This window comes from Sciurus vulgaris (assembly GCF_902686455.1).
Source record: "Sciurus vulgaris genome assembly, chromosome: 5".
Classification (NCBI taxonomy): domain Eukaryota; kingdom Metazoa; phylum Chordata; class Mammalia; order Rodentia; family Sciuridae; genus Sciurus; species Sciurus vulgaris.
Window position 1 is genome coordinate 40461336 of NC_136465.1, and position 144179 is coordinate 40605514.

The window sequence follows — 144179 nt, forward strand, 5'->3', positions numbered from 1 at the left end:
AAAATTATTTGCATGGAGACTGTAATAAAGTGTAATGTCTTGTTGCATAAAACAAAGCATTCTCCTATGTAAGCAGCTGTGTCTACTGTTATTTAGTTGAGCATCATATCATGAGAAGATTATTGTTTGCGAGATCCTCTGGACCCTGGGATGGTTTTCATTCAACCCATGTTGGCAAGGATTAGGTATTCCTTTTGAAATAGCAGCATCTCCTACACAAGCTCCATGAAGTCCTGTCTTGTTCAGGACTATCTCTGATGTCAAGCAGAGTACTCCAAACATACTTGTTTTTCACAAGTATTTATTGAATATATGAATAATGTTCAGTTTAAAGATTTCGAGTGTTTTCATGATATCCCTTAAGTTTTGAAGCACCCACTCTAGCTTGCTTCAAAGTCTGTGAGCAGGTCACTTTAGTTACCTGTAGCTACTTTTTTACACTTGATTGATTTGTCTGTAATAAAATATCATGATAGACTCGATGTTCCCCAGGGAGAAAAACCGTAGCTCAGTTTTACCTTGTTACTGTTGTAAGAAAACAGAACAATGGCAGTCTTGTGTTGTGTTCATCTATCAGAAAAGTCTGGGACTTTCCATGAGGGTGTGAACGCAGAGGAGACAAATAGCCCGCTCACCCACTTCTGTTTGTGGTGGAACCCAACTTACTGTCCTCATTTCAGAAGCACCAGCACCACCCCCACTATTTGCTCGTATCATACCTTCACCTGTTACTGTCCCGAATGGACTTGAGAAAAAGGCAAAACCAGAGCAGGGCCATGATGAAGCCAGTGATCTTCCTGACCAGTCAACTAGAGCTATTTTAAATCTATGGATGAAAAAAATATATATCCTGTTATATCCCTAAGGTCAGCTCATACAAAATACCCATTACACTGGGTAGAAACTGGGGTGAAGGAAAATCACTTAACAAGTTCAAAGCTGTTGGATGGTAAGACTGGAATAAAAAGAGCCTCTCAGATTTCCTATATTTTATCCTAAAAGCAAAACTTTTCTTATCTCCCAGGAGTCAATACATATGTCATTGCTTCAAATAGTCAACATTGACTTCTCACAAATCTTGAAAATTTCTCCTAGACCCAAAAGTTTTCAACTTCTTCTTGGTCTCATGAAACCAACTCACTGTAACTCTTTTTTGGTTTATTTCCTTATATACAGATCTAAATAGAATCACAAAAATATGTAACATTCTTGGGAGAAAGGAAGCAATTTATAAATAATTGATGACTAATCCAATGAAACTAGTTTTTTTTTTAACATCTGATAAAGAAAAGTTAGGTCAACTTGGAGCAGTTAATAAAATATTTTAAATTAAATTTTGTAGGTTGATTTGTAACTCAAATAGAATACTCAGGACACCTTACCAATGAACAGTCCTTTTGGTTTGCATGAAGTATCTCAATACTTTTCCTAGTATGTTAAGAATTGATATTGCATCTGTCTGATCTGACATTCTGGTCAGAAACTTAATTTTCTAGGACATAAAATCTTTGTTTGTTTGGAGAAATCATTTTCAATAATGCATTCAAGTCTCAAAATGCACTTCTAACCCCACTGAAGACTAGCTAAGAACATTGATAAAATGTTTTTCAGAGAACTGTCTATAGTTATGGATTCATCTTTTAGATTTTTTGAAAAGAAGGTTTATTACCTACCTTCCTTCTCCTTCTCCATTGCCTTATTCTAGATGCAACTGATTCTGCATTGTCTGTCTTTTCTACCTATAAAGGCAAAGTAAGGATCTAAATGTCAGTCTGTATTTTTCTATCTTTTTCTAGCATTTAAGTCAAAGCACAGAAAATCAGGTGTTAACTGTAGTTGTTTAAAATTCTCCATACATAGGTTTTTTAGTTCTAAGAATAATTATGAGATAAACTTAAAAACAAAGAAACAAGAACTTATATACCTAAATAAATGCTATCTTTCAAGGAAGGTACTTTAGGTAAACAGCAACATTATTAGGATAATCGCCTTTGACTGTAGGAATGAGAAACTTCTATGGATTTTAAACTCAGTTCTGCCTATTAAAAATAGCATGATTTACAAAGTAGAGGAAAGGGACCAAGGAGTGGGAGGTGAGGAGGGACAGGGGAGTTGAGGAGTGATATTGGCCAAATCATATTGTCAAATTGTGTGCATGTATGACTAGGTAAAAACAAATCCCGTCATTATGTACAACTATAATGTACCAATATTAAATGTGGAAGAAAACAAATAAATAATACAGTTATTTGCAAAATGGAAAGAACAGCATGAGTTAACGCCTGTTATCAAGCATTCTATGCATCGGTTTAGGTTTCCATGTGTGGTAGAGTGCTACAAAATGTCCTCAGGTGAAGCATGCCTCTCTAGATGCCCTTGTGTAGTCCCCTCCCACACTGAATCTGGGCTAGCGTTATGAATGGTGTAGACCAACAGAACACAACGGATATAGATTTATGCCAGTCCTGGGCCCAAGCATCAAAGGGTTTTGCAGCTTACATTTTCACTCTCCTGAAGTCGGAATCCTATACCATGAAGATTCCATGCAACCTGTTGGAGAATGAGAGACCATGAGGAGAACACATGCTGTATCCAGCTATGAGCTAATAATTAGCCGACACGTGACTGAACCTGACGTGGCCTCCACAGCCTCAACTGAGTCATCAAATTACATCACCACATGAATGATCCCAGGTGACACCAGCAGAACCACCCAGGTTGCCAGTCCACAAGGTCATTGGAAATAAATCGTTATTGCTTTGAGACATTACTTTTGGAGGTAGTTTGTTAAAGCGTAAAAGTTAAAAGAACCACTGTATGATGGAATAATAATAATACTCATATAACACGGTTTTATTGAAGAGTAACAGGCTTTTTGGACCATACAAATGTTGAGTTGATCATAATTATAAATATTAATACAAGACCATTAATTAGAAGAGGATAACACTAATACACACATTCCACACATGCAAATTCTGGAGTGTTTGTTCAAAATCTGCACGCTACTTCAAAATATAGAGGTAGGTTGTAAGTAAAGATGAAATTTCCAGTGATTTGAAACCTGCTAAAAGAAAAAAAAAAAAAAAAAAAAAAAAACCCTTCCTACAGTCCTAAAGACCACATCGACAGTTTAAAAAACTTACTGAGAGTTTTTTATTTGCTGATTTCTCAAGATATAAAAAGAGTGGCCTTAAATTCCCTCATCCCAAATACTGACTGAAAATCACCTGCTAGCCTGAAAGATACTTACTGTCTGTGGACTCTGTCTGGCTTATCACTTAGTTACTGAAGTGACCTTTGTAGGCATTTGTCTTTGGGACCCCTACTTTGAAAATAAATACAAGGCTAAATATATATATATATTAATTAAAACTATGGGTTTCTAGAATTGCAAAACCCTTATAAATTACCCAACTTTATAGATGGGCTAAGAATCAATCCAGGTAGAAGAGTATGCAGTGTTAATTGAAGTCCAGAGATTCTAAAATCAGTTCTGTTCAAATTTCACCTTCTTGCGTCAGGGCAATAATCTGGCAATCATGAGTATATGACAGCATTTGGATCAGAAATCAGCTATGGCATGTGGACCTTGATGATAGAAAAAAACATCACATAGTTGTTACAGTACAATTTCTTGCTTCTTAGAAGCAAGAAGTAAAGCTTGTGTCTGAATGCAACTTCCAAATCAGTTAAGGGCTTCTGCTTTTGTGCTGTGTTAGGTAAAATCAAAATCTAATATCATAGGACTGCAGAATTTCCCAGTTACACACACCCAGGGTGACAAATTCCCATAGGCTTGCTCAGATCAGCAGAACTGACTTAGTTATTCACTTACAAGTCTGTGCCAATTTGAGTAAGAACACATTTGAGAGGAGAGGGTATCAGTCTCAGGTAGAACTGAAGGATATCAGCATACAGTTAAAAATTTTTGAGTAGCCCATGGACACTTTTGTAGTGAAGAAAGAAAACTGGACTAAGTTAGCATCACCTCCCACTGTGATCGATAATGTATGTCACTTCACTCCTGCTACAGATCTATCCCTATAGCTGATGTTTGCAGTTCAAGAAATTTGTCAAGATCAGGAACTATAATTTTTTTTATCTATTAAGGAGCATTGACAGAATACACGATGCTCAATTAAATATAAATTTCAGGTAACAGCTAATTATTTTTAGTATAAACATGTCCATGCATTATATGGAACATACTTATTCTTTAAAAATGATTCATTGCCTGGCATGCTGGTCCACACCTAAAACAAGAGCATCTTGGGAGGTTGAGTCAGTAGAATTGCAAATTTGAGGCCAGCCTCAGACACTTAGAGAGATCCTGACTCAAAATAAAAAATAAGAAGGAACGGGTATATAACTCAGTGATAAAGTACCCATGGGTTCAATCCACAGTACCAAAAATATAAATAAATAATTTTTAAAAAGATTCGTTATTAATCTGAAATTTAAGTTTGAGTGTCCTATACTGTTTTTCAGCTTATTTCATTTTGCTTTTTATTTTGTTGTTTTGCTAAGTCTGGTAACCCTACTTAGAGATGAGTGCCAAAAATAATCTTGCCATAGAAGAGGTGCTCAATAAACACCCTTTGAATATTGACTGATACTGTTTGTAATTCCACCTAATGACTTGATATCATGATACCAGTAAGTTGGGGGGCATCACATACTCTAGTTTAATTCTAAACACAAATGTCAACACCAGTAATAATAATTAAAAGCCAAAAAAATTACATCACCTATAATTCTGCATTGCTCTGTGGTTTTCAAAGGTCAGAGGCAGTACTTGTGTGTTTTAAAAATAAACTCTGAGTAATTACATAATTAAACTGTGACTGCAAATGAAAAGAGAATTCAGAGAGTGAAGAATGCTCAGCTAGCTCAAGAAAGAGCTTCATATTTAGGTAAGACACAATATTTCTGGTTCACGCATTTTCTTTCATATTTTGAAATCAGATCATTCTTTTTCTAACGTGACTATGGCAAGTTCAAAAGAACAGAAAAATAGCTTAATTTAGAATGCTGTTGGCTGCAGGTGAACAGCATTTATTTTCTATGTCACCCTGTTTCTTATGCCTTGCATTCTTCCAACTGCTAATTAAGAAAAAGGGCAAAATTATATCCTTGAGCAAACAGTCTAGTACCCTTTCCCAATCTGGGATGTGACAGACACCACACTTGAAGTATGCTTTTTTTGTGGTCTTTATATAGCATAATAGACTAATCAAGTACAAGTTGAGCAGACTGAAAAGAAGAATTATTTCACACTCCTGCTGATGCTGCTGGAAAGTGCAGAAATGATCTTGGAGTATTTTCTTTAAGTTTCACCCTTGAGAAGAGCACACAGAAGGCAACCTAGCCAGTATTAAAATTCACAATGCCATCTGTCTATTGAAAATACAATCCAGTTCATTAGACACTGATACACACACACACACATATATACATACACATACATATATATGTATTTATACATATACATATACATGTAATTTTTTTGCTTCATTTGCTGGTTTTTAAATTGCTCTCTGTTGACCTAAAACTAAGGCATTAAGCCGCAGGAAAAGAAATAAGATCTAATTTTCTGTTCAAGTCAAGGAAATGTGCTACTTTCATAGACTTTGATAGTCTCTGCTAACCCAAAAGTACTGTAGGATGTTTACAAGACAAAATATTTACATATTTATATGTGGTTAAAAAAAATGGGCGCTTTTATTCATCAGCTTTTCATCACTATAACAAAAGAACTGAAACAGGCTACTCATGAAGAAAAGAGGTTTATTTAGCTCACCTTTCTGGGGCCATTTGAAATTCCAAACAGGATAGTGCTATGTGACAAGGGCTTCTCCTTGGTTGCATTACTGCATAGAATGAATAGTGTGGGGAGTACACATACGAGCAAGCAAATGCTTACATCTCAAACCAGGAGCAAGAGAAAATACCAGGAGTAGAGACAGAAAATGGTGTTGGTGGTAGGGATGGTGAGTACTGCTCAATTATAAGTAAACAAGAGGAAAGAGAAAAGAAATCAAAGTGGCAAAGGCTCAGCACAGGATTTGGAATCATTCTAACAGACTAATCTAGAGACATGAAAATAAGGGAAGAATGAGCCTTAAAAGAGCCTAAAAAATAGCAAAGATGAAAGAGAAGGAGCACAAGGAAGTGATCTGAGCAGAGATGAGACAGGGAAATGGTGCAGAGACCAGAGGTAAGGGTCTCATCGAAGACCACAATTTGGGGGTGATGAGTGAGAGTATTTAAGACATAGCCTGTAACTGAGACATGAGATAAAAATGAGAAGAGCGAGAGACAGTGGGGCGTCTTCTCTGTTTTTGCTTCACTCCCCTGGGACTGCCAGCCTTCTATTTTAGCTACAAGGATATTTTCATATATTTACGTTCAACGCACCATCTGTTATTTTCCTGTCTACTTCATCATGAAATTCCACTATACGCTAGAGCAACCAAAATCTCGGTACCTTTTCTTTATTCCCTCTGTGAGTGAAAATTGTGAATGAGAGGAAGTTAGTGCTGGAGGCAACAGTTCTCCCTGATGCAGCCCTGTGGACACCCTGAGTCACGCTGGGCAGCTAGTTACCCATGGCCAGTTGCTGGTCTTCTCTCTGGCCTGGTTTACAGCTGTTTGGGAGCTATTTACAAACAAATGCTAAAGAGGAACCAGAGGGTGTGAGAAGTGAAATGTCAACGGGAATGTGTCAGGAGCATCCCAGTTTTATCTGAAGTTCTGGAATGTGCCCTGAAGAAACCTCTACCCTCCAACGTTTTTTAACTGTAGAGGGAAAAAGAATGGGAAATTAAACCTGAACTCTACTTTCTAAATAGAGAAACACATGAGTTTCTGGACTCATTTTCTCAAGTCAAATTAAAAGTAAATGTTTACATTCAAATGATGAACCCATGTAGGAGTAGGGCGAAGAAGGGATTAAAACATTAATGCTGACAAATCTTCAAATTAGAGTCTAATGAAGTTTATATATATATATATATATGTTCTTTGGCTAAATTTTGTTTTTTATAGGGATGAAAAAAGGACGTACATAAATCCTAATAAACCAAGGGTATGCGATCTAATGGTATTTGTTTAATTCAAAGGATGCAGAGCAGATGAGTCAGGAATTCAGAGATCCAGTGGCAGTGGGTGACCTGGATTCATGGGTCTCTAGAGCTTTTTCTTGGCTATACATCTGCAAATGGTGCTGCAACCTCAGAGGCCTCCCTCATGGTGTCTGTCAATGGCAACCAGTCCTATATGATGAAGATGGAGGTGAAATGCTTCAGACCTTTAGACCAAAACACCTGATCCTCTCCTGAGGCAGTGCTATTTAGGATCTGACTCTGTTACTTTATTTATATTGCTTTACTTTACTTCAGGGAGTTCAGCAAAAAAAGTATTACACAGACATCCAAAAGAAGAATAATACAGTATATAAATTCTTAAATGTATATAGTGTGTATTATTGTTTGGATCTGAAATACTCCCAAAGGTCATATGGGAAAGGCTCGGTCCCAGTGCCTCGGCACCATTAGCAGGTGGTGCAAACTTTGGGAGGTGGGACCCAGTTGGGGGAAGTAGGTCATTGTGGGAGTGACCTTGAAGAGAATGTCAGGATCCCTCCCCCTCCCTCCCTCTCTTTCCGAGTTTGCCAGCCACCCTGAGCTGAGCAGCTTTGTTCCACTACATGCTTCTGCTGTGATGTTCTACCTAGACACAGGTTTATAAGTAATGGTGCCAGCTCGCTATGGACTACAATCTCTGAAACTGTGAGCCAAAATATATCTTTCCTCCTCTAAGCTGATTTTCTCAAACTTTTATCACAGTGATGTTAAAACTAACAACACAAGGGTAATAGATAACAAATTGATACATATAAATGTAATATATAACATGGATACATAAATGTAAATCTCAAATATAAACATAAAAATTTCTAAGGATGTGTTTGAGATTTTTGACCCACCGAATGAAACGGTTTTTAGAGACCCACAGGAGGAGAATAAACATTTGATCCTTGTATTATAGATAAAGTAGAAGCATAATACAAAGAGATGACATTGTCACAAAATTCTTACAGATTATTTTATTTTACCTTAAAGTATCTTCAATTCATTTAATTTGCTAATTTTGACTTGGGGTACATTTCTCTGAAATGGTAGAAGGAAATGTTAGTGGCTGCTGAATTCCATATCTCTGGAGTGTTATAGTTGTCATTTGATTAGTTTTGTCTATAGTGTACACTTTGGAACCACTATGGTTTTGGAGTGGACTGAGTGTCTCCCCAAGAATTCTCTGTGATTATGAGCTTGGTCTCCAAGGTGATGCTTTTGGAAAGTGGTGGAACCCTTAAGAGGTGTGTTCTAATGGGAGGACTTACTTGAATAGAGGCATGAAATAGTTCTTGCAAGAGCCCTCTTGTATGACCCCTTGAGTCCTTGAGACAAGGCTGTTATCAAATGAGCAAGTCCAACCTCTCTGGTTATTCGTTGTTTGCATTTTCTAATCTTCCAGACTTTCCATTCAGCCTCACTAGAATTTGTATTTCCCTTATTAACATCAGCTGAAAATTTTGTCAGCATTTAGTGTGCATTTGACATAATGATTTTGATCTAACAATCACCAGAAGTAATCATCAGGGTAGAAGTAGAGAGCATTACATTTTAACTTGTTTAAGCACTGCTTCTTCATTCACATAGCAATATATCTCCCTAAGCACTAAGTATCTCTAGCTTTCATTGGATTCAGTCTTGCTGCTCTGCCAATAAAACTGTGGAATGGGAGGTTGTATTAGAGTTTTCCAGTGAAACAGAGCAAATAAGTTGTGCATGTGTGTGCGTGTGAGTGTATATGTGTGTGTGAAAGAGAGAAAGAGAAAAAATAAAGAGAGAGAGAGAGAGAGAGATTTTAAGGAATCAGCTTCCACAATTAGGTGTTTATGAGGACTGGCAACTTAAAAATCTGTAGAAAGCAAAACTCAGTTATGAGCTGGTGTTACTCTGAATCCTGCAGGGCAGTAGGTTGGAAACTCAACAGGGTTCCTTGAGAATTCTTTCATTTTCTTTGGAAATCCTCAGTCTTTCCTCTTATGGCCTTGAACTGATTGGATGAGGACCACCCACACTAGAGGGGTAATCTGCTTAAAGTCAACTGATTGTAATTGTTAATTCATCTACAAAATATCTTTACAACATCTAGACTTGAGTTTTATCAAACAACTGGGTACCTCAGCCAAGTTGACATATAACATTAACTTTACAGTGGAGTTTTCCAATCTGTGAGAGAGAAAGGAGGATAAATTGAATGGAAAAAATGTTTTCAAATGTAAAACAGTCAGCCTTCCATACCCAAGGGTTCTACATCCTCAGATTTTACCAACTGCAGATAGATATATTCATAAAACAATTTTTGAAAAATACATCTGTCTGGTACACATACAGACTTTTTTCTTGTCATGAGTCTATAAACAATACATAAGCATTTACATTGCATAAGGTATTAAAAATCTTAAGATGCTTTAAAGTATACAGGAGGATGTGTATAGGTTACATGTAAATGCTATCCTATTTTGTATAATGATCTTGAGCATTTGGGGATTTTGGAGTTCATATGAAGTTCTAGAACTAATCTCCCACAGATAGAGAGGGACGACTAAACACTACTGAGCTGTACGTAGAAAGGGTTAATGTGGTGAGTACAACAACAAGTATTTTTAAGAAATTACAGAACAAATACATAATTTATTATCTCAATAGACATAGAAGTATTCAACAAAATCAATTTTCATTCACAATTTTTAAAAATTAACATATCTGAAATATGAAAGGGTTTCCCCACTATAGTGGCTAAATAATGACTCCACCCCTTCATGTCCACATCCTAATCCCTGGGACCTGTGAACCTTACCCTATATGGAAAAACAGACTTAGCAAATGTGACTGATGTGAGAATCTTGAAATAGGAGGAAGATCCTGGAGTGTCCACTAGGCCCAAAGTAATCACAGCAGTCCTTTAAGAAGGAGGCAAGAGTCAGGAAATAGAAAGAGATGAGAAGATGTAGGCAGAATTACAGCAATGTGCTTTGAGGACAGAATTCCTTTGCTTCCAAGGCACACAGGCAGCCCTACAAATTGGAATCCCTCAGAAATTAAAAAAGAAAAAAAATACCCAGCCTTATTAATATCTTAACCACAGTATAGTAAAAATAATGTTGAAATCTGGCCTCTATGACTAGAAGAAAATAAATGTGTGTGGTTTTTATGCCACTACATTTCTGGCAATTTGTTATAACAGAAACCTATACACTCAATATGTATTCATTTACACAACAGATTAAGTACTTTTCTACGTGTTTAAGTGTTTTAAGCACATTTCTAAGTTTGGGAGATATCATACTAAGTAGAAACAGATTAAAAATAAAACCACTAAAGAATCTTTCTGTTCTGTTGAGATTGTGTTCTAATGAGTATGTCAAATAAAAAGTAAGTTAGTGATTTTTTTTGTAGTTGTTTTTTGTACTGGGGATTGAACCCAGGGACACTTTAGCACTGAGCCACATCCTCAACCCTTTTTTAGATATTTTATTTAAAGATAGGGTATCACTGAGTTGCTCAGGGCCTCGTTAAGTTGGTAAGGCTGGTTTTGAACTTGCAATCTTCTTGCCTCAGCCTCCCAAGCCACAGGGATTACAGGCATGAGCCACCACCCTCCCAAGCCACAGGGATTACAGGCATGAGCCACCACACCCAGCTAGTTAGTGATAATTTCTAAGGAGAAAAACAAAGTGAGGAAGAGAGGTAGTAAACATCTTGCTTGTAGGAATAGGTTAAATCTTTAGATTTGGAGGGTAGGGAAGGACTCAATAAAATGTAACATTTGAGCACACATCAGAAGAAGTAGGGAGTGCAGACTTGCATTTATCTTGGGGAAGAATAATACAGTCTGGAAAAAAAAAAAAAAGTTTAAAGTCCACAGGGAACAGCATGTCTGACCTGTCAAATGAGAAAAGATGGTCAGTGAGACTGGAGTGGAGGAAGGTAGGGGATACTAGTGAGTGATAAAGTCAGAGAAATAAAGATGCTTGCAGATCATTTCCCAGCCCTACAGATGACAGTGAGAACTGAAATCTCATTGGGAACCACTTGGATGATTTTGTACAGAAGAGAGGTGTGATTCAATCTCTGTGTTACACAGAGTGTTCTAGGACTATTTAGGATATGGCTTGAAAGCGGAGAAAAGTAATAGTAGGAAGATGATTGGAAAGTTAAAAAAAGAAAACTTTCGAAAACTTCAAAAAATGATGATACCTTAGAATAGGGTACAGCAATAAGGAAAATGGAAATTGACTTTATAAATATTCATATAAATTAAGTAGAACTGCCATGATTTATTAACAAGCTAGTTGTGGAGTGTGCGAGTTGTCCATGGCTTTGGCCTGGGTAAGTGGTAGGATGGAACTCTGCAGTTGAGATGCAGGCAAAGTAAGTTTGTTTGGGGAGGGGTGACAAATACCAGGCATTCTCTTTGAAATACACACTGAGCATTCCAGGAGAAGTGATGAGCCGGCAATTGGATATACAAATTTAAACTTCAGAAGAACTGAACAAACCAGAGATTTAAATTTAACATCATCAAAAAATAGACTATATTTTATGCCAAAAGTGAATATAAATAGAAGAGAGAAGAAATTTAAGAACTAGTTCCTGGAACTCCAACATGTCAAAGAAGGAAAGATGAAGAATCTGCAAAAAGAATGAGTCCAGCTAGAGAGGTAGAAAGAAAAACAAGCACATGTTCTGAATCCAAGAATGTTCTGTGCAGAGAGGCACCATGTACCACATGCCTGATCGGCCATGCAAAATGAGGACTGAGGATTGACCGTGGTTTCAGCATCATGGAAGGCATAGGCAACGATGGCTACCTAGCAAAAACTTAGACAAACTCACACTTATTGACAAAACTTTAGAAGCACTTCAGTGAACTCTGAGGGCAAGACAAAAACACTTTCTTCCCTATTTTTCGGAAGTATACACAAAGTTCTGAACAATAAGCAAGAAGCAATGGGGTAAGAAATTTAGAAAGAAAGGGATAAAAACTGTTCTTCACAGTTTATATGATATCTCTCTGTAAAATGCAAGATCATCTACAGAAAAGAAATCATTTAGGAACTAATCAGATATTTAAAATTTTTGTTAGCTACAATGTTGGAATACTTGAATCATACTATTCAGAACAATTTTAATCCTAAATATAATCACACTGTGTTAGTCACTCTGTGACCCAATGCCTAACAAAACAACTTGGAGGAGGAAAGATTTATTTTGGCTTATGTTTTCAAAGGGTTTAATCCACGTTCAGTTGGCACCATTGTTCTGGGCCTGAGGTAAGATAGAACCTTCTGACAGAATGATGTGGCCAAGGAAAGCTGTTCAGCTCTTGGAAACTGGAAGTGCAGAGGGAGAGGAACAGGCCAGGGACTAGATATAGTCTCTAAGGGCATGCCCCCAGTGACCTACTTCCTTTAACCATGCACCACCTGTCTACAGTGTCTTTATCCTAGTAGTACTTTCAAGTTATTAATCCATCAAATAGATCAATCCACTGATGAAGTTAACAGTCCTTATGATCCAATCAATCACTTTCCCAAAGTTCCACCACTACTACATAAGGAACCAAATATTCAACACGTGATTTGGGGGGGGACATTTCATATCAAAATCATAACACATGCTAATACTATTAGCTACCTCTAAGAAGTAAAATACTAGTGTTTGTGCTTGGAAGAAAGAAAAATAATGAGACAGATCTGATATGCCCACCATAGGTGATTTCAAGTTTCCAACATGACATCATTGAAGCCAGATTGAGAAAAACTACATTTTTGAATGGAAAAAAATTTGTGTCCATAGAAGTTACCAAATGTGTGTGTGTATGTGTGTGTGTGTGTGTGTGTGTGTGTGTATGCAAAGGTCATTTTTAAAAATGTTTTAAAGAAAAAACTGAGTACTTGAGAGAATATGCATTCATGGTTGAGAAGAATTAATATAGTTGATGTCAATTCATTACAAATTATTCTATAATTTCAGAATAATTTTAATCAATCCTGGCAGGGAATTTTAAAATTTGTTTCAAAGAGGAAATTATAGCTGAGACAATTTTGAAAAACAACATGATGGAGTGATTTGCATTACTAAAAAACAAAATAGTAAATCAAACATTTGATATTGGGTCAGAATGATTAAGTAAAACAAAGCAGCAGAATGAGAAGCACATGAACAGCGCAGGTATTTTCAGAGACTTGATATGTATCAGGTGTGGTAACACAAATCAGTGTAGAAAGGGAATTATCTCAATAAATGCTTTTTCCCCTATGGAAAAAATGAATAAATTCCAAGTATTTTTGGAAGACAAAAAAAGTACTAATAAGTCAACAGATAACAAAATGAAAAAAATGCAAAATGTAAAAAATGCAAATTTACAAAAAGCCCTAAAACTAATTTTAATTAATAAATTGTCAATGGTTCCCTATCAAAATAAAAACAATTTAAAATACTGATATTTCTTTTTTTAAAATCTACAATTTATTTTCCAGTACTTATTTCTTCCTATAGAAAGAGAACTGAGAACTTTCAAACATATTTTCTAAGGGTTGAAGCATAAATTGAAATAACCTTTCTAAATTGAAATATATTTGTAGAAACTTAAATATCCTCTCTTTTGAACAAAGAATTCAAGGAATTTCTTCCAAGTTAAGCAGAAAAGTTTACAAAAAGCCATATGTAGCTCATTAAAGTGAAGAAGCAGAAAAGTCTTTGATATATTATTAACAGAAAAAACACAATTTACAAAAATTGCTTACAGTATGACGTATTTTTATAAAACAAAAATAGTATGCACGTATTCAAATGCCTTAAAAATTCCCAAAAGTAACATGCAGAAGTGATTATTTCTGAGAGCTGTTTTATTATTTATATTTGTTTCCTTTATTTTGCAATAGTTATTCTGCATATTCCAGAGTAAATTATTTTTTAAAAATAAGCAAAACAGAATGAGTGTTCTTACAAAATATTTAATTGACTCATATATTATTTTACATTTATTTTTTATTTTGTAGCTTTTCCCGAGAGCATAACAATGTTACACATGAGAGAAAGGTTAGTAGTACAGATCATGATGTACTCAGAATTGTTCCTCTCTTTCATTGATCAACTCAGGTTCACTCATAGAGTTCATATATGTTTCCATAGGCTGTACCCAGGTCTCAGGAAGAGTCTTTGTCCATAATCCAGTAGTTCTCCATGAGGCAATACACCTATATATTTTAATTTCACACGATAAACACACTAATATTATGATGTTTTCTGAGTCATTCTTTTTATTAAAGTTATTTATTTATGTATCTTATCTTCTCCTGATAGACCATAAACCCCCAGAAAATAGGATGAATCTATCATTTTTTTATCTCCAGATGCCATACCTCGCTGACTTACTTGTTGACTATTATAAGAATTTCATAGATTTAACTTAGACTAGTTTTTGACTATTTTTTATAACTTGAAAATATGTATTTTTTAAGAAAATCACCATACACACATTTAAAGTAATTAATTACACAAATAATGACACTGACTTTGATTACAGTTGTATTTGACAAGATTATATTAAGTTGATGGATAATAGATCTACAATGATTTATAATGAGAAATCTGAGATTTGAGACCTTTCAGCACATTTTTAACTGTGTCATGGAAACCAAATACGTTCTTTCAAGAAACATCTTTTGATATCTTGTATTAGAGACAGACTATGAGAATGGATGAATTAAATGAGACTAAAGTGAATTAATGCTATTAGTCACCATTCACTGAGCAACTGCTGTGCTAAGTTTTCTTCGTTCATTCCCTCCAACCACATTTAAAATCTTGTTAATAGTAACTGAAGGACCATATTCTAACCAAGTTCTATTGACTCTACAACCCAATTCTCAACCGATGGGTCTATTTCTTTGCAGACGCATTTAAAATAGTTTAATAGTGATTTTAACAATGTAGTCAAATTTTCTGGTGATGAGTCTTGAAATTTTCATGAACCATAACACTTCTACAGTACAATCGTGATCAAATGATTATATCCACTGCATTTACCAAAAATAAAATGATACATAAAAAGTCCTCAGGAACACTGTTCTCTTAAAATGTCTTCATAGTGATGTTTGGGGAGGGGAAAGCCTCTTCATTTAGCTAATGTGCTGTTTGTAATTAGCACAGCACAATGTCTAAAAATAGAATTTCAATAATAATTTTAACAGTATGCATTGTTGGTAGCTTTTATATTTTGTCGGATGACAACAGAATATCAAAAATGTGCATGGTTTTCTTAAAAACAGTTTTGATGAAAACTTGATGTATCATCCACACATCAAGTCTTTACAAAGTGACTCACCCTATTGACCATACTGAAATGCTAGTAACAGTTTAATAGTTGCTTCTGTCTAGGGTCACAAACCACTGAAGAACTTCTACAATATTGTGTAAAATTGCTATTTCATTCTTGTCTGTGCCTGAGCATGATCAGCAAACTTCTCGTATATAAGCAATTCCACACTTCATAGTGCAGTTCCAAACTCAGATCTCTCATTTTAGATACCTACCTTTAGAAAAGCTGCTTCTTTTGTCTAGTATGTTTCTTGGATGACAATATGATGCTTCAGAATTAAGTTTCACAGGGAGAGGATTACTCTGAAAAGTTGCATATCCAATATATCATTTTGGTTTTGTATATAAAATAAGTGGGAGAAATTTGTAGGCAAATAGAAAGGTTTAACAAAACACTATGAAGGCACCTTCTGTTTATTTTTTTTTCCAGTGATTTGTAATTTGAGTAATAGTCCCTGGCCAGAAGAGTTGTACATCTTTTCTGTTAAATGCAGAGGCAGTATGTTATATGGGAAGAATGTAGATTTGTAAACTAGACCCATCTGGAGACCATGTAGCTTTAACACTAGGAAATTGTTTTGAGGACTACAATATTTTGATGACTCTAATGAAGCTACTCAGATATTTGGATAGGTTCTCCTTTTTTTCTTTCTTTATTTTTTTTTTTTTTTTTTTTTTTTTTTGGTACCAGGATTGAACCCAGGGGTGCTTAACCAGTGAGCCATATCCCCAGCACTTTTTCATTTTTTTTTATTTTGAAACAGGATCTCTCTAAGTTGTTTAGGACCTTGCCGAGTTTCTGAGGTTGACTTTGAACTTGTAGTCCTCCTGCTTCAGCCTCCCTAGCCACTGGGATTAGAGGTGTGTGCCACCTCGCCTAGCTCCCTTTTTTGATATAGACAAAGGAAAAGTTGGAAGTGCCAGTTTGTCAATCTTAACTTTTATATTTGACATCATGCTTTATTGAAGGTAAAAGCATTCATTTTTTGTCAGTTTCCTTTGTGAGAATTTTTTTTTTTAACTTTTTGTCTTAGCTAACATTTCTTGAACATAGGCGAGGACATTATTTCTGTCTGATTTCAGTTACACACGAGCAGGCATGATTTCATTGCACCAGCTAGCTTTACTGGGCTGTGTTTTCTTATGTTGCTCTCAAGTTAATCCATGGACATGTGGTATTTGGATAAACATCTTAAGGACTCTGATTTTTTTCTCAAGATTATTGAGCTAGAAGAGTTACTTTGAGAAGCTGAAGCATTTTCTGAAAGTTGTTTTCAAGTTTCTTATACCTTCAGTCCAAATTATCAGAGAAATCATAAACATATACTTTTTCCCTTTGGGCACTGAGAGGATTGGGGGATTTAATAAGCCTCCTGTGACATCCAGCATGTAATAATTGCCAGATTTGAGACAGCGATGATTTCAAACACTATTTTTTTTAAAAAAGGAATGTATATAATAAAGAAAGTATGATGCTATTTCTTAACTTCTTTTCCACATCAGAATTTTATTTTTTTTTTTGATAGCAGGATTTGAACCCAGGGGCATTCCACCATGGAGTCACATCCCCAGTCCTTTTCATTTTTTATTTTGAGACTGGGTTTAGGACCTTGCTTAGTTTCTGAGGCTGGCTTTGAATTTGAGATCTTCTTGCCTCAGCTCCAGAGCTGCTAGGATTACAGGCGTATGCCGTAACATCCAGCAGAAAATTTTTGAAATGCAATTCACCATGGTCATAAACCCTACAATGCACCCAACCACTTATTGCACTCAAAGACTCTTATAGCTGTGGGTACCAAGAAATGTAGTAATTGTTGCCATCTTGTTACTTGAAGATATAAAGATAGTTACTTAACAAGCCATAGGCAATACCTTCCTTGCTCTACAGTTTGTGAAATTAGGCATATATTTTAGTAGTTTATTCTATTCCTTCTTAAAAACTAAGTCAAGTTTACTACCAGCTTCCATGTTTTTCTTTATTTATAGCTGTGATTATGACACTAATTTTGTGAACAGAGTAACTTCAATACAATATATTGTAAAGAATGCAGAAGTAGTATATAATTTTCCCCATGCCTTTCATCACTTACTTAATTTGAGAGGAGTTTCTGTGTGTGTGTGTGGGGGGGGGGTGTTCATTCATTTATATGGAGCAATTCATTGTTTTTGAGTTTTCTATTTTTAATCTAGAAGTTACAACATGCGGTCTGGATAACCCTCATGTTTATCTAAGCACACCATTATAAAACCCAGTACATGTCTTTGTTTTTATTGCTTGAAAATAGTTTTTTAAAAATGAAATCACACTATTTTCATCTTGAGCACCCTTTCATTTGTATACATTTGGCTGGTAGAAGAGAATTCACTTAATCGCAAAATCTTTCCGGGCACATTTTACAGTAGAGAGAATATTACTATTCAGGGTTCCAATCACATGTGCTCCAGTATCTGCCTTCTAATTTAGGCATCACTGGTAACAATCAAGTTGTCAGATTTATATGGTACATGAAAATGGAAAAGATAAAAATCAAGTCCAAGGCTGCCTTTATTTCTGAAGTTTAAATGGTAACTATTATCATTTCATGTAGCCCATTATGTGTGAATGATGTCTAAGAGCATACAGGTCTATCATGGGTTCTCAGGAGTTTTTCCTTTTTTCACTTTTACATATATATCATTTTAATCAATTGGGAAATTACTGTACTATACAGATTTCAGAGATTCTCTGAGAAGCAAGTTCTGTGAAATTTTTGTTTTAAATCATTATTTCCAAACAAATACTACGTGCTTAAGTCAGCACCAGGACTCATGATTAGGTGCAAGTGAAGCAAAATTAAATGTATTATGTTATTTGTATTCAAATATAATACTTTAATAGTACCTTAATTTTTATAAGAAATTTAGGTAAATAAGTCCAAAATACAGAGTTAAATTCTTATTCAAAAATATGTGATTATGTAGTCAAATATTTTCCAGCTAATTGCCAACATTGAATTTTAAAAGGAAAAAAAAAGGTGATATAAATAATACCAAGTTGGATTCTGTTACAGGGCTCATTTACAAATATCAAATTTATTTTTTCAACTGTAAAGCAGACTTTCTCAATGTCAGCAATATTGACATTGGTTCAGATAATTCTTTATAGTTATAATTCTTTGGCAGTTATCCTATGCATTGCAAGGGGTTATTAGAATCTCTCTCCTCTATTTACCAGGTGTCTGGTCTGTACCAATGATCAGGTGTAAAAAGCAAAAAAAAAAAAAAAAAAAAAAAAAAATCTCCAGACATTGACAAATGTCCCCTTAGTACAAAGTTGGCCCTGGTTTGAAACTGCTGATGTAAAACATATTTGAGAGTCTTTATGTGTTAGGCTTTGGATGAGTGTCTCCCAAAAGTCCTTTTTTGAAAGACCTGGTCCCTAGGATGGCGCCACAGGAAGAACTGTGGACCTTATGAGGTAAGATCTTGTGGGAGGTTCTTAGGACACTGGAGGTAAGCTCTCAAAGAGGGTTGAGGACTCAAAACTCTTCCATTTCCTCTCTCTCTCTCTCTCTCTCTCTCTCTCTCTCTCCTTTCTCATTTATGAGGTAAGCCATTTGTTCCACCAGGCACTCCCATCTCCAAGTGTCACCTTTCCAGAGGCCTAAATCAAGGGGTTACCTGATCTTCAATAGAACCTCCAAAACCATGAGTTAACTTTATAAGTTAATTGCCTCAGGTATCTCATTATAGTGACACAAAGCTGACTAATACACCATATGTCTGAAACAGCTTTAGATGTTAAGAATGCCCAGATGATTAAGATCCAGTTCTTAGGCTGAGGATGGAGCTCACTTGTAGAGCACTTGCCTAGCATGCACAAAGTCTTGACTTCAATCCCCATCCCACAGGGAAAAGAAAGAGGAGGAGGAGGAGGAGGAGGAGGAGGAGGAGAAGAGGAAGAAGAAGGAGAAGGAGGAGAAGAAGAAAGAGAAGGAGGAGAGAAAGAGAGAAAGGATACAGCTTTTAAAAACTCATATCAAGTAGAGATGTCTTTACATCTATGCAAATAATAATATAGGTATAGTAATAGAATCCTGCACTGATTTGGTAAATTTAATGCATTTCCAAATTAACCATTTACTGTATCTGATTTATAAGGCACATTCAAAAGAAAATTCTGTCTCATCAGTATGTAGCATTCCTTATCCAAGCATACATCATGATAGGTTTTTAGAGATTATCTTTAATACAGACATAATTTTCACAGATTGTCTGATAACAAAGTTCAATTCACTCTTTCTAGTTACTGTTTACTATGACTCTTCCAGCTTATTGACTAATCTATCAATCTTGCCACTCTATGAACAAACTCTACCTCTTAGAAAACCTTCAGGTATATGTCAAATCAAGCAAAATAAAGCCATTGAGCTTAGGATGAAACTCCCAATGAATTCTACAAATCCACGTAATTTTTAAATGCTTAAATCATTTCCAATCCTGGGATATTTTCTTGTGACATATCACAAATAATTTCAAATTCTTTCCTAAAAAATGCTTCTGAATAAAAAGAAACAATGTTTTATTTTATGATAATATATTTCTAGAGAACTCTAAGATATATTTGTATCTTTCTATTTCTTGAATAGAAAAAAGGAAAAAAAACCAGATATTCAGAATAGATTTTTTTTTAAATTAGAGCTCTATAGTTCTACATAGTAGTTGGGTTCATCCTGACAAACTCATACATGCATGAAACTCATTTTAGTTCATGATCCCATTTTCTTTCCCATCCTTGCTCCCTTCTCCCATTCTCCTTCCCCTACTCTACTAAACTTCCTTTCCCCCTTCTATTAATTTATATTTGATTGGTTCTTCATGTTATCCTACCCTTCCCTCCCCACCTTTCCTTTATTTTACTCTAGCTTCCTCAGATGAGAGAAAATACTTGAGTTTCTGAGTTTGGCTAATTTCACTTAGCATGATATTCTCCATTTCCATCTGCTTACCAGCAAATGTCATAATTTCATTATTTTTATGGTTGAGTAGAACTCCATTTTGTAGCTAGCTAGATATAAGGAAGGAAGATAGATAGACAGATAGATAGATAGATAGATATCACAATTTCTTAATCTATTCCTCTATTGATGAGCATCTGGGTTGATTGCATAGTTTAGTTATTGTGAATTGCACTGCTGTAACACTGTTGTGGCTGTGTTGCTGGAGCATACTGATTTTAGATACTTTGGGAAAATACCAAGCATTGGGATAGCTGGGTCATATGGTGGTTCCAGTCCTAGTTTTTGAGGAATCTTCATGCTGCTTTCCAGAGTGGTTGTACCAGTCTGCAGTTCCACCAACAATGTACACGTGTATCTTTCCCCCCACAACCTCACCAGCATTTTTTGTTGTTCATATTCTTGATCATTGCCATTCTAACTAGAGTGAGATGAAATCTAAGTGTAGTTTTGATTTACATTTCTGATAGCTAGAGATGTTGAACATTTTTTCATAATTCATTGACCATTTATGTTTCTTCTTTTGAGAAGTTTCTGGGGATTTTTTTTTTTTTTTTTTTTTGCTTATTTATTGATTAGATTATTTGTTTTTTAGGTGTTAAGTTTTTGAGCTCTTTGTATATTCTGGATATTAATGCCCTACTGGAGTAGCTGACCAAGATTTTTTTCCCATTCGGTAGGCACCCTCTTCACACTCTTGATAATTTAAAGATTTGGTTGTTCAATCATTGTCAGAGTGAAAACTAAGGGATAATATTTTTTTCTATTTTAATTGGATCCTAATAAAATATTATACATTTATTTTTATATATATTTTTATTGGTGCTTTATAGTTGTACATAATGATTTATTGTTACATATTCATATATTCGCACAAAATGACAATATAATTTGGTCAATTCTACTCCCCAGCACTTCCCCCCTCCATCCCCAAATCCTGGTCCCTTTCCTGTAGTGATCTTCCCTTGATTTTCATGAGATCCACCCACCCTCACCTTTCTTATTCTTTTTCCTTTTCCTCTCTAGCTTCCACATATGAGAGAAAACATTCAACCTGAGTTTCTGAGTTATGGGCTTATTTTGAGTTCTGGCTTTTTGCTTAACATAATGATCTGTATTTCCATTCATTTTCCTTCAAATGACATCTTCTCATTTTTCTTTAGAGCTGAATAAATTCCATTGTGTATATGTACCATTTTTTAAATTTTTAATTCATTTGTCCATTGATGGACACCTAGACTGGTTTCATAGTTTGCCTGTTGTGAATTGTGCTATCATGAACATGGGCATGCATGTACCACTACAGTGTGCTGACTTTATTCTTTAGGAGAAATACTGAGGAGTGGTATAGCGGCATATGGTGGTTATATGACTAGTCTTTTGAGGAATCTCCATGCTGATTTCCATAGTGGTTGTACTAATTTTCAAAGAGGAAAACACAAAATTGAAGCTGATTTTTAATATTATTACCTCTACAACTGTAATACTGCTTTTTAGAAATATGACACCTTAAATATTTTTTAGTATTTTCTGGATATTCTGCCAAAATTTCATTCAGATTACCTCTTTCAGTCTTTAAAAAATAACATTCAGTTTTTAGTATCATCATTTTGCACATAAGAAAACTCAGACATAGTGAAATCATTTCTCCAAGATCAAATAACTTATGAGTATTAGAACTTAAATTTGAACCACCCAATTTTAACTACTTGTATTAGCATCAATGAGTAAATTTGTTGTCAATATCTCATCTAAAGACAATTTAGAAAAGATGTACTTTCTTCTCAGATCACTTCTCCCCACCTCTCTATATAGAGATACCTTATGGAATCAAGTGAAAATTCTTAATTTATTTGTAGGGATAACTGAGTCTTTCCAAATGGCAGTTCATTGGGCTTTATGATCGCTTACTCACATTAAACAAACTTAACAGTGTTTATGCTTGTATTTCAAAGTTGGGTTACCATCTTTTCACATTAGAATTCTATTTATACAAGGTTTAAGAAATGGAATCAAGAGGAATCATTGATTGCTGACTTAGGACTTCAGTACTTTGTTGTATGTTTGTTCTCTTATCTTTTAAATAAACCCAGATTTCTTCTTAAACCTGCACATATGGATTCCTCAGGTCCATATTTCATTGTGGGATCTTAAAATATATTGATGTGTTTGTATCCTCATTTGTTATTGCTGTATGTTCACTTGATGGAGAAATCAGCCAAGAAGATTATAAAAAGTATTTCTTGTTTTTATTGGCATTACTTACTTTTTGTTTCGAGGAGGAGCCTACTAGAGATCAAACTTCTATCAGTGCATATTGTAAATATAGAACTCATACAAAATATTTTCTTTTATTATAATTGCAAGAACCTGAATAAATAGAAAAAGGGGTTTTAAATATGGACCAATATAAGCTTAAATGATAGAAATTATAATAGATTTTGATCTACCTTTTAAAAAACATGTCAAAATTTGTTTTATGTGTTAGATTATTAATTAGGGACCAATATTAGAATACAAAGTCAATTTACTAGCAACAAGAGATTAAATTATTTAACAATGCTATTTACAGTGTATAATGTGTTCTGGCAAAAAAATATATATATTTTTTTAAATGAGAAAAAAGCTTTTCTAAGTTAAAGAAAAAATTTTCAATATTATTTATAGAAGAATACAAATTAGAAATAAACTTAACAAGTTGCATATATAACCTTGGAGGGGAGGAAATGTCATTTCTTCCCATTTTTAGGCTCAAGGTTAAAGCTCCATAACAAAAGAATTACCAGAAGTCCACAAGTTGTGTGTGACACAGGAGCTTTCAAAAATGAAAACCCAAAGAAAAAAAAGGTAAACTGTATGAATTTTTATGCTAAGTTTGATGAGGGTGCAGTAGTGGAACAGTGTCTCTGGACGTAGGGAGTATGATCTAATGACAATAAACCAGGTGGGGAGGGACCTGGCCGGGCCTGTTTGTTTGGATTGGTCTCTCTGCCCCTGATTTCAGAGACGTTCTCTTCCTGCACATATAGGGAAAGCGCCTCTTGAATCAGCGACTGTTGACCTGCTCTAGGGCGGAAGGGGAGGGAAAGATGAGAGTAATCTTAATATTTCTCAAGTGCCAGGATGTTGTTCTGTGGGTAGTACATCTTGAAACGCACTAATCTCTTCCCAGAAAAGTCTAAAACATCACTGAAACAAATCAAAGAAAACCTGAATATAAAGATGTAACATATTTATAAGTTGAAAACTAAGTAGTAAAAATGTTAATTTTCCTCAAGTTGACATACAGGCAATACAATTTAACAAATATCCCAATTTTAATTGACACACCTTAAATTTATATGTAAATGCAAAAAAAAAAAAAAAAAAAAGCAAGAGTTGTCAACCCATTCTCAAATACACCAAAAAGATGTGAGAACTTTCTCAATATCAAGAGTTTAAAACTACGGTAACTCAAACACTGTTATATTGCCAGTAAGGTTTTAAAAGAGATTAACTATGAGAGGAAGTCAATAAACAGATTCATTCATTTATGGAAAATTGACTTACGATAAAGGTGGTAATATATAAAAGATGGCTTTTTAAATGAATAGTGCAGGGTCAAATGGATATTTATATGGGAAAATAATGAGCTTGATGCCTACTGATTGACACACAATAATTAATTCCCAGGTCACAAAGGCCAAAAGAGAACTTCCATCTGATTAGATGCCCACGGAAATATCTATTGTAGTCTTCCTTACAATTTGATTTGCAGCTGTAACTTACTCATTACAGGAGGGCCAGAAAAGTTTCAGGGCATCTCCATTGTCTTGAGCCCTCTACTGCAAAGGAAAAATAAATATTAACAGGTCACCACATATATACTTTAAGTGAATGGAAATATGTTGAGTATCTGGAATTGTTAGTATCACCAGCTTTCCTGGCTATTTTTTAGGTCAGTGAAGAATCATTTCTAGAATGCATCTGTACCATAGCCCCTTGGTGCACTCACCTTGTCGGAAAAACTCAGTCGTTGTCCCCAATGCCAATCTAATAACGAGGACAGAGTTTTGAGAAAAGGGAAAAAGAAACTTTATTGCTTTGCTAGCAAAGGAGAAATAGAGGGGATTCCTGTCCCAAAGGAACAGGAATTCTGCCCACCAGTGGGAACAGGGGGCTTTTATAAAAGTGACTCAAAGGCTCCATTCCACTTATTCTTTGTTGGAGTTGTAATTCACTTGCTAATTTGGGAGGTAGTCATTTCTGAGATCTTCTCGTACCATCTGCAAAGTCTGGATTACTCCGTCACTATGGTGGGTGTGTACTCGGTGATAGATAAATCTGCCTAGGATGGGAAAGAAAGGTAACCCTGTTTCCCCTGAGATTAGGAAGGGAGAGAGATTAGGGAGGAACTGGGAGAAAGGAAGAGAAAGAAACATGTCCACTTAAAAAATAAGTTTCAGTGGCAGAGTAGCAAGGGCTATATTCAAAACATAAAGTGGACCACTGTTACATTTCCCCACTGTCAATTTCTACATTGCCTTTCTGTGGAAAAAAATAGCAACAACAGTTGAAGTTTTATGAAGTATAATCTTTTATAAACACCAAATTGTCATTGAAATTACCACCAAATAATTAAAATTAAATAAACGATCTTGCTATTCAGACTTCATAATCTGTAAATCAAAAATTAAAGGCATCTTCTGGATGAATCTATGTGATCACAAGCCACATAAAATCATCCAGCATGATAAAGTGAGGTAATCAAACTTGGTTCCCTTTCATCTGAGAATTATGGTCCAGGTGGAGTCACGGACATCTAAACTGAAAATTGACTGTCTTCAGATATTTTCATTCACTATTGTGTTTAATACAAATGCAAGTTTTAAAGCATTTTACATGAAAATAATATGAGCAATAAAATAGAGTTGGAAAGTGCAAGAGAAAAAAATAGTTTAATATAATTTTATTGGGTTTGTACATCAACAATTAGAAGAAAGTCTTCAAGCATTTCCACAAAGCTGAAAAATAAGAGAAGTTAGACTGCTTTGCAATAGCTGTTAGTAGCAATGCAAACTTAAATAGAAAATCAGAAGATACTTTGTTTTGGTTTTGTTTTTGTTTTGTTGTGCTGGGAATGGACCCCAGGGCCTGCACATGTTAGGTGAGCACTCCTATCACAGAGCTACATCCCCAGCCCAGAAAATATGTTTTTTTTGAAAGCTTATGACATTAACAGTTTGGGGTAATTCAGAGTGTCACCCATTACATGCCAATAAACCCATGCCAGTTATCGGTGGTTGGTTTAATTTGTTCAAGCCTGAGCTGTGCATGTTGGTAAAAACTGTATTTATTCTCATATTTGACTTTTATTAATAGCCTACTTACTAAAACCTATCTATAACCTCAAGATATATGGTAGTTTGGGACAAGACGGGTAGAATTTTAATTTGTAATGTGCATTGTCCCCATGAGGTCAACAAGACCACTACTGCCTTCTATTTCAGCTCTTGTACAGGGATGATAGGCAGGGTGTGATGGGCTGACAGAATTGGCTTCATGGAAATGTTACAGACCAGGCTATATGGGCAATGATTAAACAGACTCCATTTGGCTCTGAGACTCCATGTTATGTAGAAAATGAGCTTCTCCCATGGGAACGCCCCACCTCTGTATCCAGCAATTGCTTAGCTTCTCCCATGAGATCACCCCGCCTCTGTACCCATCATGCTAAATATAGCATGACATGTTTAGCAAAACAAAATGACAATTCTTATATGAAAAATTGTTCTCTTTTGATTCCTATTTCTCCTAAACAATGCATCTTGTGTCAACAATGAATGTGTGGATGCTAGTAAACATTCTTTAGTTTGTACCTAGTAGGATCACTTTGACCCACTTCCCACTCCACTGATGATTTCATGATGTTAGTTTGTAATTTTGAATCATAGCAACAGACACTTATGATTGATGTGATTTTTGGTATAAGAACCTCTACAATCCTATGGTCAGGGCTGTTCTCCCAATAGCCATTTTTGGGGGCATTGTGTGTCAGCAGGTCGGTTTAATAAAGACTCTCAAATTTGGACTCCTCAGTGGTGATCAGTCTGTTCTTAAGTTGTGCCCCACAACAAGGGGACAGTGTAGTGTAGCATGAGAAGTTTCAATCTGAGACCAGGGCAACCTAGGTTCATCTGAATCCCAGGACACTGGGCCTAGGCCTGGGCCTCCGGGAAGTTGCAACACTGCTTACCTCGTTTTCTCTGTTTGAAAAGTAGACTAGAAAAAAAAAAAAGCTAGAAATTATGAAAAAAAAACAAATGGAATTTCTCAGGATGAGTTTTGTTTAGAATTTAGAGTCATATAATCTATGTAAGATATGTGCATGTGTGTACGCTAGAAGCAGTGAGTCAATATTTGCTAATTCAGTATTGGTAGCAACTTTATGGACCATAACTGCAGCAAACAAGAATCAACTGTATGTAACACACAAACAGTCTGTTGTATTTAATTTTGTTGCATAAAATTTATATATGATATCTGATTATTTTCATATAAACTATGTCTAGGAATCGGATAAAACATATGTATATCCTATGTCAATCATTCCCCCAAATAATGTTAAATCATTTTAAAATAACTTTCTTTCGGAATAAAAGTCAAGTTCTTTTGGTTGGTTTTGTTAATAATTTTATTGGTTTAATTCTTCCCTTTGTGTCCCCTGCAAACTTGTAAGTATACACATGTACTTGACTTCTAAAGAAAACACTCTCAAAATTGTGCTTTTCCAGTTGTGAATCTGTGAGAACTTTTTCCAGCAACTTTTCATTTATAGTCTTTAACAGAACCTAAATCACAGGAGCATTTTATTTAAAGTTGCTTATAACCAACTTCCCAAAACATTGAACGTCAATTGCACCATACTTTGAAAATAAGTTATTTGTCACAATAGATTTCTTATCAGATTTAGTTTGTGGCAAAAAAAAAAGATCTTTTATTTTATATGAAAAATGACTTCTGATTTGATTTAATGGCAAGTTTTAAGTTAGGTTTTCTAGTTTCATTTTCTTTTGCTGTTCTCTAACCATATGAAAAATATCCCAACAGTACAAAATGTAACTGTTTGCCACAGAAAAAACAGACTCTAATACAGTAAATAGAAGCGTACTAAAAATTGGGAAAAATACATTTAAAAATGGAAACTTTAAAAAAAAATAAATAATTTAGAAAAAATCCACCAGGCATTTCTAAGTATTCATAATTCTGTATTACAAGACTTCAATCATTCTCTAAGAAATGTTTTACTTCTGTGACAAAGTTTTAAGCAAGAGAAATGAACTTTTAGTCTTGAATACTTAAAAATAATTATTTAGAAAAGTATAGGCAAAATCCTATATTGGGAATCCAATCTAATATTTATGGTTCTTGTTGACTTTATGTTAGATCTTAATTCTGACTTTTTCAAATAAGTATTTAAACATGGCACAATACACTGAAATTTTTTAAGCCTTTTCTAGTTATAGAGTGTTTTATTTCCAAAAGCATTGTGAAAAACACACCAAAAATAAAAAAAAAAAAAAAAAACAAGGTTACGAAATTAGTCATGAGTCAGTGGTAGAACAAGGAATGCAACTTAATTCTCAGACTTCATTGTTTTATCTACGGATTCCTCATTTCTATTCACTTCCTAAAATACAGTATTGTTTTATGGAGAAAGCAAATGCATTTTACATTTTTTTTCCCCAGAAAGTTATCAGAGTATAAAATCCTTGGGGATCAAGGCTTCACATTGCCCTTCTATGTGTCTACATGAAAAATCACTGATTCTGTTAAAGATTAGAAGAGGAAAAAGAAAATTGGAATCAAGTGAATATGAGGACTTTTGAACAGCACACAAAAAATTCATTTTAAATTCACTAAGAATATGAAACGTTTCTCATCATCACTATGAAATTCTGTGTTGTTATAGCTATTATAATTGAATTCCACATGATTAAATTTAACCAAAAATTCTATGTACAGGTAATAGAAGTAAAGCAGTATCCGATATATTCCTTAAAAGGAGAGCAAGTTTTTTTTTTTTTTTTCACATTGCCCATTAATTGACTTATACTTTGCAATCAGAAACAAACTGATTTGTACCATACTTAATTATACCTTGCAATCAGAAAGCATATATGACGAAGTGATCATAAATGATAAAAACGTAAGGTGCATTTGCTTAATTCATAAAACAATACTATATTTTAGGAAATGAATAGGAATGAGCAATCCATCAGCATCTAAGCAGGAGGAAGAGGAGAGGGTAAGGAGAAGTGGTACATCCTGTTCTCACATTGATAATGGTAACTTTCACTTAGAGATGCACTTTATGACCTATCCCTGTTTTTCTTCATTGTTCAACCTTTGCCTTTGAGGCCATTCAGCTCAATATTCCTTAACCTCACCACCAATTCAATGTTGCCTATGTTGGTTATCTATTTCTGCTTAACAAATGACTATGACTCAGTACTGAAAATAACACTCTTATCATCTCGTTGTTTCTCTAGTCAGGAATCTGGATACCACTGAGTGTGCATCCACTGCTTCAGTATCTCGTTCAAGGTTGCATCAGAGTGTCGACCAGTTCTGAGATTCCATCTGAGGCTCCACAGGGGAAGCATGCACTTCTAAGCTCAGATGGATTTGGGAAGGACTTAGCTCCTTGAAGACCATCAGTCAGAGACCTCATGTCTTTGCAGGCTGTTAGAAGCAGCTTTTGGATACTTGCTACGAGGGTATCTTCATAGGGCAGCTTACTTTATGAGAGCCAGCGAGAGAGACTCAGGAAAGATTAGAGAGAGAACAACAGCAAGATAGAAGTATAAATGCTTATGTAACAGAAGCATGTGAATGACATCTCACCGCCTCTCTCTCATACTCTGTTAGTTGAAAATAAGTCACAGAACCCACCCACACTTATGGAGAGGGGATACCAGGGTATAGAGATCATTGGAAAACTCTTAGAGCTCACCTGCCAAAATGCTTGATCCCTGGGATCTCTGGCTCTGCATCCATCACTCATCATCTCAACCTAAAATCAGATTCCTGAAATTTCATTTTGATGAAATTCAGTTTATTGTCTCCCATCCCCATATCCTGTTTCCATGAACACGGTGTTCCACCCTTGTTCATGACAACTGAACACTTGCCTGGAAATTCAACCCTTTGTTTTCCATCCCCTTACTCAGTCCTCCAAACCACATGTTCTACTTTGGACTCCTAAGAACATATTGCTCCTCATGAACATCAGTTGACACCTCATTGATGAATCTCTATATAAGCTTTTCAACACTAGGTTAGATAAGTATTCTAGAATTTATACTTGGTTTGTGTCGTTGGCTAACAGTGCTGTACCACATCTGAATTGACCTCATACACTGATGTCTGTTATTCAGAGCTAATGTTGGGAACATTTCTCTTTCTCTTCATTTCCTGAATAATCAATCCCAAGTCTTGTTCTCATATTGCATCCCTTGTCATCCCTCTGACATTTTAGGTCTGCCCTGCTTTCCTGAAAATGATACACCTGTTCTCATCTGGCCCTTCCTAACAATGCAAGCCTGAATTCTAAGCTATTGCCAACATAAAAATCTTTATCCTCCATAAATCCCTCCTCTGGTGAAATCCATGTTTAATCATAATAGTTAAAAGGATCTAAGAAAATTCAAATATTCACTCATTGACACACAAACCTATAATGATGGCAAAAAGAAACTTTGAATCCAAAGAAATATATTTTGTTGTGCCAAAGGTTTAAAGATAAAAGTTTCAATTGCTTATTTTGGAAGTGTTAATTTCTTAAGTAAGTAAAGAGGAAGAAAAGATAGTTCGCTGCAGAGTCCATTATACAATCTTGTTTAAGTTGTGTTTTGGCCTTTTCCTATATAGGAGATAACTTTTATATCATGCAATTTCACATGTCAAAATTGCACCAATGTTTGAGGTTTATTTTGTTGGTATTTTTCTCCTTGACACTCTTTCCAACCATCCTGATGCAACATACAGAGAAACCCCCTTCCCAAGACCCCCAAAGACAACCCTCACTCTGCTCCTCAGGTGCATTATAATCATTATATATTATGTACTCCTTTTTTGATCCCAATGGGCTATAAATTCCCTATTAGCAAAAACAATGTCTTTTTACTCTTTTATCCAAGGAGATATATTCAATATCAATTATTTTTACTACATTTATATAAGTAATACAGTAATGCTCAAAGTTTTAGCATAAGCAGATAACATTTGCTTTAGAGAGCAGAATTGGTGTCTTTGATGTTACAAGTGATTTAATAAATGACAAGTTAAAAATTTGATGGTATTAGTATTTATTAACTGATATTAGAAATACAGAACTCATTTTTTTGAAATATTACAATAGCTTAACATGTAGTACATAATGAATTTTAGTTTTGTTTGCCTTGTATCTTCCTAATTATTGCTCTATCAGTTTAATTCTGACATATTTATATTCCTTTTTTAAAGTGTTGCATTTTATATGTGAATATGTTAGTTAAAGGTATAAAGGTCTTAAAGCATCTCAAAACTGAACTTTGAATCAGTATCTTAACTACATGAAGATTGCCTCTCTATGTAAGCAATGTAGGCTCAGAACTTAACTCTAGAAATCTGTAGAAACCTGGGAAGTACTAGAATTCCCCAGGTGGATTCCTGTTATGTTACATATGGTGTCCCCCAAAAGCTCACATGTGAGATAATGCAAGAAGGTTCAGAGGATATATGATTGAGTTGTGATAGTCTTAACACAATCAGTAAATTAATCCCCTGATAGGGATTAACTGAGCAGTAACTGAAGTAGTAGGGTGTGACTAGAGGAGGTGGGAATTGGGGGCATGGCTTTGGGGTACCTATTTTGTATCTGGAGCATGAAGTCTCTCTCTCTCTCTCTCTCTCTCTCTCTCTCTCTCTCTCTCTCTCTCTCTCTCTCTCTCTCTCTCTCTTTGCTTTCTGATCATAATATAGGCTGCTTCCCTCCATCACACTCTCCCACCATCATGCCCTGCCTCACCTTGAGCCCTGGAGCTAGCCTTCTATGAACTAAGACCTCTGAAACCCTGAGTCTTCAAATAAACTTTTCCTCCTCTACAAGTGTTCTGATGGATCTTTTAGTCACAGTAGCAACAAAAGCTGACTAAAACAATTCCCATTTTAGAAAAGAACTATTTCCCCAGCATTAGGGAGTGTTATTGGAAAAGGACTCTTAGCTGTCAGTCTCTGGGAATGGCTTTGGTTAGAGAATACTACTTCCCCCATGACACACCTCCCAGGATAGCCCATATTGAGCAACTGACCAACAGGGGATATAAGGAAGGTCTGTTCCAGTTCCAAGGTTTGACTAAATCCTTCATTGGAACTTCATTGCTTGTTGAGCTTCTCCCAAATCCTGCTTGTCATCTGTCTTCTACAGGTGTTAGTCCTGAAATTATTCCTTAATAAACACTCTGCTTGCCAATTTCCATCTCAGAATCTGCTTTCAAGGAAGCAAACTTGAAACAAACATTAAAATACTCTCAGTAGAAGATAGAATTTCTACAAAAAGATAGAATTATGAATCCGTACTGGAGAAGGTACTTTTCAACCTTTGGTCTTATTGACATTATGTGTTGGATAATTACTTGCTGTTGAGGGTTGCCTGGTGCATTGTAGGATGCTCCCCTCTCCCTGGCCCCAGTCCTCTCTCCCACACTCACCCCTGGATTAGCCATTAAGAGCTGAGATTCTACAATTTTGGAAAGAGAGATCAACGCACTTCTTGAATACACTATAATGTCTGAGAGAGATTTAATCACACTTCATGAATATCATAATCTTTATTTATAGGCTCCTAAAAGGTGTCAAATTCTCTCTAGTCCTTGAAGAAAAGCAGGATTCTCCAATTTCACAGAGACACTGTAGGTTTTAGTTGGTTCTTTTTTCCTCCAAATTCTGGAAATACCAGTGTTCTTAAAGGATTTCCTGATCTGCTTTAAATGTCCTGGATATCCATTTAAGTAATAGAGACATTTCCTCTTCATGTAATCCCTCAATTCCAGGGGATACTATGATGTAAAAATTCTGGGAAGTTTCTTCAACTCCTGAATTATTTATGCATATACGTAGAGAGAGAGGGGCGAAGCATTGCGTGCTGGAGTCTAGGGAGAAAGAGATGCACAATTAAGTCAGAGGGAGGTATCTGAGGCATGTGGGGCCAGCCTGTAAGTAGGAGTATATTCAAATGACTTCCCATCGCCACATGTTCTAATTCTCTCTCCTACTGTTATTGGGCAAGTTGTTCCCATCCACATATTTTCTTCTCTTTTTTAAAACTGAGGTATGACTGGCATACAAAGAAAAACTACTTATTTAATGTACCCATCTTGATGAACTTGACAATAAGTACACACCCAGAAACCATCCCCACAAACAATGTGGTAAACCGAATCATCACCTTGAAGTGTTCTTTCCTCCCTTTTCTTGTGTGATAAGAACATTTAATGTTAAGATACACCCTCTCTATAAGGATGCAATGTAGACTGGTTAAATATGTATGCTGTGCTATACAGCTCTCTGGATTTTTTCATTTTACCTAAGTCAGACTGTGAGGCCCTGGACCAACCCTTCTCCAGGTTCCCTTTCCCAAGCTAGAAGCCATGCTTCCCCCGTGGAGCCCCAGATGGAATCTCAGAACTGGTGGACACTGTGATACAACCTTGAAAGAGATACTGAAGCAGTGGATGCACACTCAGCGGTATCCAGATTCCTGACTAGAGAAATAGTGAGATGATAAGAGTGTTATTTTCAGTGCTGAGTCATAGTCATCCGTTAGGCAGAAATAGATAACCAACACAGGCAAAAGTCGAATTGGTGGTGAGGCTAAGGAATATTGAGCCGAATGGCCTCGACTGTCATTGTACGTTCTGTTGCCATCAGTTTGATGATTTTAAATTTCTGACATAGGTAGGCTCATACAGCATTTGTTTTCTGTCTGACTGATTTTATTTGGTGTATTGTTCTCAAGTTCACTCATATTGAGCAAAAGGCTAAATCACATTCCATTATGTATATACCACATTTTTCTTTATCTATTCATCTGTCCATTCATCTGTCATGTGGTTTTATTGTAAGTAATGCTTACAATAATGCAATGTCTTGGATGTGCAGACATCTCTTCAAAATCATGATTTCAATTTGGGAAGGGGGATGCATATTCCCAAAAGTGGGATTGCTGGATCCTGGGGAGGTTCTATTCTTAATCATTTTTAGGAACCTCCCTACCGTTTCCTGTTGTATCCCTGCACCATTTTACATTCAGCCGGAAGCGTGCAAGGATTCCCTCTCCCTCATACCCTTTCTGACATTTCTTACCTTTTGGCTTTTTGCTCCTAAAGTATGTGAGGTGTAGTAGTTTTGACGTGCATTTTCATTCACGAAATTTTAAAAAGATGTTTTCAAAGGTGGTTCCTCTAAAAGCAGGCACACATGCGTGTGCCATAAAAGGGTTACATGCCAACGAATCGTATAAGAAATGACAGCTTCTCAGCACGATCTTTAACCATTGTCTTTATTTTTTGATCTGAGACCCTTAATATATTTCTGCTAAGCAATTTAATTTTTACGTGCTTGTTAATAATGTACTTCTGTATCACAGAGTTTAGCATCAGGAACACTGTGGGATAAGAAGTAGAATATCCATGAGGTACAGGTAATTTTTAATTTTATCAGACAATTTCTTCCCATGAAGAATTTATAACTTTCTCATTTCTAATCAAATTTCCTGCCAAAGGAGCACGTTCTAATTAAAGCCGTCTGCTCCTAGCAGGGTATTCATCCCAGACCAATGTGTGGTGAAACATTCTAATCCAGTTTAAGCGTATAATTTGTTTCTGCACTCAAATTCTAGGCGAAGAGCAGCTGGATGTCATTGGAGACTTTTCTTACACAATGAGGGCAAGGAAAGTTAAAATAGGAATTCACTGAGTGGAAACTAAAGATCTCTAATTTGGAAATATTAATCTAGGACATGCAGCAAGAAAAATGAATGACCACCTGCTCATACAATGCTTGTTAAAACAGTTGACCCTTGAAAAACGACTGTCATCCCATTTGTTCATAGGTCTTGCATCCTCCTTTCCTGAGACCAAAAGCCAAGGATTCATTCACCTGTATTTCTAAGCATTTATTCATTCATATTATAAATTTTGACTTATTTTTGAGCAAGACATGACACTTGGTGTTAAGGAGAATACCAACAGATATAAAGCTCTGATTTTTTTTTTTTCAGAAGTTGGTAGACAGTGTAAAGCAATGTCCAGAGATTTATAAGGTCATTACTTTATCTTAGAGAAAAAAAAAGTATGACTTATAGAATAGTCTACTTTTGTTCCTACTGTAATAATGGAGATTAAGTATTATTTCTGAACAGCTTATCATTACATAACCACAAGAGATGAGAACTCTCAAATATTTGTAAAGTTGACACATCTATGATGTAGTTGCCGGTACCCAGAAGTCAGGATGAAAGAGCTCAGAGCAGACATCCAGTGGTATAAAAAGAAAAAGTCACTATTTGATTTTCTTCCATTGGAAATTATTTTAAGGACAAACGTAAAATAATAATTTGAATGTCAATAATCGCCACATGAGTCAAGTACACAGACATGCTCATACACACAAATACACCCTTGGAAGCCACCTCCTGTTAGGATCTGTATTTCTATTGCATTTTATCACTTCTACTTTAATTCCCAATAGAACACAAAGACTTTGATGAACTGTTCTTGAGCCTTTCATTGATGATCACCCCTGCTGATTTTGTCCTGTTCTCCTCTATATTGTTTCTCCTCTACACCTTGGTGTCAGTTCCATTTTCCCAAGTTTCTATGATGAGGTGAAAGAGCACCCTGAAGTGGAAAAAAATACCACACCAATGAAAAATAGAGATATATTCAACTGACCCCAAGGATGTTATTTCTAAAAAAGTATTGACATCAGCAAACAGAGAGAGAGAGAGAGAGAGAGAGAGAGAGAGAGAGAGAGAGAGCACCTCATATTGAAATGAGCATGGACAACTTTCAGATTTCAAAATGAATGAACCCACATCCACATAGACACCTATGTACACACAAACATATACAGCAGAATTTATGTTTCTCAGAAAAACATCAGGATCCAATGCTAACTGAAAAGACATCATGGATTTTATAATTATTATTCTCTATTAAGTGCAGTACCCAGATTAAACTCTGGTGACCGTGAAAAATCCTAGACCCAGAACCCAGAATACCAGCTGATGTCTACAGGTGACATCACTGAAGTGGTTCAACTTTGACAGAGCCTCAGGTGTAGACTGCTAGGCAGAAACATCATGTGGGAACAGAAATACTCTCGATGGTCCCCAAAGAGGCATAATCCACCAATTTCAAATGCTAGCTTATCCTGGAAACAAACCCCAGATCTGCAGTGATGACACAAACAATGCCCATATTAAGAGTGGATGACAGCATGAAAGGAAAGCTGTCCCTACACATGTCACCAGAGAAGCTTATCAGTGATTATTGCTTAGTAATACCTTGTCAGCCTTATTTCATCCTTTCTATTACAAGAGCATATATTAAGAGATTTCTCCTGTAAACAGTTGACTCTGAGCTCATTTCAAATCAGCAAGGCATAGAAGAGAGTTATAAATAATGCATGTAGTCATGCTGCAAAATGGTTTGAGTGCATGCAAAATGAATGACCACATTCCATATAGTTTACCAAAGGTTCATTTATGTTTGTTCTCAACTGGGTGGCTGCTAAATGTAGACATCTGTATAAATACTAACCAAGACTAGTCTTTCAACAGATCATATTAATTATGACGCCATAAAATAATTGCAAAGCAGAAGACTGCTGTATGGTTTATGGAGAGGGAAAGATAGACTCTAAAGACAATATATCTAGCCTATACAGCATGCATTTAGAACTAATGCAGACTCTATCATTTCAGTGCCTAAAGTTGTTAATTTTTTTTAAGTAAGGTCTTTCAGTTACCTTGATGAAAATGTGTGGTTCATACTTCTGAAAACCCAGTAAGATATTATGGCATATGTCTTCACACAGAAGTTTGGCAGCCCCCATCACACTTACAGGCTAATCTTGATCAGCTGTTACACAAAGATCTGGAAAGCTTTGGTGCATTCTCATATTGAAGTTATAGCATTAAAGAAGTACTTCTGGAGATTATGTAGATTAGGGAGAACAAGAAAAGTAATAATTTCTAAACCAAACTGGTTTTCTAGAAACTCTACCTTTGGCAGTTTATTTCAATTTAGAAAAGTGAAACGATGGATTTGTTTCCCTGTTCACTGAAACGTTTGGGTATCCTTGCACCAGAGAAAGATTAATCCCTTCTATAAAGAGTAACTTTGTGGTGGGACTGTTATTATTGCTTTTATTATGCATTCATTCCAATCTTCACTTATGTGCCCTGCTTTCTTCTTTCCCCTTTGATTTTTTCACCCTAAAGAAGAATAATTATGTCTAGTGCCATCATTGATATGAGTGTGTCTACCAAGGATTCAAGTGTTGGAAATTGGCCCCCAGTGCAGGGTTGCAAAAGGAGGCTGGACCTTTAAGAAGCATGGCCCAGTGGAAGTGCTTAGGTTACTGGGGATACTGCCTTTGCAATGGATTAAAGTCATTCTTGTGGGACCCCAGCTAGTTCTCGTGAGAGGGTTTTTGTAAAAGAGCAAGATTGGTTCCTATGGTCTCTGGTTTCCTGTCTCTCCATGTGATCTCTTCCTCTGCCACATGTGCCCACCATAATGCTGTTCACCATGATGCATTGTGGCCATGAAATCCCTCACCAGAGCAGGCAGCATACTATTTAGATTATCAGTCTGAAAAACTCAGAGTTAAATAAACCTCTTTTCCTTCTAAGTTACCCAACTTTAGGTATTTTATTATAGCAATAGAAAAAAAGACTACTATACCTAGTTTTATCAAATTACTCATCCATTTGGCCTAATAGAAACTGTTAGTTTGAGTATGTGTTGACCTTGTATTATATGAATAGTACTGTGTAAGGTCAATAGAATTGCTTTTTACTTTATCCATTTGGCAGGGTGGGGGAAATCTCTGACAATAAAATCCTATGATTTGGTTGGGTCATAAAGTCATAGAAATGAAACAATTAATGAACAAAACAATTGATAGATGTGCTATATTCCAGAGTTGTTTCTACTAGATGAATTAAAGAGGCTTCACAGAAAGATTGGAACTTGAGTTAAACCAGAGAAGTTTCATTGAAGATGGATAGATAGGCAGAAGAAGTACCTATTGACTTAGATTCAAGCATAAAGGTACAAAATCCATGGTTTGTAATACAGAAAAGTTTAATCTATATATAATCACACATACTTAAATACTTTATATTGTTTCATTAACTAAAAGAGGCCTTGTATAAGGGAGATAGCAATATTTCTAAGTTTGACCTTTAATGTATCCTAAACTCTTTCAAATATTTCAATAGTTTATTATATACTGATAGAGTTTTAAAAGAAAAGAAAAAGGAAAACAGTACAAATGGATTCCTACTGAGAATAGCCCCCATATTATTTTGCTCTTTGGGAGCAACTTTTGCAAATTGTCTTCATGCTTTTTCATTCATTCTACACAAAATATAACATCATATATATGTAAATGGAAGTAGATTTTATATTTAAAATATAAATAATGAGTTCAATGTCATGATGACCGTTTATTTGATTAAATATCTATCAGGCTTAATTGATAAGTTCATCAAGGGCAAGAGTCATTTTGTGTTCATTCTTTCCCATGTTCCCTTCTCTTTCACAGAACCTGTAATAGGTACTGTGGCAGGGACTCCATAAAGGCTGAATGAGCAATAAATGAATTAATTTTAGAAATAGCTTCAGACAACAAGGAAAATTAAAGTGTTGCATGCTCATTGATCAAATTAACTATGTGGAAAGAAAATGCTGCTTCTGTGAAGATGGCCTTCCATTCTAGAGAGTGATGGTCAAAGGTGAAGGGGAAGGGAGGAAAATAATGGTAATAAAAGGAAATTTGTGTTTGTTTTTAATGCCAAACAATAAATACCTTTCTCCGGTTGCTAGCTGACAAAATTTGCTTTGTAACCTTGAGATGATGAAAGATTGGACATTTTATAGATTTGGGATTTTGGCTTTAAAATTTGAGTCTGAACCTTGATGTTAAATTTTAGAAAGCACTCACATTTACTGGTTCATGATCAGTAACAGAAATTTCCAAACTTTTCCGAATTTTGTTCTACTTTGGAAGATCTAATTTGATTATCTATCTGATTAATCCAGTAAGTAATTAATCCCTTACTAAGTGCAGAGTTTAGTTAGACATTGTAAAATATTCAAATATTTTATATTTGATATTTTATATTGGAGGAGATACTGTGGAGTCAGAATAAACAAATGCTGACAGGTAATTAAAAAGAAAATGTAATACATATAGTACCATATAATTCAATGAAAGTACTATAGGACTTCAGAAACGTAAGAATCACTACAATTAACATAGTGTTAGAGGGTTTCATGAAAAAAACTTTTACCTTCAAAAAGGTGCATTTATAGCATTAGAAGAATCACCAACTCTGGAACAGTCATGGAACATTTAGAGAAAAGTATTCACTAACCTTGCTAAAGGGGGTGGAGAGGACTCTTCCTGTGAACTAATGGGGAAATTATAGTCATGTCCAGCAGCTAGAGAGCCTTAAATGACAACCTAGGCTTTTAAGACAGTTCTGTAAGTTGTGGTTGATGATGTAATGAGTCAGTTTTTTAAAATTTTGATTCATTGTACACAAATGGGGTACAGCTTTCATTTCTCTGCTTATACATGAAGTAAAGTCACACCATTTGTGTAATCATACATGTACATAGGGAAATGATGTTTGTCCCATTCTGTTATTTTTCCTTCCCCCTACCTGCTCCCCACCCCTCATTTTCCTCTATACAATCCATCCTTCCTCCATTCTTGTCTCCCACCCCCCATTATGTATCATCATCCATCATCAGAGAAATCCTGTATCATCAGAGAAATCATTCAGCCTTTGTTTTTTTAGAATTGGCTTATCTCACGTAGCATGGTATTCTCCAACTCCATCCACTTACCTGTAAATGCCATAATCTTATTCTTCTTTATGATTGAATAATATTCCATTGTGTATATATACCACAGTTTCTTTATCCATTCATCTATTGAAGGGCATCTAGGTTGGTTCCACAATCTAACTATTGTGAATCGAGCAGCTATAAACATTGATGTGAGGGCTGGAGAGAGAGCTCAGTTGGTAGAGTGCTCGCCTCGCAAGCACAAGGCCCTGGGTTCAATCCCCAGCACCACACACACACACACACAAAAAAAAAAGCATTGATGTGGCTGCATCACTGTAGTATACTGATTTTAAGTCCTTTGGGTATAGGCCAAGGAGTGGGATAGCTGGGTCAAATGGTGGTTACATTCCAAGTTTTCTAAGGAATCATAATGAGTCATTTAAAGACCATTTATCTGATGTGCATAACTAGTGTGCAAAATCCATTTGAGGTAAGATGTGCTAGAAGCAGAAGCCAGTAAAGAAGCTTTAGAACAAACTAGGCATGAGACAACAGGAGTCACCACCACAGTGGTGGCAATACAAGCGGAAAAGAAAGGATAGCTTGGAGTGACATTCCAAGAGAAATTCACACCACATTTTGACTGATTGGACTTGAAGGAGGGCAACAAAGGTCATCTTAAAAATGGTCCCAAGTAAAGGAAGTTCATGTACCACTCAGAGGATTGAACCAGATGACCTCTAAAACCTCACTCAAACTAAGTTCCACTCTTTACATTTGAATAAAGTGTTTCCCTCTCTTCCCGCTCTGCCTATCCAACTGTGTCCAGCTGTTAACGTTTATCTCAAGTCTCACCCTTTTTGGACCACTGAATGACTACTCCATGCCTAAGGAAAGGGTCTTCAATGAGCTTCTGAAAAATTTACTTCTCTCCTATACATTTGCATCTTCTTGTATATACTACAGTTGAAGGATCTTTTTTTGTCTTAATCGTCCCTCACTTGTCTCACTCTTTTTGTATCACAAATACTAGCACTGAATTAACTACTAACTAGCATAAAATACAAATCAATAAGTAGAGGTAAAAGAAACAACTGCATCACTTTCCCTAAATGACAAGAAATTTGATTCCCCAAGAATGTAGGGAAGGCTGTTGGTGCAATATTTTCAAATATTTAAATAATCTCTTTTTGAAATTTGAAGCCGAAACTGTGACTAGACACTCAAGTATTCTCTATTAAGGCAAATCAAGAAGCCCTGGAAAAGCATGGCAAGCGTCCACCCTTGCTTAATGAACAATTAAAAACCCTATTCTGAGAATCACAGAGGAGCTAAACATTTTCTATACTGTACAAAGAGAAACAATTCAATGATGTCTTTGTGCTGCCAGAACATAGAACAAAGTCACTTTCTGCTTTTTAGTTTGCTCTTTGGCCCCCTGTACAAAGTGGCCACAGAAATTGCTTTGTGCTCAGCAAAAACCCAACCTGTTAATTCCAGTGACTGGAATAATTGAAGGTCAGAAGGTAAAAACCACCTGCTGGACAACATTTTCACAATTCAGAGATTTCATCTGTACTCAGCATTTATGTATTGGCTTCCTTTTGTGGAATGTATATTTCAAGTTCCAATGGCCTGCTCTTGATTAACCTTGAACTTGGTAAATAATCGTTTACTGAGTCATTTGGGTTTGTAGCATGATATTAAGGAATTTGAAAAAGAAATCCTACGAAAACAATTATATACAGAGAAGTCAACTTAAAATCCTGATATAGCAACAAACATACTAAACTTGACACTATATTTTAAGCCCAGGTACTTCATGGAGAAAAAAATAGAAGTGATGATCTTTAAAACAACATATAATTTAAATTAAGCAAAGTAGATCATTATGAAAATGTCATCATATGTTCTTTAATATAGAAACAAATATAATCAGCATTGAAAAAAGGTCAAAAGAGATATAAACAAAGATTTAAAGATCACTGACACATTTTAAAGCACAGAGCTTAAAATGTCCCCTCTAAATGTAAAACTATAAAATTCATTGAATTTGAGATTTGGATAATAAAAATGGGATATTCAATGCTAACATTTTCAAAATACCTCATAATGCTTAGTTTACATTAGGTATTTGTTCTTAAGCAACATAATAACAAATATAACTTTCTAAAATGTTACACTTAACATAAGTTAATAGCTAAAAAGTTGAATACTTTCCCTATGTTAAGTGGTCCCAGACTTCTGAACTTTTTGTTTGTTCTAATTAGTTGTACACGACAGTAGAATGCATTTACACATTTTTCAAAATCATACATAAATGGAGTATAATTTCTCTTTTTCTGATTGTACCTATTGTAGGATCACATGTTATTAACCCACTCTGAGTACTCTGCTTCATTTGCCACTCACTACAGCTGCTGAGTCAAATGCTGCCAGAGAAAATCATGTTGTTAAACCACTTACATAAGCTTTTAAGGAAAATTCAAAGTTAATAGGCTCCTTTCTGAGAAACTATAGGAGTTTCCTTGAGTTCTTTATAAAGTTTATATTTACTCATTGCTCTAAGCCAAATACCTACCACATCACTGGTAATCAATTTAGTTAATAATAGAATGATAAATAAATTGACTAATCAAACATAAATATTTGTGGTGTTTTCCCCCCATATCCTTCAAAACCTTGAATTTATTTCCAGGTTTATGTCATCCCTGAAGAGGTGAAATTGCTGACAAATTGAGTGCCACATACCTGTGCAGGTGTGCTGGCTGCCATGTGCATCTTTAATGTTTCCTACTAAAATTGAATATATTTTATTTGTAAAAATTTTAATGGAAAAAATACAGTGGGATATCAAAGGTGTTTATTTCAACATCAAATTCTCCATCTTTGTCTTTTTGAGCTGTAGATGTGTAGAGCACATTCAAATTTGAAAAATTAAGTTCTTTTTGTGACACTAACATTTAATAACAAATATTTACTTTAATAGTTAATATTTTAATTCATCAATCAGAGAGGATTAGTGGGATTATTTCATCTGTGTCTGGAGGAACGATACTACATTTTCAAAGGCTCTTTAGTTGGGAGATCAGAGGTGTACAAGAAGGCAGGAGAGCTAAACAAATTTCAAAAATACAGTGAGATTCCTTCACTTGCAAAACATAGAAGAATAAAAGATTTCAGGGGAAATGTTGAAGTGTTTCTACATCTACCTTGGGTGGTATAATGGGTCCCGGCATTTACTAACAAAAGCCCTTTTGTGAATGGGAATTCCCAGTGTTGGGCACCTCCCCACCCCTATGAACACTAGATGAAGAATCAGTCTCATGGGAGGGACAGGATGTACCATTTTATATGTTGTAGAGAAGTTGATTTTTCTTCTTAAAGGAAAAACTATAATAATATGTTTTACAAAGTGAATATTTACTCCCCTGATGTGTTCCTTTAATAAGCGAAAAACTTTATGTAAATCAAAATCTCACAGGTTGCCACTTAAAAGAAAAATAGCATGTTTTATGAAATCAAGACTTCTAGAGAAGAAAACAGATATCATGATTAAAAATTGCTGTGATATTTCCTCAGAATGACCATTTCATAACATTCTGAGAGGTTAAACTATTAGAACATTTCCAGAGGAATAATTAAATGTTTCCATTGCATCCAGGATATAATGGCTTATAATTTCAAATACTCTTATGCATATTTTTATGAACAATTCATGACTCTAAGTCTTTCTCTGTTCATGTCATAACTTGATAAATGGAGAAATTAAATATATCTGCCCTGGGGTCAAAACTACTAGTACACAATAAGCACTCGGGCTCCCTGGCAGAATAGTTAAACTCACTCAGTGACTTGGTACTCCAGATTTGGGTCTGTAGAGGGACCTGTCTCTGTCACTGAATGGATTGTCCAATGGAGCCCAAGGTGCTTTTAGAAATCAACTATTCTCATATCGAAACATTTTTAAAATTTATACCTAATTCACATACAACAAAACTCACCCGCCTGAAGTGTATTTACTCTATCTGTGAGGCAGTGTAATCACCAACACTCTCCTATTCCACAACATTTTCATCAACTCAAAAAGATACATGCACTCCTTAGCATTCACTCTCCATGCCCCACCCCAGTCCCTAGCAATTACTAATCAACTTTCCATCTCTATAGATTTGCTATGATGTACACTGAAACCAGTTTTAAAAGATAATTTTTCAATGGTTTGCTAAACTATTGGTGCTACTTGATCTTATTTTAATTTGTTCTTTTTAGATATACATGACTATAGAGTGCATTTAACATATTATACATACATGGAATGTAACTTTCCATTCTTGAAGTTGTACATGATGTGGAGTTACACTGGCCATGCACTCACATATGAACATAGGAAAGTTATGTCCAAGTCATTCTACTGTCCTCCCTATGCCATCCCCCTCCCTTCCCTCCATTCCCCTTTGATGCTATTTGGTATTTGTTGTATTTTTAAAACCCAGAAACAAAACATCTAAGAAGGGATTCGGCCTTTGGGTCCCCTTCTTCCACCCGGGAGAAGTCTGCTTTTACTTTTCTTTAATAAAGCTTCTTACTTTCTACTCCACACTTGCCTCGGTGTGCTTCTCTGGCATTATACTTCAACACCTGAGGGAGCAGGACTCGTCACCGGTCAACGGTGGTATCATCAGGACACACCTGGAATGTACTTCTTTAAAAACCCTCTTTTCTCCTTGATGGGCAGAATCGCAGCCTCTGTGTTAGGAGTCCCCTGGTTTCTCCTTTGCTAGCAAAGCAATAAAACTTCTTTTTCCTCTTTCCCAAAAAAAAAAAAAAAAAAAAAAAAACTAAGAAAACAAAATTTCAGACTTTTGTCAAATATTATTTAGTAAAAATATTATCTTAGATAACATAAAAAGAAATTTGGTTTTCTGAGCTCAGTTTCCCAGAATTCGTCATTCCAATTATGTTATTCACGCTACCAAAGAAAAATGGAATGAAACATATTATTTTCTCATAGGAAGCACATTGGACTAATTATATTTTACAGTTAAAACAATTAGTACTAAATATCATTTACATTTAAAATTTTTTAAGAATTAAAAACTACTCTGAAAAATCATTCAAATATTAGTTCACCATAATTGCTTAATTTTGTGAAAGAAAATCAAGTGCAAATTTGCTCTTAATAATGGAAATCCATGTTTTTTTAAATAGTCTATGTTCAAGTTAAAAGAAATTTACTCTCTGTGTTATAAAATAATTGGGATATTAATATAAAAGAAGTCTCAGTAATAAATGTTTTTGCTGACTAGGTTTGTTATTCATGTTTCCAACTGATTAATTCTAGCAATGATGCATACAGGTTTCAAAAACAGGGAACAGGAACAACAGGAGATACTTCTGCATAGTACAGTTGTCTTGGTTTGAAGGTAGGAGTCTAGTTTAAGGTCATGTGGTGTAGTAAGAAAGGGAGGGAAGTGTGAGATTTCAATGAAGCAGAACCAAGCAAACTTAGTAACATATTGGACATGGGAGATGAGCAAAAGTTTAAGATGGTTACATAATTTCTCACTGGAGTGACTGGATATATAAGACAAGATTTGCCAATACAGGAGATGAGGAAGGAATTAAGAGCCTGGCTAGAAAAGACAGTAAATGTTTAGGTATCTTTCCCCATAACTGTTTCAATCACAGTCCAGAATTTGATGTATGGCTTTATCACTCAGAGAAAAGATGGAGACCAGAGAAACGTGTTTGGAAATGGTCAGTGTTAGGAAGCAGAGATGAGCAGTGGATCAGGAGTCCAAGGATATACCATGCAGAAGAAATCAGTTAATCAACAGCCCTGCCTCAGTGGTGCTGTAAGACCTGACAACAAAGCTATTTCAGGACCCTTACCTGATCTCAGTCCTAAACTTCTTAGAACAGGAGGAAGATAGATAAATTCAGGGTGTAAGGACCAAAGGGCAATATGTTAGTTCAGAAATGTTTGCTCAGATGGGCCCAATTGCTAGGAGGTCTTAAGCAAAACCCTGTACAAATAACACAGACCAGAGATTCCCAGACCTAGGAAAGCACGATGATTAAGACTGCAGCCCACCCACCATAAATTCCATAAAACCATTTCATTAGTACCTGTCAGATAGGGCCAAGATGACCAAGAGTTGCACTTGGGTCTTTAGCTGAAGTAGTCTGTCAATCCAGAGCCAAGAAGTGATCTTTGGGCAGGATCCTCTAACAATCCCCTTCCTAACCCAATAAAATCTGGGACACAAAAAAGTGAGTAGTCGCTCTCCTCTCTGAGATAACCCACTCTCTGCTTGGGAGTGTCTTTTCTCCTTCTCCTTTCCCTTGTAATAAATTACTATATTTAGTAGTCTCATGTCTTACTTGAAATCCTTATCCTTTCCTCTAAGAGCACAGAAACCAATAACACAAAGAAATCTCCAGTAAGATCTTCCATGAGGTGTCATTTATCTTTGTTATCAATCATTGTAAAATTGGCTGGTGAAGTGTAGAAATTCTGACTGAAATCCTCTAAAGTATTTGAAGAGAAAAGAAAATAATCAAGGACAATGTTCATAAGGAAATCAGGAAGAATAGGTGGAATGGAGACCTAAAATTTACTGAGCTTGATTTAATTATTCCAAATTTTCATGAAATACAACATCACTTTGCACCTCACATATTTATAAAACTATGAACTGCCAATTTACAATAAAAAGTAGAAATAATACTTTAAGAAATAAATAGGAACTCCCCCCACAAAAAAAGGAGATATAACACAACACAGAACTCAAGCTTTACAACAGAAATACAGGTCAATGGAAATAAGTGAAGGAGAAAGATCCGATGTGAGAAGACTAAGTGAATATTGAAAGTGACTAAACGAACATCATTAGTATCTGAGAAGAAAGTTTTCAGCACTAATGGAGAAGTAAAGCAGTCATTTAGTTACTGAAGACTGAAGTTTGTGAGAGCCTTCTGGGCTGGAAATATGCATGTGGAAGAGATTAGCATGTAGAGTGTATTTGAAGCTATTAAATCAGTGTGAGATTACTTTCGAGTGAGTATAAGTGAAGAGAAGATAACCTAGAACTGAACCCTGGGGACTAGTCAGCATTAAGATGTTGGAGAGAACAGAAGGAACTAGCAATGAAGACTGAGAAGAGGCCAGGAAGATGGGAGGAGCACCCAAAGTTTGAGAAGTCCTGAATAAACTTTAATAACTTGAATCAAATAAGACCAAGTGATTCGCTGTGTCACATGAGATGGGGAATTGGTCGCTACAGTTAACATTGTTATTTATTGTAGGTTCTAGTCACAGCAAGGAGAGTTGTTTCAGCAGAAATGAGAAGGGAAATGCCCAACGGGAATGCATTTAGGAATGATGTCAAAGTCAACAAAGACGAAGAAAGTCTGAGGAATGTTTCCAGATTAAAGACAACTGAAGAGGACTGGGGATATAGTTCAGTTGGTAGTAGAGTGTTTACTTTGCAAGCACAAGGTCCTGGGTTCAATCACCAGCACTGCAAAAATAAATAAATAAATACAACTAAAGGGATATGATAATTAAGTGCAAGTGTGATCACCAGCTATATTGAAACAACTGATAAAATTTGAACGTAGGTCATAAAAATCCAATAAAAGTGTTTAATTTTCTGATTTCGATAACTGTAGTTATGAAAGAGAAAAGGCTTTTTCTTAATAGATACACATTAAAGCATTTATGGGTAAGAGCAGAGCATCTCCAGCTCACTCTTAAGTGATTCAGAAAAAACAAAGCATATGTGTATGTATGTGTGGATGAATGGATAGATGACAGATGATAGACAGAATAAAGTAACTAGAGCAAAAAGAACCTCATTTAAGGACCTCACTCAAAGAACTTCAGGGTGGGTAGTGTTTTCAAGGAATGACCAGCTTTCAGTTACAGAAAGAAGTTGAAGGGAAAGTCCAGAGAATAGCCTAAAGAAATGGCAGAGCTTGTGTCTAAGGTGGTACAGGGAAGCATGGAGAAATCAAGTCCTGTTAGTGGCTATGCACGGTTGCAGGCCTGTGTGCTGCTGTGTAAGCCAGGGACTTGATTTCTGGAGTGAATGAGGTAACAAGGGGTATAGGGGATACTGAGTTCAGTGTTGCTTGTTCTCTGATCAGTTTAAAATGGACATTATGGATCCACTCAGTGACTGCCCCTTCCAGTAGCTGCCACTGGTATGGCAAAAAGGGAAAGTGAAGATCTCTGTTAACAATTAGTCTTTCTGGGAGCTGAAACACCAAATGGTGTGAGAACTTTTTTCTTTCTGAAGACATAGCAGCCAGTGTGGAAGTGAGGGCTCTTAAGAGTTTAGAAACGGCCTCTTCTTTTATGGGGGTGAAATGTACAGCCGCTGGTGTGGGTAACTGAATCACTAGTGGCTTACAGACTACCTCTTTTCTCCAACAGTGAAGATCATCTCAGTAAATAACATCATTATCTGTAAATGAAAAGGAGACAGTAAACACCATGTCCCTGGATGCCCTTTTTCTATTCCCAATAACCTATTCAAGTTAAAGAAACAATGTGAGGAAGACTAGGCTGGAAAGTCCAGACACATATTATGTTGAAGGACATTGGCCTTCTCTTTGTTTTATTTTATTTATTTATTTTTGGTACTGGGGATTGAACTCAGGGGCACTCAACCACTGAGCCCCATCCCAGATCCTTTTGTAGTTTATTTAAAGACAGGGTCTCACTGAGTTGCTTAGCGCCTCACGTTTGCTGAGGCTGGCTTCAAACTCAAATTTGCTATTCCCCTATCTCAACCTCCCAAGCTGATGGGATGACAGGCATGCACCACTGCGTCCGGCTGCACTGGCGTTCTCTTAGGCGCACTGGATCTAGGGCAAGTTAGTGCTATCTGTAGAAAGCTACTTTCTTGCATGTACCCCAGGATAGTTGATCCTTGGAGTGCTAGTCATACAAACAAGCTAATGCCAAAGGTGCCACTGCTTCTGCAGCTCAACATATAAAACCCCTCTCTGAGTGGAGACGGGCACAGAACTGAAGGCACTATGGAAGGAATACATGTCACTTTTCTAGCTGGTCTCCACTAGACAGTGTGGTGAGGGAAGGAGGTACGATCTCTTCAGTCTATTGCCACTGGACTCCTGGAGCACCCACTGATCTCTCAGAAGTTTCCCCAACAAATCGTGTCTCACACCCTTTCAGGACACTTTCTTTGACCTTTCTGCCACCTACCCCGCTGCACAATTGTCTAATCAAGATAGGGATGGAGGCAGTTACAGGTAGGTTTGAATGGGTTTCATTTTCTCTGTTCAGTAGGAAGAAAAGTCATATGGGAGAAAAAGTTGTGCAGAGCAGAGAGAAAGGATTTTTGAGTTCTCAAGAATCATGAGTTTGAATAAAGCCACTGACAGGGAATGTGAGAGGTTGATGCACAGAGACATGGAAGATTGTAGAGCAGAGCTGCGGGCCTCCCCAAAGTTGGAGTTAGCAAGGTCCTGGCTAAATAGGTGGTCCTGGATTAGTTAAAATGGACTCTTCAAGCACACTAATAAAATCGCACTCTCTCATAGGCTGAAGAATTGGTCATCTCTGCAAACCACAGCATTGGCTCACTTGTGGAGGATTAATCTAAATTGCTCTGAAGAGAAACCCTGAGCCAAGAGAAAGGCAGAAATATTTGCAAAAATAAAATAGAGCTCTAGCCTTAAACCACAGGTGACATTTGGTGAGTTCTTTGTTTTTCATCAAAGAATCAATGAAAAAATTTGCTTTACCATTTGACAATACTGCTTAAGACATTCAACAATGCTGAATCTTGAATTCATGTTTTTAAACTTCAATTTTAAAAAAACTTAAAACGTTCTTACATTTTTTGGAATACTTTACGTTTTGTAGCACATGTGTGTATTTTGGGTTCTTCCTCAGCAGAAATCTGAACTAGCCAATATTTTTATTCTTCTTTTTTCCAAGATTTTTTCACATTGCTATAACTTTCTTTCACTCTTTTCTAACATAATAAATTATTTATTAGTGAACATTTAGATAAAACATCATACACTTAGAGAAAGTCTAAATTGCAGATCAAAAAATGCCATATTACACAAGAGGTGGTAGTAAGAGTGTAATGTTCAATGTTTTGATTTAATACCTTAATGCATGTCCACAGGACAGAATGCAGATTGAAACTTGAGAGAACATTTTCTTCAGTTCATGGAAAGGATGCCATTCTTCTTCACTGAGGTTTAACTGAACTACTTGAGACTGAAGTATAATGTAGAACTGATATTATCTTTATTCTGTACATACAATGAACGTCAAATTACTTAGAAAATTTTACACTAACTCTACATGGAAAGAATATTCTGTACTTTTGTATCTGTTTAAGATACTATGTTATTCTTATAAAATATTTGGAGTGTAAATAATCCATTTCCTTTTGTTTTTGTTTTTTTTTTTTTTTTTTTGATTGTATATTTGTTTGTTTTTTTGGTATTGGAGATTTAACCCAGGGGTGCTTTAAACACTAAGCCACATCTCTAGTTCTTTTTTATATTTTATTTTGAGACAGGGTCTTACTGAGTTGCTTAGGGCCTCACTAATTGCTGGGAATGGCTCTGAACTGAGATCTTTCTGTCTCAACCTCCAGAATTGCTGGGATTACAAGCCTGCACCACCATGCCTAGTGGAAATAATTCCTTAGAGCAATAAGATATTTTTCCTGTAAAACATAAACTTAAGTTGAAGTGTTTAAATTGTAAGCTTCATTTTATTACTGAAATATTAGTGATACAATTAAGCAATGATGATATACAAATGAGTCCCATAACCTCTAATATATTATTGTCAATATTGTCAGTATATTTTGTTGTATGATAATACAATAATATTCTCTATTTATTTAAAATTTATGTGGCAAGCTTTGATATACTCCTTTATCATTTATTACCTTCTGTTCCCTTTTATAAAAATAGTCATTCTTTACCACTAAAAATGTATGCATATTTCAATAGTTAATTTAACCTGAGACAGCGTCTATGACCAAAAGGCAGAATTAAGTCAGGCAAGGTTGCACATATCTGTAATCCCAGCAGCTCAGGAGGCTGAAGCAGGAGGATCACAAGTTCAGGACCAGGCTTGGCAACTTACTGAGGCCCTAAGCAATTTAGTGAGACCCTGTCTCAAAATAAAAAATAAAAAAGAGCTAAGAACATAGTTCAGTGGTTAAGTGCCCTTGAGTTAAATCCCTAGTACCAAAGGGGGCAGGGAGGATAAGGCAGAACTGCTATTAAGTTTTTTATGTTTATATAAAATTTTATAATGATATAATTATATTTGAAGGTAGACTGTGTTAAGTTAAAGATATATGTTATTAACCTTATAGCAAGCATGTAATTCTATTGCTGTATAGCTAATAAACTAAAAGTAGATATAAAACAGGATACTTAAAGATAAATCAGTCAAAACTAAAGCAAACAATAAGAGAGGGGTAGAAAAAAGAGAAGATGGCACACATATGAAACACATAGTGAGATGGTAGATTTACATCCAACCATCAATAATTATAATAAATGTCAATTATTTGATATTTCACTGAAAAAATCAAAGATTAACTTCCAACCTGACATATAAGAAACCCAGAAGTCATCACTCTGTCTTGACAAGTAAAAAGCTGAACAAATTACAAATCAACAACTCTTCTTAGATAAATCAGAGAATCGAGGTCCTGGGGCAAACAACTACACCCCCAAATTGAAGAGTCAGACTAGCAGATGCCAAGAATCACCACTGAGCAGAGCAGAAATCTCCATGAGAACCAGTAGTGATATAGGAAAACCTCAACTATAACTTCCAAATTGCTGGAGATACAAATAACTCAACTGCAGAGAAGAGACTGCCAGGGAAATTAGAAAATATTTTTGAACAATATGACAATGAAAGCATATCAAAATTTTTGAGATTGATCACTATGTGGTTACATCAAACATATGAAAACAAATAATCAATATAGTAAAACACTCTTTGTCATTGATGAGGGACCACTTAAACCTTCTTTCCTTAGCAGAGGATAAGGGACAGTGGTGGGGCATAGCTGTAGAGTACCAGTGGAAAGTTGGTGATGTTTAGGCTGTACATTAAAAAGAGAGAGTGAGGAGGAATCTATGGGGGGAAAGGAATCAAGGAGGGCCAGGGGTATGCTATTACCTGAAATTTTGTTGATAAAATTGCCAGTATTCCAGTTTGGCCAAAGAACAAGATTTATAGGGAAAAGCGACTGGAGCAGAAAACAGCAAGTTGAGCATACATCAGGTTGTGAAGGGCTTATATGCTGTACAAGTAAACGCATCAGTCAGAATTCCTGAGTTAACACATTCAACAAAGTTCTCTTTAACCTCTCCAATGGAAATCTGACAGAGACAAATACAACGATCAGCCCTATATTAATCACAACTATTGCAAAAAGCAAGATGTTGCATGAATACCAAAATTAACAAAGGCTTATCCATATGCACCTGTTTGGTAACCTCTTGCCAGAGGAAGAATCATTGCAGCAACTTTGCAGGTCTGCCTAAGGCAGTCCTGTTGACACTTCTTCACAAAATCCAGCAGCCATGCTGTGTGAAAAATAGCCCAGCTAAAATACATTACTGAAAAGTCTTGGATTTACAAACAACAAATCCCCAGCAATGTGTTGTCACTTTGAGGGATAGTTTTGCACCAGAAGATGTAGAGTGATTAAATAGGTGTTGGTTGATCCTGGTTTGTTGGGTCAAGACTTCTCACTAGAGCTGAACGCTCAAGAGAGTCCATATTATTGACATTTCTATAATATCAAAACACTGTATAAAATGCTCCAATTAAAACAGAATTTACAATAGTCAGAAGTCATAAAGCAGTTTTATTTTTCCTGATTCACAATTAAGTTATAATAGCAGCAAGTATTATTTAGGGCTGCTAATGTTACCCAGTTACAGAACCAACGGATTTGATGAGGTATACAATTTTTCCCTCAAGGCTAAAAATGTAATTATGAAAACATCCTGAACTGAAAAACAGTATTGTCAGCTGTTTCCAGGAGAGATAAAAGATCATTTAAAGGTAAAGAGATTACGGATAAAAGAGAGCTGAAATTAAGTTGAAAACACCCGGGTAGAGAGAGCAAGTTATAAACAAACCAAACATTAAAACATTTTATTATCATAAGAGAATATGACTTCCATTTTTCTAAAAAGACAGTACTGAATTATTTAATTCATAGCTCTGATTAGTTCACTTGGATGTTTAGAGATGAGGAGATACTGAAAGATTATTAAATTTCCAGTGGTGCTGAAGAAACAGGCCCTGAACTTGCCTCAGTCCATCAAACTGACAATCCCAGAGAGGCACAATCCTATGTGAAAAACCCAAGGCACTCCTTTTCATTAGGTCACTTCACTATAAGGGGTAATTAATAGATTTGTGTCATTTCTTACGCCTAAACCCATCTAAGTCCTTTACATAATATGAAAATATTAACATCTGGTTCTCTAGGATTGCTGGGAAGATCAAAGGAGTACTCACTTATAAAGGTTCTGACTAATAAAGGTAAAAGAACATTGTACCCCACAGACCCACACAGAAGGCCTTATTATAAAGCATCTTACATTTATAAAGCTCTTTTTAAAGCACCACTCACTTAAACTTCAGTTCACAATCACTAACTGAGGTCCATAGTACTTTAGGCATTCAATTGACGATGGGGATTTTAGGTGTGAAATCCCCACCCTCAAGTAACTCACAGTGTGGACATGGAAGAATCAAATAATTTTGTCTATGCCTAAGGAAAATTCTGGGAAAACAGAAGAGGAGCTTATTACAAAGGAATTGGAGTATAAGCTAGAGAAATGGGTAGCTGACTCCTGTTCTCAGGATTCTGGACTTCTCCAGCCTTCCCCAAATACTTAATGGACAACTTGAAAATATTTCATATTAATCTTCTGCTGATAAAGAGGAAAAATAAGGTTATTTGTCCTATATAAGGAGAGTGAGGCTCCAAAAAGATGACTTTAGGACTGGGGATGTGAGGTGGTAGAGCACTTGTCTAGCTTGTGCAAGACTCTGGGTTCAATCCCAAAAACACACACACATGCAAAAAAAATTACTTCATTCTGATTTAATAACTTGACCTCTGGCCCAAAGTTTAGACAACGCCTAAGCAGCAATACTGGTTTTCAGACGCAAGAATTGCTCACCTTTGTGCAACATGGTGTATTTGGTATTTGCACTAATGGAAATGGAATTGAATGTGGACTCTTACTGGAAACAAATCATTTCATTCTAGACATATTTTGAAAGAAGAAATCATGATTCTTTGAAAACCAGGTGTCACCCTTATACATCTAGAATTCTATCAAAACCTGTGAAAACAAAGTCAATAAGCCAGTTTGCATGTACATGATTTACATTAATAGACTATCCAGTCTCAAACCTAATGCATGCTTCAGGAGGATGCATCTCAATTTGTACACTATGTGAATTTTAAATAAATAAGTGTGTAGTTATGCAACAATTAGCGTGGTGGCACTTCCCCACAAGCACATAAGAATCCGTGCATGCTGGGTGGCCCACGTGGGTTTACACAGGAAATTCTACTTGCTCTCTCTCTCTCTCTTCTGCACCACACACACAGTTGTGCATGCACATACACAGGCAGGTATAATACAGCAGCAACATCATGGGCGGGCAGCAACCACGGCTCTGCTCCTCAAGAAGGATTTTCCTTAGCACTTTTGGAAGATCTTTTAGAGCTGACTTAGCAAAATTCCTCAGTCAGTAAACAGAGGTCAAAGAACTCTTCATGGTGGGAGTTCAATCAAAGTCAGTGTGCCACTTATGGAGAAGAGAGAGGGGGAACAACATGCCCATCAAAAACAAACTGAATTCCAGAAGGCAATCCTAACGCTCAACAATAAAGAAAGGCTTTAAATAAATTGTGTTCATTTACTAGATTGAATATTGTATAGTCATTAAAAATCATGTTCCAGTTAATATTTTATGAGTCAAACTCATAATGAGACATTCTTAAAAAGCAGGCTACAAAACTGATGATCATTTATGTAAATATGCATTTATTAAATATGTTTGCATATAATATTTTATTTCATATATTTGATATTTTATGTAATATGAAAATATGCATCATATATTTAAATGTTAAATATTATATTAAAATTAGCATTGAATTTAATATATTTTGTAGGGAAAATAGGCTCAAGAGACATTCAATCACTTTACCTAGCAATTTTTAAGTACATTTCAGTATTTACTACAGTGAATGTTTCCTTATATTAATAATAAAAAATGTGGCATGAAAGAATAATTTTCTTGCTAAAGATAAAAAATTAGAAATATATATTAACTTCTGCTTCCTTCCAGATCACCAGAAAAACAATATAAAGTATTTTGCCTTTTTTTTATTGTTTTGGTGTTTTGTTAATTTGGTGTTTTGTTTTGTTTTCCTTCCCACATTTTTTTATTGGTGCATTATAGTTGTACATAATGGTGAGATTTGTTGTTACATATTAGTACATGCATATAATACAACAATATCATTTGGACAAAATCCCTTGATTTTATTTTCAGTTGAGGCATAAACCCAGAAGGGCAAAATATATCAAGAGAGGAGACAATATTGGAGGTAAAAGCAAATGAATGACTGATAATGGTCTGAGACCCATTCAAGTTCAAATCAAGGCTGGCAATGGGAAATCAAAGAAGTAACATCATTGATTTGTTGATACATGGATGAATGGATTTGTTTGTTTGTTTTTCAGAGTTGGGGACTGAACCCAAAGCCTTGTACAAGCAAAGTCAAGAGCTGTCACTGAGCTACATCCCCAGCCCAAGCAACATGATTTATAGCAGAAAACACAGAAAGTCTCAAAAATTGGTGGTGATAAAATATAAGTCCGTTTGAGAAGCAGACAGTAATTCCCTAACCATAGTTCTCATTGCCACACTCCTAGCCAGTCTGGGAACTGTCTTTCCTTCCCTTTGGGAGAAGTTTTGGAGTTTGTTCTCCTGAACAGTTAAAACAAGGAATTCCCGCATGGTGATACTAAGAAGAGGTGGGTAACACTGGAAACTAAAGAGAAGTAAAAGTTTATAAAATGAATATTGAGACTCCTCCACCTTTTCCCCTGTGGTTCCTAAAACATGGGCTGTGTACTTACATCTTCCATGAAGGAAATAAGAGGATTATATCTTGGGAATTGAGAAAACCAAGAAAAAAAACCTAAAAATGTTGACATTAAGGAATGTCTTTAGCAATAGCTAGGCCATTTAAATCATAGCAGAGTTAATGTGAAGCTTGTGTCTAGAATTTCCAGTCTTGTTTAGGGTCCTATTTTTTTTTTTTTTTTTTTTTTTTTTGTGGTGCTGGGGATCCAACCCAGGGCCTTATGCTTGCAAGGCAAGCACTCTATCAACTGAGCTTTATTCCCCAGCCCTTGGGTCCTATTCTTAAATATAAGTACACTGCCAATGATTATCATAGATTCTTTGGAATAAGAGCAATAATGCAAACATTTGAAGTAGAGCCCACTTTCTGAAAAAGGTAGTACAGATTGTAGCGGCAGACCAAAGTGGAAACATTTAGAAGTTACACAAGGACAGTAGTCAGTGGAATTGGCAACTGGCAACAATGCCGCTACAGACAAAATGAACATTAAAATTGCTTGAAGTTTAAGAATAAGGAGAAAGGTAGGGCCCAAAAAGACCAGGGAGACAAGCAGAAGACCTTCATAAGGTGATAATACATGCATGGTGTATCAGATGGGAACTGGTTCAATGAGCATAACAGGAAATGCAATTTAAAATGCCTTCAGTAAGAATGATATTTTTAGATAAGAAGGCAGTCTGATTCAAATGCATCCTCAGGAACCCACACAATCTTCTCGCTTCCTGTTGTGTTCGGATGATCAAGTGCCTTTTATTCTGAAGAACTGTTTACCTCATTGTGGAAAGATGTCTGCCTTATCTTCAAGTTCTAAGTAGGAGGGTGAACCAAAGACAAAAGGCAAGTGCCCATGAAAGCATCCCTCTTTACGGTTCTCCCTTCCTCCACAACTCGATTGTATTTTATTGGTCACAATTGTGTCACATGGCCACTTCTTCTACAAAGGATATGTAAGATTTTTGGTTAGCTTATTTTAAGCTGGATTCATTGTCATTATAAAAAAATAACTAATTTATGTCTCTAAGAAAGGATAGTGTTGACTGAGGAGGGAACTAGCGCTGTATTAGAGGTGATTTTAAAAACCGGAGATGTTTCCATAATAGGCTCAAACTCAATTCATAATAGGACACAATGGGGGAGACCCGTAGTTCATAATCATTCTGGGTTGCTTCGTGGGAGTGTGGCAATGACCTTTAAAGAAGAGTGGCAATGAAAGGAGATTTGGAAGAGAGAAAAAAGTGGAAAATGAATAGCTATCATCCCTTTCCTTTTAAGTAAATGCTTTCAGGTGCTCCAGAATTTTTTTTTTTACTATTATTTTGTTGATTGATTGATGCCAGGGATTGAACTCAGGGCCACCTGATCACTGAGCCACATCTCCAGACATTTTGTATTTTATTTAGGGACAGGGTCTCACTGAGTTGCCTAGTGCCTCGGTTTTGCTGAGGCTGGCTTTGAACTCACAATCCTCCTGCCTCAGCCTCCGGAGCGGCTGGATTACAGGCGTGCACCACCACGTCTGGCTGCTCCAGGATTTTATAAAGGAAAATGTGGACTCTGTTGTCAATATCATCATTTGTGACAGTTAAGTAAAAATATCTTTCTTTTTACTTAGTAAACCTAAGGAAATAGAACAATTTCCTATACAAGCTTAACAAGTAACTATATAAGAAGCAATACAATCAAAAACTAAACATAAAAATTGACTTTCCATTACATAAAAATACAATTTCACCAATCTGATGTACACTTGGCAAAAAAAAAAGCAGTTGCAAAATACAATCTCTTTTACATTTTATAGTGTTGAGTTTTATAGTTTAAAGTCAGGAAGGAAAGGCACACATAAATTAATTCCTTCTTTTATTTCTCCAGAAATCACTATTTTTTATTACCTTCTGCTCTGATTACTATTGTGATTTTTACCCAAAATGTTGAATAGAACAATGTAAAGATGCTATAATTAACAAATTCCTCTCTCATTGCATTTATCATAGAAAGGTGGAAGCATGAAAAATAATTGCCTTGGCAGATATGTGTGTAAACAAAGTAAGGATATTACTAAGAACAAGAATTCTTAAACTTAAGTACTCTGGATTTCCTAGATGAACATGATATTCAAGGACTAACCTATGAATAGATTGAAACATGCATCTGTATTTCTTAAAGAGGAAAATCTTGGAACCTATGTGTAAATGTGCAGCACAGTTGGACATTCGTTTTGAATTGCTTGTGAACTAATAATTTACAACATATCTGAAGCCCTTATTCTCAGACTAAGCTGCTCATTGGAATGACGTGGAAGGCTTTCACATTTACACCTTCCTGAGCCCTTTCCCAGAGGTTTGGATCCAGTAGGGTTTGTGTTGGTTCTGGGAACCTGTTGGTCTCTAGGTCTTTCCAGGTGATTATAATACATAGAAAGGAGACAAATGAATAAAACTTCAACACTGGAAGCATTTTACTGTGGGCAAAATTCCATGCTAAACTTGGAGGGAGGAGGAATGCATTACAATATTTATTCTTATGTAGCCTATTTCCTAGCACAATGGTTTTCAATTATGAATACATGTGCCCGTAGGGGACAGCTTTGGTTGTCACCACCAGGGGAAGGGCAGGAGTAAGAAGGGGTGTTAGCACAGCAGTGTTACTGGCATCCAGTGGGTAGAGGTCAGGGCTGCTACAGCACATTCTACAGTGTACAGACAGTCCCCAACAACAAGGAATTATGTGGCTAAAAATGTCAATAATGCCAAGGTTGAGAATCCCTGGTTCTAACAGGGGGAATAAGAAAAGTATATTAAAAATACATAATTCATTGCATAAAGATTTAAATGTCATTGCCAAACTATAGATGGATGTTATAAGAAGTCAGATAGAGGACCTTCCGCTCTGGAATGCAGTTTGTGCTTTTTCCTATAGCTTTGCCACTCAAGCATTCATTCATTTAACACTAGTTGAACAGTTGCAGTTTCAAGCATTTATGGATATGGTAATTACTTAAGTAGAAAGTCTCTGCTCTTATGAAGGTCACATTGCAGTAGGAAAAACCAGACAGAATGACTAATGTTTAGAAAACATGGAAAAGTTTTGAAAAGTATGTGGAGTAAGCAGAACACTCATACATTTCTACTGAAGAGTGGAAATTGGTATACCTGTTTTGGAAAACTAGTCAGCACTATCTACCAAAGCCAATTTCCATACCACATGATCAATTTAACAATTCCACTCCCTGAAATGCATTCAACAGAAGTGCATACATATATGCACCAAAAGACATGTACAACCATGCTCATAGTAACACTATATATAATAGTCCAAAACTAGATATAATATAAATGTCTATTAGTAGTCAAATGGATATATTAAAAACAGGCTTTTTATAGAATGAAAAACATAGCAATTAAATTCAACACATTATTGCTATACACAAATACATAAATAAGTCTCACAAATGTAATGTTGAGTGAAAAACACCAGATATAATAATATAATAATTACAATATAATAATTATATATGTATGATCCCACTTATATACAAATCATTACAGTGACAAAATAACTTTTATTGTCAAACAGTTGTCCTATTGAGGGAGGAAAATGAGTGGGGATTTTTCTGGAGGCTACCTAGGTGTTATATCGCTTGATCTGAGTAGTAGTTCTGGTGACCCATATAATTTTTGCAATTTCCTAACTATTTCAATTAAAAACATTTATTTAATAGTGCAGTGATAAGCGCTATGAAAAAAAAAAGCAAATCGGGCAGGGGAGTTAGAGAGCCACAGGTTTGTGTGGGAGATGTGATATATAGAAAAAGTTTATAAACATTTTTCTAATGACAATATAGTAAATATTTTAGGTTTTGCAAGACATACATTCTGTATTCCAACTACTTATCTTTGCTATTGTCCTGCAAAGGCAGAAATAGAAAATAAGTAAATGAATAAGTTCAACAATGTTCTGATAAATTTATGTATAGATTTTTGAATTTCATATAATTTTTATGTTACAAGCTATTATTCTGACTCTGATATTTTATTTTTAATCCACATAATAATTTTACAAACTTATATTCAGCAATTTTGAAATGTACCTATAGTTACCTTGCATGCAACAGAGCACCAGAACTTATTCATCCCATCTAACTGCAATTTTGTATTCATCAATCAGTTACTCTCCCCGTGTCCCCCTTGCTCTTTCTCTCCCCGGTCTCTGGTAACCTCTACTTTACTTTCAACTTCTATGAGATCAACATTTTTAGATTCCATATTTGAGTGAGATCATGCAGTATTTTTCTTTCTGTGTCTGGCTTATTTTACTTTACATACTGCCCTCCAGTTCCATCCATGATATTGCAAATAACATGGTTTCATATTTCTGTGGTTGAATAGATTTCATTGTGCATATATATCATAGTTTTTTTTTTATTATTTATGTGTCCATTCATAGACACTTGGGTGGATTTCATATACTGGTTATTGTGAGTAGTGATTCAATAAACTGGGGAGTGCAGATGTATCTTCAACATATGGATTGCATTTCCTTTGAGAATATACCCAGTAGATGAGTTGTTGAATCATAAAATGGCTGTGCCAATTTACATTCCCACCAATAAGGTATCAGGGTTACCTGTCAACACTTATTATCTTCTGTCTTTTTGATAAGATTCATTCTTGCTACAGTGAGGTGTTATCTCAACGGAACTTTAATTTGCATTCTGATGATTAGTAATGTTGATTAATTTTTAATATATCTGTTAGTCATTTGTATGTCTTCTTTTGAGAAATGTTTATTAACATCTTTTGTCCATTTATTAATCAGACTATCTTTTGCTCTTGATTTGAGATCCTAGTATATTCTGGATATTAAATCCTTATCAGATGCAAAATTTTCAAATATTTTCTTCTTTCTTACAGGTTGTCTTTTTGCTCTAGTTAGTGATTGTTCATTTTGGTGCACCGAAGCCTTCAGTTTCATATAATTCCATTTGTCTATTTTTGCTTTGGGAATCTTATTCAAAATATTCTTGCCCAGTCCAATGTCATGAAACATTTTCCTTGTTTTCTTCTAGTATTTTTATGGTTTCAAGCCCTCTATTTAAGTCTTTGATATATGTTGAGTTGATTTTTGTATTTGGTGAAAGATAGTATCTGATTTCACTCTTCGGCATGTGGATAGTCAAGTCTCTCAGGACTATTTATTCAAGAGATGCCCTTTGCCTAGTGTATGTTTCTAACAACTTTGTTGAAAGTCAGTTGACGGATGTGTGCATTTATTTTCTGGCTCTCTTTTCTGCTTCACTGGCTTTTGTATTTGTTTTTATACTAGTGCCATGCTGTTTTGGTTACTATACTTTCATATTATATTTTGAAGTCAGGTGCAGCTGCCTCCATCTTTGTTCCTTTTACTTTGACTACTCAGGGTCTTTGTGGCTCATTTTGAGCTTCAGTACTTTTTTTCTAGTTTTATGAAAAATAATTTTGATTTTTTCCCCCAACCATTTGAAAATATAAAAAACACTCTAAGACAATGGACAAATCTGATCTCTGGCCACAGTTCACAAACTGATGTACTGGATATTCTGGGAAGGCATTCCCAAAAGGTAACTTTGCCTAAAATCCTAAAAAAAAGAAAATGAGACAGCAGGTCATGTATTTATCTGGAGGAAGCATTTTCTTTGGAGAGGGGATAGTGAATATTAGGGTCCTGAGATGGGATCCTGCTGGGTGTGTTCAAGGAGCAGCTTATATAGTCAAAGTGCAGCAAGCAAAGGAAGAGAGGTGGGATATGAAGTCAGCAGTAACAACCCACGATTAGAGAGCCTTAGAGATGTTTTATAAAAGTAACCCTGACAGTAATGAGGAGCAGGGAAAGATGGAAAGAACTACTGGAAACAAGCCAAAAGTCTTAAGAACATTCCAGAGAAGAGAAGACAAGAGACAGATGTAGCACACGGATAAGGTGGAAAGAATGAAGGAATGACCTGTGCTTCTGTTGAAGTTCCAAACCCACCACTTCATGGACACACCTCAAACTTGCTTTTGGTAAGCCTCGTAAAGTGAGACTGGAATAAAAGCAGTCTCTTTCATTTCTTTTCTCTCCTTTTGTATTTTCTCTTTAACCAGGATCTCCACACCAAGCAGGGTTATTTATAATGATGAGGTTCAGATTTTCCAGGTAGAAGAGAATGGCAACCAACAGTGATAGACAGGCCTTCGAGCTCATTGATGTATCTGCTCCTAGCTGGAAGATTGCTTAAACCTCAACATGATATGGGACATAATACCTTGCATTGTGTTTAAAAGAATGACTTGCCGATTGGGATTTCTTCTTGGCAACAACTCAGCTTTTTATTGAATTTGAGCTATCAGATGCTTGTTCTCTTACATGTTGCTGCGTCTTTTATAACAGTCATTAGATACTGAAGATGTCTGATGTGGCAAAACATAATAGGTCCCAGTTAAAATGTGGTGAAGAGTGAGGTGAAAAAGAAAGATGATTACTGAAAACTTTGATAAAATTTTCTGTTATTCTTTCAGATCTTTTATATGAAAGATTTATCTTGGGTAATGGGCTATGCCCTTTTGATCTATAGACTAGAAACAGAACAATTTTAATATCACAGGCAATGTTGCATCTGGTATATCAAATATGATCTTTTATTCAACTTATTATATAGTTTTGCTTCATACATCAGTAAAAATAAAACATATTTCAAGTGATCCTAGAGATAAAACAGATGTGAATTAAAAATAGTTGAATTTAGATAAACAAAAATTAAAATTTTAATTCAGCTAGTATTTACAGATAGCTCCTAGATTCTAAATTATATAGGTAAATTAGATAGTCTCTATCCTGCAAGACCATGCCTTCTTCTAGGGAAAAGAGATGTAAAAATAGATATGTGTAAAAATGTGAAAATGGAAGGTACAGGAATTATTAAATCTGGTCATTAATTAGTGCTGATATGCCAATTTACATATAAACAAATCAAAGCATGAACAGGCAAGTTCCAACACCACATAGATGACAAGTAAGTATAGATTCAAATTTGGGTGTAAAATCAATCCTAATGGCTTTCCCCTATATAAAATTTTACATTTAAATTTTTTCCATTCTCTTCATACATTCAGCAAATATTTATGTGACATCTACCATGAGTAAGGCATCATGATATTCAGCTAAGCAAATGGTATAAGCATATTTCATTTAGTCATCAGTTTATACAGGGGTAGCCTAGTGTTTAAACCTACTGGCTATATTCAGTCTGTCTGATTTCAAATTTCAGTATTTCTCCATATAATCCAAAACAAAGTTAACGTAACCACCCTGTGTTCATCAAATTCTGCATGGAAGTCCCTATCACACAGAGTAGTTAAAGAAAATAATGAACTCAAGTAATGTTTATCTCATAGTAAGTGCACAATAAATGTAAGCAATGATTATTGTTAAACAACTGCTTTACATGTGCATATAGGATCTCTGCATTTTGGTATGATTATGTTAACCACATGTATGGAAATAAGAGCCATCAGAATAGATGGCAATTTAAGAACCAGGAGTAGCATCTCTTAATGATTATAACCATCTGTGACTAGACATCATCGCACCAAAAGGTACTCTAGGGTGATGGCTAATTAAGTGTCAACAGTAAAAGAACTTTCTAAAAGGGATTCTGGATGAGTTACATGTCACCTCATTCTACGACTATCTGTCTCATGGGTATTCTAATTTATCATTTCAAGGATCTTTCCTAAAAAGAATGGCTGATGCCATATTTGTGATAAATGCTTTTAAAAGTATTATTTAAACTGGCATAACTATAATTTATGCTTGTGATTAAAGTTGAAAAGAAAAATGAAGAAGACACAAAATAGTAACGAATATGATTTGCTCTCATTATATTATTTATGGTAGTGAGTCCCCTCATTGAGCTTATACTTGGTTTTCTCTTGTAACACTCTGTTTTTCTTCCTTGTAAAAGATTATTCTTTAAAGCTGACATTTATTTTCTCTTATTCATAAACAAAGGTTAATAGGTATATTGAAATGTACATAAAATTTACACATTTTTTCCAGAATTCAATTTCAATAATAAGAAATACATTCTAGTGTCATGTGAGTGTTTATAATTGAGTTATATATAGCCACAGGCAAGGCATCTTGTCAAATACCTTCATACAGATTAAGTGCTGAAAAGTCAAATATTTCCAATGTAAATTTTAAACATAAACAGACCATAATTGGTTAGACAATGATCTGATCGAAAAATCTGTTTAGTAGCAAAGAGACAAGTCTATACTACTAAGATGCAGGGACTATTTTAAATTTGGAAATTGAAATCGTCTAAAATAATCTATCTAAATGAAGTGTGGCCCAAAATTAAGACATTAAAAACTAGATCTATCCTTTTTTTTCACATTTTTAAAGATAAATAAAAGGAAGACAAGCTGTCATCAACAGATGAATACAATAGAGATTGCTCCTGTAGCAATATTAGAATCTAATTGAATTGGGACTTGTAAATCTCCATTTACCAACTTTTGCACATTCTCATGTATAATAGCCATAAGTTTATGAAATGTATGATGATCTACTTTTCTCATTTTGTTGGTTTGTTTGCCTGAGTTTTTTCCTCTGTGTGTCGGTGTGCGTGTGTGTGTGTGTGTGTGTGTGTGTGTTGATAGTGAATAGAACACAGCCAGAAGCAGTAAACTATTTTTGGAGAAGAATTCATTTTTAATTTAAATGCGGGCTTTATAGACAAGAATAAGAAGCTCTGATTGCAGCTAATTTCAGCAAATTAAAAAGAGCCTACGGGGAAAACTGACTAGTAATGATGAAATGCAATCAAGTGTGCAACAATATTGATCTTCAAACACAAAGCTGAATAGATAATAAAATACAGTCGGAAAAGCCCATTCATTTTTATTATGAGGATATAGCAGATGCTGGTTTAAGTACTAGAATAAAACAGAAAGCCCATTGATTATTACAGCTGATACTGACAACAGTGTATACTCATAACTCTCCATAGTTTGTAAGTTTGTTCATGTCCTCAGGCAGGGTACTAACCCAGAGTTGGCACTGAGCCACTTTTATCTGAACAGAATCTCACTCATTAAATATTTAAGTTTCTGTGAGTAAGGAAAAGGGAAAGAAATCAAAGAGTTTCTGGGGATGTGTGCATGGCGCATTAGTCAAGCTGTAAACACAGCATGCGCACAAACTTCTCTCTACATCTTGCAAAACTTCTCTGATCTTTACTTGATTGACAAGAGATCTCCTGAGCAAGGAGTTTATGAATTAGACCAAAATAATAACTTGAAATAAATGCTGTCCTAACTCTTAAACAGAAATATTATTTTTAGGATTAATTCTTACAGCAGAATAGAGACTTGTTTATCACAGAAAAGGATGTTGTAGGCTCTCTCTATAGACTTGTCTTTTAGAGGCAGGAAGCTGTTAAACAGAGGAAGCCTGAGGGTTCTAAAATGATTGGGAATGGGGTGGAGAGAGCAGTTTCGAGAAGAAAATACTGAACTTACTGCCCTTATCAGTATTTTCCTTCCTCTCTTCCTCCATTTATTGACTAAACAAAATTATAAGGGAGGTCCAAGTCACTGCTCTATCTTCTTAGCCTATTTCTGTTTTTACTTTTACAGACTTTCCTCTTACAACCTTTCCCAACAGTCCTTGAACAGATATCAGATTGTCAGCAAAATACCTAAATTCGTTGAAAAGGTGAACTATTTTGGAAAAGGTGACCCCCCCTCCGCCCCAGCTAATTACATTCCGGTGCTAGCTGTCATAGAGCTACCATTCTATTGGGGAGCAACAGAGAGTATATAAACAGATTTTTAAAACTAGATGATTTCAGAAACTTAAAGTTCTTCAAGACCAGTAAGAAATGCAATACAAAGGAAACTGGCCTAGTATAAAGCGCTATCTCAGTTGTCACGGGAGTTCTCTCAATGACAAGCAGAAAATTCCTCTGTACAAGATCTGGGTGGGCAGCTTTGTATGCAGAGTGAACAGTAAATGCAAAGATCCTGAGGCCAGAACAAGCTTGGTACATAGAAGAAGAAAAAAAGAAAAGAAAACCAATGTGGCTGGAGATTAGCAAATTATTAGAGAGTAGAAGGATTATGATAGGAGATTAGGTTGAAGGTGAAGACAAGAACTAGAAAGAATATACAGGCAAGGATTTAGATTTTATGCTAAGTGCCTAGGGATGTTATCAAAAGAATGCCTAAGTAATTAATATTTTAAATGAATATATTATACCCAAGCCTTGCCAGATGACTTATAACCATTATTTACTTTTTAAATAAATCATAGGTCCATCATTCATTTTTTACACAGGTAAATATGTGTTCTACTAATATGTTCTTTCCAAAATGGAAATACCTCTAGTTTTTATTTATTATAAAAATACCTGAGATCATTTAATTACTAATTTTCCCATGTACATATTTTTATATCACAGTTTGTTTCTTTACTACATCAGTTATAGTTATAATAAATCGATCATTTGAATACTTAACAGTTTTTATTTTTCTTATGGACTGTAAGTTCATATAATGTAGATTGTATGCTTGAACATGTGTTCAGCACACAACTGAGATAGCAGAAAATATTTTAATCAAATAAAAATAATTATATAACTTTATTTGTTTAATGTACTATGAATAATTCCCATATTTCTATAACTTCCCTGACCTATATTTTTGCATAGTTATAATTTCCTATTGTTGACTAAGGTATTCCAAGTTTCAACAATAGGAATTTGTTATTCCAAGTTTATCCTATGCAAAGAAGTCCCTATATACTTAAACTTTTAACAATGTAAATTTATTAAGTTCTGGTGTTACACTGCTGCATCAGTGTAATTAATGTGAAATTGAACTTCAAAAAAGTCCCTCCATATCTTTTACAGATTGAATTAAGTCCCTGAAAAAGATGTATTGAAATCCTAACTCCCTTATCTCAGAATGTGACCTTATTTGGAAACAGGATCATGGTAGGCATGTTAAAATGACATCAAACTGGACAAAAGTGGACCCTAATCCAATATGACTGAATTATTTAAAAAGAAAGGAAAGGGGACAATATAAGAGGCACACATAGACTCAAGGAGAGCTCCCTGGGAAGGCTGAAGTTATGCTACCTCAGTTCAGTTCTCCTGGAGACCAAGGGAGAGACCTGGAATGAGTTCATCCCTAGCAACTTCAGGGAACATGACCCTGTTGACACCTTGAACTTGAACTTCCAGACAACAGAATTGTGAACTAAAAAATTTCTGCTTTTCTGGGCCACCCAGTTTGTGGTACTTTGTAACAAGATCCCCAGGATTAGAGACTATTCAGTACTAAATTGTACTGAGATTATCTGATAGGAAATCACCCAGGTTCTGATCATACCTTAAGGGCAGTATTGTGATGTTCCCCATATTGGGTCTCAAGTTATAGAGATGAGGGATAAAGAGGTAGTTTGCCAAAGTAAATACAGAATGCCTAGTGAAATATAAATTTTAGAAAATCATATAATACTTGGGAAATACTAACTTTAACAAATATTATTTAATCTGATATTAAATAACTGAACTGAGTATTCTTTGCTTTTATTTGCAAAATCTGGCAACCCTTGAAAAGAGACCACCAGGAAGTAAACATTCCTATGGGGCAAGAGTAGAAGAGGCAGACGTCTTTATTTCTTCTGAGAAATTACCCTGATGGTTGATGCTTAACAGGAGTTGGCCATGTAAAATGGAAGCAATAAATACTAGCCCTTGCTTGGATCCAGGGATATTTGCTTGAAAGAAACAAAAAGAATGTTTGAGAGGATCAGAGAAGCCAAATGATTGATTTTTAGAAAACGGTGGTTAAAGCCTCCTTGGAAATGAAAGATGGAGAAAAATAAATCCTCCTATGGGTCATTACATGCCCATTTTGTGTCATTGTTTACTAATCCAATAGAAATACTGCTTTAAAGTACCAAAGATTATAACTAAGAGGTAGAAGAGGGATGCAAGAAACAAAATTCAGTTTCTATTTACTAAAGGATTTCATGAGAACTTAAGCTACATCACAAAAATGAAAAGTTATTTTAAAAGTGCTAAAACAAATTAGAGACAAATTCCTGGCATTAATAAAAGAGCAGATGAATATGTCTACTCTGATTTGATGTTTGTGATAGAAAGAGGGATGATGGAAGGGCTCAAATTTAGATAAATTCACAAAGAGTGCAAAAGAATATGCAAAAATGGATCTGGCAGACAGCAAGCCTAGAAACCCCAAGATAAATTAGCCTCGGGATAATTAATAGAAGATGTAAATTACACCCAAAAAGGGTGGGACAAGGAAAATGAAGTTTTCAGTAGGAAAAGTGCCAATAGTAGAGAAGATGGAAAGTAGATAAGTTTAATAATGATGTTGAAAGACCTAAACAAGAATTTTGACTGCAGAGATAGAATCATTTTCCTAAATTGCAGGATTCAGTATCCAGGATATAATTTATTGTCAAGATTAGATCCAAAATATGGCTAGGATGATCCCAAACAAAAATGATAAGGAAACCTCCATTAAATAAACCCAAGTTACTTCTGTTGGAGAAAATGTGTTTAATACATGGGGGCTCCTGTTTCGATGGTGCAGAAGTTCTTGTTTTCCTAAACACAGAGTCTCAAGTGAATTTTCTAATGAGGACCTACAAAACTAAGATTATAAATTTATAAAATTAAATTAGTAAAAGAACATGCCAGGAAAAGCGTGATGTGTCCTAGAAGATTGCCACTGTCAACAATACCTTTGGATTCTATGGTTGTTTCAGTCACAGGACCCTCGAGGAGGATGGATTTGAACCGTTGTGCACACACAGTGTGAGGAGAATGTCAAGGTCAGCGGTCCCTCTGTCAATACTGAACACACCCCAGACTAGGCCACTGAGCCCAGGAAGCCTGCTGTTTTGGTCAGCTTTAGTGTTGCTGTGACCCAAATACCTGACAAAGACAACTTAGAGGAGGGAAAGCTTATTTTGGCTCATGGTGTTAGAGGTTTAGTCCACAGACTGCTGACTCCTTTGCTCTGGGCCCAAGATGAGGCAGCAAGCATCACAGGTGAAGGAACCAGCAGAGGAAAACTGCTCAGATCATGGTGCGGCCAGGAAGTAGAAAGAGAGGGGAGAACGGGGTTGTGGGGAAGATGCACCCTTCCAGGGCACTCCCCAGTGACCCACTTCCTCCAAACATGTCCTACCTGCCTACAGTTACCACCATCCAGTCCATTTAAAGTAGGATGGAACGATTAGGAAACAGCTTTCATAATCTAATCATTTTACCTCTGAATATTCTGCATTAATAGGAGCTTTTGGGGGATAGCTCATATCTAAACCATATCACCTGCTTAGATTCATATTAGGAAACAAGAAAGAAGGAGAAAAAAAGAGAAGTGAAAGACCTGAGAAAGTAAATGTTTTTTTGTTTTTGTTTTTTTTTTTTTTAAAAAGAAAAAACCTAAGACTTCCTTCTTCAGGTCTAGGGGGTCATGCATTCAACATGCAAAGAAGCTTCCAGCTTCATGGATGAAACCTGGCTACCACTGAAAGAAGAAAAAGAGAAAGCACGGCACAGCCCAGGACAACGAGGCCCTTCCTCATAGGAGTGACACAAATATGGGAACACCCTAGGTCTACACTTCTTTCTGCTTCTTGCTAGCAGAAATAGAAACAGCCTCTTCCCCTTGTCTTAATATTCATATTTATTAAAGCTATAGACATAAAGTTTTAAGGTCATGAAGAAGAAAAATGTCAGCATTGGTGTGACAGCAAAGTGTGAACACCTTGCAAGGTCATTTTAGGAAAAAAAAATTCATCACATTACCATATATTTTAATATGTATTTTAGGGTTATCCACTGCCATAAATGACATTTATCAGAAACTGAAAATGGACCACTGTACCTTTCAGTCATTTGTTCAGCCAGTATGCACAGCTCTGTGTTGTAAAGGGCACAAAATGGAAACAAACAAATGCCCAGCCTGCTGCCATTGAGCTCCAAGAGTCAAACTCTCTCATGGGCAATGAAATTTGATCAGAGACACGAAGCAAATAAAAACAGCCTGTGATTTAAAATTAAAAAAAAAAAAAATGATTAGGTACTATTCAGGACAGAGGTAAACTTTTATCAGAATTCTGAAAAAAAAAATGATCAGGGGCCTGCTTGGAGGATGTCAATCTTTGCAAAAATCCTTTCTTCCAGCTCAAAGGATATACCAGTCCCTGGAAATGGGGTAAGGATATTCCAATTTGAGGAAAGAGCTTGAGTAAAGTATTTCCTTAGCACAATCAGGAAAATAGTTTGGCGTAGAAAAGACACAGATTTGGTGAGAGTGTGGGTGAAACACTATGTTGACATTGGCATTCACATGCTTTGTGTGTCTCACACTTTTCCACAACAGCGACTCAATGGTGAAGATTAAACACACATATCCAGGGACATGGGTGATGACCCTGAGCATCCTATCTCAAATTCAAATGTTTTTTCAGTGTCTCAAGTTTTAATCTCAAACTTTATAGTGAATTTTTCACTATACCAAATATTATGTCCAAGTTCAATTAAAGTTAAAATGAAACCATTAGTTAGCAGGGGAATGCAAATCAAAACCACCATGAAATACCACTCTGAATCCACTAGGATGACTATAAACAAAAAGAGAGATAACTAGCATTGGAGAGGATGTGAAGAAATTGGAATCTTCACATATTGCAGGTGGGAATATAAAATTCCACAGCTGCTTTGGAAAACAATCTAGCAATCCCTCAAATCGCTAAATATAGAGTTACCATTGACCCAGAAATTCCACTCTGAAGTATTTACCCAAGAGAAATGAAAACATATGGCCACACAAAAATTTATGTACAAATGCTCATAGCAGCATTACTTGTGACAGCCAGAAGCAAAACCAACCCAAATGCCCATTGAATGAGTTATGGATGAACAAAATGTCGTGCATCCACACAGTGGAATATTGTTTATCCATAAAAAAAAGAATGAAGTGCCATTAGATGCTACAGCATGGATGAATTTTGAAAAGAAAATGTCGAATTCCCCAGTACTGCAAAAAAAAAAAAAAAAAAACCAGAAAATGTCGAGTAAAAGAAGCCAGTTGCAAGGAACCATATATTGTATGATTCTGTTTATATGAAATGCTCAGAATAGACAAATCTATACACAGAAAGTAGATTAGTTGCCGAGGACTGAGGACGGATAGGGAGAGGATGGGCAAAGGGTACTGGCTTTGTTTTGGGGGTGACAAAATGTTCTAAAACTGATTTATGGTAGTGGTTTCATAACTCTGAATATACTAAAAAAAAATTGGATTTTATACTTTAAAGGGATAAATTCTATTATATGTGAATTATATCTCAGTAAAGCTGTTAAAAAATAAAGTGGAAATTGAAATTTTTATGCTTTCTAAAAATATTCTAGACCAGGCATAGTGGCGCTTGCCTCTAATCCCAGCAGCTTGGGAGGCTGAGACAGGAGGATGGAGAGTTCAAAGACAGCCTCAGCTAAAGTTAGGCGCTAAACAACTCAGTTAGACCCTATCTTTAAAGAAAATACAAAATAGGGCTGGGGGTGTGGCTTAGTGGCTGAGTGCCCATGAGTTCAATCCCTTGTACCAAAGAAAAAAAAAAAAATTCTAAAGTGACACATACACAGTTCAACAAAAGCACCTAAGAGAGAATTTTCTAAAGGAAAACATGCAAGTTTGACAAAAGCCCTTCCTGAGGTTATGAATGTTAGCAATTTAAAATAGAATTTCCAGTCTTTTTCTATGTACTCATAGGTGTTTATGTATGCACATTTTTGCAACCTCTTTTTAAAGAAAATTAAATTACCAATATTTTTTCTATAGCTTAAAAAACAGTATTTTAAATTTCGTACCAGTGAATTTTTACCCCTTCCTCCCTCTTTCAGTAAAATTGATGCTTTCTCTACCCTTGGCCACAAGTAGCATGCATAACCAAATGTGAGAAGCACATTATCTAGCTTAGCTTTCACTCTGCTTTGCAGTTCACAGCTGTAATCTTCTAGCCCTCTGGGTATGAAGGGGTGGGATGAGCCCGGAGGAACTTCTAACAGGAGGACAGAAAGTTAAGGTGGCAGCCTGTCAGCTCCCCCCCTCCCCTCTCTCCATGCCAGCTGCTTCCCAGCACAGCTCCAACGCCACAGCACAGCCATGACTGTGAGCTTGCTGCTATTTTCCTGCCCTGGAAGTGGCAACAGAGCAGACTGATTCTGGAAGCTTTCCTCCATTCTCTTTTGTCTGTGATGGCAGGTCCTCTCCCACACAGAACTGCCATTTCCTCAGCCAAAATCTCGCCTTCTGCCCAGGAGGTTTCCATAATTGTTATATAAGCTTGACATAGTCATCTCCCTCCCTCTGACCTCTGCAGCACCTCTGGGACTGGGGTGGGAGAGGGGGAAGCACAGGTCAGCCAGCCAGCTTGTCAGTAACCAAAGCCCCCTCCGTTACATTTAGTTCCTGCTTGATATGATTGTTCTGAGGATTCACAGCATACACAGAGGAGCATGCTGGAGACACCGGAAAAGTGATTATATTTTTATTTCCAAGGTCACAGAGCTGATCAATGTCAGGATTGACAGGAATACCCTCCCTCCATACTTAATACACTTTCCACTGTAATATTAAACTTCTGATGGTCATTCAACAGTAGTCCAAAAGTATTAAAGAGGATGCTTTGAACCTACTTTAGTATAATAATTTCATCAGAAGAAGTCAATAAGGAGGGATTATTGTGACATCCTCAGTCATTTTCAACAGTTCATGCTTCACTTTTCCATATCCATTTTGTGAGCAGAGTCTATATTTAATAAAACAAAGCATTCCATCTACAATATTACTTCATATTTTTTATACATTCATTTTTTGCAAGCATAATAAACTATCTTTAGGTTTCAGATAAGATTGCAACCATAGCTTTTTAAAACCTAAGTTTTTGTTGAGTCCAGACCATAAAAACACATCAGAAGAATGAAGAACCTAGCCATTTAATCACCCAGGTTATCAGCACTTCTATAAAAAGCTTTTAAATGGCAAGAAGATAAAATGTTAAGTGTGGATAGTAATTACTTTGCCTTTATCTCTTGTGCCAGGTTTCAAACCTCACCATATGGGTGTTTGTGCAAGATTAAATAGCTATTCAAGTGTGTAATGAAGTATAGGTACTAAACTGAACCAAAAGATACAGCATGGAGTAGGTCAGAGTAGATCAATCTTGCAGAAATGAAATATGAAAGAGTTGATTGATAATCTTTATGATTCCAATCACACATCCATTTTAAGGGGCATTTAATAAAATGAGGAAAACTCTTCTCTTTTCATTTATCTTCGTAGGTGGCAAAATACTGTGGGGGAAAGTAGGAAAGAAATTTAGGACCCAAAACACAAAACAAAACAAATGGACTGCCATTGGAAATAGAGTGAAACAATACTTGATTTGGACGTTTAGTTTAAGCATTAATAATTAGTATAAGCCCCTTCCACTGTTAAGAAATGTCCCTAGGTCATTGATAAATTGTAGGTTCAGCCTGTCTGGAGTGAGTTTTCAAGCTGTTGTGAGAGTCACCACAGAAAAGCTTATGCGTGGCACTTGCCTTCACAGTGAGCCACTTAGAGGTGACATACAGAGAAGATACTTGAGATTAAGAAAGAGCACTGAGACCCTTAAACTATGTAAAATGGTAAATATATGAGGACTAAGTCTAAGTTGGAATAAAATCAATGTATTTTTAGGAGCGAAAGTTGAACTTTTTAGGAAAAACAAAAAAAAAGAGGAATGCATTAATTTGTAAAATTTCCCCAAGGTATATGGCTAAATGGCAAGAGCACACAGTAAAATATAAAGTGAGAGTCGAGTTTTTAAAGACATAGTGAACATTTTGACATTTTGGTAACCGTCTGAGAGACTATATACCAAACAGTTAATAATGGGGTTATAAATTAGATAATTGTTTTTATTTGGGTTAAAGGTAATTACATGCCTAATACTCCTGGCATGCATATGTCTGTGGTCATAAGTGTGTGTGTGTGTGTGTGTGTGTGTGTGTGTGTGTCCTTTTCAGTCACAATAGGAGTTTCTTCTTCAGTGAGAATCCTGAAGTGAGAAAATATGCAGAGTCTGGCAGAAAGCAGCCACCCAGCAGCCCTCAGATAATGCAGATCAGGAACCAATGGAGGGTTTCTGTTGCAGCCAAAGGTGACTAATACAAGTGGTCACAGAGTCACAAAAAGGTTTTCTTTCTTTTTTCATTTCTGTAATGAAAGACTTTTTATAACAAGCACTTCACAAATAAATAATGAAGCTGTACAACAATGAAAACATGCAAGCTTTCACTTATCCTCTTCTTACCCTCTCCTAATCTCCAGTCCCAAAGGAGGTGCTAACAACACAAGCCATCAAAAGATAAATGGCAGAAAAATGATCTCCTGAGGTTTCTTCACCTCTAAGTCATGTTCTTTATTTTAAAAAACAGATATCGACTATCAGAGATGTGTGGCCTTTGGTTCTGTGTTTTAGATAGTTCCTGATATTTGTTTTAGTCTGTGTTAGCATCTCAAGTTCTTTCTTTAAATCTGAGCAGATCAAAACCAAATTAGCAAGCCGTAGTCCATCTTAGTTCATGATTGACTAAGGGGGTCACAGTAGAATCAACTATTATGCAGCATAAAACACTGCACTCAGGAGCAAATCAATGGAAAAGATAATATAGTAATAAAATCCAAGCCAACCAGTTCTTCTAAGGTACAGTTACAGAAATAGACAGTTTCATTTGGTGAATCTTGGAATATCTTCCCTGTGTAGAGATTACAAAATGTGTGATAAAATCATTCAATCCCATGATTGTCAGTACCTTCTACATGCTGCTGTCTCTGGTGATCAAATTTTTAACCCAGCCCTGCAACACTCTTCCAAGAGCCAGACTGCTTGAAATCCAACTGCTGTCTTGAGTCCTGCCTTATCTTGAATAAGAGTTCTAGATTGGCTTATCTCACTTAGCATGATATTCTCCACTTTCATCCATTTGCCTGCAAATGCCAAAATTTTATCATTCTTTATGGCTGAGTAATATTCCATTGTGTGTGTATATATATATATATATATATATATATATATATATATATATATATACCAGTTTCTTTATCCATTCATCAATTGAAGGACATTTAGGTTGGTTCCACAATCTGGCTATTGTGACTTGAGCAGCTATGAACATTGATGTATGATTACACAAATGGTATGCCTTTACATCATGTACAAACAGAGAAATAACATGTATCCCATTTGTTTACAGTAAAAAAAAGAGTTCTAGAAAATACTCTGAATATCCTCCAGCATTTCCTTCTTTAGTAAATGCCTTTGTCATCTACCTATTTGCTGAATGATGTCAAGCATTTCAAACTCAAATGACATATCCAAAACTTAATCCATTATTTTAAGCAGACATAAAAACATGGTTCCATATATGAAAATTCAAAAATCTTTAAATCTCAATGAAGAAGATATTTTTTGACTTAAGATCCCATCAGGTTCAATTTTCTATTAAGTGTAATATGGAAAATCTCTTTTCACTAGGGTGAACTTTTTAAATAGGATAATATTCCATGTGAGGAAAGTTAGGAACTAGATAAAAAGATTTAAGAGAAAATCAGGTATAATATTTTATATAAAAAAATTCCTAAACATTTGGCACTTTATGTAATTTTAATGTTTAAGACAACTTGACTAAATAGAATGATAGCATTTTAACTCAATTTATTATGCGTAAATGTACAATTGACTTAGATGCCTGTCGTTCAACATTTGCCAATAACTCTCAAAAGTATATCTCCAAATATAAATATTTGACAAAAGTTTCATATATTCAATTATCTATTTGGCATCTCTACTAGAATATCTAAAGAGATATTTCAAAAGCAAGGTGTCCAAAACTTAGTTTCCTGACTTTCCCCTAAAACCAGCCTTTGATGACAATATTATTCTTCTCAGCTGCTCCGGCTAAAATTCCTGGAGGCTCTTCCTTGACTCCATTTTTCTTGCTTCCTGAATTCAATTCATTATAGAATTCTAATTAACTGGGGTTCAAAATGTGTTCCACATCTGACTTCATTTACTTCTGCCACCATTACTTCTGCTTCCATTGCTGCTTCTTTCCTTATTCCCCAGGAGTCTATGTTCAATGTGAACTAACTCAGATATGTCTTTACTTCACTCACAATAAAATCGAAAGACTACTCAAGACCAACAAACTCTCCTTCTATTATCTATTTGACTTAAACATCTGCTCATCCGCCCATTCTATGTAAAATTGCAACTCATCATAAACTACCAGTTGCTCTTATCATGTTCTATTTTGCCTTTTTCTAAAACAGTTATCACCTGATCATCATGTAATTTGCTACTTTTTATATTCATTATTTTTTATTTATTGAAAATAAGTGCTTTCCAAGAGAATGTAGGTTCCTTGAAGGCAGGCATATTCATGGGTGTATCCCAAGTCTTTAGATCAGCACCTGACACACTCAGTGGCCACTCATTAAGAATTTATTATTATTATTGACTTGTGATTTTCAATAAAAATCACACTAAATTCAGGACAATATCCTCTATTAATTCATGAAGGTATGGATTTTACTATGTGACTAACTGGCAGTTTTTAAGTTACTATATTCTGATATACCTCACATATCAACTAACTTCTACAAAACATATCCAAGAAAACCAATTAAGATTTTGGTAATTTATTTCACTTTGACTGATTATAGATTCAAATCTAATTGCATATTCTGTAGTAATTTTAGGAGTCATGGTAAGGTAAAAAGCAGATTCTTTATACATCCCATTTGTTATCTTTACTGTGGTCAGTGCAGTCTTTCAAAAGTAACCTCTAAACACTTCACAGACTTTGGAAAATTTAAAACCTGTTTTTGATCCTGTTTCAGGAAGAAGCCAGTTTTCTTCAATGTGGCTAACAAAGTTCTTACAAGCACATTCCTGCCTCTTAGCTAGACTCTTGACACAATTCCCTTTCACTAGAAATGTAAACTCTAATTGAATTTGCTATTCTTTTTCTTGCCTTTGGGTTTCTAAATTTGTTACTCCTTTGCCTAAAACACTTCATGCTAATTGAACACTCTCAGTCATTTGCTCATACTCTAAACTCTCACTTTTCTTCTTTCCAGAGACTTCCTTAATCCAAGAAGTGGATAAAGGATTCTCTGGGTTCTGTAACTTCTCGAGTTTACTCCATCCTAACATCATTCCCTCCAGCTAGTTATCTAACAGTGCTGAGACATGGGAGGTTCTAAATCAACACTGAATATATAAATGAACTTTCTGAAAAAAAGCAGGCAGTGAATCTGAGTCTGCAATTCATCTCTCTATAATCCTTTCTGCTATGCCCTACAACTGGGCTAGAATGCCATTGTGTGACAATGGTGTGAAGACCCTTCTTTGCCCATAACAGAGTAATTCTTGAAATAACACACACACTTGTTATGCAACTTGATGTTTTTATTATTGCTTTTGGATGTGCTTCAGCAAATAAGTGTCTTACTCTTGTAGGATTGCTGACATCTCTCTGGAAATTTTTGACAAATATTCAACACAGAGATGATTTTGCTTCTATTTTATGGACTTCCTGATCCTTTATATACTACATTTTATTTCTTTATGAGTTTACTTTGCTTCATCTTTAGTCCTCAAATTCAATGACCAAGATAATGTTAACAGCATGAGCACAGAATATGACCTCTCCTTCAAAGAATTCCATTTCCTCACAATTTATTTACAGGCTTGGTGAAAGACGAAACTGCTCTTCCATTCCTTCCCCTCTGTTATCAACTAACAAAGCAATTTCTGGTGCTTTCTTATTTTATTCATGAATGGCTTTTTCTTTAATTTCTATTCATGCCTTCTGATCTAATTAGTATAATTAGCCTTGGACACACAATAAACAAAGCAAGAAACAAAAAAAAAAAAGAAACCCACAAGATTCCATTTCAATGGTTGGGCTTTCTTTCATAGATTTTATGGTCTAAGTTTTCAGCTGTCTTCATAGCTCATAACCTTTAATCCCAACATCAATCTCAGCGTTCTATTCAATTACAGCTGCTGTCTATTGAGAAGTAGCAAAGGTTTTGGAGAGTTTGTGGGAACGTGGAAGTTGCCCCATTCATTTTCATTAGTAAACTTGGGAGACACAGATGTCACTGAATTTGCCAAGAGTACTTCTTGCTGTGTCTGAATGATTTATTATTAGATATCATATTTCTTTTCGAAATATGGTTAAAAGAATCCAAGAAAATCATGCAATTGTTTTACCTGAAATATTATGTAATTTCACCACCTATTTACTAAAGTTGCTGACCAGGATACTGATGGACTAACACAAAAGCCTTTGCATGGCAGGAGGGACAGGAAACAAATAGTAAGAAGCACTTACAGGTATAGAGCATAGCACAATACCTGTGAAGGTGACCTAAGAGGAAAAAGTGTATGTTTCCAAATGACATCTCACCATATTTTTAAAAATTAAAAATTAAAAAATGGAATGGTGATCACTTAAAACCCAAGTTGTAAAATTTTGAGTCAATATACCAGCATTCAAGGGCAAAATGTTATAATTTATAAAAAGCAATTGACAAAATTGTTATGCTGTGGAGCCAGAATAAATGACCCATCTCTGTCCCTGAGGAGCATTGAGGAGCTAATTTCCTAAGAACAATATTCAAGACTTTCCACACCTGGCCCAACTTACCTTTCACGGCTCATAACCCACAATGCCAGACGGGGTAGCCTGTGCCATTCTGCAATCCACACATGAGGAGCAAGGTGTCAGCCCAGCGTTCCCAGTCCCTGTGACACTTTAGGATCACCTGGAGAGCTTTTAAAAGTCATGCCTGGTCCCAGCTCAGACTGATTGAATCAGAATCTCTAGGCATGGAGATTTCCAGGTGCTTCTAATGAACAGGCTGTGCAGAAAGCCAGCACTTTCAGCATGGTCAACTGCTTACCTGACCCCTCTCAAAGAATCCAGGCTTCCCCTTTGCTTATATTGCTCCCTCATTCTGCTTTTATAAAGTTTTGGCTTTTCCTCTCCTGACTTACTTCAGTGCTGCTTTCATGAAGGAATCCCTGAGTTCTTTCAGTTTTTCCTAAAATCCTTCCTAAAATTGAGATTGGGCACCTAACCTCAAATGTCCCAGCCTTCCACAGAACTACCTGTGGCTCATGGCTCTTAGCCACACCATTTTTAATAATGACCCCATCACATTCATCTCTTGATAACTCTCACTAAGCATGAAGATGTTTTTCAAGAACCTGGAGAATATCATATTTCATTTTTCTCTTCATGATAAATTTTCAGGAATAACTTCTGCTCTTGATTTCTAAAGAAGTGACCTTTCTCATGAGCGACTGGGTTTTTTTTGTTTGTTTGTTTGTTTGTTTTTGTATCTGTGGATGTTAGGAAGCATGGAACTGATAAATTTTTCTTTAAAATTGCTTCTAGAAAGTTTAAAGCCAGGATGAGAGATGTGGCTCAATACTAGAGTACTTGCTTAACATGCACCAGACCCTGAGTTTCATCCACAGTAACCCCCCAAAAAAGAAAGTTTAAAGCCAATTTACAGTTCACTCATGGAAAAGGTAGTTATTATAAACACATTTTCATATTATTTCTGGCTTTGTTTTATATTTCCAAGTCACATTTTCCACTATTAATTTTTGTCAAGTTTAATTCATGCTATCTTGATGTTTTTCCCATACCAAATAAATATATCTTATATCATTTATAGAACAATACTGCCTAAAAGTTAAATAAAAATAAATTTCTTTTGAGTCGTCTCCAATATTTGTATTAAAATTATCCCCTAATCTGTTTTTTCATCTTCCTTCCCTATTCAAGATTTATAGCCCTAATTTATTTCTACTTTACTTCCTAGAGTTATTGTATCTTCTCCAGACTAAGTATCTCAGAGGTCAAGGAGCATACCTTATTGATTTTGGTAAAACCCACAGAAATTAACAAGTACAAATTTGTCAACAAATATTTGTCATGCTACTTATTTACCCTTGAGTACAAAGCTAATAAAACTCAGTTTGAGTTCCAGATTTGTCATATACCAAAGACATTAAGCAACTTAACCTCTAGACCTCATTTTTCTAATTCATAAAATAAGGATAATTGAAAATATTATTGATCTTACAAGATTGCTAAAATGCTGAAATTATACCTGTTAAATAACTTTTTTAAGCAGCAAAGTATAACTCAAATGTCTGATGCAAAAAAGGCTAGAAAATAGTCTATGGATTCATTATATATGTATGCACACGTGTAACTGAGTGCACACACATACCCATGCATACACACACACACACACACACACACACACACACACACACACACAGGTAGAGAGCAGTGACTAAGATTGGGGGTCTCTGATGACCTCATGGCTGTGGCATGTCTGAAAATGTTTCTGTGCAAGGGCACAGGATGCTTAGCTGCTGTGGCAATGCCCTGTATGAGGAGGCTCTGTGCAAGAGTCCTACCAGCTCTGACCTTGATCTCAGGCACATAGCTTTTAGGAATAGAGGAATTCATATGCTAGACAACCATACTGTTTTCACCAATTCTCCTATTCCAGCCCACTTTACAGTACCTTCTAACAATGGGCTTTCTTGAGAGCCTCCCAAAGCTCCTAACATTGCACTTTGCAACAGTAGATTGCAACTGGGGAAAAGCTACATAGGATGTCCTAGTTTCTGGAACTTTCCTGAATACAAAGAATAATGCTTACATAGTCTTTAACTGATAATGTGACATCTATGAATAAAGATTGCTGGCGTAACTCTTTGGATCTGCATCTCCCTCCGAGAGTAGGCTCCACCTGATCCCAGCTTAATCTACAAAATCCATGTTTTTGAGCCTTTATTTTTCTAATACCCCTTCACCCCAAACTGTGAGTTTGGCCACGCCGGTCACAGCAGAGACAGAGCGCAGGACTCTTGGAGAATGCCTACCACCATGGAGGAAGAAACAACACTGCCTTCAAAGTACTGCCTTGAAAGCCAGTGCAAAATCTTCTGCATTACACTTTAAGAGTAATAGGATGACATTGAGGGATTCTAAGCAGGGATGTAATAGATCATACTTAAGACTTTAATTATGAACTCTGTTTTCTGTTCTCCAGAAAGGATTGTACAGAAGGAGATGGTGACAATGGAGAAAGCAAATAGATTTATTGAGAACCTACTGCATTAGCAAATGGGAAAGCACTATCAGTTTAAAGCAATCTTGTATAGTGGCGTAACCACAATCAGATCTAAAGCTCTTTTCTTTTATATTGAATTTCTTATATACATGATGCCATTGAACACTTTGGAAGCAACTTTTTCACATAAGTAGTTAAAAGTATTTTAACAAAATACTTTATCCTTTGACAATATTTACTATATTGGTAGTCTTAGAAACTAAAAATGTTTTTACAATTGATCTTCAATTTTTAAGAAGAAAACATGTTTAATTTCTAAAGTTCCAGATCTAAAATCAAGAAATAAAAGACACTCCAAATCTCCTCAAAAGAGTCCAACATTAGCTAACCCGTAATTTCTCCTTGCTGCAATAAAATATTCCCTGCATCCTGCATCGGCATAAAGTACTTGCTCTGAGATGGGGACAAGGGATACTGAGGGATATGGGTTGGAAAGTAAGGGGTGTGGGGGCCATGTGAAGTGTGATGGCAAGGAGAAAATGACAGAAACTTTCAAATCCACAATAAAAACAAAATCCAACAGTCCTTATCCATACAAAGTATACAGAAAACTCCAGGGTGGAGAACTCAAGTAACTACAGAGAATGGTACAGTAGTAATGAGAAGAAAAAGAGCAAATCTAATATGAATTTTTAGAAATTAGCTTTTAACTCTGATATATATGCACAATGGAATACTATTCAACCATAAAGAAGAATAATATTATGGCATTTGCAAATAAATGGATGGAATTGGAGAATATCATGCTAAGTGAAATAAGCACAGCCCAAAAAACCAAAGACCAAATGTTTTCCCTGATAAGTGAAGAATGACGTATAATGGAGGTGGGGAAGTGGGGAGTGAGAGAAGAATGGGGAAACTTTAGATTATGTAGAAGGAAATGAGAGGGAGGGGGTATGAAAAATGGTGGAATGAGTCAGACATCATTACCCTATGTACATGTGTGATTACACAAATTATATGAATCTACATCATGCACAACCATAGAAATGAAATGATGTACCCCATTTGTATACAATGAATCAAAATGCAGTCTGTAAAAAATTAAAAGATAAATTAAAAAATTAATTAAAACAAAAAGAAAAGAAATTGGCTTTTACTGGTCAGAGAAACCTAGGATCATTCACTATAACTTCTGGTTGAGGAAATGTCAGGAGTTAAAATTGGGACATAAATTTTTATGTACAGAATAAAAAAAAAATTACTCATACTGTTGTGACAACTGATGAGAAGACATATGCAAACTGTCCAGTATTGCACCTAGTGCTCTGTTCTCCTCACTGTATTACAGATGTCAGCACTGTACCAGGAACTGAGCTTGGAGACTGGTATACCTTCCTTCAAAAACTATTACAGGCCAGGCATGGTGGCACACCCCTGTAATCCCAGCAGCGCTGGAGGCTGAGGCAGAAGGATGGTGAGTTCAAGGTCAGCCTCAGCAACTGATTGAGCCCTAAGCAAATTAGTGAGACCCTATCTCAAAATAAAATATAAAAAAGGGCTAGGGATATGACTGAATGGTTAAGACCCCCTGGGTTCAATTCCCTATACAAAGAAAAAAAAAAAAAAACAACTCACAGTCCCAGATGTGGTGGTGCACACCTGTACCCTCAACTGCTCTGGAGGTTGAGGCAGGAAGGAAACAAGAGCAAGGCTCACCAAGGCACTCAGCAATTCAAAACTAAATTTAAAAAATAAATAAAGGGCTGGAGATGTAGCTTAGTGCTCGCCAAGCATGGTCACAGCCTGGTGTTCAGTCCCCAGTACTGGGGGCAAAAAGGAAAAAACACTTGTCATGAATTTACTTGTTAACTTCTCCCTGTTATTTCTTAACCTTATTATAAATCAGTGCCTTTGAAGATTGTCTATGCAGGGTCATAAAGAAATTCTGTGGCAAGAGAGAAAGCTATAGATACCTGAATAGATAAGAGGGGGGTGGGCAGCTGGGCACACGAGTGCCCATCTGTAACCTCATTAAGGCTGAGGCAGGAGTCATGCGTTCAAAGCCAGCCTCAGCAACTTAGTGAGGCCCTAAACAACTCAGTGAGGCCCTGTCTCTAAATAAAATATTTTTTTAAAAAAAAGACTGAGGATGTAGCTCAGTGGTTAAGCACCCCTGGGTTCAATCCCTGGTACAAAAAAAAAAAAAAAAAAAAAAAAAAGAAAGGAAGGAGAAGAGGAAGGAGAGATAAAAAGAAAAGAAGGAAGGAGGGTAGAAGAGAAAGAAAGAGGAAGGAAGAATTAAGAAAAGAATTTCCTTTGGAAAAAATCCTTTTTTCACTGCATATTCTACACTGAATTCCTTTCAGTTGCTTTTCCTTTGGATAAGAATTCATCTCAATGCTAATATTTGCTCTTTTTTAGATGATGTATATACCTTTCTCCAAGATAATGTTTGCTTTGTCTTTTCATGTAATTTGCTCATTGTAAGAAAAATACAAAAATTAGATGCATATTGGCTTGTCATATCTTCAGAAGAAAAGAAAAACAGCTGTCTCTTAATTACCCACAATTATGTCAGGGAGACATTTCTTTACCAGCAAGGAAATGGGAATCCGGTGCCAACATCCCTGCCCAGATCTTTCTAGAACCAAAGCTTATGCTTATTCCGTTGGTTCACCAGTCACACTTGGCCCTGAATGAGCGTCATTCAAGGCATTTGCTTTCATATGTTTACCTGTCAGTAAATTTATTAACGAAGCAGCGTTAAGAGCTTGGCTTCTGTACAGTTGTTCTCCTTCTGCCTCCCAAATCCTTGCCTTACATTTTCAAAAAATCCTCTGCTTCTCCCTTAAATTTGTCCTAACATCTCACCACATTTACACAGAGATCTGCTTGCTTGTGTGAATGTCAAGCTGGCTATCTATCTCAAATCCCTGAGGCTTCTGAGTAGAGTTCTTAGGCTCCACATTAAACTACCTTCACACCATGAACGCAGAACTCTCAGGATGCTCTGATGTGGGGACTGCGTGTGAATTAACAAAGACGTAAGCTACATTAAAAGTCAAGGTTAAATTCTTACCTGCCTCCTTAAAGAATCTCCCTTATGCACTGATTAACTTTTGTTTTCTCTTTAGAATATCCCAGTAAAAGCAATATTATTACTTCAGTAATAATAAATAATGTTAGCCTCAGCTCCAGGGAGGAGACCACCCACCAAAACACTGCCACCCTGTATGTCTCTGAGGCATATAAACACTGTTGGGGAGGTCAAAGGGCACTCCTGCATGCAGTGAGCTTGGAAAGCCAAGTGTGAGCAAAGGAGGAACACCTTTCCTCAGCCATGCATGGGGCTTTATCAATATGATCTCCTACTTCCTTTATTTGGGTCACACTTGAGTTTCTGCATGGCCTTCTAAAAGGACAGGACATGAGCTACTGAGCCAAAAATATCCAGGTCGTTCATATGATATCACACACAGGAAGGTGAAAAGATAGAAAAGAATAGGAAACAATGGGAGTACTAACTATTCTGTGTAATCAGGAAGCAGAGAAATCAGTAAGAAATTCTTACAGGAAATGATGCCAAATTTGCATCTCAAAGAGATGGTTAGCTAAGGTGAAGAGGCAGTTAAGACATTTCATACAGAAACAATGGTTTGGAAAAAAAATCGAGGAAAATTTGCATCAGGAAAATTTTCCAAGGAAAGTTTATTTCGGTAGGATTGGATACTTAAGTTTTTCTTAACTAAAAAAAAAAAAAAAAAAAAAAATGATAATAATCAAATAGATTTCCTGAAAATCAACAAACATTATGTTTATGTTTAGCCAATTATTCAGCTTCTGGACTGTTACAATATCGTTTAGTCGGTGTGTTTTTCTTATTTCTCTGGTGTTATGGTTTGGATGTGAGGTGTCCCCCCGAAATTCATATGTGAGACAGTGCAAGAAGGTTCAGAGGAGAAACAATTGGGTTGTAAAAGTCTTAACCCAGTCAGTGAATTAATCCCTTGATAGGGATTAACTGAGTGGTAACTGAAGTGCTAGGTTATGGCTGGAGGTGGGAATTGGGGTGTGACTTTGGGGTGTATATATTTTGTATCTGGAGAGTGGAGTCTCTCTCTCTGCTTCCTGATATCATGTGAGCTGTTTCCCTCAACCACACTCTTCCTCCAGGATGTTCTGCCTCTCCTCCAGCCCCGAGGAATGGGCTGGCCTTCTATGGACTAAAATCTCTGAAACCGTGAGCCCTCGAGTAAACTCTTCCTGGTCTATAGTTGTGCCCGTTGGGTCCTTTACTCGCAGCAGCGAAAAAGCTGACTGAAACATCTGGTGAAAGTGTGAAAGCGTGTCCAGTGTTAAGGACACTAGTTTCCGTAGTGGATTCCTACTACGCTCTCTCCTTCTTCTGATCGCTGCCCTCCGTCTCCCCCATGTTCATCTGGGGGAGATATACCATGTTTTCCATAACCCAGAAACCCAGCTAGAACTGAAAAATAATAGTATGGGCAACTGACTCAATTTGGGCTGCTCACAATACCTCAGTCCTTGTTCATGGGAAAAGGAAAAGAAATGTATCCTACGCCACACCAGGAAAGAACTTCTCCAGATTTTTAGTGTGGAACCCAAAAGTTCAAGCCAATCTCTTTCTTGTGCCTGAAGCGCTACTGTTTTCTCATGAGTTTAGGAAAAAGATCTATATAGAGAGAAGATCGAAACTTACACAAAAAGAAACAGAAGGAAGAATGCCCTGGATCAGCCGCATCCCACATGTCTGGAATGCACTCTAGGGAAGAAACACTAGTAGTCTTCCTATAACCACCACCACCCCATCTTTTTCCTTACTGGAATTGAACCCAGGGGTGCTCTACCACTGAGCTATATTCCCAGCTCTTGTTATTTATTTACTTTTTTATTTCAAGATGGTCTCGCTAAGTTGTAGAGGCTGACCTTGAACTTACAGTTTTCCTGCCTCAGGCTGAAGCGTCTCCGGGATGATAAGCATATGCTACCCCACCAAGCTACTGCCCCTTTTTTGAATTTAGCTAGTTTTGTTTATTTAACTAGCAAAGAGAAACCCTGGACACCTGCTTTATAGGTTCCTGCCCAGCCTTTGATGTTTGGGAAAGGACTGAGATCTCTTAAGTCACATGTAAGTAATTTATCATGTTGGTAATGATGATATTAATGATGACAATAATTCTGATACATGCTTATCCTCAGGAATGATAACAGCTAAAAAACAAGTCAATAAGTGAAATAGGTCCAATCTGCCTCTGTGGTGATTCTTGCTGTTCTTCAGGAATTAGCAGTCACCCAGTGTCCCCCTGCTTCACACTCCCTCTCATTTGCTCAGAGAACAACATTGCAATGTGTTACAGTGCTCTCCCCAGAAACATTCAAATTCTAACCTGTTAAAAATTTTACTTCCCCATTGAGAATGTACCTGCTTCCTTCCTGGTCTTTCAGAGCATTAACTGTCTACCTGCTTGGAGTTAGTTACTGTAATAGTTATCAAATTTTAATGTACTAAACCTACTCAACATGAGGAAAGACAACTAAGGTTCTCTAATAGCAGGTATGACACTTGGTGAGATATTAGGATATCTGTCGGTGCCCATTTTCAGCAGATATGGCAGATAACCATCCAATAGAAAATTTGTAAAGGCATGAGTCATTTTGGAAGAGGGGCAATACTAAACAGCTTGTGAAATCTTTCTTTCCTAATTTTTATTAAGAACTTGCGTGTGTATGCACGTGTACGTGTGTAGACATAATGCTACTGTGCATAGAAACAATGTTATTAGAAAATTGTCTTGAAATTCACCTTTCAAATCATGCTAGTGGGTTGAATTAACTTCATCTAAGCCTAGGATCAATCAAGTGATGTGTCCCACACTGAATCAGAGATTACTTTTTATGATAACCTTGTTTTGAGCATTATAACCTTAATAACAAGATTCAAGAAGTACTTACTCATCATTACAATGATTGTTTGAGATGTCTTAATTGGGGACAAAAGAATTTGTTGAGAATTTTGAACCCCTGGTTTGTGACAATAATTACATATATTGTTCTATATGTTATCTTCTACAATAAATATAATGGATTTATAGTGACTCATAATCTCAGTGTAGAGTTATTTCAGTTTAAGAAACTGATAGGAGTACTTGATCATTTTGACCCCCCAAAATAATCTCTGTTCTGAGCAAAGATTCTTTTATATGCTTTTTTCATCCTTTCTTCATTTTTATGTAATTCATGACCCCTGAGATAGCACAGGAAAGACATATGTCTTCAACCAATTTAAGCAACAAAAAGGAATTGGTTGGTTAATAGAACTAAGAAAAAAAGACTGAAGAAGTGCCCAGAATGGGAAGAAAAGTGGAGCTCTGGAAGCAAATACTCATAGGAACTTTTCTCTTGTTTATCTGTTTCACATCTCTGCTTGACTTTAAGCTGTAGATTGACTTTCTCCAATGATAGGAGGGTGGGTGCTGGTAACTCATAATTTAGAGTGTCTCCATTTATCAACCCCATAAAAAGTTTCCCTTTTCCATCCTCCAGACATCCAGAAAGCCCAGATTGGCCCTAATTGGCCCACACACTCACCCATTAGGCCAATTACTAAAGTCAGTTTGATACACTACAATACTATTTCCAACTATCCTATTTTCTTATTAAGGGGCAAAATCTTCCGAGAGTAGGACTGAGGAGTGATACATATTTTGCAAGCAAATTAGGAGTGATCCATTAGGGCAGTTTAAGAGCCATCATCCTGGCCTCATAGCACAGCTCAAAATGTAATCTTTTTGAACAGAGGTCTGATCCATTGCTTCTGTGGAAATATTTTCTCCAGTATGTTAACACTGTGTCTGCCATTTAGTTATAGATTACAGCAATTTTCTGACTTGTCAAAGTGAATGCTGGTTTTCTGTATTCTTTCCACAGAAATGAATATCATTGGAAATTTGAAAAGGTGCATGAGGGATTTCACAACTCCCTGTCACTTTCTGCTGTTAATTGGAACTGAAAATGGACCCTTTTTGTGTAGCACAATGGCACATCATGTATAGCACCATGATCACTCTTCCAGCAGTGGTAACTCAGGACATGAATGCTTAAAATAGTTCGAGCCCAGTGTCTTATGGGTGATACTCAGATTTAATGTAAAATTTCTTTTGTGGCTAATTGCTTCGTATTTTCAATTTCTTTCCTCAATTAACACTGTGATACAAAAAGACAATGTTCTTCTGACGTGACAATCTCTTTAACTTCACGCACAATGCGCTCATCTTTCATGCTAAGAAAATGCTTTTTCCTTAACACATTCTGCATTGTTTTCCTAAAACATTCTGCATTGTTGTATTCTATTTCAGAATGCCTGAGAGGCCCTCTTCCAGTGGAGTTCTCAATTCTTCCTTGCTCTCTGGGCCTGCCGATCCTCCTCTGCCTTACATGAGCTGTGACCTGCAATTCCTGATTAGCATCATGGATCGCTAGTCCATTACCAGCACCCTCACCAGTGGGTTCTCTTTGCCTATCTATGACCTGGTAGCTGAACTTTCCCACTGTAGTTTTTCTCAACAGAGCTAAATTCTTGAAAATCCCATAAAGAATTGATTTTGTTTGTTCTGTAGTGGTTTTCTGCTTGAAATAAATCAAGTATATGCATCTTCCACTTTCTGAAAACCTGGCCACTTGGAGAATCTCATCTTGAATACTCTCGTTACAGCAGACTTCTGCATTTCCTGGCTTTTAATCTCCTTGGGTTGCCTTGTACTAATAGATTAAAAAAAAAAAAAAAAATCCAAATACTGTGATCACAATTCCTTAGAGAAGAAGAAATAAATCAACAGCTGTTTACTTATAAGTCTAGGTTTACCTAGTGGAGAATGATAGTAATCTCTTTGAGGACTTGGAAGAAAAAAGCAATAATTATATTTGTTTTACTTTGACAAATAAAACAATGTGACTTTCATAAGGAATGAAAGCAACGATGTTTTAATTAACAAGAGGATACCAATTATTCTAAAAATAAAACATTTTCTCCATAATTAGCGCTAAATGTGTTTTTCTTTAATACCTTTCTTAGCACAGAAAAGAGGGAAATGACATCCTGGTGCTACAGCTTTATAATGCCATGGTTTTTTACAGCATTGTAAACCTTTGGGGGGTGGGGGGAAAGCAAATTGTATTAATGTGGAGTTATGCTTTGGATAAGAAGTGTCCCCCAAAGACTGATGTGTTGAAAACTGGGTCCCTGGTGCAGCAATGTTCAGAGATGGAACTTTGGGAAGTGAATGGCTCATGAAGACTCTGAGGCCCTCATCAATGGATGAACCCACTGACAGCCAAATGGACTACTGGGAGGTGGTGGGGGTGTCAGCAGGTGGGGCATGTTTGCAGGAAGTAGGTCATGGGGGTGTGACCTTGAGAACTGTGTCTTGGCCCTGCCATTTTATTCTCGCTCTCTCTACTTCCCTGACCTGAGCAGCTTTCCTTCTCCAAGTCCTTTTGTCATGATGCTCTGTCTCACTTCAGGCCCAGAGCAATGGAGCCAGCCAACCATGAAACCCTTGAAACTGAGCTAAAAAAAAGTTTTTCCTTTATTTTTTTTGGGGGGGAGGTTGTACCAGGGATTGAACCACTGAATCACATCCCCAGCCCTTTTTGTATTTTATTTAGAGACAGTTGTCCCACTAATTTGCTGAGGATGGCTTTGAACTTGAGATTCTCCTGCCTCAGCCTCTGGAGCTTCTGGGATTACAGGCAAGCACCACTGCACCCAGCTAAGCCTTTCCTTCTGTAAGTTTCTATGGTCAAGTATTTTGGTCACAGTGACCAAAAGATGACAAACACCTGTGGTTTTCATGTTTAAGCCTACATCTTACTGTCCCATTATCCCTAAACAAATTGATGCACACAATCTTTTCTTAGGCTAGAAAAAGACATTATTGAATATATAAAATATTAACCTACAGTTGTGGAAAAGGACGAATATTAGGTTTTGTAAATTTGTATAAAAAATGCTTTTTACATCATAGCTGTGTTTTTAAAAATCAGATTCATTTTTAAAATACTTAAAATGAATGTATTATTTATGATAAAGAGGTTCATTTTATGGTATTATTTTTCATAAAAGCTTTAGTACTTATAGTCATTATTTACAAAAGAGAAGTTTCACTCTCAGGTTTACAAATACATGGCAGAAATGGGTTTTGAATAGTTCTAACAGTTAAGTCATAAATTACTTAATGAGTGGCATGCGATTGGGTGATAGTAAAGTATCTATGATAGGCATTCTTCCCAAACAATCCTCATTATCTACAATTTCAGACGTTCATTCACCACAGAATATGTAAAGGTTTGTGCAACATAGATATTCCATGTCAAGATTAATCATAACAAACTGAGGTAGCTGTGTTAATATCAGATAAAGTAGACTTCAGAACAGGTAATATTACCAGGGATTAAAAAAGAATTATGTAATGATAAAAGGTCAGTTCATCAAGTAAAGGTAGCAACCCTAAATGTATATCAGCTAATCCTAGAGCTTTGAATTATGTGAAACAAAAGCTGATAAAAATGAAAAAAGCAAAAAAGTACACAGTTACTATGGGGACTTCAACATTCATCTTAGTAATGAGCAGAGCAGAAAGAAAATCAGTAAGGATATAGATTTGAAGAGCAGCGTCTACCAACTGGACCTGATTGGTCCATATGGAAATCTCCATTCAACATCAAAGTACACATTTTGTTTCAAATGCACATGTAACGTTCACCAAGATAGACTAGTAGATTCTGTCTAACTTTAGCTGGGAATTTAACACTGGTGTAAAATGTATTTGTTCAATGGACAATAGCATATGGTGATCAATATCCTTGAATCTTTCCTCTGACTATCTTATTTTCAAGGAGAATATTACAAAAAAAAAAAAAAAAAAAAAAAAAAACAAGTTTCAGACACGGTTCTATTGACCCTACAAATATCTAAGAGCAAGTAGTAATAAAAATAGCCAGGAAGCCTCTTTACTAATCTTAGTCCTAGAAGACTTAACCAACTTCATGCAAAAGACAGAGGCAGTGATATTCGCTAAGACAGTAACCTTCTTGGTTCTATCATGTTCCATAGTTCTTATTCAGTGAGGATGGAATTACAGGATCAAAAGGAACCCTAGACTTAAGGGTCTCCTCTGATGTGATTAGGATGTGGGTCTTAAGAAGTTCTTACACCTTTATTCAAAGCTTGTAAAACCTTTCTTGATTACTACATATTTTAAGCACTGCTCATTTTACCAATGAAATAAATTTTCCCTAACTCAAAATAAAATAAATAAATTTTGTACTAACTCAAAAATTCTTGTGGTTTAGATTTAGAAATTAATATTTGAAGTTTTGACATGTCCATCTCTCAAGGGTAGAATGCCAAACAAGGCACTTTAAATGCTAACCAATCACCTCTAAGGTATAAAGTTCATTTACACTTATATATGTCACACTGTATACCAGTTATGTCATATGAACTCTCATGCACCAAAAAATATACATAAATATATTTAAAAACATACTAAATATTTTAAATAAGTTTACTAAAAAATGAAAAAAATTCATAATAGAGTTAGGTAGGAGGGTAGGAGCTCAGAGTACTTGAATAAGCTTAAGATGTCAAAAGGAAATTGCAAATTATGTGATTTTAGGTAAACCAACCTTGGGGGAAAACCGAACTTCCTTGATGGTTTTTTTGATCATCCCTTAATAACCATTCTCTATCATTCTAGTTTCCCTGAGAACAAAGAGCAAATTGACTGTCTGTAGGTAGTAGGACTTAACCTCTTTTTTGTTTTAACATCTATTAAAATGCTGTGTTTGATAAAGGTTATGATAATTTTAAAATCAACATTTGTTTGACAGTAGAATTTAAATTATCTTAATTTTAGAAGTACTGAAAAAATAGTCTCATTGCATCATGGATTTGAAAAATCCTACTAACAAAAGACACATTCTGAACTGCAACTGGGATCATCAATGTTTTCTCATTTAAGTCATGAAAAGTTACATCACTAAATTGTATTCATTTGACTGAGGCATTGAAGAAACTGTTCATCTCCCACATCCCAATTTAAAACACCCACTCTCCGCTCTTCATTTTGTATATGCCAAGTTTAGTTCATCATTCAACTTTCATAAAGATTTATCTATTTATAATTCTTGCCAAACTTTTCTAAGGATTTCCTCTAGTGGTACAGGCATAATTTTTTTCTTTGAAGGCTTCAATTTAAAAATTCATGTGAATTTAGTTTTTAAATATACAATAAATATATCAATGTTAATTTTGCTACAAATGCTATTATTTAAAACTCAAATGACTTAAATCACCTTTATTATGTGGCTTCAATTCCCTGTTTCCCTGTGTGCACCTAACCTAATTTAGAAACTTGAGGATACACCTAAAAACAACAACACTCAGAATTCAGTGTCAGGGATGAGAAATGTCTCCTAGACCTACTCTTTTTTACTAGTAGCCTTAAGGGTCCATCCATATCATTCCATATCATTCTATTTCAGAAAGACTATCTTAGCATTGGAACTATGGAAGTGAACATTTGCTGCATCGATAGAACTAAGAATAATTCCATATGGAAAACCCAGTGCATACAAGGATCTCTGGAGTTTCCTTCATTCCTAAAAAGCCAAACTATAAAAATCATCTCCCAGGTTTACACTTGGGAAACCTGGGGAATCATGAAAATAGCCTCTGGATTAAAGAACTCACTGTGAAAAAAAAAAAAAAAAAAAAATGACCACTTAACGTAGCTTGTTGTTCTATTAGGATAAATAACTGTCTTAGAAGTGGAAGCAAGAAATACCTGGGCAACGATAGGCTACAAAAGCTGCAGAAGACAATGCAACATTACCTCCCCTTGAGAAGAAAACTAGGTGGCTAGAGATCAGGAGGGGGAAAGAGATTTCAAGGTATGGCTTTCCTTGTTTCCTTTTATTGTTTGTGCCATGTACTTGAATGACCCTTTTAAAAAATAATAATAATAATTTTGTGACATCAGGAAAGGAGTAAACATCTTTTTTGTCTTATTTATTATAATTTTAGTCTTGAGAGTCTCACTCAGAAAATTCTGGAAAAACTCAAAGTCACAGTAAACCAAACTTCTAGGACAGTCACTGCTTCATAAGTGGTCACCTACATGCTCAGTCTTCGTGGTTGAAATGAGAGGAATTACTTCAACTATTGAAAGATGGTTGAATAGCTACAGGAACACATGAGCTCTGTCTTATGAAAAAGGGAGGAAGAACAATACATCTGTCTTTACACATATACGCAGAAGCAATCTTTTTTGGGGAGCTGAGGATTGAACCCAGGGCCTTGTGCTTATAAGGCAAGCACTCTAGCAACTGAGCTATCTCCCCAGCACCCAGAAGCAATCTTATGAAACTATGGAAGCTGAACACCTACGGTGACCAATATTAAATTCATTGCCCCAATCGCAATGGAAATTGCAATGGAAACTGATGGTAAGTTGCTTTCAATTTATTTATGGAATTATTCAAATTCGTTAAAAAAAAAAAGAGCATTCAATACTAAACAAATCAATCTAAACTAAACCTTTTTATTGGTATATACTGCAACACATATATTTGTTCGAGGTAGACATAAGGCCCTGGTACTCTAACTTGTAGAGGAAGACCTAAAATGGTCCTTTCTTTCCCTTGTAGAAATGGATTCGATATTGTACAAGGGCATTTGGCGAAGTGAGTTCTAGTGCCTCCAAACAGAAACTCAATCTTAAAATATTTCTGAATTTTAAATATTAAGAGAAAAGTCAGACAGCATTCTCTCTCCCAAGATACACACACATACGCACACTCCCACATCCTAAGGGAGCAAGAACCACCCAACTGTGACAGTAGGTCACCTTATACTATCAGTTTGTGGGTGTTGCTATTCACACACTTACTCAGATTAGATGTATGCAACACAGCTAGTGAAAACTTTTGTGCTGATCTTAGGTATGAATAATATACACTATGGCACTATCAACTTGACTATGTGGTTTTAGGTTTTGTAGATGTATGAGGTAGGCCACCAAAGTTTTGGGTTCTGATACGATGTATTTGTACTTTGTCTGCCTTCCCACATTGGTTTAAGGTGCAATAACTGAAACTTAGATTCACAATTTTCACATTCATGAATCTACCACAATTCTGAATTGTTATATGTACGTAAATCACCTGGGTTTTGTTAAAATCATTCAGATTCACCAGGTGTAGAGCAGGATCTGAGATTCTGCATTTCAAGGAGGTAATGCTGATGCAGCTCGGCCTTGGACTACAATTTGAGAGCCAGGCTTTGGATCTCTGAAGATTTATGACTTTATGGTCTTTCATACATTTCAAATTTCAAACATAAGATTTGGAAATCAAGTACATGTAACTGCATTGCCTATTCAAAATATGCTAGAAAACAAGCAAAACACTCTTAACAAAGCACCAGTATTCTGCAGAAGTCAAGCAACCAAGTACAAACCATAGGTAAAAACCACAGCCCTCGTTAGAAACCCTGACTTTAAGTAGAGTTTTGTTTGTTTGTTTGTTTGTTTGTTTTATCATGTTCACCATGAAAATTTCATCTTTTGCCCCAAATCACAGACCCACCTGAAGCTTCATTAAGAATGGTTTTCTGGAATGTCCTTGGTAAAATGATTTCTTTCTTTTTTAGATTCCTTACTTCCAGAAGGTAAAACAGCAACAAAATGAGTCTCTAAGAAGAGTCTACATGATGATTTAGTGAGAATATGAAAGTAGGTCTCCTTTGTGTGGCTGGGTAGAAAATGTGCATCCTGGGGATAGATGAATACATGGCGCCTCATGGAAAGAGAAAGGTGCTCCTTCCTCAGAGGTGCAACTGATCCATGGCTTGATGAGCTGGGTTAGATCTTCGAAGGATATAATTGACCATCACCAGGGAAGCCTGTCACAACTTTCCAGGTCCCACTTTCCAATGGGGCTCATACCCACAAGAAAATCCCATAGAAAGTGGACAGTGAATTACAGGAAATGGTTCACAGGGAAATAGTTTTCCTATTCCCTTTTCTAACTCCTACGGTAGGAAGTGAAGGCTATGACAGTGATAGGCTATGGAGCCCCATTTCTCAAAATTCTGCTTGAAACATCTGTATCTGGGTTCTTTACACCTGATAAACTACTGACCTTGTGTTATGGATCAAATTGTGTCCACCAAAACCCTAATTTGTTGAAGTCTTCATCCCCAATACCTCAGAATGTGACTGTATTTTGCAGTAAGATATGTGAAGACGGAACTAAGTTAAAATGAGGTCATGAAGAAGAAATACATTTGGTTAACAGATAAATGAAAAAATGTTCAACATCACCAGCAATTATAGAAATGCAAATAAAAACTACACTGAGATTTCCTCTTACTCCAGTCAGAACGGCAATTATCAAGAGTACAAGTAGCAATAGATGTTGGTGAGGATGTGGGGGGAAAGAGTACTACTGGGGTTGCAAATTGGTGAAACCACTCTGGAAAGCAGTATGGACATTCCTCAGAAAACTTGGAATGGAACCACCACTTGACACAGTTATCCCACTCCTCAGTGTATACCAAAGGACTTAAAATCAACATCCTGCAGTGACAAAACAACAACATCAAGGTTTATAGAAGCTTAATTCACAATAGTTAAGCTATGGAACCAACCTAGGTGCCCTTCAACAGATGAATGGATAAAGAAACTGGGGTATATATACACAACGGAATATTACTCAGCCATGAAGAATGAAATTATGGCACTTGCTGGTAAATGGACGGAATTGGAGAATATTATGCTAAGTGAAATAAGTCAATTCCAAAACACCAGAGGCTGAATGTTCTCTCTGATATACAAATGCTAAATCACAATAGGCAGGAGGAAGGAGGAATAGAGGTTCTCCAGATTGGACAGTGATGAGTGAGGGGAAAAGAGAGAGGATGGGAATGGGAAAGAAAGTAGAATGAACTGCACATAATTTTCCTGTGTTCATATATAAATACACAACCAGTGTAACTCCACATCATGTACAACCACAAAAATGAGAAATTATACTCCATGTATATAAGATATGTCAAAATACACTCTGCTCTCTGTATAATTAAAAGTAACAAAATTTTTTAATGAGGTCATGAAGGTTAATTTTAACTCCATCTGGCTGGTGTCTTTATTAGAAGAGGCAATGTGGGCACAGATACCCACAAAAGGAAGATCATGTGAAGACCCAATGAGAAGACTATACCTACAAGTAAGAAAGTGCCAGGAAAAAAACAATCCCACTCACTTAGCATAATATTCCAGTTCCATCCATTTACCACCAAATGCCATAATTTCATTCTTTGTAGCTGAGTAATATTCCATTGGGTAGATATACCACATCTTTTTTATCCATTCATCTGTTGAAGGGCACCTAGGTTGGTTCTATAGTTTAGCTATTATGAATTGAGCTGCCTCCAGAATTGTGAGAAAATGAATTTCTGTTGTTTAAGCTGCAATCAAACCATGGCACTTTGTTATGGCGAACCTGGCTGCCTGAAACCCCTTCTGTCCAGAGACCTTGATATTTTTAGGGAAAGTCAGAGGTAAAATCTGGTGAGATCATAGAATATGCAAGATACTTATACCCAAGAAAGGGCCTCTATTCTCTCCTAGCCAAAGATTAGACAATAGTGGAACTTGAGTAAACAATCTAAAACAGAAATGGACCCTTGAAGCTTACTCTCTTCACTCATTATTCTCTAACCCTTTGATCCAAAGCCATGACGATTCACTGACTGTGGTCACTGAGTGGGCCAAAGAGTAAAGAAATGTTTTTCTGAATACAGTGCACTATATTGGGGCCTGTGTCAAACAGATTGCTAAAACAGAAGGGATAGTGGAAGACAGAGGGTAAAATTCCATTTCTCCAACCTCTGCTTCAGAAAAGTTTTCAATATGCAGGGAGTGGCTATTTCTCCTTGGTCAATCTGGGGTGTTTGGAGGGGAGGGCACCGCTCATTATTCATTTTTTATTTCACAGCCATTTAAATCCATTGCTGCCAAGGAGAAGAGGGACTGGCTAAATGACTTCTAATTAAAAATATAGGAAAGCTTAAAGTGACTTCATAAAGATGTCATGACAATATAGTGCATTAGTAAATCAGCCTATCTCCCCAGATCTCAGCAAATAAGCACAATCTATTTCTTCTTGAATTTTTATCTCAGGATGTGGGTCCCCTGTCACTCCAAAGGTCTACTAGAACACAATTTCAGTTCTGCTTTCCCAAATAACATTTGTAAAACAATTTGCATTTTTTTCCCAGCAAGGGGAAAGCAAATCCCTTCTTATATATAAATACATATAAGAATCTGACACTATTTTAACAATCCTCATTCCATGCAGCTTCCACTCAAGCAACCCTTTTTCTTCCTTTTGCTGGGTATTTTCTTTGGATCTCTTTGTGACAAAAATTGACCTACTGCATGGAACCACATCTGACACTTTCTGACTCACCTTCTCCCTCAAAAGTACTAAAAAGTTTCCAGAAAAAATTCATGAAGCATCATTAAGCACTGAATTAAAACCCTCAATGAGGAAAAATGTGTTTTATTATAATCAAGTCAGAAAATAGATTTGTCCTCTACTTTCTATGGAATGCCAGACACCTGTGCTATCTTAGACTCATCACTAGACTCAGTGACGTCTGAGTTCATCCACGCTGCTTATCTTCATGAGATGAAAACGAATATCATTGAAGGCTCGTTTGGATAACTCATCCACTTAACTGGGCAGTTCAGACTCCTCCACCGCCCTCACCTTCAATCTTTACTTTATACACACCCTAGTTATCCATTGTTAGAATCAGTCATTAGTTATTTCTTCATTGGATCCAGCTAATAATTCGTAGACATGATTCTTATTACACGGCTCCTGAAACTCAAATGTGTACATGAATTATCTGGGCTTTTTATTAAAATTTAGATTCTGCTTCATTAGTCTGGGCACAGCCTGACATCCTGCCTTTCTGACAAGCTCCCAGGTGATGTTGATGTTGCTAATCTGAGGTCACACATCGGTTTAAAATATGCTGTTGGAACCATCCGTAGTGCTTTTGGGGCTCCAAATAAAACTCTAGAGGCTAAATTACACTGACTACTTGTGTACTATTTCTACCAAATGAATGGCCAAATCAATCCACCAGAGAATATTTGTTGAATACTTTTTTTCCCCCATGCTGGGGATTGAATCCAGGGGCACTCTATCCCTGAACTGCATTCCCAGACCTTATAATTTGTTTATTTTGAGAGAGGATCTCACTAAATTGCTGAGGCTGGTCTTGAACTTGCTATCTCCTGCCTCAGCCTCTAAAGTCACTGGAATCACCTGTGTGTGTGACCACACCCAATTTGTTGAATACCTATTACAAAGGCCCTAGTAAGATAAATTCATTCATCTTAGCTTTGTAGACATTTTCTAAATCATTTGCCAGTCTAAGTTCTGGAAGATTTCTCTCTAAGCCTTTCATGGCCTGGCAGTAGCCCCTCAGAGGAAGTACTGTTCCTCTCCATATCTCCTTATCACCAAGTTTTCATTTAAGATTCATAACTCAGTTCCCTGCAGATGAGTTTCAGGGCCAGAGAGTTCTTCAAGTGTTCTCAGCCTCTCTTTATTCATTCTATTGGGGCAAGCCAAAAAATGACTGTAGTGAGGCTCCATCTTTCCAGCAGGCTACGCTATGCTTTTAGTGTGTAGCCAGGACTGGGAACTGACTATGTTATGGTTAGTCAAGGGCAGACACACTCAGATTCAGTGTATAGACTCCAAGTCATAAACATTACCTTGTGAGTATGTCCCCCCCCCCCCATGTAACCTATTGGCAGTGTGCCTTCTTTGTTTGACCTGCATGAAAAAGTGGCCTATGAAAAAGATTCAGGTCAAAGGGGACTGATGGGGGGGGAAATGGGGGCAAAATGAAGACTACAATGGAACTGGCTCAAAGCTGAAGCTGAATCTGGAGGTTGGAGGCTGGAGGCTGTGGCCACTTCTGAACAAAGCATGTCTACTATCCTAACTGCATCTTGCATTTTCTTCCACCTGTTTCCTGGGTCAGAGCCCCTGCATGACATATTCATCCAAAAAATATTTCCCCAGTATGTACCATGTGACAGGGTTACTGACTTGTTCTGTGCACTGTTCACTGACCACCATGGAACAGAAGGCAAGTGTGGTTCGCATTCCATAACGGTAGCAGACACACAATAAAAACAAAAACCAAATGATTTCAGAGAGTCATGAGCAAATAATGAAAACAAAGCATCATAACTGGATAGATTCCAACTGAAAAGTATACTTCAGAAAGGGTGACGAGAGACAGACCCTCTAGGTGTCAATCACGAGAAAACCTAAAGAGCATTCTAATGATCTAATTTCCACGGTCTGCTATGTAGACTACCTCCTTTCAGGTTGTACTGCTGTAGGTCTCACTAACTGTGTCTGGAAATGCCACTTTGCAAATCCAGTGGGTCCTCAATTATTTCCTCTCTTCCACATTCTTACCTCTTTACCAAAACAGGTTGATGGAGCAGAGTGGTGCACACCCATAATCCCAGCTACTCAGGAGGCTGAGGCAGGGGGATTGCAAATCTGAAGCTTGTCTGGGCAACTTAGTGAGATACTGTCTCAACATAAAAATAAAATGGGCTCAGGTTGTGGCTGAGTGGTAAAGCATCCCTGGGTTCAATCCCCAGTACCCAAAGCAAAACAAAAAGCAATTGACAGAGATTGGCTGATTGACTTGTTAGAGACAAAAGTAGTTTCCATAACCTAGGAGAAAACTGTATATAGAATTGTATATAGAATATTCAAGCCCATTATGCATTCCTAGAAGTGAGAAAAAAATACTCTCTCATAAGCACCTATGAAAGCATATATACAGAGAGATAAGGTGTGGAATAGAGAGATATATGATATAGATTTTGTCATCACGCTTACAAAGAAACTCTAAAGTAAAATTGAAAAAGTGAGAAACTAGAAGTGCAAAGCACTAGGAATAATCACTTTGAAGAAAGGATGGTTAATTTCTCCTAGGAGAATCTGCACAACCTTCCAATGAGAAGTTACTAGACATCGTAAGACTTGCAATATGAAACAGGAGATGCCATATTCATAGATGGTGTTAAAAGCCATGGAACCTGCTGAGATCAGTTAGGGAATAACTGAGGAAAGAAAAGAGGCCCGAGGACTGAGTCCCTGCACAACCACATTAATGGCCTTGAAAATGAGGATGCATAAGAAATGGAGATTTCAACCATATCAAATGATGCAGTAAGACGAGAAGTGAGAACTGACCTTTGTGTTTAACCTTTGGAGGTAATTGGTGACCTTAAAAAGAACTGTTTCAGTAGAGAGGAGAAAGGAAAGATTTATCGAAGTGGATTAAAGGAAAAAAAATGCAAGAATTGAAAATTGGCGTGACAGGTCAGGGTTTCTCAAACTTCAATGTCATTGTGAATCTTGGCAATCCTGCTGAAGGACAATTTTTGATTCAGTAGGTTCAAGGTAAGATCTGAGCGACTGCATTTCTACTAAGCTTTCAGATGATGCTAGGGTGTAGGTGGATTATAATTTCAGTAGCAAAAGAAGAGAATCTTTTAGGAGGCCCTGAAAGGAGTGGGGAGAGCAAAGTAACTGGAGGAGAATATGGAGTCAAGGGAATTTGTGTTTCTTTTTATTATTTAGAATGTTATAGTCATAAATAGTAGTTGGGTTCATTCCACAAACTCATATATGCATGAAATCAGATTTCAGCTCATAATGCCCTCATTTTCCCTCCTGTCCTCCTTCCCTCTCCCATTCTCCTACTCTACTGGACGTCCCTTTGCTATTTATTTATGTTTATCTATTTATATATCTATTTATGTGTGCTCGATTGGTTCTACCAAACCAAATGCACAAAGGTGAAGTTAAGGAAATTAGTTTTAAGATTCATGCTGTCACCACAAGTGTGCCTGTATGCCCATTGGGACCACTGAGTTGAGAGAAAAAAAAATAGAAGATGGAGAGAGAGAAAAATAATTCTTTGAACAATATCCTGAGTAGTCAAGAGAAAATGGCATCTAGTGATCCACAAATGGGAAGCCCTGGGGGGAAGCAGACACTTCATCCTTACCAAGAGGGACTGCCAAATTCCTGGCTACTGATGTAGATGAGGTGGAAGGGCTAAAGGTAGAAGATGTTCTCTTCCAGTTTTTTTTTTTTTTCCCCCTCAGGGTGATAAGTTACTTAACCAATAGGACTAGGAAGAACATAGGAGCAGTGTGTGGAAAGAGAGGGCAGTATAGCATTAGTGTGAGAAGGTAAATGGACGAGGGAAGTTGTCCTCAACCCTGTCAAACCCAATGTCCCCTTTTATAACACATTTTGTTTCTTTTTCTTTCTTCCCCCACCCACTTTATTTATTTTTTATTTGTGTGTGTGTGTGCTGTGGATTGAAGTCAAGGCCCGTTGCATTCCAGACACATGCTCAACCACTGAGCTGGATCCTCAAACGCATATTTTTAACACACTTGGGATAATTGTAAAAATAAAATGATACTAATGCAATTTACCAACATGCATATTTTTAAATCAGTATAATACATCTTCACCACAATATGGAGAAATGAACAGAAAATCATTAATAGTAAAATAACACATATTACCACATTCAAATGTTCAGTGTGAGTATACTAAGAAAGCAAAAAAAAAAAAAAAAAAAAAAAAAAAAAAAAAAAAAAAAAACTCTACAGACATTTTCATGCCCCTAGAGGGCGGTACTGCCCTTACTGAGAATCGTACACCTTGACAGGACGCAGGATCCACTTAAGGTTAGTGACTGTGACCCCCTGGAAAACTCATTAGCACAGTTATGGTTTGTTCAGTTGCTTGGATGCAAATTCAGAAAAAGTAGTTACCTTTAACCAGTAGCTTTATTGGGCAAGTAAAAAGAAAATGGAGTAAGGAAATTTAAAATCCGAATTCACAACCCCCATGTGCATTTCCAAAATCCCAACAGAGTTTTCAAAGAGAGTCATTTCCCACACCCCTCTTTAACTTTTAATAAGATCATTTAAAACTCATCTGGCAGTAAAACAACCTGAATAGACACAAAGATAATTAGAGCCTTTATTGATTCCACTTTTTGGGGAATTATCATTGGTTTCACTGTGGATGGTACTATGTAATATGGTACAGGCACTGTCCTACCTTCCTAAGATTAAAGAAAAAAATCTATTTTGGAAACACACCTGACTCCAAGCATTTGAGATCCAGGGTTGTGATCTATATATGTAAAAGAACTAATAAAATGATGAGCCATGTAATGGCAAAGATGGAGTCACTGGATGGGATGTTGCTGTATAGCAGATTATCAGATGAGAAGTGCTAAATATGAGCCAGAAAGATTGGAAGTGATGATCACAGAGTTAAGTGTTTTTAATCGTGAATATGAATGAGGAGCAGTTATAGGTAATGACAAGTTCAGACCAGGTAGAAGCTGACTGTGAAGGCCAGGCTATTGAAAGAATCATCGGTGGGGATATCAGAATTCAAATTAGTCCTGGGGTACTTAGGTTTGAAGGCATCAAAGAGTAGTGGTGGTCAGTTTAGTCTGATAACTTAAGCTTCAAAACAGCTGTTTGACAAGACGTATAGAAAGGAAAAAGAAGACTGAAGTTAGCAGCAGGCAAAAAGGACAATCCTTGCCCCATGGAGTAGGATGATGAATAGGAACAGAGAGCAGCTGACCTGAGTGGACTTCATGGAAAGCCACACCTTCCCGTTTCTTAGGACTACAATATGAAGAGTTTAAAGATTAAAAACAGTTTGCAGTTAGGTGTGGTGGTGCACAACATAATCCCAGAGGTTACGGAGGCTGAGGCAGGAGGATCAAGAGTTCAAAGACAGACTTAACAACTTAGCAAGGTCCTAAGCAACTTAGGGAGACCCACTCTCTAAATAAAATATTAAAAGGGCTGGGGATGTGGCTCAGTGGTTAAGCACCGCTGAGCCCCTGAGTTCATTCCCCAGTACCAGAAATTTTTTTTTTTTTTTTTTTTTTTCGGATAACAGCCAAAGTATCAGGCACAGAAGGAGGATTTGGGAGTTCTGGAAATTCCTGAGATTTGGTCATCTAAGGAGATGTATGCCTAAGGAAGATGAGAGTTCATTGTAGAGGGATGACTGGGGAGGGTCTCCCACACATAGTGACTGTGGTAAACAGGAATAATTGCTAAACTGCCAATTACTTAGGCAAGTGAGAGTAGAATTTTGCAAAAAGAACTAACCTTACTCTCAACTAAAATGGAGTAGTTAAGGGGTCAGTAAAGTTTTTCTGTAAAAGGTCAGATAATAAATATTTTAGTTTCCAGGTCAAAATTCCTCTGCTCTGACACTGAGAAGTAGTGCAAAAATAGTCATATTCAATTGGCAAAAAAATATGGAAAGGGTTCCATCTCAATAACATTTTATCTAGGGTTTTGGGACTTCTAGTTTCAGATACTTTTCCATATCATGATTTGTTTTTATTTTTCGTTTAATCATTTAAAAATGTAAAAACGTTCCCTAGCTCATGGCAGGCAGTAGATCTGATATGAAACAAGGGCCATACTTTGTTTGGAACGATTAATAAGGAGAGGGTAAAATGGAAGAAGTTGGAATCAAATTAGTGAGTCAAGAGTTTGTACTTCAGAGGGATGGGGTGGTAGGCGTTAGAATCTGTTCAAAATTGTCATAGAGGCAAAGGATAAAATCTCATCAGCATTTCAAGAAGATAACTGGTTAGTTGGCACAGTGGTGCATACCTGTAATCCCAGCAATTCAGGAGACTGAGGCAGAGAGATCGCAAGTTTGAATACAGTTTCAGCAATTTAATGAGATCCTGTCTCTGAATTAAAATAAATAAATAAAAGAACTGGGGGTGTAACTCAGTGGTAATGTGCCCAGGTTTCAAGCCCTAGCACCAAAAAAAAGAAAAGAAGTGTTTGAAGTAAAAAGGGATTGGAAAGGTAAGAAATTGGGTGCAGAGCATCAGATTTAAGCCTGCCACTCTTGTAGAGCAGTATAAAGGCCCAGGGATTCCTCTGTTTGAGATCATATTGAAAAGATATTAATATACAATTTTAGCTTCTTCCTGAATATACTGTGAGGAAGGAAAACATATCAACTTAACAAAAAAAAGCAGTCCAGTTCTTGAAATAGAACTGTGAAAAGGCTGGAAGGCAGAGGAAACAATCCTGCAGGGCACAGAGATGGAAAGGAAGAGTACCAGGACCAGTAAGGAGATGTAACCCGCGGGACTCAGACATCAAGAACATGACGCTGGTATAGAGACTATGTGTGTGGGAAGGAAGTGCGGGGCTCACAACAGGAAAGAGCAGGGAAAAGGGGATCCAAGAGCATGGTCCGATCTAGGACCAAAGGTAAACTTATTTTCTCTTGAATTTTGAGAATTATTTTCTATGACAATTTCATAAAATATTTTCTTTTTGAATTTTATGACTTATCTTTCTGGGTGAAACCCCAGGGACTGAGGGAAGGAGAATCCCCACCCTAGAGATTCCAAGCAATTTGCACCCAACAATGCATAGCTGAGACCCATCCATTCCTAGGATGCCTGGGATTTAGTCAGCTAGAAACACTTCCAGTGCACTCCCGACCACTGCAGTGGTTCTTGGCTCCCTTCTAAGGATAAAGACACACCCAGAAAGCCCTGCCATTGGGTACCCAGTCCAGACTGTGTTCATCAGAAAGAAAACTTGCAGCAAGGAAAAGTCAATCAGTAACCTGCAGAAAATTCACTGAAGCCTTCCTTCCCTGTTAGTGGTAGACACAGTCCTTCAACTGTACTCTTCTCTTGGATTTTTATTTATGGCCAGCTCTTCATGTAAATCCTACTTTGCCTTTTCCTCTACAGATACGGCACTTCTAAATTGGGGCATTCAAATTTGGACCTGGGCTGCCGTCTTTTCTACCTATACTCTCCTGAAGCACTCGGCTGTTAAAACCAACCGAGATGGTTCACCATCTATGGTGAAAAGGTCACATTTCCTCACACGAATATAATAAACAGACCTTGGAGGTGTGTTAAGAGACAGACTGAGGAAGCTCACGTACTTACAACTTAAACTGAGATTGGAATAAAGCTGAGCCAGGTTTGTAGTAATCAGTGGCAAAGAACTGCCGGCAGAAGAAAGAGGTGTGCAAAAGTCCTGTGTCCAGGTGTGTACCTGGCATCATTGTGTCCAGGTGTGTACCTGGCATCATTGTGGAACAAGAGAATAGCTTGGCTTGAGAGGAAAAAGAAGCCAACTGAGGCTGGAGGGAGAGGCTGAGGCCAGATTGCCTGGTACCTTCTAAGACAGGAAGGGAATGGATTTCTTCTAAGGAAAATGGGAAGCCATTGGAGAAAATGGCATTATATCTATCTGTCTTTCTAAAAGATCACTGTTACGCTTCTTCATTCTATCAATGGTGTCTCTTACAATTTTTCTTTTTCTTTTTGGTACTGGATATTGATTGAACCCAGGGGCACTTTACCACTGAGCTCGATTCCCAGTCCTTTTCATTTTTTTTAATTTTTATTTTTTATTTCATGGTAGGGTCTCATTAGGTTGCTTAGGATCTCACTAAGTTACTGAAGTTGGCTTCAAACATAATCATCCTGTCTCAGCCCCCCAAGTCGCTGGGATTACAGGCATGCACCACTGAGCCTGGAGCAATTCATAATTTTAATTTCATTTAATTTATCTTCTTTTCTTCATATTCAGTACTTTTGTGCATTACTGAAGAAATTTCTCCTAGCTCTTAATGTAAGATACTCTCCCAGTTTCTTTCTAAATGTAGTACTTTTTGCCTTTCACAATTATATCTAAAATCCATTTGGAACTTACCTTTTAGTGTGAGTTAAGGATCAAGATTATTTTCTCCCCCACATGAATAGCCAGTTCTTACAGCATTGCTTTTGGAAACAACTGCCTTTCCTACTGCTCCTTAGGGCCACCTTTGTCATGAGAGGTTACCTGTGAATCTGTTTCTAGGCTCTACTCTTAACATTATATCTGTCCTTCCATCATTTTAACAACTTTTATTTAAAATCTTAAATGCTGCAAATTTAAAAAGATGGATATAGCTAGAAAAATAATTCTTACATAATTAATTCCAGCTTCACTGCTTTATTTTCTTGGGACAGGAGAGTAAATCCACCTTGAGACCAGAAGGGCTATAGTATTTATTTATATATAAGGTAGATGACCTGAACAAACCTTTTTTAAAGCAGAACTGGTGATTTTTTTCACTTCAATAATATAAAATACTTAAGTTTCAAATCAAAGACTGCTTGAATGATTCATGTTCACACATTTACCCGTGTTGATCCATTTCTAACCATGCACATAAGAAAATTATATTTTTCAAACTTTTTTGACTATAACAAAATGCTGATTGCTACCCATTAATTGGTTCCAATTAATGGATTGGAAATGGATTCAGATTCTAAAATTCCATAAAAGAAAACAAAGAAACCAAACCAATGGCTATAAACAATACACATAACTGTGCCCCAGAGCTATTTATTCTATACATTTTTCTTTGCTGAAATAAGACAGAATCAGTATTACTTACAAGATGAGATTCACAATTTATTCTCACCAGTTCAAATGTAATATAAACCTGCAACCAACCTGTTCTACAGTTTCTCTATGTAGAGCAGACAGACCTTATAAAACCTGGGGAATCCAATATGCCACCGATTTTCTCCTGCAGAGTTGTGCACTCCATTAGTTCTCTACTTAATTGCATCTAAAAGTAATGTTAAATGACTGGTTATGTGACATAAAATAAAATTCTTAAAACTAGAGTAATTCAACATAGGGAGAGATAGCACTGAGTTTCCCAAAGAAAGGCTTTCTTAAAGTAGTGAATCTCAACCTGAATCTTGAAAAAGGTATAAACCTAGTATCATGAGATGGGGGTGAAATTAAGGGGAGGAGTGTTGGAAGGAAGTATACTCCAAGGCATACATTACATTTTCTGAGTTAGAGCTGACATCAGATTGTGGAGTTTATGTCTATAATTTAAGTAGATCCTAAATGTAAAATGGTATCCTGGATTTTATCCTGGAACAGTTGAAAAGTACCCAAGTAGAAATCCTGTTGAAATACAAAATACAGGTTAGAGTTTAGTAAATAGTACAGTATAGTTGTTAAATTCTTAGTTTCAAGAAATGTATATTGCCTATGCAATATGCTAACCTTAGGGGAAGCTGGGTGAATTACATGTGGGACCTCTCTGTAACATCTTTTTAACTCATCTATAAAATTTTTTTAAAGGGTGGGGTATGAGAGATGATCTTAAGTCAGAACAAACTCAAAAAATGACTCCAGATGAGCCTAATTTTAGTAGTTTTTTAGCCAAAAGGCAAGGAATATATGGAGGAAAGGAAGCTACAAAAATGTTTGTCTTAGGCCTTCCAGGCTGCTGCAATGCAGTAGATTGGGTAACTTATGAGCAGCAGAAATTTATTGTTCACAGTTCCAGAGTCTGGAAAGATCAAGGTATCAGGTGATTTGGTGTCTGGCAAGAGCCTACCTCCTACAAACAATACCTTCTAGGTGTCCTCGTATGGCAGAAGGGCAAAAAGATTTTCTCAAGCATCTTTTATAAGAACACTGATTCTAATCATGAGATCTGAACTCTCATGACCTAATGACTTTCCAAGGCCACACCTCTTAATACTGGCACACTGGAGATTAGATTTCCATGCATGAATTTTGAAAGGACACAAACATTCAGACAGAGTGATAGTTCACTTTTAAAAGGAAAAAAAGTATCTTATGAATTTGACAACAAAGTACCATTAAGAAATCATTGTCAAAGTCTGAGAAGAATCTGACATATAAAAAACCCTGTACTTAGCCCCACCACTATATCCTCATAGAGAAAATGAAACAATAATATTTATGTGGTCCTAGTTTTCATCTAAATAGCACGAAAAAACTTTTGAAAAGATATGACAATATAACAAAGTCCATTCATCTCAGTATTAAGTAACGAACATTCCATTTAGATTTTTTAAAAATTAAAAATAAGTAACAGAAATAAATGTGCCTTAGCCTGCCCTCTTAAACACCATATTCTACTATCAAATTCCAAGTAGAAACATACATTATTGACTGTGGGGTTCCTCACATCCTGTGGAAACTCTAATATCACATTAATAAGTTCTTTAAACAATTGACTGAACTTGGAAAATTAACTTTATACTTAAATTTTGTTTCAGGATAACAAGGTTTGGGGTCTAAACTCTGCTGCATAAATTTAATATTTGTGTGGTTTTGAATAAGGCATTTATCATAACGTACTTTCCATTTCCTCATTCATAAAATGAATAATAAAAATTCATAAGGTTGCTATCAGGATCAAACAATTTTGAAAAAAGTATTATAAATCACAACAAATAATGGAAAAGATTTTTTAATGAAAAATGCAACTATGGAGTTTGTAAAATACTATACTAGACCACATCTCAAAAAATTAAGCATACTAGAGCTCTAATCTGAGTTTAGCTACTTAGCAGTGTGTAAAGTTTCTTTGTACCTCAGGGTTATCATTTGAAAGTGCAGATGAAATTATAGTAATATAGGAATAATAACTGCTTTGTAAACATGATTTCAAGATAAAATGAGACTGTGCATGTGAAGTATTCAAGTGATATTAGCTAAATCAAATAGAGAAAGACTAAGTCCCAGCAAGGAAATAATATTTTGCAAGGTTAAAGTCAACAAGCACTTGTAGATGATGCACGTTTCTTTTACTCTCCCATTTCCATTGGTCTTGGGGTACAGATATAAATTCTTATCATGTCTCTGATGGCTCTGAAGCTAGGTTTGCTCCTCCTCTCCACACTCTCTCACTCTTCCCACTACCATAGCTAAATTTTCTGTCTATTGTCAGGGAGATTATGCCCTCCAAACTGTCTCTCCTTTGAATCACAGCAACTTCAGGGAAACCTTCCCAGAATCTCAGGATTCTCCTATTATGGCTTCACATAGCACCAAGGCCTTATGACTCCTTGTATTAATAGATAGGTGCATTTTGATATTTAAAAACTTTGATTATTGGACTGGGTTCCTTTGTCTTTATTTTAAATTTGGATATTTTGTTCATCAGGGACTTTTGCACTAATTTTTATTTTTAAAAATATGAAGTTAGCTGGGTGTGGTGGTCCACACCTGTAATCGCAGTAACTCAGGAGGCTGAGGTAGGAGGATCTCAAGTTCAAAACCAACTTCAGCTACTTAGCAAGGCCCTAAGCATCTCAATAAAACCCTGCCTTAAAATTTTTTAAAAAGGGCTAGGGATATGGTTCAGTGGTAAAGCCCTTCTGGGTATCAAAAAATAAAATAATTTGAAATATGAAATTAAAATATTGTTCATTTTGATTACTGAATTTTGGGGCATCCCTTAAATTTGCCATGGATCAGCAAGTTACTTACTTCATCCTAGCTCTGGTCCTACCAGTTTGGCCTGCAAACTCTAGGAGGCCAAGTATCATATCCTCAGGGCCTAGAACAGTGACTTACCTAGAAGAGAAACTTACATCTGTGTAAAGTGAGCCAATACCTATGTTAATTTTTTGTTTTCTAAATCTGAAAATATCAGTTTATAATACACATATAAATTGTCAAAATACCATGTTTAAAAAATGACCATGGGGTAATTGGTAAAAGAAGTACTATGATTAAAATTTCAACAATTCAAAAACTTCTGGACTCTCTGTACCACCCTTTATGGTCAGTTGCACAAGCCAGCCTGCTTTTTTTAATTGGTCCCTAACTCATTTCGGAGAAATTAAACTTCCCTTGAGCTGATTTCATATGACGGATGAGTTCATTCATTTGATTTACCCTTTTAGGGCCACAGAGAGGAAAGTCAAAGCATAAGGGGGTCAAAACTAATATGTGTATTACATTAGGAGGTAAAGTGTAAAATGTAATTTTAGATTTTCTAAAGGTGCTGACTCAAGTTCCCAGCCAGAGCCACACCCTAACACAAATCAACTGAGCAGATAGGATCAGAGGTAGGAGAGGGGATTAAATTAATCTGATTTACTGTGTGTACTGTGGCAATAGATAAGGAAGCGATAACAAAAGGGTGTGGTTCTAATGAAGTAGGCTAAAGAGAGGAGTGTTTCTCTTTGAGTGAGTGAAGGTGTTCAACCAGCAAGGAAAAAAACTTAGTGTCACTGGATTGAAAATCATGGAAAGAATGCTTTGCTCAAGATTCTTTGGATTGTTGAAATTGTAGTTTTTTAGTTGGTACATAATAACTACACAAAATAGTGTGTTCATTGTAATACATTTGTACAGGCACATAACATGTTTTGATTCGTTTCATTCCTGGGTACCTCCCCTTGGCCTCCCCTCCTCCCTAGCTCCTGACCCCCTTCTTCTACCCTCCCGATCTCTCTTCTATTTTCATGAGATCCCTTTCTTTCCTTTTTTTCTCTCTAGCTTCCACATATTATAGAAAAATATCTAAATCCAAGCATTCACATTTTTATCACACACAAAAAACAACAACAACACATTTTTAAAGGTCTGGTTCAAACCTGTGTGAGAATTTGACCTGTGTGGTTTCTAAAATGACCATTGCAAGACACCACAGAGACCGAAGGGAGGTAGTTTTTGTTGCTGTTTTTGTTTTGTTTAATATTTCTGCTTTCAGTCTACATGGTGGCCCATGCCTATAATCCCAGCTACTCAAAAGGAGAATGCAGTCCCAGCCGCTCCGGAGGCTGAGACAAGAGAATTGCAAGTTGAAATTTAGCCTCAGCAAATTATGGGAGACCCTATCTCAAAATAAAAAATAGAAAAGACTGGGTTAAGCTCAGTGGTGAAGCACTCCTGGGTTCAACCCCTGATACAAACAAATAAAAAAGAGGATGATGCTGGAGAATCCCGAACTCCAAACAGGGGCTAAATTGGGCAATTTAGCAAGACATCTCAAAATGAAACAGAAAGGGCTGGAATGTAGATCAGTGGTGGATTGCCTAACACCTGCAAGGCCCTGGGTTCACTTCCTACTAGGGGGGCTGGGTGGAGAGATACATACATATACACACTTGTATTTCTGCCTTCAGAAATTCACCTGTGAATAAAATGTTTTAAGGTAAGAAGCTAAGGAGGCTTTATCTTACTTCGATTCAAATAGATGGGGTGCCTGTTTGCTTAGTGGGGGATACCAGCTAATAAGAAATAGAAAGTGCAAATACTTCCCCACTGGAAAATATCTTTTCTTTTCCAATCTCACAATTGAAATTTGTCCCAGAACAAACAAACAAAAGAGTGGAGAACTGCTCCCAGATATGTGAATTACAGAAAAGCTTTATGTCAAAATTTAAGAGGTTCTAAATATTGATTTGGTTTTTGTTTTAATGGTGTGAGTGTATTTATACAAACTGTTAAATTTCACTAGACCTTAGCCAATGGTGAATATTGATTGACCTAGGCTTTCCAAGTGAATTGTGTTACTTCCAGGGATATAAAAGTCACGCGAATAGCAGAGAGAGAGAGAGAGAGAGAGAGAGAGAGAGAGAGAGAGAGAGAGAGAGAGAGAGAGAGAGAGAGAGAGAGAGAGAGAATGTTTATCTAAGACTATGGAGGGGAGTGGAGACTTGTGGGTGTGTATTCGCGTAAACTTGCATCTCCAGGAATAAGAATTGCCTCCTACGCTTGATTTGTATTCATCGATACCTAAAAGCTTAAATTTCATTTCACCTACGGTTCACTCGTTCCACAGACACCTACTGAGTGCGCACTGCGTGCTATAGACAGGCGACTGGGATTCAAAGGCTTTTGTGCCTGGCTGAGGCCCGGCGACCGCAGCCACCGCGAAGAAGCGCTTCAACCCCACCCGCACAGCTGAAGGTGACCGGGCGCAGCCGGGAGCAGCCAGGAGTCTACCTGCAGGCCAGGTGCGGAGCCACGCCCACCTCCCCGCCCACCTTCCCGCCCTCCGTGACCGGTTGGTGCTTTGCCTCGGAAAATCCGACCTAACCATTGTTGAGTTGAAAGGTAGGTGTAGCCCATTCGAATGTGTCCATCAAAAGGAGGACGGGTCTCAGAAGCCGAGCACGAGGCGCGGTAGGTTTCTTGCGCTCGTCGCGGCGTGAGCTGCAATTCCTGCCGTGTGTTACCTTTGAAAAGAAAAGGAGTAGAAATTATTCGGAGCGCATCGTGGTGGCCTGGGTAAGTCTTGTTTAACGAAACTTATTTATTTATTTATTTTTCTGAGCTGGGTGCAGAAAAGGGGGATGCATTGAGTTCATTACTTATAATATATGAATGAATCGGGTTTAAAATACACGAATAAGAACGAAGCCTTTTATCCAGGTCCAAGCCTGTTCTGATCACTCAACTTCTAGCGTGTAGACTTGACCGCTGGCTCTACCGGGACACCAGCTTTATACACTTTTGCAACAGACAAAGGGGGAGTAAATACACTTTCAAGAAAGCGGATGAACGTCTGGTTGAAACTTACTTGAAGTTGAGGTTTTAAAATTTTGTTTCGAAACTTCATGTAAATATCTTATTTCATTATGACTAGGTTCATTTTATATTAAAATGTTTAAATTATTGGTAATACAGTAGGCTTATCTTTTTCTTTCCTTCTCCACTTATTTCTGGAAATAGCACTACCGTCCACCTCGATTACTGTATCAAGAAAAACAAAAAACAAAAAAAAAACAAACAAAAAACCTCATTTCCGTTCCTGTGTCCCTTACCCACTTTATCCAATCCAACAAGCTTAAAGAGTTTTTCTAAGGCGGGCACACGTGGTGGCTCACGCCTGCAATCCCAGGGCCTCTGGGGGCTGAGGCAGGAGGATCGCAAGTTGGAAACCAACCTCTGCAGTTTAGTGAGTTCCTACCAAAATAAAAAATAAAAAGGACTGAGATGTAGCTCAGGGGTAAAGCGGCCCAGGGGAGATCCTTCTATTTTCCCACCCTCTCTACCTTTCATTCCCACTTTGGCCCAAATACCCAGCGTTACTTAGATTAATGAATTCTTTAAAATTATTCTTCTTTCACTCTTGTCCCTAAATCCACTCTCCATATCTCAGCCAAAGTAATCGGTTAACCTAAGCCATGCTTTTCTTTGTTTGAAAACACTCGCTAATGGTTTCCTTTGTTTTGTTTGTTTGTTTGTTTGTTTGTTTGTTTTTCCCCCCTTTGGTTTTAATGTGCAATGAAAATTGCTACCCACAAGATTCCACACGCTCCTCCCCAACCTTGGCTCTGACCACCACCTCCTTCGCCCACCACATTCTACAACAAACATGGCCCCCGTTCCCCTCCACCATGCTTTTCCCTTCGTACTACCCCCTGCGACCTGGGTTGAATACGCTTCCATTCTGTCCCACCAAACTGGCAGCTTCTTTCTTTTTCAGGTCTCAGTCTAATGTTTCATTTTTGGAATTTTTCCAAAGTTACTTTTCTTCTCATACTGATTGACTTTGGTGGGGAGATGTCTTTAGCTTGTTTTATTTGCCATTTACCGCCTGTCTTTTCCACATGGATAAAAGCAAAGCGCTGTGAGGACCACGGACTTAATATCTTTTTCACTGTTCTGTGTTCAGCACCTAGAAAATAACAGGATCTAAATATTTGTGAATTGATTAATTAAATGATGCATTTTATGAAGTACTTCTATCCAAGTTGGAGAAATATATAATTAGGCTAGTCCCATGCCATTACGTATTCATATTTGATATTCAAATTTTGTCCTCATCTCTGGTTTACCCAATAAGTTTTTCAGGTAGTTATTTCCCCTAGCAGTGGATGCTTGCCATATTAACCATTTTTAATAATACATTAGTATATTACCATTTCAATTTTATGTCATTCTCACAAGCGTGCATATTTTTGTGAAGTGAGTGTAATGCTCAGAGACCTGACAAATAATAATCTAGCCTAGAAGAGTAAGAGCCATACTTGTATGTTGGTAAATTTAAAATACCTCTCTGATCTCTTAGTAGATGTCTTTCTAGTTCACAATTGCTTCATGGATAGCCAACTTTTTAAAACTAATGCATTAAGTGTCTAAAGCTCTCATAAATTTCTAGTAAATTAATTTTATTAGATTTAAATTTAATACACCAGTGCAATATCTAATGAATAATCATAAACTCATTTTTTAAATACAGGATTGAGACTCCTGAACAAGACAGAAGAGGCCTTTGCTCTCACAGAGCTTACAGTCTAGCAGGTAAAACAGACCTTAAATAAACACCACCCAGAACTCTATTCCTTGTGAGATAGGGAGCTAGGGAACCCTGAGCTTAGGGATCTAAAAGAGCCTAAGAATCAAGGGCAGCCCTGAGAAAGCTGAAGTTTGGGTGGGAAACAAGCTCAGCATATGTTTGTGTGCACAGACAAACATATAGTAAGAATAAGCAGCATTTTAGTGGGAAAGAAAATGTAGAATGGACTGATCCAGTGCTTCATTGGAGAGAGTTTATAATGGCTGAATAATAAAACGGGAGCAATAGAGATGGCAAGAGGTAAGCTTGGAAAGAAAGGAAAACATCAAATCAAAATTTCAGGTATTCAAAATGGACTGATTGGAAAGAGAGACTTTTGTGTTTGAGCCTAGTGATTATAATCCGAATGATTATGCTTCATGGGTGCTAAGGTTTGCTTGTCTTATTCCTGGACGGTCTTCCTGGTTTCTTTAACCTTTTAAGGAATGCAATAAACAACAACAACACAACCTCTTTTTTTCCTTTACATAACATTTTAAGAAAAAAAAAAGTTGACTCTTAAAAAATTAATGCAACTTCTTTATATATAACATTTTAAGAATTTTGTTGACTCTTGCCTTTGTAGTTGAATCATGTTTTGTTTTTATTGTGTTTTGGTCTTTCTTTCTTCCCTCCCTTCCTTCTTTTTTCTTTCTTTCTTAAAGTGAATTTCATGATTCTATTGATGCCATTTTTTAATGTGGCTATTTAAAAGTATTTTCAAACTGTTAATTTTCACCCCACTGTGTTCACACTTGCCCTTATTTTAAAAGCATTTAATTTTTGTTCCTACAGCAAAACATCAGAACAATAAATAAAGAGATCTTTTATCAGGTACACAATGGTATCATTAAGCAAACCACTCTTCAAAGAACAGCAGTAACATATTGGTACTATAAGTTTTAAAGGCTCTTGCTTTATTAATTTTAAGAAAATGCTGTAAAAATTCGGACCTAAATTTCCCTGTGCTTTTACTTTTACTTGTAGTCAGAAGAGATGGAGTGCCATGGATTTCTTGTGCCTTATTTTCTGGATCCCTAGCTTCTAGAACAATGGGCAGGCCAACTGCAACGCATGAGAGAAATCCAGCCTCTCTTTGTTTTACTGTAACTCAGCCAATCTCATTCCTCTATGGATTATCTGTGACTTCTTCCTACTCCAACGGGGCTGAATAGTTTCAACAGAGATCAGAGAGCCCACAAAGCTTAATTCTGGCTTTTTACAGAAAAAAGATTGTCATCCCCAGCTTAGTAAGGTTGCAGGATCCAATATATACTTAATTGAATGGATAAAAAGGTTATAAAATAATACTAGCTCACATTAAGGGTTCAGCATGTGCTCTGCACCGTAAATTAGGCCAAACGCTTTACCTGCATTATTTAATTTCAGTTTCACAACAATTATGTAAGAAAACAGGAACATCTACTCCTTCACCCCCTTTGAATTTTTTAATCAACTGCCTCTTAACAACCTCAGTAAAGATCTGCCTACTTGCTCTATATAAAATTTCAAACTTTTACTGAATGTATCACAAACAATACGTAGCCCAGAGTAGTGCTAGCACCTTAGTGAATGCCCAAGAACTATTAGGTGAGTCATTAGGTCAAAAAACTTGTGGGGTACTCAGATAACCCATGTCTTATTCCAGGACCTATTTTCTTTTTCTCCTGGGGATTGGGGGTATCAGAGAACATGTAAATGAAGCATTTCATAATTGGAAGGTGAGCTCTAAGCCAGTGTTTTAGGTCATTTTCTGACAGTGTTTCTAATATTGGAATATGTTCTAATTCAAGGTTATTATCATAAAGCAGGTGTTTGGTGAAGAGCATATCAGATCACTACTACCTGGAAGTGATTGGTACTATCCTGGTGCAAACCTTCAAGAAAACATTTGGAACAACATGAATCAGCAAATGAAGAAAAAGACAAAGACTTGTGGACAGAAAGGCCTGGGTGGAAGAGCCCAGAAAGAAGTTGAACCCAAGCTAGACAAGCCAAGCCAAGGCCCGCAGGCAGAAATGGAAGTTCCCAGCAGGCCTTGGGCAGCCTATGATGAAGACACCAGCCCTCAGGCTATTGGAGAGGATGATTTCCCTGACTGTTACATAGAATGCATAGTCAGAGGAGAGTTTTCTGAATCTATCCTGGGAGAAGAATCACTTTTTAAGTCCTTTGAGTGCCTGGAGGAAGGATCAGAACAAGATCTTTCTCAGCAGATTTTTGAAGCAAGCTCCCTTCTTGAATCTTCTTTGGAATACGTGAAAAAGGGGGCAAAACAAGAGCTTCCTCAACAGAGGAATTCACTTCGTGGGTGTTCTGAGTACAGGACAGGCAAAAGACTTCCTCCCAGGGAGATACCCTGTGATGACATAGCAGATCCAAAACAGTCCACAGGATTTGCTAGAAAGAAGCCAGGAAAAGATACAGTTCGTGGTACTCCTGCAGCTCTTGTTTGTCCTCAGAGTGGATGCACCAAAAAGCTGAAAAATAGATCTGCCCTGAGAAAACACCTCCTTGTACATGGTCCCAAAGACCATGTGTGTGCAGAATGTGGGAGAGCATTTGCAGAGAGCTCAAAATTAAAAAGGCATTTTCTGGTTCATACTGGAGAGAAGCCATATCAGTGCACCTTTGAAGGGTGTGGAAAGCGCTTTTCTCTGGACTTCAATTTGCGTACGCATGTGTGCATCCACACTGGGGAAAAACGTTTTGCCTGTACTTTCCCAGGCTGTAACAAGAGATTTGTTCAATCAAATAACCTGAAAGTTCACTTCTTAACTCATTCAAAGAATGAATGAGAAAGAAGTTGGAAAATAGGCCTCAGATAGGATGAGCATTAATGGAAGAGTGACTAGGAACAAATAAATATGCCTCATGGACAATTATTTCTGGGTAGGAACTTGTAAGTTAATATTACAACCCTTAAAGGCATTGTTTTGTTACTAAGATGCTCTTATACTTTGCAATACATTTTAAGAACATAGTGTATTTCCAACAGAAAGATCAGATAAATTCACTTCAGAATATCTTCCTCAATATCTATTGCATTACTGGATGTGCATCCTGTTTTTGCATACTTTATGTATGAAGATAACTATTAATTTTGTAGTTACCAATCATAGTTTTTAATCTTAAAAAATGTACTTCATGATCCGTGTGATAATCCTAGATAATGAATATTGTACAGTAGTCAACAAATGAGTAAATAATTCTTTAAAGCTAAATATAGTTTATGATTTTTGTTGTCATTGTATCAAATTATATTGAAATTTTTTAGTTGAGTCGTTATTTGATAATGTTAATCCAATTGAATCCATTTTATTTATTTCAAAATAAAAGAATGTAAAACCCTACAAGTATGCTAAACCTGGATTCAAAAAGTCAGAGGAAGTTTCATTACGAAGAGATACAATGCACTTGTCCTTAAAAATAAGCAAAACTTTACAAAGACTGATATTCACTATTGGTGAAGTACGGGACGGGGTATTGTTACCATCATACATGGTAAGCTATTTTGGAAGTTTTTTTTGACGAGTGCTCTGTTGATTCCCTAGGGTTGTCATAGCAATGACACAAACTGGGTATCTTTAACAATGGAACTACATTATCTCAGTTTTGGAGGCTATCAGTCCAAAATCAAGGGGCTGGCAGAGCTGATTGCTTCTGCGGACTGGATCTGGAAGGGTCTGTTCCAGTCTCTCCTTGGCTTGTAGATAGATGACTGTCGGCCTGTATGCCTGGCGTCCTCCCTGTGTCTTCTCACACCTCTTCTCTCTGCCTGTGTTCAGAATTCCTCTTACAAGGATACCAGTCACCTTGGATTAGAATCCAGTCTAATGATCTCATTTTAACATGATTTCCTTTGTAAAGACCCCTTCTCCAAATAAGTTCACATTCTAAGGTATTGGTGGTTAGGATTTGAAAGCATTGATTCTGAGGGGAACACAGAACGTGTGCAATATTTAAGACCCAATATTTTTATTTCTAGAAACCCATAGAAATATTTGTACTAATGTAAGAAAGTATTTGTTCAAGGATATTAACAATCGTTTGTAATAGAACTAAATTCATAACTTTAATGTCCATTAAGAAGAAACAAGTTGCATAGATCATACTAGATTTTTTTTTTCTTTTTTTCCCCCAATCATGAGATTTGAACACAAGCATTCAATGACACTAGACAGACACTCCTAAAACTTTGTGCTACATCTCTAGTCTGGCCGTGAAACTTTAAAGGAACTCCCCACATTAATATTATAATCAGGCATAGTTAAAATGCCCTTTTTATTATTTAAGACATCTGGAAATTATGCTAATAGGTACATAAGTTTAACAGCTTTCAGGAAAAAGAAAACACAGTAAATAAATGAATCAACTTAAAGAACTAATCTTATTTAGAAATGCCAAAACAAGTTTTTAAAAGTAAAAATGAAAATTAAGCCAGGTTCAGTAGTGAACACCTGTAATCTCAGCAACTTCAGAGATTGAGGTAGGAGAATCACAAGTTTGATACTAACCTCAGCAACTTAGCAAGGCCCTAAATATTTTAGTGAGAACCTGTCCTCAAATAAAAAGAAAAAACAAAAAACTGGGAAATGTGAATCAGTGGTTAAATGGCCCTGGGTTCAATCCCCAGTATCAAAAAAAAAAAAAAAAAAAAATTGGGGTTTACATTTTGACATCAGTATGAGCTAGTCGGTACTGTGGAGTACTATAGAATCTTATTTTTTTATTCATTATGTATTTGGTGTGGTATTTCTATTATCGCTTCTGTAGGAATGTGGGGCCTAAGTCTAAATGATAAGAACATTGGGCACATAATCCTCTTGCAAGTTCAGTGTTCCCTAAAACAAGTATAGAATTTAGGATTGGGATTTGGTGTTTGATCTAGATGACAAAGCACATGTTTGTCTCGTTTTCGCTTTGGCAGCAGTGTTTGGCTAGGCCCTCTGGATTTCCACTTCATAGTTGCATTGGTACAATGCATTTCTGAAGGCTAAACAAAAAGCATGCTTCACGCTGCAAGCTCTTGAGAACTAAGACCCAGGGCATCAGGAGGGATCAAGACAAGCTCCCCCTGTGGAGGCTGGTTTACTTTTAGACTTTTCTTTCTGGAGTGTCTAAAATACTTGTGTATCTGGATTTCAGGGCTTAGTTAAATCCTGACTTGGGAATAAGATGATACTTGAATAGCCTAACCATCTTTCTTCTGTCCTTCTTTCTCTACTTCCTTCCTTCCTCCCTCCCTCCCTCTCTCCCTCCTTCTCACCCTCCCTACCTCCCCCCTCTTTTTCTTTCTTTTCTTTCTTTCTTTTTCTTTCTTTCTTTCTTTTTCTTTCTGTCTTTCTTTTTCTTTCTCTCTCGGTGTTCTCTCTGTCTCTCCCTCTCGCGCCCTCTCTGTCTCTCTCCCTCTCGCTCCCTCTCCTATCCTTAACTTTCTTTGAAAAAAACCACCAAACTGCTAAGAATACAAGAGGAAAAAGGTACATGACCAGGTGCTGTGGCAAACGCCTGTAATCCCAGTAACTGAATCAGGAGGATCACGAATTCAAAGCCAACCTCAGCAATTTAGTGAGGACTTTAACACATTTTTGAGTTAATTGTTGTATATGATGTAAGGTAATGGTCCATTTTCATCCTTTTGCATGTGGATGTCCAGTTTTTCTAACACCATTCACTGAAGAGATTATCCTTTGCCCACTATGTCTTCCTAGTGGCCTTGTCAAAAATTGGCAAAATTGGCAAATATGCTTGGGTTACTTTTGGTCTTTCAATTCTCTTGCATTGGTCTATCTGTCTGCTTCCAGTTCCCTGCTGTTTTGATTACCATAGAGTTTTCATATAATTTGAAATCAGAAAGTGTGATGCCTCCTCCCCACCCCCACCTCAAAATTGCTTTGGCTATTCAGGGACTTTGGAGGTTTCATATAAACTTTAGAGCTTTTTTTATTCCTGTGAAAAGTGAACTGGAATTTTGATAGCGATTGCATTGAAGTCATCCACTGCTTTTTGTAATACAGATATTTCAGCAATATTAATTCTTTCGTCTGGTGAACATGGATGCCTTTCCAATCATCTTCCTCAATTTCAGCAATGTTTACAGTTTTCAGTGTATAGATCTATCACTTTGCTAAAATTTATTCCTAAGTATTTTATTTTAATACTCATAAATAGGATCATGTTCTTGATTTCTTTTAATCAAATAGAATATTATTAGTGTAAATAAATGCAATTGATTAAAGAACTGAAAACCATAAGGTACAGATCATCAATTTCTTATTATCATCAATACGTAGACCACAGTTAGTAGGCACTTAATAACTTATGGATTGACTAAATGTGTAAAAGTCTGGTTTAATTTGTTTTTTTTAAAACAGTAATATTGTCAAAATTAAATCATGCGTAATTCAAAATGACTAATAAAAGAATTACAGTCTATATAAATCTGATAAGTCTGAAAATCAAACAACTTTATTAGAGCAATACATGCTTAATAAAAGAAAAGCGCTACAGAAGTGTGTTTGTGAAAATGTATGTGACACAGGCACCTGTCTCTTCCACAGCCGTTGTCACCATCCTTAAAGAGAATTCTTGTTACATGTTGTTTGATTATTTTTATCAGTAGTGAAAATAATCTTAGATTTTATTGCCATTTTTTTAATCTTCCTCTAAGAGAAATAGTAGAGACTATAATTAGTTTAAAATGTCATACCATGCATATCTTACTTCAAATCAATTTCTCTTATTTCTCCTATGTGCTCAGGTCCTCTGATCATGTCTGACGTCTGCTTTTCACCAATGTAGATAGGTGCACATAGGATTTTCAGCATTCTATCTGATAGCAGATTTGTCAGATTTTTCTATTATTTTCCTTCTGGGTATAAACATGTGCAGAAATCCGTGTGTGCTTGTGTTTTAATTACCTAAGACACTGGCTTTGACTGAATAAATTGCATGATTACATCCTACATTGGACACAGAACAGTGCAAGTTATATTAAAAAGCCATTATATTTGCAACTCTGAACAAGAGACTATAATTAAAAGGCAATTGGATGAAATTAGCTTTAAGAATACAAGAGTTTAAGCAAGATTTGGTAAATGAACATTAATGGTTAACATGTGGTTTTTATTAGGTCTTTTGCTTTTATTCTCTCTGACCCCAGAGTTGAATTCCTTAGATGTCAGTGGACCAGACATGTAGAACACCTGTAGAAAGCTGTGATTTACCATATGGCAAAAGTTATAGCCATAAAACAAGCCAATGGAACTTCTGCAACTTTAGTAAATCAAAGGTATTAGTAGGCTACAACGATACCCTGGGCATTAATAAACTATTCTTAATGCTTCTAAGATCTTAGTTGTTATGTTATAAAAAACGTAGTACATGCTCCTACAACTCAGAATGCTGGTCATAAAACATATATACAAATCAAAGAAATAAAAAAAATTGAGAAAAATTTGATTACCATCACCACTAAATAAAAAACTGCACACAATATGTGTAACAGCAACCTATGATCTAAGAAAACCAGTGTGTTTCAAACTGTTGAGGACTCAGCATGGTCATATTTTTGTATGTGGGAAAGCTTTGAGTTTATCAAGTGTATATGCTTAATAGATATTACATTTATGGCATATTAAAGGTGACTCCAAATTCTTTGATATTCCTCTTGTTACAAGTTGAAGTCTCTGGATATGTTAGTCACTGAATTTAATTATTCCACAGTGTATTTTCAAATCACAACATCACTTCATACTCCATAAATTTTTACGGTTATAAATTATCAATTTATAATTAAAAGAAAAAAAAAAAAAAAAACTAAGTTGGAGTCTATTTTCCTTTCCTTGCAGTATGGTCTGGTATGTAACTGCTTTGATCAGAGCAGAATGATGTAAATAATGCTATAATAGTTATGTCAATTCTAAATTCTAGGTCTTTGCTTTCTTTTTTCAATACAAGGTATTGAACCCAGGGGTGCTCTATCACTGAACTACATCCTCAGCCCTTTTTATTTTTATTTTTTTAGTTTGTGACAGGGTCTGACCAAGTTGCCTAGACTGGTCTTGACCTTGCAATCCTATCTCTGCCTCCCAAGAAGTTGGGATTACAGGTGTGTGTGCCTTGGCACCTGGCTGGTCAGGCCTAGTGTTTAAGAGACATGGTGGCCACGGCTGTTTAAGAAGCAAGGCTACCCTAAGACTACCATCCTAAACAAAATCCGAGCCATAGCCAGAGGCACTGTAGGATAAGACATCAGGCGGGCCAGGAGGGGAGTTGTGGGGAGAGAGGGAGGGATCACCACAGGTAGCGAGATGCCAGACATGAGTGTGGGAGCCATTTTGGAAAGGCCATCCATTCCCCAGTCACCCCAGACGACACCACATGCTTGGCTTCCTGAATGGTGCCTTCTGAAATGACTGACCCTCACAATAATGGACAAAATAAAACGGTTGTTTCAAGTCACTTAAGTTATGGGGTTAGTTTGTTAACGTGGTAATAGGCAACATAAACACACACCCCACTTCAGTTTTATGCGAGTTTTATAGTCCTTAACTTTATATTTGTGTAAGTATATGGGTAAATAGATACGCATACATATTACCATAAAACTACATCCAAATTCAAAAGGAACTTTTTAAAATTTATTTTTATCAGAGCATTATATTTATACATATGCTCAGGGAATTTGATTTCAGTTCTTGTTCTTTGTTGTCTTCCTCCCCCATTCTTCCTCTACTGATCTTTTCACTCATTTATTTGTTTGTTTTTGATTGGTTCTTCCTACCTAGACATAGAGGTGAAATTCTCGTGGTATACTTACAAATGCCCTTAAAGTGATTTTGTTAAACTCGCTGCATAGTTCATCCCCTTTCTCATCCCCTCACTCCCTTTTGATCTCTTTCTTCTACTACACTGATTTTCCCGATGTCTTTATGATATTCAATCTTCCCTCCCTTTCCTTATTTGGTCTAGCTTCCACAGAGGAGAGAAAACATTTGACCCTTGACTTTTCTAAGACTGACTTATTTCACTTAGCATGGTGTTTGCCACTTCCATCCATTTACCAGCAAAGGCCATAATTTCATTTTTTTTTTTTTTTTGAAATTCATTTATTTTAGGGCTGGGAATATAGCTTAGTTGGTAAAGTACTTGCCTTGCAAGCACAAAGCCCTGGGTTCAATCCCCAGCACTGCAAAAAAGAAAAAATATTCATTTAAAAACATTTTTTTTTTAATTTTTACAGACTGTATTGTGATTCATTATACACAAATGGGGTACATCACTTCATTTCTGTGTTTGTGCACGATGTAGATTCATGCCATTCATGTAATCATACATGTACATAGGGTAATGATGTCTGTCTTATTCCACCATTTTTCATACCCCCTCCCTCTCATTTCCCTCTTCGTAATCTAAAGTTCCTTCATTCTTCTCTCACCCCCCATTCTCCTCATCCATTATATATCATTATCCACTTATCAGGGAAAGATTGTGGAACCAACCTAGAAAACCTTCAACAGATGAATGGAATAAAGAAGCTGTGGTATATAGACACAATGGAATATTATTCAATCATAAAGAAGAATAATATTATGGCATTTGCAGATAAATGGATGGAATTGGAGAATATCATGCTAAGTGAAATAAGCCAATCCCAAAATTTCATTCTTTTTGTCACTGAGTAAAACGCCATTGTGTGTGTGTGTGTGTGTGTGTGTGTATATACCACATTTTCTTTTATATAATTTTTTATTTGTTCTTATTAGTTGTATATGACAGTAGAATGCATTTTGATACATCATACATAAATGGAGTATAACTTCTCATTCTTCTGGTTGTACATGATGTAGAATCACACCAGTCGTGTAATCATGTATGTAACATAGGGTGATAATGTCTGATTCATTCTGTTATGTTTCCTATTCCTATGCCCCCTCCCCTCCTTCACTCCCCTCTGTCTAATCAAAGTATCTCTCTCCTTCCCTGGCATTCTTGCTCCTTCATTCAACTGTTGATGGGCATTTGGGCTGATTCCATAATTTGGCCATTGTCAAAAGAAATTTTCCTTTATGTTTGGCCCCCTATATCAACAGATTCTGCACCAACCAACTGTGGATCAGAAATATAATTAGGCCTAAAATAGTAGCATTTGCACTATGCACAAACTTTACAACATAAGTGCTTTGTAAATAGTTGTTATACTATATTGCTAACAGATAAGTGAAAAGAAAAAAAGTCAATGCAGGTACAATTTAAAAACATTTTTTTTAATGCTCTCAATTGAACCCAGGAGTGCTTTACCACTGCTGCATCCCTAGTCCTTTTTATTTTTTTTATTTTTAGACAGTGTCTCACACTATTGCTGAGATTCTTCCTAAGTGGCTGAGGCTGGCCTCAAATTTGCAATCCTCCTTCCTCAGCCTCCTGAGTAGCTGGGATTATAGACACGTGCCACCGTGCTTGTCTAAAAATTATTTTCAATCCAGAGTTAGTTGACCCTGAATATTCACAACTATTGATATGCAGGGCTAACAGTAACTTCAAATTTGTATGATAGAGTTATTTTCAGGATCATTTACATTAGGGTAGCACATTACCTGTTCAAAGACCTGCAAGACTGATTCATTTGGTGGAATGTCTAAGGAAACTGCAGTTGTCTTTAAGAAAATTAAAACCTATCTCTAAAAGTTAGCGGAGGGAGAATCTCCACTTGGGAAGAATAACTTCTCTTCACAGAACTGGTTCAGTTATCCTGACTGTATCTTTGGAGGACACCCGTTAACTTTGGATGCCACCCTCCACTGTCCTTTAAAGGCCATGCTCCACTTTAACACTCTGACCCATGCCAGAGAATGTAGCTCGTCCTTCATGCTTAGGGATCAAACCAAAAGAAGGTTGGAACATTTCAAGACCCTATAAAAGGTAAGAAAATCACACCATACAATTTGTTTTCTCGAGTCTCAAACTCAAGGAAGATCCACCTATTTCAGGATCCAGGGTTTAAAGAGAAAAAACAGCAGTGATTCATGTGCTCCTGAGACTGACGTGGGTTTCATGGGTTCCCCTAGGTGACGCAGTATGTCTACCCCATCACAAAAGTTTATATACACACATTATGTGATGCATTTCATTTGAGCTTTAGTAAAAACAACATCTCCAAAATATATGTAAGAAATGTACAAGTACAATCTTTATGGACGCTCTTCTAGATTTCCCTGAATGAGTTAAAAGAATCTGCTAGGGTATTTAACCTGAAAACCTCAAAAGCTATCACAAGGGCTGGGAGTGTGGCTCAGTGGTAGAGCACTTGCCTGGCGTGTGTGGGGCACTGGGTTCAATCCTTGGCCCCACATTAAAAAAATAAATAAACAAAAATGTTTTTTAAATGCCACACCCTTTCTTAAAAAAAAAAAAAAACTATCACAATCTGGGGTGGAGGATGGAAAAAAGAAAGAGAACTTTATAGAGATTGGCAAGGGGCAGATTTTGAAAGCTTTATGAGCCATCTTAAAGGGTTAGAACTTTGTCTCATAGTCAATAAAGTGCGCATAAAAGGGATTAAGCAAGTAAGTGACATGATCAAATTCACTTTTGAGAAGAGTCATCTGGGAGGCAGGGTTGAAGATGGATTGGTGAGAGTGCAAACAGGCAGCTGCTGCAATAATCCGGAGGAGAGATGGCAAGTCTTACTGGACTTCATATTTCCAGCACCGACATAGAGCACAATAAATGATTAATGGATGTTTAAATAAATGCTCGGCTAGACATAGCTAAAAGGATTTCCAAGCAGCAGTAAAAACAGAAAAATGACAGATGCACTAAACTTAAAGTCAGTGATGCACAACAATCAAAGGACAAATACTCCAACTTAAAAACAGACTTTCATGGGGCTTGAATGGACATTTCTCTAAAGAAGATGTATAAATGGCCAATAGGCACATGAAAAGATGTTCAACATTATGAGTCATTAGGGAAGTGAAAATCAAAGCCACAATCAGAGACCACTTCACACTCACCAGGATGGCTGTAAGCAAAATGCTGTTGGTCAGAATGTGGAGAAATTCTAACCCCCATCCTTTGCTGGTGAGAGCCTAGGCGTGTCCTAGGATTGTGTCATTGAAAAGAAGCTATGGCATCCCTATAGATCTGGATTTTCCACACATAAAGACTTTCTTACAAAGGTTAGCCCTCTTTTATTGCCAGATATATTTAGATAAAATAAAAATTACTTGCAAAGAATATTCATGATTTTAAGAATTTTGTCTAGTTCAAAAATTTTGGTTCACTTCTGAGAGAGTCAGTGAAGGTGGGACTCAGATGCTCCCTTGTCCTAGTCTGTATTGTGGAGACTTTCAAGATGGTATTTGTTAAGGAGCACTAATCTCCAAAATCTATAAGGAACTTAAAAAAATCTTTACACCAAAAATAGAAAGAACCCAATCAATAAATAGGCTAAGGAACTGGACAAACACAGAAGAAGATATACAGGTGATCAACAAATAAATGAAAAAGTGCTCATCATCTCTAGTAATTAGAGAAATGCAAATCAAAACCACCCTAAGATTTCATCTAACTCCAATTAGAATGGCTATTATCAAGAACACAAGCAATAGTAAGTGTTGGTGAGGATGTGGGGAAAAAGGAACACTCATATGTTGCTGGTGGAGTTGCAAATTGGTGCAGCCACTCTGAAAAGCACTATGGAGATTCCTCAGAAAACTTGGAATGGACCCACCATTTGACCCAGTTATCCCACTCCTTGGTTTATATCCAAAGGACTTAAAATTAACATACTACAGTGATGCAGCCACATCAATGTTCACAGCAGCTTAATTCACAATAGCTAGATTGTGGAACCAACTGAGATGCCCTTCAATTGATGAATGGAAAAAGAAACTGTAGTATATATACACAATGGAATATTACTCAGTCATAAAGAAGAATAAAATTATGGCATTTGCTGGTAAATGAATACAGTTGGAGAATATCATGCTTAGTGAAATAAGCCAATCCCCCAAAACCAAAGGCCTAATGATTTCTCTGACAAGTGGATGATGATAAATAACGGGGGTGGGGAGGAGGCAAGAATGGAGGAAATTTGGATGGTGTAGAGGAAAAGGGGTGAAAGGGATGGGGATGGAAAAACAGTAGAATGAAACACACAGTATTACCCTATATATATATATATATGATTACATGAATGGCATGAATCAACATCGTGTACAACCATAGAAATGAAAAGTTGTACCCAATATTTGTACAATGAATCAAAATGTAGTGTGTAAAAGTAAAAATATTTTTTTTTAAAAAAGAAGGTCTTTGTTCCTGTCATTCAGGTCCTTTGATAGATATCTTCTAGATTTAAAAAATGCTTTTTCTCTTTGAAGACCTCTGGACTAGGGGATACTTCAGGTCACCAGTTGAATCCTTTATAAGAGGGACCAGAAATACAGCATAGATATGCTCAGTACTATAACCAGAAGCATCTTAAATGTCAAGATAACAAGATACAAGTCTTATAAATTAATTTAATTGACACATACAAATTGTATATGGGGATGAGTGTGGTGGCCCAAACTTGTGATCCCAGATTGAGAGGCTGAAGGAGGAAGATCACAGATTCGAGGTCATCCTCAGCAGTTTGGCAAGGCCCTGAGCCATTTAGGAAGACTGTGTCAAGATAGAAAATAAAAAGGGCTGGAAATGTGGCTCAGTGGATAAGTGCCCTGGGTCGAATCCTCAGTAGGAAAAAAAAAAAAAAAAAAAAACTGTATGTAGTTATGATGCACATGTTATTTTGAAATAGCATGTATATATTATTTTAAAATACATGGAAAGGCTAAATCGAGCTAATCATCATACACATTACCCTACTTGCTTGGCTTGTGTGTGTGTGTGTGTGTGTGTGTGTGTGTTGAGAACTTTGAAAATCTCTCAGGAATTTTCACAAATACAATATATTTTTATGAACTGTAGTCACCATGCTGCATGTTAGCTCTCTTGAACTTACTCCTTCTACCTAAAATTTTATGACCTTTTGACCAACATCTCTCTAATGCAACCCTCCTCTACCCATCCCCTTGGACTTTCCATTCTCTGCTTTATTTCAACTCTGAATTCAACCTTTTTAGATCCACATGCAAGTGAGATCATGTTCGTCTTGTTGTGTCTACTTATTTCACTAATAATGTTCTCCAGGTTCTTCCATCTAGACACAAACAACAAGATTTTCTTCTTTTTCAAGGCTGGCTCCTATTCCTCTGTGTATATGAACCATGTTTTCTTTATTCATTTACTCTGTGGCGAATGCTTAGGTTGATTCTATATCTTGCCTATTATGAATTATGTTGCAATATTGTTGGGAGTGCAGATGTTTTTCCACGTTCTGATTTCATTTTTTTTGGATAATCACCTGGAAGTGGGATTGTTGGATACTATAATAGTTCTATTTTTATTTTATTTTATTCTATTTCATTTTATTTCTTTCAAGACTGAGGACCGAACTCAGGGCCTTACACATGCTAGGCAAGTGCTCTGCCACTGAGTTAAATCCCCAACCCCTATTTTTTATTTTTGAAGGAAACTTTACTATCTTATATAATAGCTGTATTCATTTACCCTCACACCAACAGAGCACAGGGATTTTCTTTTCTACACATCCTCGGTGATATTCCTTTTTTATCTTTTTCATAATAACTATGCTAACAGGTGTGAGATGATATCTCATTGTGGTTTTAATTTTCAAACCTGTCAGTCATTTCTAATTCTTCTTTTGAAAGATGCCTGTTCAGATACCTTGCCCATTTTTAATTGATTTTTTTGTTTGTTTCTTACTGTCGAATTGAGTTTCTTCTATATTTTGGATATTAACCCCTTATCAGATGTATAGTTTGCAACATGGTAAACAAGCAGACAACCGACAAGGTCTCCAGTGACAAGAGAGCATGATGCAGATTTAAAGGATATCATTGTTTGAATACAAGTAGAAGACACTTTAAAATTCCAAGTGCATTTCAATTTAATAATGTTGACAGATGATAAAGGGATCTTGTTTTCATATTTTAATTGATGGCATTATAGCCATACCTAATTGTGGGATTTGTTACATATTTGTGCATGCCCACAATATAACAATATAACTTGACTAATTACATTCTCCAGTATTTCCTCCTTTCCTCCTCTCCTCCTTCCTCCGGCCCCTTCCTCTACTCCCTTCAATTTTTACAAGATTCCTACACACACATTTCTTTTCTTTTCCTTTCTAGCACCTGCATGTGAGAGAAAAACATATGATCCTTGACCTTCCAAGTTTGGCTTATTTCACTTAACATAACATTCTCAAGTTTCATTCATTCACCTGCAAATGAAAAAATGTCATTCTTATTTATGGCTGAATGAAACCCCACTGGAGAATGAATATATATATATATATATATATTTTTTTTTTTCTTTCATCCACTGGTAGACACCTAGTCTGGTTCCATAGTTTAGCCATCAAGAATTGTGCTGCTAATAAACTTGGGTATGCATGTATCACTAGAGTATGGTGACATTAATTCTTTAGGATAAATACTAGGGAGTGATATAACTGGATCTTATGACGTTTCCATGACTGAACTTTTGAAGAACCACCATACTGATTTCCATAGTGGTTGTACTAATTTTTAGTCCTACCAACATTGTTAAAGTGTTCCTTTTATTCCACATCATCTCCAGCACTTACAAGTATTGTTCGTATTCTTAATGGCCCTCATTACAGCTGAAATGAGATGCAATCTCAAAGCAGTTTTGATTTGCATTCCCCTGTTAGGGATGCTGAACATTTTTTTTCATATATTTGTTGGCCATTTGTATTTCTTCTTTTGAGAAATGTCTGTTTAGTGTTTTTTTTGCACCCATTTATTGATTGGATTATTTTCTGTTTTGGTGATAAGGATTTATTAGTTCTTTATATATTTTGGATATGAATCCTTTGTCAGAAGAGTAGCTAGCAAAGATTTCCTCCCATTCTGCAAGTTCTTTTTTCACATTCTTAATTGTCGCCTTTGTTGTGCAGAAACTTTTTAATTTGATGTCCTCTAATTTATTAACTCTTGGCATTATTTCCTGAGCTTTAGTGGTCTATTGGGAAAGTCACCGTCTGTGCCTACATGTCAGAGTGTTCACCTGTGTTTTCTTCTAGGAGTTGCATAATTTCTGGTCTAATTCCCAGGTCTTTGATTCATTTTATGTTGACTTTTGTGCAGGGTGAGAGATACGGGTCTAGTCTATTCATTCACACGAGGCTAATCAGTTTTCCAACAGCTCTTAATTAAAAGGCTGTCTTTTCTTCAGTGTTTTTGGAGTCTTTGTCAAGGATGGGATAACTAATTGTGGGTTTGTTTCTGTGTCCTCTGTTCTGCACCATTGGTCTATGTGTCTATTTTTATGCCAGGACCATGCAGTTTTTGTCACTTTAGTCCTGTAGTATAATTTCGTATTTTGATGACTCCAGCATTGTTGTTGTTTTTTGTTTTGTTTTCTTGGTTTTTTGTTTTTGTTTGTTTGTTTTTGTTTGTTTTTGCTTAGAATTGCTTTGGTTATTCTGTATCTTTTATTCTTCCAAATGAGTTTTTAGTACTGTTTTTTTTTCTAGTTTTATGAAGAATGCCATTGGCATTTTTATGGGATTGCATTGAATGTGTATATTGCTTTTGGTAGTATGGTCATAATAAATGAATCTTTTTAAGTTATAGTAAATGATAGAAAAAATAAGCTATTATTTTTATTTTTTTATTGCTATTACTTTTTCCAATAGCTTTAGGACACTATTGCTAAAACAATGACCTTTGCTTTCAAGAGGATTATAGATGGTTATTTTACCTTTAGTCTAGACAATAAAGCCATTTTGGTGAATATGGTCTACAAACAAAATCAGTGAGTTTCACCAGAGGATGAATGCATTTGTATTTGCATTTTATATCAAACAGTAGTGTGTGTGTGATACTGTATGAGAAATAGGAGAAATATCTATTCAGAAAAAAAAAAAAAAAAAAAAAAAAAAAAAAAAAACTTGAAGAAAGACTAGTTTGGAAGTCCAGAAGGTTTGAAAGCCTAAAAAATGGCAGCCACTGATAAAGAAGATGAGGAGGAAAGAAGAGAGTAAGAAAGTACTCAGGCAGCATGATCAGGCCACGGCCAGGATCTGAGGTTCTTGCTGGGTATGGTCAATGGATTGTGATTCCTTTGAGATGGAAACCAAGAATGCAGAACAGAAACCAAAGGGAGAGGAAACATGGTAATTTATTTTATAATGAGAATTATATTGAAAGGCAAGTACATGTTGGGGGAAAAAAAAATCACCGTGAAAACTAGATTTAATCAAATTTGACCAGGAAAGTGAAGAGTTGTACAGAACTCAAATTCCAAAATGTCACTGATTCCTTGAGAAAATTTAATTCCATCTTATAAAATGAGTAAGCACAGAGAGGGAAAGGTGTTTTAAAAAGTTACACATAAAGGGTTTTCATTACATTTTCAGCTTCTCAACAGATGATTTGATTTTGACAAAATCAAAATATATACACAAATAAAGGTTATTTTCTCCCTAGCAGTCAAGTATTCATTTGCAAGAAGCCAAATCCAAGGGTTGGGGATATAGCTTAGTTGGTAGAGTGTTTGCCTTGCAAGCACAAGACCCTGGGTTCAATCCCTAGCACCAGAGAGGGGGAAAAAAAAAAATAGAAGAATCCAAATCTCGGAAATAATTAGGGTTTCAGAGGCCTGCAATCTGGAAATTTCTGTAACCAAAAAGTAACTGTAGCTATAGAGTAGCTGACAAGCCATTTATTAAAACAGCAGCCTACTAATGCTTCTCCTTGTTTCAAGGTTACATTATAAATCAACTAAGAGGGGCAAAAACCTTGGAGGAGATCTGTAGGAGGATGAGCAGACAATTCAAACTATAAAAAAGTCCTAAAGTGTGTATCTTACTTACAGAAAGAATGAGATTTGAAAGGATGATAATTAACAGAAATTAACACAGCTGGCATCCAGCAAGTTTCAACTGCAAAGATCATATAAATTGATTTATAGTGTTCCCCTGTGACTAATGAAGGTAGATTGGTGACCATATTGTTCTAAATGATTGCATTAGAGAACATTATTACTTTCAAGAAGCTTGCATTAATAATAAAGTCATTATCACCAAAGAATAAACAAAATAACAATTTTTAGGATCAACGTTTGTAATTTTGAAACTCATATTCCACCATTAAATATCTTTCAAAATGATTATAAAGAAAACTCTGAAAAAACGCCCATGCTGCTCTTTATTTTATTTTTCCCTTGGAAGAAAGAGGGGCTTCAAAACCTTCCTGAAGTCAGCACTTAGAAAGGTTAATTATTCATATAGAACAATGAAGCAGAAGCCCCAGATTTAATTGGACACATGCTTCTCACATTTAAAGATAGGGGAGTAGATAATGACGTCCCTTTTGTGTCCTTCCAAAAGAAATATGGGGAACTGATAATGTCTCACATAAGTCTTAAAGGGAGAAAATGTAGACCGTGCACTTTTACAAATCACTCATTAACAAACAAGCTCAGAAGAAATGTGGGCTCCATAAAATGTGATCCTTTCACAGGGTTTAAATATGGTCAAATTTAAATATCTTAGAAACTGATTAATTTGACATCCTTAACCTCCAGAGATTAAGGGGGAATTTTTATGTATAAAGCATTAGCTAGATAGAGAGACTCTTGGATCAAGGAAATAGTGGAAAGAAATTTAAAAGAAATGGGTCACAGAACATTCCATCAATGAATCATGGTCCAGACTTGTACAGAAATAACGAAAATGATTTTTTTTATTGAAGCAAATAGACTACATTATAACTACACAAAGAGATGAATTATATCTTTTTGTTTACCTCTGTATTAACCAATACCTAGTGCAGTATCTAACACACAGTAGTAGACAAAGTATATACAAGAAGATATAAACAAAACAGGTATAAACAAGAAGGAACATATTCTTAAAATAGAGTATGAACTCATTCATTCACCAAAATTTCAATGCAAATTCTTTATTGGACTATTAGATACAGAAGAATGTATTCATTGTAAATGTACTGTGTGTAGAAATGTACACATTATGAATGTACTAAATGCACTAAATCTCCTTTCAGACTTTACCCACCCTCCCTCAAAAGGTAACTATTTTTCTGACCTCTAACACTATTTTACTATTTTTAAAAAATATTTCTTAAGATGTTAATAGACCTTTATTTTATTCATTTATTTATATGTGGTGCTAAGGATCAAACCCAGTGCCTCACATGCTAGGCAATCACTCCACCACTGAGCAACAACCCCAGCCCACTTCTCTTCAGATCGTATAAATCTTTTACCTTTTACTATTTAACTATTGATGGCATCTGTGAACTTTCTAGGATTTGGGTAGTTATGAATAGTGCTACAAGGAATAGTCTTATTATATCTTTTAAAGAACAAATGTGTCCATTTCTTCTGTATATAGCTAGAAATAGAATTGCTCATTCTTTGTATATGAATATAATCAGCTTTAAAAGATGTTTTCAAGTAGTTTTCCAAAGTGAGAGAGAAAACATCTGTGCAGAATGTTCTTAAGTGATAGGTAAGAGTTCTTTATCAGATTCTGTGTGTGTGTGTGTGTGTGTGTGTGTATGTTTATAGCAAATATATGAATATTTTCTCCTACTTGATGACTTTGATGTCACTATCTTAATGTCATTTTGATAAACAAAAGTTCCCAATGTACTTCAATGCTTGCCTATGAAAATTTGCAGGTATTTAGTAGTAGTAGAAATTGTATTGGATATTAAGAATAATAAAAATGAATAGCAAGAGAAATGTTTTTCCTACAAGCATATGGTTTTTGAGATAAACATGAAAGTCAACCTAAAAAAATAATTAATATACAAATTTTGGGTTTGTAACAGAACATAAGACTTTTGTAGACTTATATTTTTTCAAAAGCTACAGCATGCAGAGCAACTGTGATAAGAAAGTTATAAAAATGGAAGCAACAGTTGTGAATTCTGTCAGCAATGGAGAGCAAGCGCTGTTCTGTCCTACAGTGCAATTAATGTGTCCAAAATATAAATCCTTAATCTTTATTCTCAAACTCACTCCCCGTCCTTGTGTTCCTTCATTAAATAAATGGCACCTGTTATGCAGGTCAAAACCCTTGAAGACATCCTTAATTTCTTTTCCTTTTACAATCCACATCAAATCTGCCTTTGAAAAACCAGACTGCCAGACATGGTGGCCTATGCCTGTAATCCCAGAGACTCGAGAGGCTGAGGCAGGAGAATTACAAGGTTGAAGCCAGCCTCAGCAACTTCGCAAGGACCTGAGAAACTTAGTAAGACCCTATCTCAAAATGAAAAACAAAAAGGGTTGGGGATGTGGCTCAGTAGTTAAGTGCCCCTGGGTTCAATCCCCAGTACAAGAAAGAAAGAAAAGAAAGAAAGAAAGAAGGAAGGAAGGAAGGAAGGAAGGAAGGAAGGAAGGAAGGAAGGAAGGAAGGAAGGAAGGAAGGAAGGAAGGAAGGAAGGAGAAAGAAGAAAGAAAGAAAGAAAGGAAGAAAGAAAGAAAGAAAGAAAGAAAGAAAGAAAGAAAGAAAGAAAGAAAGAAAGAAAGAAAGAAAGAAAAGAAAAATAAAACTAGACTCTGATCTGTCATCACACATCAGTGGCTACCATGTCAATTCAAAATGCTGATTTTTTTTTCTCTTCTACCCTGATCTCTCATAGTCTCCTCCTCAAGAGTAGTCTGAATGTTAAAGACATTAATTATGTCTCACTTTGGCCTCACACTTTCTTCGGAAATCTCAACATATCTGAAGTAAAATGTAACTTTCTTTGCATGGGGAACCAGGTCCCGCAGACTTGGTGATGGTCCAGGCTCGGGTATTATAACCCATCCCTGCTCTCCCCACTCACCAGCCCTCTCACCCTGGCCGTCCTCTTCCTAAATGGCTCTTCCACCACGCTTTGTGTTGCTCACCCGTTCATTCACTCCCCAAGTGTGACCCCCTCATTTCCCTCTTTCCCACTCACTAGATCAAAAGCTGTGACTTTGCCCCTGCTGACATCATTCTCTTTCCTTTCTGGTCACTATCTGTCATTCCGTATCTATTCACGTCTTTGTTTATTTTCTACCTTTTATTGAAATCTTCTTTATTAGAAGGTATGTTTTTATTTTTTCCTGTTGTCTTTTTTACAGTATTTCACATTATCAAAAAGTGCTTAGCACAGAGCAGCTCTCAGTACATACTGCTGAATAAATGAGACAGACCAAAGTACTCCCTAATCACAAGCCAGCATGAGATAATTAGTTCCTATTCACAAAAATGAGAGCAATGGAAAGCCCAGCCTCTCTGGATTTTTATTGCCTCTATTGTTATTGATTGATGGCAATTTAAAAGTCTTGATAAGAAACTGCCCAAATTGAACACAAGAAAACACAAAACCTATAACTCCTTTGTATCAACAGAAAATGGTCGTTAATTAGCAAAATACAGTGAGAAATATTTTCTTCGATCTCAAGCCTTTCTCTCACACTATGCATAAATTTGGATGTACACTGTCACATTATGATACCGAGCTTAACATTTCCAATATTCCGTCTAATACATTGTCTTAAATCCTTTAAAATTCAATACTTCCAGAATGTTCTCAGTAATTGTGCTACTCTTCATAAGCTGATCCAAAAAGTTTGTATTATTCTCTAAACTCTGAAACAGTTATATTATATTTCAAGTTTATATTATCCTCTAAACTCTGAAACAGTTTATTCTTCTCTTTGAAAACCTTCGTTCCCTTGACAACTTCTAGAATAAAAAAAAAAAAAAAGAAAGAAAGAAAAACAATTCTGTGGGTTAGCTCCCACATACAAGCCAATTCTTCTGTCTCCTTCACTTGTTTCTCTGCCCCAGGTTGCCATCTTTAGGCATTCTCTTCTTGATCTACTCTCACTCTTTGTTGATCTCATCTAGTTTCATTTTTTAAATGTTTTCTGAATGTGATGATGTAATACCTCATTTTTTACTGCCTACTCATCAACTTTATTTAAATGTCTTACATGCTTCTCACGCTCAACCTAGATCTATCTTCCCAAGCTCTGCCTACACATATCTTCCCATCCCAAATCCACTCTCCACAGTTTGCATTTTTATTCCCCTCTCAGACTAATTTGTCCTCTCTCACAGGGTGTGCTCCCACCTCATGGCCTTTGCACTCTCTGTTCCCTATTATTTCTGCCTGCAAGGACTTCTCCAGATATTTACCAACTGGCTGCCTCACTAAAAACCTTCATCAAGTCTTTGCTCAACTGAAACCTTTTAAGCAAGGTCTTGTCTGAAAAAATTGACTTAACCCCCTTCCTCGGTCATCACTCTGTAATCCCCTTTTCTGCTTTACTTTTCTCCAAAGCTATCATAACCATCTAAACCACAGTATATTTACTTATTTATTTGGTTCGTTATCTATTTTCTCTAGAATATGAGTTCCACGAGAAGTTCCACAAGGACACAAATTTTACTCACTTCTATATGCTTCATGAGTTCAGTAACCTTGTTTGGTTCTCAAGCAGCAAGAGAGAGCCTGGTACACAGTAGGAATACAACAAATACACCCCAGGTGAATAAATGAATTCTGTTAATGAATAGTCTGAAATTAAGATATAAGTACAGTCTTACTAATAGCCCATAGGAAAAAAATTATATTTTCCCATCTATTTATTAATATGCTTTCCTGTAGATGATACAAAAAAGAACATTTGTTTCATTAGTTGACTTTCATTATCCTTTGGCTATTTAAATATTGTGACCTTTGTCAATGTGTTCTTGAATCAAAACTGATAATGAAAAACTGTACCTCTCTATGATGATCAAATCAAAATTCATTCCATATTTTACCCTATGTACTTTAATAAACTCTAGCTAGTACCAGATACAGAATTCACCAACCATGCCCTAAAGGGAGAAATAACAAATAGTGTTTTTACATCTCAAAATAGGTCAAAATAGTAGTGCAAATAGATGGAATGATATATACATGAGTGATCAAACTGCCTCAACTTCTCTATTAGTGAATATTCTATTACTGTAACAAAATACTTGAGACAATCAGCTTAAAAAAAATCTTGGCTCCATTTTGGAGGTTTCAGTCTATGGTCAATTGAGCCTATTGCTTTTGGACCTGAGGTGAGGCACACATTATGGTGGGAAGTACATGGTAGAACAGAGTGCTCAATTCATTGTTACTGAGAATCAAAAAAGAGGAAGAGGTCAGTGCCCTAATTTCTCCTTAAGGACATGCTCTCAATAACCAGAAGACCTCCCACTTTGTCCCTACCACATAAAATTTCTGCCACCTCCCAGTCGTGCCATGTCCTGGAAAGCAATCCTTTAATGGGCCTTTGGGGGACACTTATCCAAACTCTGCCTGGTATAAATAAGAAGCAGTTCATGATCAGGTGGTGCCAACTTGAAATTCTTCATCCATAGTCATAATACATGTGAATCTGGATTGCTTTTATTCACCAATAGAAATGCTCTCAAACCCAGAATTAAAGGGCAAACCTTTAGGTGTTCAGCAGAAATATTTGGTGGTTACTTGCAACTATAAAGCCAGGAAACTTGGAGTTAGGGAACTTATCAGTGTCAGAGATGCAAAAGAAAAATGTCCACAACTGGGATTGGTTAATGGAGAAGACTCGGTCAATTACGAAGAAGAGATGTCTTATAATGTAACAGAATTGTTGGAAGAATTTAGTCCAGTTGTTGAAAGACTTGGATTTGATGAAAATTTTGTGGTAGTTACAGAAGTGGTCGAGAAGAAATTCCAGCAGCTTCAAAATGATGCACTTTCTGCAGTGACTATGTCAGGTCATGTATACAATAATCAGTCTATAAGCCTGCATGACATCATGTTATCAAACTACTAGTTGGATCTGATTGCAGCAGAGATTCGGGAAGACAAGTGTAATCATGTATAATCACTGGCTGTGCTGGAGTGGCATGTAATAAACTATTGGCAAAATTAGTTTCTGGTGTTTTTAAACCAAATCAACAAACAGTCTTGTTACCTGAAAATTGTCAAGATCTCATTTATACTTTGAATAAAATAAAGGACATGGCTCGTATTGGTTATAAAACTGCCAAACGTCTTGAAGCACTGGGAATCAATAGTGTGCATGATCTCCAGACCTTTTAATCTAAAATATTAGAAAAGGAATTAGGAATTTCAGTTGCTCAGCATATCTGGAAGCTCAGTTATGAAGAGGATAACTCTCTTGTGACACTTTCAGGACTTCCTTAGTCCTTTAGTGAAGAAAATTCACTTAAAAACTGTTCATAAAAAGTTAAAGTTGAAAAAAAAAAGATTGAAGAAGTACTTGCTAGCCTTTTGAAGAGAGTATCCCAAGATGGAAGGAAATCCCATACAATATGATTAGTAATCTGTCAGTATTCATCTGAGACTGTTGTGGTAGTTGTCAGTGCCCTATAATTCAGAAGTTAGGGACAGGAAATTATGATGTGATGACCCCAATGGTTGATATACTTATGAAATTTTTTCAAATTATGGTGAATGTGAAAATGGCCTTTCACCTTACCCTTTTAAGTGTGTGCCTCTGCAACCTTAAAGCACTAAATTACACTATGAAAGGGCCCATGGATTACTATTTAACATCATCATTATCAACAACATTATGCTCTGCCAAGCACAGTTTTAAAATAAAAGACAGTCATGTGGAAGATTTTTCCAAAGACAAAGAAACAAACTGGAATTTTTCGACCAAGTGGAAGAATTAAAAGTACAAGAACTGGAGAGTCTCCAATAGTTACTACAGGTTTTTCTAAAGAAAAAACGTGAATGAGTTCCCACTCTGTTTACTTCCTGAGGGTGTGGACCAAGAAGTCTTCAAGCAGCTTTCAGTAGATATTCAGGAATAAATCCTTTCTGGAAAATTTAGAGAAAATTTTCAAGGGAAAGGAAGTTTAAGTTGTCCATTACATGCTTCCAGAGGAGTATTATCTTTCTTTTCTACAGAACAAATGCAAGTTAGTCCCTTAAATCTTAGAGATAATTTAACAAATAACAAGCAGATACACTCTGTGTCTCCTTGTGAACCAGGAACACCAGGCTTAAGTAGCAGTAGTGCCTCTAATCTGTCTAGCTCAAAAGATTATTCATGCTCTATAGATAATCCATTAAAAGATGAACAAGTGAGTCAAGGACCTAAAGAATCTGAAGGATTCTTCCTCTCCCTCTCCAAATCCTGCTGTTCCTGTTTTCCATTTATTTCCAAATTTGCTGTGATCAACTTTTTTCCAAAAGTTGGGCTACAGATAGTCATACGCAAACAGCAGCAACAGCCTCTTGTCAAGGACTCACAGAAAACAGAGAGCAAGATTCTTCTGATGAGAAGGTTACTTTTCATCTGTTATCCATCCTCAACTTTTCTCTGAACTTCCAAAAGAGGTACAAAAACAACTGTGGACTGAGTGGAGGAGAGACCTGAATCAGATTTCCACATTGTACATGAAGTAAGCACGTTCAGAGAAACGGCTGAAAGCAAAGAGAGTATCACTGTCTTCAGATTAGCAGTTTATTAAGCTCTTCTAAATTAAACACTAGTAGTAATGTAGAAATCTGATGTAAAATTTTCAGGTAAAGTGAGAGTATATATAGCAAGTAAATTCCGGCACAAAGCATAAAAATCCTCATAACGAAAGCAATAATGTAAAAATATTATCTTTCTCTTATGTCTACGTCTGTTTTATGTTGCTTTTCAATAAAAGGAATATCATGGTCAAAAATGAGGAAAAAAGAAGGAGTTCTAAGATATAAGACATGGTTATTCAGATGTTGGTGTATCTCAGAAACACGTAGACATGCTCTTAAAAACAAGTGAAGTGAGTATGTCACCTCCAACTATCTGCTGACTCTTTGTGGTCAATGAGGAAAGATTAGTTTTCATAAAAAATTAGAATTTTGGAAAACTTGAATCCACCACTATGATCTTAATAGCTTGCCCATGCATCGAGATGTTTTGATGAGATTAATGATGCCATTCATGAATGGGATTTTTTTTTTAAGATTGTCTAACAAAACTATGTCCATATTTGGAAGATCTGTATAAATCAATGAACCAATATTTTCAATGCATCATATTGCAAAATTATTTATGAGAAAAAGTCCATTCAACGTGCAAAATATGCAGATGGATTTACTATAACAAAGCACAAAATGTTTATCCACACAATTTTGGGATATATAATACAGATAGCATTAAAAAAAATCTAGATTGGTATAGATTCAGAGAATATCCACAATTGTACTAAATATTCCTCCCTTTTAAAACTATATTATCTGTGTGAAGCTGAATTTCCTTCATATACCTGACTCAAATGCACCAAAATGAACAGCATACAGAAGCAGATGAGAATACAGCTGTCTTCTATAAATCCTATACCACTGCTATTCTTAAAAAAAAAAAAAGGGGAAAGAGAGAATAAAGAACACACACAATAATCTTCCCCAAAACCCCCATATGAAAATCTACATTTAAATATGTGTAACACATTTTTAAGAGTTCTTTAGGGCTCAGAATGTAGCATATAGCAGAGTGCTTGCCTAGTATGCTCAAGGCCCTGGACTCAAATTCCAGTAACACACACATACACACACATACACACAGAGTTCTTTGATTAATCAGAAATGATTTCATTCAGATCAAATATGGTATAAGAAATACATCAAAAATTTAAAAGTATTGTCAATTATTTAATTCAGAAGTGACATCACAGTTTCTTGAGTGATTTGTCACAAATCTTGAGAGTTGTTGTCTGCTAAGAATCAGGCTATAGCTGAACGACTGTGGTCAAGTTGAAAGTAGAATAGAACATGGATATAGGGAGAGGTAGAAATATGCAGATGCCAGAGTCAGTAGTATACATATCACAAGATTTTCTCTAAGGTCTCACTTTAGCTGTTAAACTTTTTGGAGTAAGAGGTTCCTATGGTAATAGAGTAGATGCTAATATAAAACTTGTTGACTGACTAAACAATTCTAGGTTATCATCTCATTTACTGTTACAAAACCTATTACATGTTTCATTTTCTTTTACTTCTCAGGCACTCTTACCATGACTGCCAAGTTCCTACTTTTGTGTCTTAATAATAACTCCAACCTTTCTAGTCTAATTGCCCCTAAGTCTCTTCCTTTAAAAAACTTGCATTCAGAGAAATGTATTAAAGGATAGGATGCTACAGGAGGTAATCAGCTGAATCAGTAACCATGGGGTGAGGAGCAGGAATTATAAAAATAACCTGGTTTCTTAGAAAACTAAAAAAAAAAAAAAAAAAAAAAAAAAAAAAAAAAAAAAAAGACAAGACTGCAAAGACTTAATAGGTGTTATCAATTAAAGAGGACATGTGAAACTTTGAAACTTTTTTGTATTTAGGCTGAAATAACTCCAGAAAGATAATTCTGAGATTATCAGAGCTTCAAACAGTAATTAGACTTAGCTAAAACAAATAAATTATTAATTGTTCAACATACACAAATAGTAATGATGCTTCAAAAGTCCTTATCAAATGGAGTCACTGCGTCAACCTGAACAACAACAGAGTAGATGAAGTCAGAAGGTTGTGAAGGAAGCCTTGTACATGGCTGCCTGATACTACCATAAAAGGCTGCCAGAACCACAGACTTGCCAGGGCCCATTCTGATCTCATACAAAAAGTACTTCTACAAGGACATCTGCCCAGCAACTGTTCAACCTCAGATCACTGCCACTTCTGTTGCTAATTATTGAAGCCAAAGACAATTGTTTAAAAATATTTGATGTAATCCTTCACAGAAAAAAATCAACCTCATCTCTTTTTTTGATTTTTTTTTTTAGTTGTCAATAGACATTTATTTTTATTTATTTGTATGCGGCGCTGAGAATCGAACCCAGTGCCTCACACATGCGAGGCAAGTGCTCTACCACTGAGTCACAACCCCAGCTCCACAGCCTTATCTTTTAATAATACATGCTAAGGTTTTATAGGTAAAATTACAATGTCTGGAAATTTTTTTTTTTTTTTAAAGTCCACCAAGTACCTGCATGAGGGTAGAGCAAAGGGGCGGAAATTAAACTTTACTTGTCATGGGCTAACAACTGTTATAACTGGGTGATGGGTACATAAGGAGTCCTCTTTTTTGTAACTTTTTATGTGTTGAAAAAAATTTTTAATAATGAAAGATATTAAAACAAAAAAATCTGGACTCCTAGACACAGAAAAGGAATGCCATTCATATTTTGGCATTTATGAGTATTCTGTAGTGCGTATGATTGACAGAAAACCTAAATAACATGAAATTGTCATGCTTTCATTGTCTGGGACTTCAAGATCTTTGCCTCACGTTCTTAGTCAGTTCATGTGCAATGCTTCTGAGTTCAGGAGGTTGAACGGTAGAAAAAAATTACAGGTTCCATCAGGTCTTGTGACAGGATGATTAAGACTTATCAGTTGTAATCGTGATTAGGATGGGTACAATGACAGGCACGTATTACATGAACAGTTCCAATAGCTTGGTTCTGAGGGAAAATTGAATGTCTTCTTTGGTATAAGTCTATGGGCCAGGGACAGGGAACAGTATCCAAGGGGGAGAAATTCTATGGTCCACACCATCCTCCTCACCCTCAGGAACCTGTGCAAACACTCTTTTTCCTTTTTACATTCAGAAGTTCATTATGCAAATGGTCTCCCAGTAGCTGACAAGAACCAGACAAGTTTAAATCCTAAGAAATGGCTCAAGCCAGAACACCCACTTTTTATAATGAAAAAATAGTTTATAGTAAACAGTATCTAATCTGCAATTACAAAAGATGGTTCTGAATCCATGAACACAACAAATTAACTTTCATGCAAATTAAAACTCCTTTGACATTTATTTCATATGCTAATATATCCAAATTATACTCATAGAGAAGTTCATTCAAAACTATCTAAATTGTTTTATTTTGGCTTTGTGGCCTTAAAATATGGCTGCTGAAAATTCTTCTTGTCCCTGGGAAGTAACTCTTTTAAACAAGAGCAGAGTCCATTTCCTGTCTGAGTGAATTTGAGCTGTGCTCTGATTTGCTTCTAAGAATAGAATGCCATGCAGGAGAAGTTCTAGAGCTTCGGAGCCCAGGCTGTAAAAGAAGTAAAGGCATTTTACTTTTCCCCCAGTTTTTATTTCTAATAAGTTCAGTCTAAACTAGCAAGGAGAAACCCTAGGGAATGAGTGCCCATCATGTGTGTCCACAGCTGAGTTCCCAGACAAATGCAGCAGAATGAAAACCCACAGCCTAAGCCTTGTGGAGCAACAGACCAGCCCAGCTGAGTTCAGCCCACCCTCAGGCTCACTGAGGAAAAAAAATCAAATTTTTGTTGTTTAAGGTCACTACTTTGGAATTTTTTTTTCCTCAGCAACTGATAAAAGCTCTTTATCGAGGTAGCTAATGAATAATTGATCCCTGAACTAGTGTATTTGAGTGTGGGCCTTTTGGGGGTAATGTTTTATTTGGATAAAAGGTTAAACTCAACAGAAAATTTGCAAGAATAGAACAAGGAACTCTATGTAATCTTTTTTTTTTGTGGGGGGTGGGAAGGGGCTTTTATCAGGGATTGTACTCAGGGGCACTGGA

General features: G+C 36.3%; 1 protein-coding gene, 1 long non-coding RNA gene and 1 pseudogene across 6 annotated transcripts; all 3 read left to right on the top strand.

The window, feature by feature from the left end:
• Window positions 1-4847: 4847 nt before the first annotated feature.
• On the top strand, window positions 4848-88940 carry LOC306661303. The gene is made up of 3 exons (XR_013763846.1): window positions 4848-4916; window positions 88034-88183; window positions 88462-88940. It is a non-coding gene; the product is annotated as an uncharacterized lncRNA (long non-coding RNA).
• Window positions 88941-112197: 23257 nt separating this feature from the next.
• On the top strand, window positions 112198-117426 carry ZFP42 (ZFP42 zinc finger protein). Of its 4 annotated transcripts, XM_079142520.1 has the most exons (4): window positions 112198-112410; window positions 114368-114429; window positions 115259-115297; window positions 116275-117426. In XM_079142520.1, exon 4 carries the CDS (start codon window positions 116365-116367, stop codon window positions 117259-117261), a length of 897 nt encoding a protein of 298 aa, XP_078998646.1. In that variant the 5' UTR covers window positions 112198-112410; window positions 114368-114429; window positions 115259-115297; window positions 116275-116364; the 3' UTR covers window positions 117262-117426. The 4 variants fall into 4 exon arrangements, with proteins under 4 accessions (XP_078998646.1, XP_078998643.1, XP_078998644.1 ...); XM_079142517.1 differs by having other exon boundaries at window positions 115259-117426; XM_079142518.1 differs by lacking the exon at window positions 115259-115297 and having other exon boundaries at window positions 116272-117426.
• A 20589-nt stretch (window positions 117427-138015) lies between these two features.
• On the top strand, window positions 138016-140111 carry LOC306661034 (DNA polymerase iota-like; annotated as a pseudogene). Its single transcript has one exon. The product of its transcript is annotated as a DNA polymerase iota-like (transcript).
• Window positions 140112-144179: the final 4068 nt, after the last annotated feature.

Excerpts from the sequence above, each read along its gene's own strand:
- ZFP42 (XM_079142517.1), top strand. The coding sequence starts at position 116,365 with ATGAATCAGCAAATGAAGAAAAAGACAAAGACTTGTGGACAGAAAGGC.